The sequence below is a fragment of the Microcebus murinus genome, chromosome 16 (assembly GCF_040939455.1).
Source record: "Microcebus murinus isolate Inina chromosome 16, M.murinus_Inina_mat1.0, whole genome shotgun sequence".
NCBI classification, from domain to species: domain Eukaryota; kingdom Metazoa; phylum Chordata; class Mammalia; order Primates; family Cheirogaleidae; genus Microcebus; species Microcebus murinus.
Genome location: NC_134119.1, coordinates 71,619,989 through 71,741,884, shown reverse-complemented (window position 1 = coordinate 71,741,884; position 121,896 = coordinate 71,619,989). Strand labels below are relative to the sequence as shown.

General features: G+C 42.9%; 3 protein-coding genes and 3 pseudogenes across 10 annotated transcripts; 5 read left to right on the top strand and 1 right to left on the bottom strand.

Moving 5' to 3' along the window:
- Window positions 1–8,325: 8,325 nt before the first annotated feature.
- Window positions 8,326–8,445, bottom strand: LOC142861393 (uncharacterized; annotated as a pseudogene).
- A 5,177-nt stretch (window positions 8,446–13,622) lies between these two features.
- ZNF606 (zinc finger protein 606) lies at window positions 13,623–69,591 on the top strand. 7 transcript variants are annotated; one of them, XM_075993312.1, is made up of 9 exons: window positions 13,623–14,116; window positions 15,163–15,256; window positions 15,926–15,982; window positions 16,487–16,575; window positions 35,012–35,138; window positions 36,102–36,197; window positions 47,576–47,693; window positions 61,894–61,938; window positions 65,432–67,046. In XM_075993312.1, coding segments are annotated over exons 2-9 (564 nt in total). In that variant the 5' UTR covers window positions 13,623–14,116; window positions 15,163–15,225; the 3' UTR covers window positions 65,433–67,046. The 7 variants fall into 7 exon arrangements, with proteins under 7 accessions (XP_075849427.1, XP_075849428.1, XP_075849426.1 ...); XM_075993313.1 differs by lacking the exon at window positions 47,576–47,693 and having other exon boundaries at window positions 65,432–67,050; XM_075993311.1 differs by lacking the exon at window positions 65,432–67,046 and having other exon boundaries at window positions 61,894–65,423.
- On the top strand, window positions 25,220–25,624 carry LOC105867726 (cytochrome c, somatic pseudogene; annotated as a pseudogene).
- LOC142861124 (double-strand break repair protein MRE11 pseudogene) lies at window positions 42,086–47,610 on the top strand (annotated as a pseudogene).
- Window positions 69,592–70,239: 648 nt separating the features above from the next.
- Window positions 70,240–84,849, top strand: C16H19orf18 (chromosome 16 C19orf18 homolog). 2 transcript variants are annotated; one of them, XM_012741373.3, is made up of 5 exons: window positions 70,240–70,319; window positions 72,112–72,164; window positions 78,477–78,579; window positions 82,883–83,049; window positions 84,352–84,849. In XM_012741373.3, exons 2-5 carry the CDS (start codon window positions 72,143–72,145, stop codon window positions 84,468–84,470), a joined length of 411 nt encoding a protein of 136 aa, XP_012596827.1. In that variant the 5' UTR covers window positions 70,240–70,319; window positions 72,112–72,142; the 3' UTR covers window positions 84,471–84,849. The 2 variants fall into 2 exon arrangements, with proteins under 2 accessions (XP_012596827.1, XP_020139030.1); XM_020283441.2 differs by lacking the exon at window positions 70,240–70,319 and adding an exon at window positions 70,373–70,461.
- Window positions 84,850–91,162: 6,313 nt separating this feature from the next.
- Window positions 91,163–94,244, top strand: ZNF256 (zinc finger protein 256). The gene is given in 7 exon segments (XM_020283442.2): window positions 91,163–91,194; window positions 91,270–91,349; window positions 91,979–92,248; window positions 92,511–92,756; window positions 92,759–93,154; window positions 93,157–93,388; window positions 93,390–94,244. Coding segments are annotated over 7 exon segments (1,746 nt in total). The 3' UTR covers window positions 93,880–94,244.
- Window positions 94,245–121,896: the final 27,652 nt, after the last annotated feature.

Here is a 121,896-nt window from a genome sequence, read left to right as displayed (position 1 = left end):
TCCGACAGGAGAGTGTTGAGTCCCCACGTATGACTGTATTTGTTTATATATTGATTGATTGTCATTTTTGCTTTATGTACATTCAAGCAATGTTACTGAGTATACTGGCATGTCAGATGTTGTGTCTTCCTGTTGAACATACCCTCTTATCACTATGAAATGTCCTTCTTTTCCTCTAGTACTACCTTTGTCTTGAAGTCTACTTCATTTGGTTTTATTTTAGCCAACTGGCTCAGTGTATTGTGTTATGTATCTTTTCCTAGACTTTTACTTTCAACTTCTCTGTTGAAATGTTAAAGTGGGTCTCTTGTAAATGGCATTAATTGGGTCTTTTTTGTAATTCATTTCTCAATCTCTATTGTTTGCTTAGTAAATTTATATTTAGTATATAATTATTGATATGTTTGGGTTTATGTCTACCTCCTTATTATTTGTTTTCTATTTGTCTCATCTAGGCTTTGTTCCTTTGCTTTTCAATTCTGCCTTCTTTTGGATTGAGTATTGTTAATCTACTTAATCTCCTTTGTTTTCCTTCTTAGCTTTATGTCTTTGTAGTATTGTATAATCTTATGTATTTTTGGCTTTAATAATACAAATCTTTATCATAGTCTACCTGGAATTAATATTATGCCACTTAATGCACAATATAAAAAACTTAATATAATTGCAATTTTCCTTTCTCCTACCCTTGATGTTGTTGTTGTGTATTCAGTTCTACATATTATATAAACTCTGTTATACACTGTTGTTATTCTTGCTTTATACAGTTGGCAGCCTTTTGAAGTAATTTATAAATCATTTTTTATAATATTTTCTCTTAATTAATTTGTATTTTGATTGCTCTTAATTCCATTCTGCAGATCCAAGCTTCTACCTTTGATCATTTCCATGCAGTCTAAAGAACATGCTTTAGTATTTCTTACAGTGCATTCAAATGGTGAAGAATTTGCCCCACTTCCTTTTTGTCTAGAAATATCTTTATTTAGCCTTCTTTTGGAAGGATATTTTTCCTAGATATAGAATTCTGGATTTTTTGCTTTCAATATTAAAAGTATCTCTTTTTTTTCTTGCTTCCATTGTTTCTTGTGGGAAGTTGGCTGTCTTTCTGCTTGTTGTTCCCTGAAAGTGATGTAATGTCATTTTTTTCTGATCACTTTTAATATATTTGCTTTACATTTGGTTTTCAACAGTTTGATTATGATGTCTCAGGTAAGGTCTTTTTTTAAATGATTCTGCTTAGAGTTTTTTGAGCTTTTTGGATCTGTAGGGTGATGCCTTTAGTCAATTTAGGAAAACACTCTGCTATTATCTCTTCACATATTTTTTCTGCTCATCCTTCTTCTTCTGTAACTCCAGCTACACGTTAGTCCACTTGTCATATATTCTGTTGTTAAATTCTCTTCTCTCCCTTTGTATCATTGTAAAGTGTCTACTTAACCTGTTTTCAAATTCACAGATCTTTTCTTCTGCTATGTTTAGTCTGCTGTTAAGTCCTTTATTTCAGATACTGTATTCTTATTTAGTTGTAGCATTTTTATTTTTTTTAGTTTTTCCACAGAATTCTTTATCATATTGGCAATAATTTTTTAAAGTCTTCTTATGCTACTACTAACATTTGATATGTCTGTTTCTATGACTTTTTTGTTGATTAGGAGTCACATTTTCCTGATTCTTTACATGTCTAGTCATTTTTTAATTGTATACTGGACATTGTAGGTCATACAGACACTGCAGGTTGTTATCTTCCACCAAAGAGGGTAGAATTTTATTCTGATAGGCAGTTAAATTACTACAGACCACATAATCCTGATGAGGATTGGCTTTAGGATTTATTAAGGTAGATTTAAAAGTTTTGCTTTAGTCCTTGGATCTAGCCCTTATTCTTACAGCATGGTCTTTTCTCCTAACCTATAGCTTTCTAGGGTCTCAGCTGAATGCCTTTGGTGCTTAAGTCTGTCTGCCCCGGGTAGGTCAGAACTCCAATACCTCCCCAATATGATATAGCTTCTGAAATTTCTGCTCAACCCCCTAGCAGCTGTTTTTTTATTTTTTTTATTTTTTTATTAGGTCTTACAGAACTTTCTTCTGTGCATTTATAGTTTAGGGCCCAGCTAAGGACTCAACATGAAACCCTCTGCAAAATTCTGTGTACCCAGTATTGCTCTGCTTGATGCTGCAAATCTCTCCTCACAGTCAATCCCACAGCCTCCCCTCCATAGTCAGAAACTTTTAGCCTTCCCACCTACTAGGAGTCAGGCTGCAGGGAAGCACAATCACATATTCTGTCTGTCTACCTCACAGACCTATCTCACGCACCCACAGTGAACCAGGTGCTGTGCTGGGCACGGTGACAGTATGAACAGGCCAGATGATGTAGAGCTCAAAGCCTAGTATGTAGTGTTTGGGGAAGGGGCGGACAATAAAGAACCCATTGAACAAGGTGATGTTATTGGGGGAGGGAGAAAAAAAACAAGGTGATGTTATTTAATAAATAGTGCTAAACAGTAAAATGAGGCAACTGAAGACAGGACAACAAAGTGGAAAGTGAGGAAGAACCTTTACTGGCTCCTGTATTGGCTGGGATGTTGGAGAGGGTCTCTTACAGGAGATGACCTGGGAGTTGGGACCCAAATGATGAGAGGAAAGGGAAAGGTTGCTGATACCTAAGACCTTGGGGATCAAAGGAAGTTCTTGAGCAGAGAATAAGCTGTATATTAATGGTTTGGATGGTGATGTATGATGAGAACTAAAGAAACCCAGCAGAAGAAAGAACAAGAATAGATGTGGTAGTTTGACCCTGCTTCTGGATGATTGGGAGGGCTGATCTAAAGAGGTATTCTCTTGGCATTGTAAAACTAGTTTGTTAGTAAGATTGACTTGGTGTCAATTACAAGAGGAATGGATATTAGGAAGGAAGATGGATTAGATTTCTGAGACATCTAAGCATTAAAGAAAGGAGGCTGTCCTGAATATTTTATGTTAGGGAATATCTGTCTCTTCCATGTTTCCTCTAGTGGTGTACCCTCTGACTGTTTTGCTGATCACTCTTTTTGTTGATCTGTAGGGGACTGACATATATTTTCCTAGTTTAAGAATTAAATTTAGTGAGTAATGTACATGTTCTGCCCAGAGCGTTTGAAAGTAATGTGTTCCGGACAAGGCCCTTGTGACAAACACAGTTGTTGCCTAGAGGCATAACAATAGACCTGAGTTTCTGCATTAAGGCAAGAGCTGCCCAGCCCCACAATAAGTGGAGGCCTGGAGGCCACACAATAAGCACATTGTTCTTTTGATTGCTGCTTAATCCCATAAGATGGCTGGTTAGTCAATGACGGGTAAGACCCCTCAAGGGAGGGGCGACCTAAGCCATGCACAGCCACAGGAGATTGGCCTAAGAGGAATTAGGGATGAAAAATGCCCCCGGTGGTGGCCTTGCCAACCTTGCTAATCTTGGTCTTTGATCTATGCCTGGCGCCTCTAGCAACTACCTGGAAACCGTGAGTCAGGAGACATCTGTGTCCTTAGGCTACGTGTTCCGGAATTTATGGCTATCGCTGCCATGCCTGGGTGGGCATGTACAAAGAACTAACTTTGATTTTTGGGGTATAAAAATAAAACGACTGGTGCGTTATGCATGGCAGTCTTGTAACTGTCTTTGTGTGTGTCTGTGTGTCTTTTTGTGTTCTGTGTTCATCCTCTGTCCTGCAAATGGGCCACGACATTGATCAGTCTTCCTGTGAATTCCTCTTGTTCTGTATGTAAATTTTGACTTGTTCTCAAAGCTCCATCTCTTCCCTTGGTTGATATTTAAAAACATCAACCCATACCTTATACATTTTGTTGTTTTTATCTCATCCTTCTCGCTCTAGGAGTTTTTTCCCCAGCACCTAAACTCTTTTTAATTTCCTACAGAATGGAAGAATAAACCTGAAAGCCAAGAGTGTCCATCAACAGAGACCATTTCTGGTAAGAAATTACCCAGCGGCGTGAACCTCCCAAGATCCACGATGAGTGATTCCTGGTGTTCCACTGTGGGAGATGCCTGGGAATCTGAAGATGAATCTGAAAAGCAGAAGGTGCATGATGGCAGTGTGGGGCCAATGGAATATAAACAAGGGCAAGCAAAGACTCAGAACAGGAACTGGGAAAGTGCTGAAGTTGTGGGAAAATGTAGCTTCTGTTCAGACTGTGTTCCTTCACACAGATTCCTTATTGAAGAATGTTTCCATCAAATTGCAAGTTTCAAAACTTGCAGCATAATTTTCCTGTGGCAAGTCATCCAGTAATCTTGACAGGAAAGAAACAATGTAAAGGCAATGCTTGTGGACAAGCCTTGGAAAAACTGTATAAACTCAATGAGCATGGTAATTATACCAATGAGAGCATACACCTTTCTGCACATTAGATAATTAACGCAGGAGAGAAATTCTATGAATGCAAAAACAGTGAGGAATTTTTTACCCATAGCTCACACCTCTCTCAGGATTTGAGAACTCCTACTGGGGGGAGAGCCTATGAATGTAATACATGCGAGAAAGCCTTTAAGAAGTTTTTGTCACTCTCCCACCATCTGCGAAATCAGAGTAGAGAGAAAGCTTATGAATGTAATGAATGTGGGAAGTCTTTCTGGTAGAGCCTTCACCTCATTTTGCACCAGAGAATCCACACTGGTGAGAAACATTATGAATGTAATAAATGTGGAAAATGCTTTAGTCAAAATCCTCACCTTCATGTACATCAAAGAAATCACACTAGAATGTGAAAAATCCTTCAATGGAAGGTGTATTTTTTTTTTTGAGACAGAGTCTCACTCTGTTGCCCAAGCTAGAGTGCTGTGGCATCAGCCTAGCTCACAGCAACCTCAAACTCCTGGGCTCAAGCAATCCTGCCTCAGCTTCCCAAGTAGCTGGGACTACAGGCATGAGCCACCATGCCCGACTAATTTTTTCTATATATTTTTAGTTGGCCAATTAATTTCTTTCTATTTATAGTACAGATGGGGTCTTGCTCTTGCTCAGCCTGGTTTTGAACTCCTGACCTTGAGTGATCCACCTGCCTCGGCCTCCCAGAGAGCTAGGATTACAGGCTTGGGCCTCCGTGCCCGGCCTAGGAAGATCTGATCTTAATGTGCATAAGAGAACACATACTGGAGAAAAACAACAAATGTAATGAATGTGGTAAAGCCTTTAGTGACCACTCATCATATACACAACATGAAAGGACACACTGCAGAGAAACCTTACAAATGTAATGAATGTGGAAAGTCCTTCAGCCTCAGCTCTCACCTTATAATTCACAAGAGAATCCATACTGGAGAGAAACCATATAAATGCACTGAATGTGGGAAAACTTTCGGTTTTCACTTTTCTTTCAATCAACATAAGAGAATACACACTGGAGAGAAACTGTATAAATGTCATCACTGTGTGAAAGCTTTCAATCAAGGTTCTAACTTCATTGAGCACCAAAGAACTCATATGAGAGGAAAAGAACTAGACATTTCATTTTAATGTATAAAAGCTATGCAAATACATTTTGTCTTTTCGACTTATTCTCAGAGAAGGGCTGAGCCTGGGTGGCATTTGATACATAGGGAAGTTGCCAGTAAGTAATGATGGACTCTCTTTGATAATACTAGTTAATACAATCAATCAGTGCAGGGAGGGCTATTCCTGAGAAGTCAAAATAGGTTGCTGATGTTTTGCTAAATGACTGCATGTAGCATTCCAAAGAGCCAGAGTACCATGCTTTACTTCATTGTTCCTCCAATGCTAGAAAGTTAGGATGCTTCTAATTTGTTTCAGGAAGTGACTATAAACTATAGTTATAAACACTGTGCAGAAACATGGAGAATGCCTAGTGATATGTAGTGAAATATGCAGAGCCTGTAGTAACTGTATCACCCTCCGTGTGCACTTGGACAAAGGCATAGTAGGAAACAGAAATAAACATAGATAATAAGCAGAGGCTTGGATATTGTGTGTGACTTTTTCCCTTCTTTTCATATGTTCAAAATTGCTATAGTTTTATAATAAAAGATAATAAAGAAGTGGATCAAATATCAGCCTCAATTGTTAGAAGTGGATGCACTGAGGTAGCCAAAAAACAAGTGAAATATAAATAAATTTTATGATCAATACTAGAAGTTGGAAAAATAAATTATAATCAAGTCAGAAGTAAGGACATAATAAAGTTAAAAGCAGAAAATACATGGTAAAAGGTGACTCAGAAAAATAAGTTGAATAAATTCCAAACATGATTAAGAAAAAGGACACACAGATTTGCAATACTGGGAATGAAAAGGGAATTGAACAGAGAAAATAATATCAAATGTTTGTACATTTTTGTGTTAATACACTTGAAAACTTAGATGAAAAAGCCAGTTTTCTAGGAAAATGTTATCCTGGTTATCATCCAGGAAAATATTATATTTCCCAAAGATGACTCAGAAGGCCTAAGTGGACTAAACATTTGGATTACTTTGAAAAAGTTCTCAAGGAATTACCCCACAAAAAATTACTAAAGCCGAGGTATTTTACCAATGAATTATTTCTACCCTTTAAAGAAATAGAAAACTCTGATACAAAGCTGCTCCAGAACATGTAGAATTTACTTTTTCATGATAGCAGTCTGTCAAAGCTGAAAGAAAACTTAAAGGCCAATATCTCTCAGGAATGTTGATGCAAAAATTGCAAATCAGATACTGCCAATAAAGACAAGTTTAGCTAGTATACCTGGATTTAGGAACATTCACTCCAGAAATCTGGTGTTTAGTTTTAGAAAATATACAACTATTCTGGTTCAATTTAAATCAAGCAGTGGAGAAAAACCCATCATCTCAACAATAAATGAGAAGGACGTTCATATAATTCAGTATTTATTGAATATTGATGGGGAAAAATCCTCTGTTAATCAGGAAAAAAGTTTGTATAATATGATATCATGTTTAATGGTGATACTAGAGCTGGGGTTGGCAAACTATGGTCCACAGGCTACATCTGGCCTTGTTTGTGTCAATAAAGTTTTATTGGAACACAGTCACACTGACTCATTTCCATATTGTCTATGCCTTCTTTGACACTGTAAGGTAATGTTGAGTAATTATGAAAGATTTCATGGCCTGAAAAGCCAAAATATGTACCATTAGTCTTTACAGAAAAGCTTTGCTACTCCATGATATAGAGTTATTAATATCTCCACTCCACTTAGGAAAGACCAAGGAAAGGTTGCTCAATAATCCTTATGTATGAACAGGCAATTCAAGAAAAGAATACAAATGGGCAAGAAATACATGAAAAAGTATATGAACAATCAGTAATCAAAGAGAAGCAAATAAAATGACAGTATATATGTGTATGTGTGTGTGTATACATATATATACTTTTTTTTTTTGAGACAGGGTCTCACTTTCTTGCCCTGGCTAGAGTGCAGTGGCCCTCAAAATAGCTCACTGCAACTTCAAATTCCTGGACTCAAGCAATCCTCCTGGCTCAGCCTCCAGAGTAGATGGGACCACAGGTGCACATCACAATGCCTGGCTAATTTTTTTTATTTTTTGTGGAGACTGGGTCTCACTATGTTATCCAGTGACTAGTTGCCTAGTCTCAAACTTCTGACCCTCCCACTTCTGCCTGCCAAAGTGCTAGGATTACAGGTGTGAGCCACTGCACCTGGCCAGCAGTATGTAGTTGAGGCGCTATCACGAAGTAGGCAGAATACCAGGCACTCATCTATACAGCCTCATTCAATAAAAGTACCCTGCTAAGGCAAGGGTTACATTATTGGTATCTCCATTTTATAGGTATAGATAATCCAGTCTCCAGGGGTTAATTGGCAGGTAAAGACTGGCAGAGACTTAAAAAGACTATGTTGGATGTAGTCAAAAGTAGTGGGGAAATGGACCCTATCTGTCACACGAGTGTTCTCTCTTTATAGGGTGGTTAAGCTGGAAGTGCCCAAATGCAAAATACACCCATGAGTTGATTTCAGAACCTCACCTTTGCAGTTTACCCATGGAAATAACTGCCCAGATATGAAAATATACAGGCACAGGCCCTTTCTCCTCTCCTCTCCTCTCCTCTCCTCTCCTCTCCTCTCCTCTCCTCTCCTCTCCTCTCCTCTCCTCTCCTCTCCTCCCCTCCCCTCCCCTCCCCTCCCCTCCCCTCCCCTCCCCTCCCCTCCCCTCCCCTCTCCTCCCCTCCCTTCCTCCTCTCCTTTCTTTCTTTCTTTCTTTCTTTCTTTCTTTCTTTCTTTCTTTCTTTCTTTCTTTCTTTCTTTCTTTCTTTCTTTCTTTCTTTCTTTCTTTCTTTCTTTCTTTCTTTCTTTCACCTACAGCATCTAGTATTCTCAGGCAGTCTCCCATCCAAGTATTAACCAGGCCCAGACTCTGCTTAGCTTCCAAGATCAGACAAGATTGGGTGTGTTCAGGATGGTATGGCTGTAGACCACAGGACCTTTCTTATGGCATGGTTTGTAACAGCAAAATACTAAAGGCTCACCAATAGGAAAATGTTTAAATAAATATGATGAAATTAAATGGCATATTGCTCAGAGACAAAACATCTCATAACAACATGGATGATCCCAAGTCTCTGAAGTTATAAAACTCTCCCAGGGGAACTCTGGAAGAATGTGGCCACATGGTGACATTGGTTATCTATGGGTCATGGGATCTTAGCAATACTTGCTCTTTGCCTTTTCTTAAATGGTTTCAATTTCTTTACAATGAATGAGTGGCATTTTAAATTAAAAGAAAATTATTTTCATCCAGAAATAATATTAAGGTCACGGAATAAAAAATTTTCATTAACATAATATGACAGGGTGGGAAATAAAACAGAAGTCATTGTGTGTAGCCAGAGATACAACTGGGTGCTAGTATAGTGGGAAACTGACTGAAAATACAGGGATCAGCATGTGTGTTCCAGAGAGACACAGAGACAAAGACAATTTAAGAGTTAAAAAGATGTGTCCACAAGGTAACACACTTGCTTCTCAAAGGCCAGCTACATGGGCCTCAGTAGTCATGCCAGAGAAGCAAGTGCCTCAGCTGGGAACTCTGGTGGACCAGGACTGGCTCTCGAAGCCACAGCTGTAAGTGTGATGGCTGTTGTGTCCCCTCATTTGGGAGAAATATAAACATCCCCATCTATTTTATTCCCAGAGCCTACAACAATGCTTTGCATAGTAGGTGCCTTAATGGGTATTTATCGAATGAATATAAGTGGCATCAAAAGTAGAAAGGATAAACAAATTGTGGTATACCCATTCAATGGGAAACTATACAGCTGTGAAAATAAAGAAATTAGACCTTCATATATCAAAAGAGATAAATCTCACAGTGATAAATAAACGGAGCAAAAAAAAAAAAAGATAAAAATCTGAAGGCATCAATAGCATTTATATAAACGCAAAACATGCAAAGTAAACAATGCTTTGCTTAGCAGGCTCTTCCGCCAGATACCTGCATGGCTTGCTCCCTCACTTCCTTCTGGTCTTTGCTCAATGAGGTGATTCCAACTCACCCTTAGCACTCAATTTAATACTGCAACTCGCCTTTCCCATCCTGGCATGAAGTCACCTTCTCTGTCCTTCTTTTCCTTTTTTCCAAAGTACACATTGCCTTCTAACTACTTCTTAATTTACTTGTTTATGTTTCTTGTCTATCTCCTGCTTCCATAAGTACAGAATGTTTACTTTGTTCACTTTAGTCTCCCACAGCCTAGAACAGAGCCTGGCACAGAGCAGATGCTTCATAAATGTCTGCTGATGATTGAATGAATGATGGATGCTCCCTCTCTTGGGGAACCCATTTCCCAGGTTGGTTCCCAGACGATAAAGCATAACAGAATACCTGAGACTGGAGAATTTATAAATAAATTTATTGGCTCACAGTCTGGAGGTTGGGAAGTTCAACATCAAGGTGCTGCTGAGTTTGGTGATGATGATTCCTAGAGCGGGCCTTGAATACTGCATCCTTACATGGTGAAAGGCAGGAGAAGAGAGAGACGAAGAGAGAAAAGAGAGAGTGTACACACACAAGAGCACACAAACTCCCTTCATCAAGCCTTTTATAATGGCATTAATCCATTCATGAGGACCCTACATACCTCCCATTAGGCCCTACCTCCCAACACTGTTGCATTGGAGATTAGGCTTTAACATTAGTTTGGGAGGGGACAAAAATATTCATATTATTGCAGGGATGTTTTTCTTCATCTAGTTTCCTGATATCTTTGCGTCAAAGTCAGTGAGTTCTCTCTCAAGTGTGAACAGAGCTACCTCCTCTCTCGTTAGGACATGAATTCTAGTCCTTTTTGTATGAATACTGAGGTTTGTGGAGCAGGTATTAAATGACTGCATATCATAAAACTTAACTTCTGTAGAAGATAATTATGATTTTAGATAGCATTGATACAAAAAACCAAAAGAGGGTAATATGATTGAGAAACAGAGGGGATGAGTCAGAGCTGGCTATTACTGGCATGTGACATCTGTGCTGAGATCCGGATGAAGAAGAAAAATAACCCTGTGGTTGTATAAGGAAGAACATTCTAGGTAGAGGGAACAGCAAGTAAGAAGGCCGTGAGGCAGGAATGGGCTTGCCCTGTTGGAGAAATTGCTGGTGTCCAGGATCTGGCAGGAGTGAGAGGAGATGAACTTGAGGGATTGAGGTGAGGAGTGGGGTGGGACAGAGGCCAGTCCTGCTGAGTTTTCTAAGCTCTGAACTGGAGTTTGGATTTTAATCTAACTACAATGGGAACCCAGTACAGAATGTGAAGCAGGGACCTGATGTGAGATCCTAAAAACTGCCCTGACTGGCCAGGCGTGGTGGCTCACGCCTGTGATCCTAGCACTCTGGGAGGCCGAGGTGGGCGGATCGCTTGAGCTCAGGAGTTCAAGAGCAGCCTGAGCAACAGCGAGACCCCGTCTCTACTAAAAAAATGGAAACTAGCTGGACAAATAAATATATATAAATATATATATGAAAATAAATGGCCATGGTGGCGCATGCCTGTAGTCCCAGCTACCTGGGAGGTTGAGGCAGCAGGATCGCTAAAGCCCAGGAGTCTGAGGTTGCTGTGAGCTAGGCTAATGTCACAGCACTCTAACCTGGGCAACAGAGTGAGACTCTGTCTCAAAACAAACAAACAAACAAACAAACAAACAAACAAACAAACAAACAAACACCCTGACTGCCTGCTGGAGGATGAGGTGTAGGGAGATGGAAGGGAAACTGAGAGACACTTTCCTTTTACTTCTGTCGCTGCTTCTTCTCCAGCATCTTTCTCCACTTGATAGTGGGGTGGGAGATAGAGAGGTGGGAAGTGTGGGTGTGCCATGCAGAAACTGCTTTCCCCTCGGTGCCACTCTCTGCATGGGCTCACCTTCCTGTCAGCTGGGGCCCCTCACAGCACCTTGTCCCTTCCACCTTACCTCTCTCCTGGGCTTCCCCCTCAAATTCAGCCTGTCCTACTTGAACTTCTCTCCTTCTGAAAGGGCTACTTCCCTCTGCCCACGCACAGTGAGTGCCAACACCACCCATAAAAGCCCAACCCACAGGCCTGCTTCTTTAAATGACCCTCCTTCTCTAGTGGAAATATCTCCAGGATTTCTCTTTCCCACTGCTCACTCAAGTCCAGACTCCTAAATGGCCACCCTGCTTTTGGTCTCCCCCTGTTACAGTCCCTTCTTCTACACTAGCTGCCCCACTACTTCATTAAAACGCACATATAATAACCTCACCACTTCCCTGCCTCAAACCTTTCAATGGTTCCCTGTAACTTACAGTGAAAGCTGCATCTCTCCTCACCCTCTATTTCTCCTCCCACTTTTGTCAATCTCTGATACTCTCTTCTCCAACAACTTTAAGCCACGTACTTAACTCTTAACATGCTCCCAGGCCCTTTGCACACAGTTTCCTCTACCTGGATAACCTCTTCCATCTGTCAGATACCCAGTCTAAGTGTTTCCCATTGGACAATGCCTTTTCTGGGGCCACCTCTCCCTTTCCTAACAGAGCTGGTCCGTCACTCCTCTGGAACCCACACGTGCACACAATCACACAAACTGAGCCACTCTTACTGCATTTCTTCCCCGTCAACCTCCATATACTGTGGATCCTCATGGGCCGCAAACAGGTCTGACTTGCCTTGGAAGCCTCCATACCAGGCTCACAGGGTAGGAGCTCAATAAACGTTCAGGAAGCAGAGTGGTGAGTGAGAAGTGGGTTTCCCACTGAGGTGCTGAGCCTGGGAACCACCAGAGCAGACCCTGGAAGCAGTGGAAACAAAGGTGGACAGAACAGACAAGTAGAGTGAGGAGGAAGGGTGGGGAGGAAGCACTGGGAGAGGGTCATCCCATAACAGGTGGGAAGGAGACTCCAAGAGGATCCCACAGGGTCTAAGTGTGCTCCGCTGTTGGGGATCTTCCAGAGTCAGTTAGGGCTGGAGGCTGGAGGTCAGTGACCCAGGGTCCTGGCCCAGTAGCCTTTTTATCACCCATCTTTGATCTTGACAGTGGGTCTGGATGGCAACTGCTAAGGCAGAGGTTTCCTCAGCCCCGCTTGCCACTCTCTTCCCAAGCCCCACTCAATACATGTTGACTCAAGGGGAAAAAAATTACAAAATAGGTCAATGCTAACTAATACCGTGTTTCCCCAAAGATAAGACAGGGTCTTATATTTATTTTTCCTCAAGAAGACACCCGAGGGCTTATTTTCAGGAGATGTGTTATTTTTTTTAAAGTATGGTACAACAATCTACATTTATTCAAATATAGTTAAGTCACCTTCTTCTGTAACATCATCACTCTCCAAACCCCGAATTCCATCCTGAATTTCTTGTGACTCTATTTCCTTTAGAACCATTGGCCCCAATCTCTCACGTGGAGCCACAGAGCTGTCATGGGGCAGATGAGAAGGGCTGCTCGTGGTCTTTCCCGCTCCGCGATGACACGCCCGTCACTAGGGCTTAATTTCCGGGTGGGGCTTCTATTGCACATGCTTAGACATCCTGCTGGGGCTTATTTTATGGGGAGGGCTTATTTTCGAGGAAACACCCTATGTCCATAACGTTTTGCCGTCTGGAAAGAGATTTGGGAACGATCTCTCTGAAGTGGGGCTTCAAAGGCAAGGGGAACCTCAGAATTAGGTTCTTCATCTTAAAGAAAGGTATAAGCGCTGCTTTCTCACAATCTTCTGAATGGTAAGTGAAATGATCCCTCTGGCGCGTTCAGACCTGCGTCTGGGATGCAGGAAGCGCTCAGACCCGTCAAGCTCCCACTGCCAACGCGGCTACCATGAAGCCTCCATTTCACGGACGGGCAAACTGAGGCTCGGAGCCACGACTTACCCATGCCCTCTCAAGGCGGGCAGCGGGGGGATGGAGGGCGGTCTGGGGCTGCAACCACACCGCCGCCTCTGACGTCAGCGCCCTGACGGATCAAGCGCCACGCAGTGGGCGCTCCGGGAAGGGGAGCAGGGCAGCTCCCGCGATGGATGCGCCGCGGCCCAACGCCGGAAGTGAGCTGTTGGACTACCTCTCCCAGCAGTCCCCGCGGCGCGCCCCGGCCCAATGCCGGAAGTGAGCTGTCGGACTACCGCTCCCAGCAACCCCACGGCGCGCCCGGGTCGACGCCGGGGTAGCGGCCGCCATTGTCCGCGGCCGAGTCGAGACCTTAGCACGGCTCTGGGGCTGCGGTCGTCGCCGCTGTCGCGGGGCCGAAGGCTCGATAGAGCCAGCGTAGAGAGGCGGCGCTGCGGTGGGGGCCGGCGCGGCGCTGGGGCGAGTCCTGCGCCTGCTCGTCCCGCGCGGGCTTCGCAACCCCGTTGCTCTCGGCCCGCCTCGCCCGCCGCCCGCCGCCCGCCGCCCGCCTCCCGCCTCCCGCCTCCCGCCTCCCGCCTCTGGGCGCGCGGCCTCGTCGGGCAGGCCTGGCCCCGGGGAGCCCTGGAGGTCGGGCCCGGCGCGCCTTTGTCTCCAAGGTCGCGCGTGGGGCTCACAGGCGCACGGCTGGGCCATCCCTCCGCACGGGACAAAAGCCAGACGCCCTCGGCGAAGCGACCTCGACCCTGCTGAGTCGTCTTCCAAGGGTGGGGGGACTGGGGGCTGCGAGCAAGGTAAGGTCAGCTGCTGGCTGGAACGAGCTACTCCTGGAGTCGGGGGTGGCGGAGGATATCTGGGGCGGGAGGCGGGAAGCAGGTGATGAGGTCGCCTCTGAGGCCGTTAATGGGAATAATAACCCCGTTCCATTCCCCAACAGGCGTTTCTCATCCGTGCACATTCATTTTATGTGCTGTGAAAGACGTCAATCGTGGGCTGGCAACAGCCCTGCGTTCCTTTAGACTTGGAGTGACCGGGTTTTTGGGGTTTTTTTTGTCAATTTGTAAAAAACAGTGCAAAAATACAGTTTCTCTGCTTTGAGTTTTGGAGCAGATCCCAGTGCTCTTGAGGCCCAGTGGATGTCTTTAGTGCTTTATGCACATATCCAGGACTCAGAGGTCGAGGGAAAAGACCTGTACAAAGACCTGCAACCTGGGGAGTTAGGGGTCTGGGTCCCGGGCCCATCTCTGACTCCTCTACACCAGAAGGGGACAAACTTGGGCCTAGTGGACCTTGTAAGTGGATTTTTTTGGTAGTGGGAGAGGTAAAGTTTACATAACATAATGTTCATCACTTTAACGATTTTTAAGTCTACATTTCAGTGGTTTTGTTGTATATTCATAAAGTTGTGTACTCATCACCACTAATTCTAGAGCATTTCATCACCCCCCCCAAAGAAACCCCTGCACCCATTAAGCAGTCACACCCCATTTCCCTCTTTCCCCAGCTTGAGACAACGACCTATATATGAGGGGTGCAGGTAGATTTGACAATGTATTTTGCCAAATTAACAGAGAAATTTCACTTTGTTGTGACTGGCTGTCTCTTGGGAATGGCTGACAGATTACCCTCTCATCCAGGATAGGGCCCTTTTTTCCAGCTTACACAAGTTACTCTTCCTTTCTCTTCAGGAATTCTGTCATATTTTTGACATGTAAATTCTATTTTCTTTTAATGCTCCTTAGGAATCTTTTGTTGCTTCTTTGCATGGGTTTCTTACCTTGTTCCCTCTGAATCTTCTTGAGAAAGGACCAGTTTTGTCTTTTTCCACCTTTGTCAATAGGTTGGGAATTGCAGTGCTCCTGGTCAAGCCCCCAGTCAGGTCAGTCCTGATCAATTCTCCAGAATGGATGCCATCAACCCATGGGCCTCCTGGGGTGAGTTCAAATCCTATTTCTTCAGGGCCTCACCTAGCTGTTACCTGCTGTAGCTGTGGGTCAGAGCTGGGATAGGGCTGAGGACTTTTAGGGATGGGAAGGGGTGTATTTGTCTTGGTACAGACCTAGAACTGATTGGGAGTCAGAATTGGAACTGGCTGGTGATAAAGGGGGTCAACTATTGTCATAAAAGACAGTGAAACTTTTACATGTTTCATAGTTGTCTCCTGAGAAGCGTTGTCAGCTCTAAGAGATTTTCTGGGGATTTGTGGGGTTTCTTAGAAGACAATCACATATACAATCAAAATGTTTTCTCTACTGGTCCCGTATTTTTTTTTTAACTTTTGTTAATGTTTTTCACTTATATAGCATTGGTCTGTAATTTAGAAACAATGTTGAGTAATAGTGTGATGTCACTGGTGTGTTTTATCTTTAAGTGAGATTTCATTTGTTCTGTGGCTACATCATATCAATAGATTTACTAAGAGTGACCCACCTATGTATTCCTGTATGAATCCAGCTTATGTTGAATTTTTTTTCACATGCCCTTGTGTTCTGTTTATTGGATTTTGTCATGCCTACTAGTGAGACAGACAGTCTCTTTTTCCATTTTGTCACCTTTAATCACTAGGTTTGGTGTCCCAGTCCTAACCCGATCCTTCTGTGCAGGTGCCCTTATGGACCAGTCTTGGAGGATGGCAGCTGTTGATCCGTGGGCCTCCTGGGGTGAGTCAAGAGCCTGTGTTTCTGTCAGGGCACGTTGGCTGCCGTGTTGTGGCCTCTCGCTGCAGTGATCTGCCTAGCTGAGGATCAGAACGGAGGACCAGGTGGGGCTTTAGGGAAGGGGGTTTGTGATCCAGATCTGTCTCTGTACAGAGTTGAAAGAAGGTAAGAGCAGAAAACCTCTACTGGGGGATAAGGTGATGTTGACATCTCAAGGATAGGATGCATGAGAATTAATGTGTGGCCATTTAGGGCTCAGGCATAGAAAGGCTGTGAATGGACACTGCTTCTCAGAGATGATGCCTCACAGTATAGGAGTCAGTGAGGGATTCATGTGTTCTGGCACTTTCCTAACATCTGTGAGCCCCAGTTCCTTTGTCTATAAAATGAGAATGTCCAAGGGGGATGGCAGGGGCTGGCCCTCCTCTGTCTCCCAGGAAGAAGGGCTTATGTTGGCAAGCATCTGGCAGGAAGAGTTGCCTCCGTGACTTCTTTCTCCTTCCCCAGCTCTGTGTCCACAGGACCCTGCCTGGCATGTGGAGGGAAGCCCCGAGGAGGGGAGGAGGGCCACTGGGCTCCCAACAGCCCAGGTCCAGGTGAGATGGGGCTTCCATTTATTCCTGAAGGGCTGCCCTATTCCCAAAGGATGAGTGTTCAGGGTATCCCTGGCCATTCCAGTCCATGTGGTTCCTCAATTAGGTGGTGCGGAACCACTGCGCCAAGTGGTGAAGGAAATGTGTCCGCCAGATGGGTACAGCCAGGTGAGCAGGAGTCTGACCTATAGCACGCCACAGTGTGTGTTTGGGGGACCAGGCAGCAGGCACACTGTGTGACCAGTGTTTGGATGTTTGGATAGCTAGAATTTGAGTAAAGAAGGAATCAGTTGGAAGTTAATGCTTCCTGAGTGCAGATAAGGAGAATTCAGGTAGTTTTTCATGACTTGGAGCCTTACTGTCTATCAGTGTCTCCACAGTGCTGAGCCCCGACGGTGCCCCAGGTTGTTGTGGTTGATGAGGGACAGCCCTTTTAGCTGTCAGCCCCCCTTCTCTTTCCTCCTCCCACCTTTATTCACATGTTCAGTGCCTCATTTAGGCTGATGCTGTGCACTGAGCTGTAGGCTTGCTGTGAGGGGAACAAGGATAGATATGAGCTACCACTCTGAGGAACTCCTGGACCTCTTTACAGGGTTATTCACTGAGATAACGATGCCTCATAGCCTGCCTGGGGGCACACATGCAGTGTGGGACATAAGGAGCCTGAGACATGTAGGGAGGTCCTGAGCCCCGCAGGAGCTTAGGCCAATGGATGCCTTGGGAGATGGGACGAAGTCGGTGCAGAGGTCACTGGGGGCACAGAGCAGCTGGGATCCTTATGCTGTGGAGTGGGAGGCCTGCGCCAAGTGGTGAAGGAAATGTGTCCGCCAGATGGGTACAGCCAGGTGAGCAGGAGTCTGACCTGTAGCACGCCACAGTGTGTGTTTGGGGGGCCAGGTGGCAGGCACACTGTGTGACCAGTGTTTGGATGAAGACTGACCCCAGTTAGGCTGTAGAGGCCAGGATGAATCCAGCTGAACCCTGAATGCCTGCTGCAGAGTTTGTTCTCCATCCTGGTGGCAATAAGGAGCCTTAGAAGTGTTGGGAACAGGAGGCACCAGGGTCCAGAATGTGGCTGGTAAGATTCCCCTGATGGGTGTGGAGAGAAGGAGCTGTGGGAAGCAGGTTGGCATTTCAGACTTCAGTCTGACCGTGGCCTGGGAGCTGGGGAGGAGAGCAAGATTACAGGGGTATAAGGCAGTCAAAGAAGGGGGCTTTGTAACTGTAAGAGCACAGGGTGGCTCCCAAGAGAAATAGGACAGTGGAGTTGGTATGGGAGAGGTGTCATCCCCTCCTCCCCTGCCCAGCCTCCTCAGCTGAGGCAGCCACTTTAAATTTTTGTAATAACAGCTTTATTGAGATGATATGATTCCTATACTATAAGATTTACTTTTTAAAATGTATGGCTCAGTGGTCTTTTAGTGTATTTGCAGAATTATGCAACCATCACCAGCATCTAATTCTAGAACATTTTTGCCACTGCAAAAAGAAATCCTATACCCATTAGTAGTCACTTGCTGTTCCCCTTACTCCCAGCCGCTGGCAATCAACCACTAATCTACTTTCTATGGATTTGCTTATTCTGAATATTTCATATAAATGGAATAATGTGATATGTGGCCTTTTATGTCTGGCTTTATTGGTGTCTTTTATTTGTGAATTAAAACAATCAAGCAAATGTCAGATACTGTAATATAAAAATATTTAAAATAACATCTCTATGCCTACTCCCAAATTTAAAAAAATTAATAAAACCACCCACAGTTTCAAAGCTGGTGGGTGAGGTGCGTCATAAGTGTGCTGTCCCCACGTGGCAGCATAGGTGTCCCTGGAAGCAGAAGGGGCTGAAATACGTGATGCAGGGTGGTTGTCTAGCATCGGAATTGGACTGTGAGGTTTGCTGCTGTTATGAGGTACAGTCATTATTAGATCCTATAACAGAACCATCAGCAGTGAAGGTAGGTAAGGCTGAAAGACTAGCCCTGAATCAGTCTCATGGGCACAGAAGTTAGCTGTAATAAAATGCTGTGAAGAAGCCCTGTTAACCACTGTGCTATACTCTACTACTGTTAATTTACACAAGAGTTTCTGAGAATTATCAGAGTTAATGCTGAGAAAATAAAACAGAATTAAAATAACAACACCCTCCAATGTCTGAAGAGTTGTGATTTCTGAGAAGATGCTCCTGGTCCCCCCCCCCCCCCCCCACACACACTTTGGATTTTTCCCTGTGGGAAGCTCAGGCTTGAATCATGTGAGTTTTTAGTTGAGATCCTCAGGAACACAAGTGAGCCCCATGTCCTTTTACTGTTCCTTCCAGGTTAAATATTTATTGAAATGAAACATTAACCTGATGAAATGCTGTCATCCCTCCTTATCGGAATAGTCCATTCTTGGCAGTGTGTTGGATAGTGAAGTTTTAGCTAGCAGGAACCTGGATTCCGTTATTTTGAGGAATAGGGGAAAATAATAAGAATAATAGTAGTGATAATATCCCAGTTCATGTAAAACCCCCAGCTAGCATCCAAATATGAAAATGTTCTCAAACCCCTCTATAATGATCCACCAAGGATTTCTGCTTTATAAACATAATGTACATAAAACACCAGTAATATTCTGCTCCCATTCTTGGTCAGAATTGAGGATGTACACAGTCTAGTTACATTTTCCTTCCCTGCAAAGAGCTTGTACTAAAATATTAATAATGAAATTCTAACAAAGAGGCCATCTGAATTGCCCCAGGTTCCATGAAGGGGCCATCTGTTAAGGAACTCAGTGAACAATTAGGCAAGATCCCTGGCAAACATCTGAGACCCAGCCCAGCATCTTTAGTCTCCTCTCCTTCAGACCCTCACGGGGTTAAATGTGGCTGGTATGTTAGCAGATTCTATGAAGTGCTTAAGAATGCCTAGATAAATGCTTATACGTGTGTACAAAGTGATATGTGTGAGAATGCATATGTGTAAGAATATTTGGGTGAAACGCCTTGCAGATCATCCTAGGATGTGATTGGTAAGTGCAAGTTCAGCTCATAAGGGTTACCTTTGGAACTCAGGCTCCCTCCTTCTCAGGCGGGACCCTTCTCTTTCCTGCGTCTTCACCCCTCAGCAGGTAACAGCGAAGCCTGCGTTTCCCCTCCCTGCCCTTGGAGTGCCCCTCTCATCTCCACAGCTGGTGAGACTAGGTTCCTGTCTTCCATCATGTCTTCCTTCTAGCCTCTAGGTTTTGCATTTTCCTTTGAAATTCTAGGCTAAAGGTATTTACTGTGTCCTTTTACCATCCCTGAGGTGAGGCATCTGATTTGTGGGACCCAACAATGGAGGCATGAGGGGGGGGTGTCTTTTCTTTTCCTTTCCTTTCCTTTCCTTTCCTTTCCTTTCCTTTCCTTTCCTTTCCTTTCCTTTCCTTTCCTTTCCTTTCCTTTCCTTTCCTTTCCTTTCCTTTCCTTTCCTTTCCTTTCCTTTCCTTTCCTTTCCTTTCCTTTCCTTTCCTTCCCCTTTCCTTCCCCTTTCCTTCCCCTTTCCTTCCCCTTTCCTTCCCCTTTCCTTCCCCTTTCCTTCCCCTTTCCTTCCCCTTTCCTTCCCCTTTCCTTCCCCTTTCCTTCCCCTTTCCTTTCCTTCCCTTTCCTTCCCTTTCCTTCCCCTTTCCTTCCCCTTTCCTTCCCCTTTCCTTCCGCTTTCCTTCCGCTTTCCTTCCCCTTCCTTCCCCTTCCTTTCCCCTTCCTTTCCCCTTCCTTTCCCCTTCCTTCCCTCTCCTTCCCTCTCCTTTCCTTCCCTCTCCTTTCCTTCCCTCTCCTTTCCCCTCTCCTCTCCTTTCTCTCCTCTCCTCTCCTTTCTCCTCTCCTCTCCTTTCTCCTCTCCTCTCCTTTCCCCTCTCCTCTCCTTTCTCCTCTCCTCTCCCTTCTCCTCTCCTCTCCCTTCTCCTCTCCTCTCCTCTCCTCTCCTCTCCTCTCCTCTCCTCTCCTCTCCTCTCCTCTCCTCTCCTCTCCTCTCCTCTCCTCTCCTCTCCTCTCCTCTCCTCTCCTCTCCTCTCCTCTCCTCTCCTCTCCTCTCCTCTCCTCTCCTCTCCTCTCCTCTCCTCTCCTCTCCTCTCCTCTCCTCTCCTCTCCTCTCCTCTCCTCTCCTCTCCTCTCCTCTCCTCTCCTCTCCTCTCCTCTCCTTTCTCCTCTCCTCTCCTTTCTCCTCTCCTCTCCTTTCTCCTCTCCTTTCCTTTCTCCTCTCCTTTCCTTTCTCCTCTCCTTTCCTTTCCTCTCCTTTCCTTTTCTTTCCTCTTCTTTCCTCTTCTTTTCTCCCTCCCCTCCCCTCCCCTCTTCTCTTTCGACAGAGTCTCACTCTGTTGCCTGGGCTAGAGAGCAGTGGTGTCAGCCTAGCTCACAACAACCTCCAACTCCTGGGCTCAAGCAATCCTGCCTCAGCCTCCCGAGTAGCTGGGACTACAGGCATGTGCCACCATGTCCAGCTAATTTTTTTTATATATATTTTTAGTTGGCCAATTAATTTCTTTATTTTTAGTAGAGACAGGACCTGGCTCTTGCTAAGGCTGGTTTCAAACTCCTGACCTTGATTTGAGCAGTCCGCCTGCCTTGGCCTCCTAGAGTGCTGGGGTTAGAGGGGTGAGGCACTGCGCCCAGCCAGTGTTTTCTTCTTTTTTATTTTTTAACGTAGTCTTCAATAACATTTTTTCCCACACTTTCTCAGGGGTGACTGCTCATGGATTCAGTGTCTACACCGCTAATCCATTTTCATATTTATACATAAATAACCTATGTGGACATACACAACCTATTTTTTTGAACATTTTTTTCTACATGTTTTTCTGTAGCTTTCTTTGTTCAACTTTGAGGTCCATCTATGTTGATAGATTCAGATAGGTCAGATTCATTCCTTTTGCACTAGCAGGTGGTATCCACTAGAGAAGTGTACCTCCCTATTTATCCTTTCTTTTATGGATATAAAGTCCCTGTTCCCTCCATTGTTTTTGTTATTCCAACCAAAGGTGTGTGAACATTTCTGTAGTTTAATTTTGTGCTCATGTTTAGTGTTTAGGCATATCCGTAGAAGCACATTTTGCTTGATTTTAGGAAGTGTGTGCTTTTGATGTTACTAGTGCTGCCACGTTGCTCTCTACAGGGGTATAACCATTTCTCATTCTCCCTGCTGTGGGAGAAGGTGCCCATTTCCCTGCATCTTTGCTGACACTTGACATTATCAGGTCTTTTAATTTTTGCTTACCTCAAGACCAAAAAGGTGTATCGCATTATTTTAATTTGCATTTCCTTGGTTGCTAGTGAGGTCGAATATCTTTTGATATCTTTATTGGCCATATGTATTTCCTTCTCTCTCTGTCTGTCTCCCCCCATCCCTAAATTTTTAGAGACTGGGTATTTCACATGCATTGTGGATTCTGATTCTTTGCCGTATATAAATTATCTTCCTGCACGTAACATGTTTCTACTTGCAGTGTCTTACCAGGCAAGTGTTTTTTGGTATGTTTTAGCCAGATGTATCTGTCTTTGTTTGACTTTGTATGACTAGTGATTTTTGTGTCTTTTAGTAGTCCTGTGCTATTGATTGATTGATTGATTGACTGATTGAAAGGGGTCTTGAACTGTTGCCCACCCTGGAATGCAGTGGTATGATCATAGCTGACTGCAGCCTTGAATTCCTGGGTTCCTTCAATCCTCCCACTTCAGCCTCCCGAGTAGCTGGGAAGTCCTGTGTTATTGAAAAAATAATAATTCCCTCCTGTCCTTTTCCTTTATATTCTCTTTCTGGGGTCATCTGTTAGGTCACGGATCTCCTAAATAAATTGCTGTGTCTCTCATCTCTTTATATTCCATGACCTTTTCTTGGCAGGCAGTAGGGGCATGACAATCAGATTCTTATCACCACAGAACTCTTTCTGGGGCCTACTGTACTGATTGCTGTGTCTTTTTTTTTTTTTTTTTTTTTGAGACAGAGTCTCACTTTGTTGCCTAGGCTAGAGTGAGTGCCGCAGTGTCAGCCTAGCTCACAGCAACCTCAAACTCCTGGGCTCAAGCAATCCTTCTGCCTCAGCCTCCCGAGTAGCTGGGACTACAGGCGTGCGCCACCATGCCTGGCTAATTTTTTCTATATATATTAGTTGGCCAATTAATTTCTTTCTATTTATAGTAGAGACAGGGTCTCGCTCTTGCTCAGGCTGGTTTCGAACTTCTGACCTCGAGCAATCCGCCCGCCTCGGCCTCCCAGAGAGCTAGGATTACAGGCGTGAGCCACCATGCCCGGCCTCCTGTGTCTTTTGTTCCTTCATATTCTGTGCATTCTTTCCTGTTCTCTCAGAGAGCCTGTGTTGTAGCATCCTGTCCCATTTTATACTGAAATCTCCCTGGTCTAAGAATCTGAAAATAGGAATTACAGTTCATTGAAAGTTGGATGTGGCTGCTGTCTGGATTCTGTTTCCTCTTGGCCACTGAGCTCAATCTCTCCACCTGTGAGGCAAGTGTTTCCTTGTGTTTGCCAGAGATGGGCTGGGAGGCTGTGGGAGTTCCCTTGTGCTGCAGTTGAGTAGGTCTGGCTCCTAATGGGTGCCTGGCCACTGCCCTGCACTCTCTCTCTCCCCAAGGCTTGCTCTAGGCCTTGTGTGCCTAGGTGGGCCAGGATGAGCAGGTCAGTTTTGCTTTCAGTTTGTGGGTCCAAGCTGTCCGGCTAAGACTCCATTCACTTCCCCCCATGTGGGACTGAAGAGTCTTAACTCATCTGGGCAACTTGAAAACCTCCCACACTTGAGCCTGAGAAGGCTCCTGAGAGTTCTGCCCAGGTGTGAGTACAGGGCTGCCAGCAGAGTGGGGGCTGACAAAGCTCTCCTGGTTACAGCCCTTTGTCTTATCTGTTTTCATTCCCATTCCTGCCTCTTCCAGGTCCTCCTGTGGACAGCTCCTGCTTCCACTGCAGCACCTCCTGGCTTCAGGGCCTGGGATCACCTCTGCTGTGTTGTGTTGGTCAGCCTCACTTTGATCCCCATCTTGCAGGAATGTGTGGAACTCTGGGTGCTCATGGCCCATTCTCTTCATTGGCTAGGTTATTTCTTTTACTTTCTTTAAAAAAACTTTTTTTTTAATTTAGGAGTTTTTTAAACCTAAACATAGAACTAGAACATTAACCCTGTATTTTCTGTTGCCACTGTCACAGATTACCACAAACTTAATGGCTTAGAGAAACATGAATTCTAAAACATGAAGTCTAAAGTGGGTCTCAGGGCAATGTCCCCTTGGGAGGCTCCAGGGAGAATCTGCTTCCTTTTCCCAGTTTCTGGAAGCCTGCATTCCTCAGCCCACAGCCTTTCCTCCGTCTTCATAGTGCAGCATTTCAGACTCTACTTGCATCGCCTTGTCTGACCCCCTGCCTCCCTCTCTCACTTACAAGAGCCTTGGTGATTACATGGGGCCCCATCTGCATAATCCAGAATAATCTCCCAATCTCAGAATCCTTAATCTATTCACATTTGTGAAATCACTTTTATCGTTAAGGTCACAGTCACAGGTTCTGGGGATTAGGACATGGGCACACTTAGAGGGGGCGTTATTTAGCCCACCACAGGCACTCACATGCACCAGCTTCAGCAACTGTCAGCTTTCTGCCTTTTCATCTATTCCAACATGACTATTGTTTTTAAACTGGAGTATTTTAAAACAAATCTCAGAATCATATCATTTCACCTTTAAATACTTCTGTGTATATATCTAACAGATATGTACTTTGTACAATACTTTTATCACACCTAGCAAAACTGATGATAATTCCTTTTTTTTTTTTTTTTTTGAGACAGAGTCTCACTCTATTGCCTGGGCTAGAGTGCTATGGTGTCAGCCTACCTCACAGCAACCTCCAACTCCTGAGCTCAAGGGATCCTCCTGCCTCAGCCTCCCGAGTAGCTGGGACTACAGGCATGTGCCACCATGCCTGGCTAATTTTTTCTATATATTTTTAGTTGGCCAATTAATTTCTTTCTATTTTTAGTAGAGACGGAGTCTCGCTCTTGGCTCTTCCTCAGACTGGTTTTGAACTCCTGACCTCGAACGATCTGCCTGCCTCGGCCTCTCTGAGTGCTAGGATTATAGGCATGAGCCACCACACCCGGCCCAATAATTCCTTAATATTACCTAATACCCAGTACACGTTCTGTCTTTTTACAGTTGTGTAATTTATATCAGGATTTAAACATGGCCCACACATTGCATGTGCTTTGCATGCTGAGGAGACTAGGTCTTTTGTCTTGTTAGCTTGCCTGCTTTTTGCTTTTATGGTGTCACTGAATGAGTTCCTCTATCCCCTCGTCTCCTGTAAACTGGTAGTTGAACTAGAGGCCTGAGTAGAATCATTTGGTATTTGTTTTTTTTTATTTCGGCATATTATGGGGGTACAGATTTTAAGGTTTCAATAAATGCCCATTTCCCCCCCTCCCCCCACAAGTCTGAGTCTCCATCACGACCATCCCCCAGATGGTGCACATCTCACTCATTATATATGTATATACCCGCCCCCCTCCCACCTGCCCAATACCCTATTACTGTAGTACTTAAGTGACCACTTAGGTGCTGTTCAGTTAATACCAATTTGCTGGTGAGTATATGTGGTGCTTGTTTTTCCATTCTTGGGAAACTTCACTTAATAGTATGGGTTCCAGGAAAGCGGGACGTCCGGCTTCTGACTGGGAACCTTCGTGTCGTCAGCAACCAAAGAGAGAATTAAATATGGGTGATGTTGAGAAAGGCAAGAAGATTTTTGTTCAGAAGTGTGCCCAGTGCCACACTGTGGAAAAGGGAGGCAAGCACAAGACTGAGCCAAATCTCCATGGTCTCTTTGGGAGAAAGACAGGTCAGGCTGCTGGATTCTCTTACACAGACGCCAATAAGAACAAAGGCATCACCTGGGGAGAGGACACACTGATGGAGTATTTGGAGAATCCCAAGAAGTACATCCCTGGAACAAAAATGATCTTCGCCGGCATTAAGAAGAAGGGAGAAAGGGCAGACTTGATAGCTTATCTCAAAAAAGCCACTAATGAGTAATAATTGGCCACTGCCTTATTTATTACAAACCAGAAATATCTCATAACTTTTTTTATGTGTACCATAATTTAATTGGTCGCATACACCAGAATTCAGATCATGAAAGAGTGACAAGAATATTTTTGTTGGACAGTCCTGATTTAACTAAGACTGGCTTGTGGTTAATTCGGTTTTTTGAATTCTGATAGTAATTCCAATACAGTAAATGCTATCACTGTTTTCCCCCCTTCTGAAGATGTGATTGGATTAATTAGTAGTGTTCAACTTTTCACAAGAATGGTAAATTGCCATTTCAAAACCTGTTGAAGATTGGTTTTATATTTAGATTTATATAACTGGTTATGTGAATATATTTAAATACTAGGGAAATCGCTTCACTGTCTTGGAACCAAGCGAGACTCACTGGTGTTTTAATTTGTGTTTATTAGCCTGTTAAAGGCGAGGGCTGGAGATAAGGTAGCTGTGTTTACTTTATATATTTTTGGTCTTCGCTATGCCAATCCAATTTCCCTATGTCTACTAAAATGCTGCCTTTTATTTATTGAAAGGCATTTTAGTGTGGTTTATGTGTAATATCAAATAAAAAATATTTAACACTTCTCACATTTTATAGACAATCTATAAGGTTGAATGCTTTTAAAAGTCAGTGTGAAAAGAAATAGGAAATTAAACTTTTGAATTCTTTACTACCTTAAAAAAAAATAGTATGGGTTCCAGCTCTAACCAGGAAAATATAAGATGTGCTATGTCACCATTGTTTCTTAGAGCTGAATAGTACTCCATGGTATACATATACCACATTTTATTAATCCATTCTTGGATTGATGGACACTTGGGCTGTTTCCACAGCCTTGCAATTATGAATTGTGCTGCTATAAACATTCGAGTGCAGGTGTCTTTTTTGTAGAGTGTCATTGGATCTTTTGGGTAGATGCCCAGCAATGGAATTGCTGGATCAAATGGTAGATTCACTTGTATCACTTTAAGGTATCTCCATATTGCTTTCCACAGATGTTGAACTAGTTTGCAGTCCCACCAGCAGTGTAGGAGTGTTCCTCTCTCTCCGAATCCTCACCAGCATTTATTGTTTGGAGACTTTGATAAAGGTATTCTCACTAGAGTTAAGTGATAATCTCATTGTGGTTTTGATTTGCATTTCCCTAATGATTAGAGATGTTGAGCATTTTTTCATGTTTGTTGGCCATTCTTCTGTCTTCTTTAGAAAAGTTTCTGTTCAAGTCCTTTGCCCACTTTTTAATGGGGTTATTTGATTTTTTCTTCCTGATTTTCATGAGTTCTAAGTATATTCTAGGTATCAGTCCCTTATCGGATGCATAGGATGCAAAAATTTTCTCCCATTCTGTAGGTTGTCTGTTTACTTTCATGACTATTTCTTTGGCTGTGCAGAAGCTTTATAGTTTGATCATGTCCCATTTATTTATTTTTGTTGCTGCTGTGATTGCCATTGGGGACTTCTTCATAAACTCTTTGCCTAGGCCGATGTCTAGGAGAGTGTTTCCAACTTTTTCCTCTAGAATTCTAATAGTTTCATACCTTAGGTTTAAGTCTGTTATCCAGCGTGAGTTGATTTTTGTGAGAGGTGAAAGGTGTGGATCCTGTTTTAGCCTTCTACAGGTGACTATCCAGTTTTCCCAGCACCATTTATTGAAAAGGGATTCTTTTCCCCAGCGTATGTTTTTGTCTGCTTTGTCAAAGATTAGATGGCTATATTAGGATGGTTTTATATCAGGATTCTCACATGTGTTCCACTGGTCCATATTCCTATTTTTCTGCCAATACCATATTGATTTAATTACTACAGCTTTGTAGTATAGTTTGATATCTGGCATATTAATGCCTCCCATTTTGTTTTTGTTGCCTAGAATTGCTTTTGATATTCGAGGTCTTCTTTGGTTCCATACGAAGCGTAAAATTATTTTTTCTATATCTGTGAAGAATGCTGATGGAATTTTAATAGGTATTGCATTGAATCTGTAGATCAGTTTGGGTAATATAGACATTTTGATGATGTTGAGTCTGCCAATCCACGAGCATGGTATGGATTTCCATCTGTTTACATCCTCTGCTATTTCCTTCCTCAGTGTTTCATAGTTCTCCCTGTAGAGGTCTTTTACGTCCTTGGTTAAGTATATTCCTAGGTACTTTAATTTCTTTGTTGCTATTGTGAAGGGAATTGAGTCTTTGATTTGGTTCTCAATTAGATTGTCATTGGCGTATATGAATGCCTCTGATTTCTGTGTATTGATTTTGTATCCTGAGACTTTACTAAATTCATTGATCAGTTCCAGGAGTTTCTTGGTTGAATCCTTGGGGTTTTCTAGATACAATATCATATCATCAGCAAACAGTGAAAGTTTGATCTCTTCTGCCCCTATTTGGATACCTTTGATTCCATTTTCCTGTCTGATTGCTGTAGCCAGGACTTCCAGCACTATGTTCAGTAGAAGTGCAGATAGTGGGCAGCCTTGTCTGGTTCCAGTTCTAAGTGGGAATGATTTCAATTTTTCCCCATTCAGTATGATGTTGGCTATGGGTCTGTCATATATGGCTTGTATCATTTTTAGGTATGTCCCTTCTATGCCTATTTTCTTAAGTGTTCGTATCATGAAAGGGTGTTGAATTTTGTCAAAAGCTTTTTCTGCATCTATTGAAAGAATCATGTGGTCTTTGTTTTTGCTTCTGTTTATGTGGTGAATTGCATTTATAGATTTATGTATGTTGAACCATCCCTGCATCCCTGGGATGAAGCCCACTTGGTCATGATGGATTATTTTTTTGATAAGTGTCTGGATTCGGTTAGCTAAGATTTTGTTGAAAATGTTTGCATCTATATTCATTAGGGATATCGGTCTGTAGTTTTCTTTTTTTGTTGCATCCTTTCCTGGTTTTGGTATCAGAGTAATATTCGCTTCATAAAAAGTGTCGGGGAGGTATCCGTTCTTCTCGATGTTGTGGAATAGTTTCTGCAAGATAGGTACTAGTTCTTCTTTGTAAGTGTGGTAAAATTTGGGTGTGAAGCCATCTGGACCAGGACTTTTCTTTTTAGGGAGATTTTTAGTTGCTGTTTCTATTTCAGCTGTTGAGATTGGTCTGTTCAGGGAATCTATTTCTTCCTGGTTGAGCCTAGGGAGGCTGTGTGTTTCTAGAAATTTGTCCATTTCCTCCACATTTTCCAGTTTGTGTGCATAAAGATTTTTGTAGTATTCATAAATTGTATCTTGTATCTCTTTGGGATCAGTTGTGATATCTCCTTTTTTATTCCTGATGGAGCTTATTAGAGATTTGTCTTTTCTGCTTTTCATTAGCTTAGCCAATGGTGTGTCAATTTTGTTTATTTTTTCAAAGAACCAAGTTTTTGTTTTATTAATCTCCTGAATAGCTTCCCTGTTTTCAATTTCGTTTAGTTCTGATTTGATCTTGTTGATTTCACTTCTTCTGCTTGGTTTGGGGTTGGTCTGTTCTTCTTTTTCCAGCTCTTTGAGTCGTTTCATTAGATTGTCTATTTGTGATCTTTTTGTCTTTTGGTTATAGGCATTTACGGAGATAAACTTTCCTCTCAGAACTGCTTTAGCTGTGTCCCAGAGGAGTTGATAACTTGTCTCTCCATTGTCGTTTTCTTCATAGAATTTTTTTATTTCCATCTTGATTTCTTCATTTATGAAGTAATCGTTTAGTAGGAGGTTGTCTAATTTCCACGTTTTTGTGTAGAAATGTGAGTTTCTGTTAGGGTTGATTTCTACTTTTATTCCACTGTGATTTGAGAAGGTACATGGTATGATTTCTATTTTTTTAAATTTCTTGAGATTTACTTTGTGTCCTAGGATATGGTCAATCTTAGAGAATGTCCCGTGAGCTGATGAGAAGAACATATATTCAGTGGATTTTGGGTAGAATGTCCTGTAGATGTCAGTCAGACCCAATTGTTCCAGGGTTTTGTTTAAGTTCATTATTTCTTTATTAATTTTCTGTTTGGAGGATCTGTCTTGTGCCTTCAGTGGGGTGTTGAAGTCTCCAGTGGTTATGGAGTTGCTATTAATCCATTTGCTTAGATCCAGTAAGGTTTGCTTTATGAATCTGGGTGCACCTATGTTGGGTGCATATATATTTAAAATTGTTATCTCTTCTTGTTGAACTGTGCCCTTCACCATTATATAATGACCCTCTTTGTCTTTCACTACTTTTGTTGGTTTAAAAAATAAATCGTCTGAAATTAGAACTGCCACACCAGCCTTCTTTTGGCTTCCACTTGCCTGGAATACTGATCTCCATCCTTTTACTTTTAGTCTATATGCATCCTTGCAGGTTAGATGTGTTTCCTGAAGACAGCATATACTTGGCCCGTATTTTCTTATCCATTCAGCCAGCCTATGTCTCTTGAGTGGAGAGATTAAGCCATTCACATTTATTGAGAGAACTGATAGGTAAGGTAGATTACTGTTCATTCTGTTGGGTTGGATGTTGTTGCTTTGATTTCTCTCGTGAGCCATTGTATTATCTGGCCTTTAATCTTTGGGTTTTGGTTGTTTTTATATTCGTGAGTTTTTATTATGGTGCTCTGTGCGTAACACTGTTTTGAGTAGTTCTTGTAGGGCTGGTCTTGTCTTGGTGAATTCTCTGAGACTTTGCTTGTCTGAGAATGTCTTTATTTCTCCTTCATATATGAAGCTTAGTTTTGCAGGGAATAAGATTCTAGGCTGGGCATTGTTTTGTTTCAGAAGAGTGAGAATGGGGCCCCAGTCTCTCCTTGCTTGTAAAGTCTCATTAGAGAAGTCTGGTGTTATGCGAATTCGCTTTCCCTGGTATGTCACTTGCTTCTTTTGTCTTACAGCTCTTAGAAGGGCCTCTTTAGTTGATATTTTGGTCAGTCTGATGACTGCATATCGTGATGTCTTCCTGTTTGCATTGAATCTCCCAGGGGTCCTCTGGGCTTCTTGAACTTGTATATCGAGATTTTGAGCAAGGCCTGGGAAATTTTCCTCTATTATATCTTCAAATAGCTTGTCCAGCCCTTCAGTGTTGTCTTCTTCCCCTTCTGCTAACCCTATGACCCTCACATTAGGTTTTTTCACATAGTCCCACAGCTCTTGTAGGCTTTGCTCTTTTCTCTTGTTTCTCTGCTCTATCTCTGTGACTGATTTATTTAATTGGAAGGTGTTATCTTCAATCTCTGAGATTCTTTCTTCTGTTTGATCTACCCTGTTCTTGAGACTTTCCACAGTATTTTGTAATTCCCTGAGTTGATTCTTCATCTCCAGGACATCGGTTAAAGTTTTCTTCACTGTGTCGATCTCTTTAGTGAACCTTTGTTCCATATCCTGGAGGCTTTTTGTGGTTTCTTTTTGTTGGTTATTGAGTTGTTGTTGCAGGTCGGTGAGTGTTCTTATGATCCACATACAAAATTCCTCTTCTGTCATATTGGTTGCCTGATTTGGGTTGGTGTCCGTTTCTAGGGGGCTGGTGCTCCTCTTTGGGGGTGTGTTTTCCGTTTGGTTCTTCATATTTCCTGAGTTCTTTCGCTGATTTCTTCCCATGTTGATCAGTTGTTGTTTCTTTCCTTTAGGTTTTTGTGTGGGTATTCACACACCTTGTTTAGTTTCTGAGTCGTTAGGTGGTGTCTGTGGGTGAGATTCGACCACTCCCTGTATATTGAGTCAGTGGGTGCCGTGAAAAGGCTGTGCAGGATGCCGTCCCTGTCAGTAGGTGGTGCTTGCTTGGAGGAACAGGCTATGCTGTTGATTTTGTGTCCTGTTATCAGCTCTTGTCCTGGCGGAGATGGGTTGGGTAAGCCTGCCCTCAAGCCCCACCAGTGCCGTTAGCAGGGGTCAAAGTTCTGTTCTCTGCTTCCAGGAAAAGCTGTCAGGGCGGGGCTGGAATGGTCCGGCTCAGCCAGAAAGTCTGCTTGTGGGGGTGGGGCTGTCTGAGACCGCAGTCTGGAGCGGGCCTCGCTTCTTTTCACCCTCCCCAACTCTGCAGCTACTCCTGGTCTCTGCCAGCAGGCCAGACCACACGCCGGACTGTGATGCCGGCGGGGAGGTTCCCTGCGCAGGACGCCACCTGGGCTGGGCGTACTGCCTCCTTTTGGGAGGAGGGTTGCCCTCTAGGACGCTGATCTGCCCCTGAAGGCACACACACCTCAGTAGGCTGTTCACGTATAACCCTTCAGTGCCCCGGGCAATGCTAGACCTCGGTGCACAGGATCTGGTCTGCAGGTCCGACCTGTGGGTCCCAGAGTTCAAACTGTATCCCCACCAGGGAGAGGAGTTCTGGTCCCAATTCACCCACAGGGAGCCCAAGCTGGGTCTATGTCTCTCAGCCTCTGAGTCGGCACCGTTCTCCTGGGAACACCATGCCAGTAGCACCTGGGAGGGCTGGCAGGTAGGGAGCTCACAGTCTGAGTTCCCCTGAGTCAGCTGTAGGGTCCCAAAAGGGAAGTTCCTGTTCCCTGGAGGTGCCTCCGGCTGGCGGCTGTATTGTCTCTCTGGGCAGCCGCGGGTAGGGTCGGTGGAGGGGAGGAGGAGGCAGTATGGCGCTTGCCACGTGGCTCGGATCTGTGCACACGGAGGTGCTGGGAGTTGGGAGCCTGGTGCCACGTCCGCTACAGGCTCACCGCTGGCTGGCGGCAGCCGTCTCTGGGCTGGTGTCCGCAGGTCTCTCCACCCGCTGGGGAGCCCACCAGCAGTCCTAAATGCAGGGGAGCGGAAACAGCAAATCCACCTACCCTTGCCGCTGGTCTCCAGGCTGCTCCGGCGGTCTCAGCCTCCAGATCTCCTCCGCAGCCTCCTCCCGTGGAGTCTCCCGGGGTCTCAGGTACCCCTCCTTCCGGCCCTCGTTCACTGTATGCTCATCGTCTTGCTTCTTTTTTCTAATTTCTGCTAGAATCTGTCTTTTCTGCAGAGACACTCTGTCTGGCAGTGTTTCTCGTCCGCCATCTTGATCCTCCCCTTTGGTATTTTTGGCAAGAATACTCTGTAGGTGGTGCTGGGTCCTTCTTACTGTGTTGCATCAGTGGGCACATGGTGTCTGGTTGTCACATTTTCAGATGATACGGATTAGTGGGTGCAGGTATTGTCAGACTAATTCCTCTATTATAAAGCTCCCTGTCTGCCTTTCACCTGTGGCGTAGCAGTCATTGATGGTCATTGTCATTGTCTGCTATTTCTTTAGGGATTGCAGAACCACTCAATTTGCATGCCTCTTGTGTCTGTCAGATGTAATTCTTCTATTCCTCTTTAAACATATGGTGATTTCATTGGGGTCTTGGGAGGGGTCGGAAGTAAATTTGTGGTTCAGTTCACCAGCTTGACAGCTGCTACAGTGTGGGTTTGGACGTTCAGTGTAGGTGAACACCGAAGCCATCTAAGAAGTTGCCACGCCTGGAGAATTAGGTAGTGTGAGACAAGTACAGGGCCAGAAGCATGCTAGACAGTAAGCACCGCCCCCAAGCCATAGGTGCAATTGCTCTGTGGAAGTGCATTGAGCTTGGGTTTCAGGTACTTTTCTGTTGATATGTTACATTTAAATTAAAACATTGTATATGACCACAAAATGTAGAAGCAGTAGAAACAATCAAGGGTACCAGATCTGGGCAGGTCTGTAGGAGGAAAACCAAGAAATTGGCATTAACCCTGAAGTGTTTCATTGAAGGTCGTGGTCAGCACTTTCAAATGCTGCAGAAGTTTAAAGAAGATGAAGACAGAGATTGAACTTTGGGCTTGGCAATCACAAATCATTAGAGATCTTGGTGAGAGTTTGGTGTAAATAAATGTCATAGAATTAATGCTTATTTATTGCCCCAGAATGCTTCACTGTAGATCAGCAAAAATGATGATTATATTCCAAATTTCCAATGCCAAGGAATAGGAAAATGGATAATAAAGGCAGGGAAGGAACTGCAATGGGGTAAAGGCTAGAAGACAAGGAGAAGGAAGTGAGGGTGGAATGTACTATGCAGGAAGTTGACTGTTGCAAGAGGTGGGGTCGCTGGCAAGTTTGAGGAGACATCTCAAAAGGGTGATGTGAAGATAGAGATGGTTCTTGCCAGGGCATAGTCTCTGAGGAGGTTGGACACACAAAAGTTTAGCCACGGACAAGAGGATGGACCGTCTTCCCCATGGCTACAGTAAGGTTGAGCATGGTGGGGTGTCAGCAGGTGTTGACTTTGGATAAGGGAATCGTCGGGGACAGAATCAATTCTTTGTTTTAAACCAGTTATGTGAAGGTGGAGGAGAAACAGTTCAGCTGGACATGGTGAAAGTCAACAGTGAAGACCTGACTGCGAGGGCTGGCCCAGATCAGAGGTGACAAGCTCAGTTTATATGCAGTTACTAGGAGGGGCAGAAAAGAGGGCCATGGGGAAGGCCACATTTGGGTAGTGATGTAGCCGTGAGTGGGAGGAGTAGAGGTCCAGAAGATCCTTGGAGTGGAAACACGTGCTGCACGTGCATCAGTCTGCAGATGTCAGTGAGTGAGTGTCTCGGGGCTGATTCTGCACTGGCGATGGAGGATGATCAGAAGCTGGGGTGGACCATGGTGTGTGCACAGGTTGTGGGGGCTGAGAAGCGAGCAGGAGCTGTGGTATTGGCGGCACACCTCCATGCACTCCCCACTCTGCCCCAGGAATGCCCAGATGCTTGAGGCTCTAGTCGATTTCTTAAAAGGACTGTAAAAGAGAAGCCCATTGCAAACATCAGACTTAGGTTATTGCTCTTCTTTTCCTCTAGTTTTCCAGTGAGTTTTCTGGGTTTCATTTTTCCAAAAACATCATTTTGGATTATTTTTAACTCAAGTGCTTTTGACAGCAAGTGTAACTGACTCTCCTTGGCCTGGCCTGCTCTGGGACATTGTGTTCACCCTTAGCTTTAGTCCTTGGACAGAGATGACCTGGGAATGGAAGCTTCTCTGCTGTGGCCAGGAAGACAGCCTATAGATGTTGAGATCACCCTTCCAGGTCCTAGGTCTTCATGTTGGACCAGAGACTCTAGCTCCAGAGTCTCTGGCCTAAAACCAGTGCTCTTAGCCTCTTTCTGCTGTGGTCCAGGCCATATTAAATGCTATATTTCCAGAGGAGGAGTCATTGCCCAGGTGGAAATCTTGTCCACACTAGAATTGGGCAAGATACTTAGGAGAGACCTCCTCATCTTTGCTGTGGTTATTGTGGGCCCAGGTATCTGATTCTCTAAGAGTACATCCCAAAGGTGGGGTCCTTGGGGTTTGCAATGAGGCCTGACCCACATTAGTCAGAATCTTGAATATTTAGTATAATTCCTCTACATCCCATCTCCTCTCCTCAGGGGTGTCAGCCTCACTCTGTCCCCAGAAACGTTGGAGGGGATGGCCCCAGGCTAAGAAGGAACATGTGTGCTCTTTTAGGAACCAGTGACCTTCAAGGATGTGGCCGTGGACTTCACCCAAGAAGAGTGGGGACAGCTGGACCTTGTTCAGAGGACCCTCTACCGTGATGTGATGCTGGAGACCTATGGCCACCTACTTTCTGTGGGTAAGGCGGCTGCTACCCAAGTAAATGAAACTGTTCCCATTGCAGTGCTTTTAGCTACTCCATGTTTAAAAGCTCATTGGGGGCTGGACGCAGTGGCTCATGCCTGTAATCCTAGCACTCTGGGAGTCTGAGGCGGAAGGGATCGCTCAAGGTCAGGAGTTCAAAACCAGCCTGAGCAATCGTGAGATGCTGTCTCTAATAAAAATAGAAAGATATTAATTGGCCAACGAAAAATATATAGGAAAAATTAGCCAGGCATGGTGGCACATGCCTGTAGTCCCAGCTACTTGGGAGGCTGAGGCAGGAGAATCGCTTGAGCCCAGGAGTTTGAGGTTGCTGTGAGCTAGATTGATGCCGTGGCACTCTAGCCAGGGCACAGAGTGAGACTGTCTCCAAAAAAAAAAAAGCTCATTGGGGCTGGGCACGGTGGCTCACGCCTGTAATCCTAGCACTCTGGGAGGCCGAGATGGGCGGATTGCTCGAGGTCAGGAGTTCGAAACCAGCCTGAGCAAGAGCGAGACCCTGTCTCTACTATAAATAGAAAGAAATTAATTGGCCAGCTAATATATATAGAAAAATTAGCCGGGCATGGTGGCGCATGCCTGTAGTCCCAGCTACTCGGGAGGCTGAGGCAGGAGGATTACTTGAGCCCAGGAGTTTGAGGTTGCTGTGAGCTAGGCTGACGCCATGGCACTCACTCTAGCCTGGGCAACAAAGTGAGACTCTGTCTCAAAAGAAAAAAAAAACTCATTGGGAGGTGTCTTAGAAAGGCAGAGGTGATCTTGAGCCCTAAAGTTCAGGGACGAAATTCCTAATGTTTATGAAGCACAAAGCGGGAGAGTGGTAGGAGCCATGCTTATTTTGTCTAAGTGAGAAGTCACAGGGAGGAGTAGGCAAGGGAAGCTTTTTTAGGCTGCCCCAAAGCCTCATTACACAAGTCCCATGTTTTTCCTCCATGCGTAGGAAATCAGATCACCAAGCCCGAGGTCATCTCCCTGTTGGAGCAAGGAGAAGAGCCATGGTCGGTGGAACAAGCATATCCTCAAAGCACTTGTCCAGGTGAGGTAGGCCCCAGGTATGACCAAGGAACTTTCTCCAAGGCCTCCTTTTTGAAAAATGGGCTAAGACCATGAGGTGTTACCATACTCAGATGTGTTTAGAATTCCCACTTACAGGGCTTTCTCTCTTCTTGTATTGACTTTCTTGCTGCTATTGATTTAGAACAAAGATGCCCCACCTTATTAATAAGGTAGCAGTTTTTGTATGCTGCAATTTCTCTCCCTTGATGTCTGCTCTCATTGGCTCTCATATTTTCTGCTGTCCTTTTCTCTAAGATTACTTCTCATTCGCTTACCTACTTTAAAATTTTTTCTAATTTCCTCTATTGCCAAACTTAAAGCCTGTGGCCATAGTTGCTTCTTTAAAAAAAAAAAAAAAAAATAACAAAAATAGGTTTTTTATAGAGGTAGTTTATTCGCATGGTTCAAAAAATTCAAAGCTACATAAAATGCGTAAGCTGAAAAATCTCATTTATACTCCCTGCTGTTATCTACACTACTCTAACCCACCAAATATAGACCCACAGAGCAACACTCAGAGGCACACACTCAGGTAATCACTTTTCTTTTCTTTTTTTTTTTTTTTTATCCTCCCCCCTCCACTTTTCTTTTACTATAAATTTTTGAGTTATTTTCTTAGTATTCGTCCTGGGGAGTACAATTGACATTATAATTTATAACAATCTCACTTGGATTAATACGAATTTAATTTTGATAGCATACCAAAACTTTCCTTCTGTATAGCTCTGTCTTCTTCCTTTTATGCCACAAATTTCATCTTCATACATTATGTGTTCATTAACATAGATTTATAATTATTGCTTTATGTAGTTGCCTTTTAAAGCATAGGAAAAAAAGGAATTACAAACAAAAAATATATTTATACTATTTTTTTATAGATACTTATATACTTCCCTTTATTGGTGTTTTTTGAGCTACTGTTTAGAGTTCTTTCATTTCAGCCTTAGGGACTCTCATTAGTGTTTCCTGTAGGGCAAGTTTGGTAGCATTAAACTCTGTAAGGTTTTGTTTATCTGGGAATCTCTTGATTTCTCCTTAGTTTTTTCTTTTCTCTTTTTTTTTTTTTTTTTTTTTGAGACAGAGTCTCACTCTATTTCCTGGGCTAGAGTGAGTGCCGTGGTGTCAGCCTAGCTCACAGCAACCTCAAACTCCTGGGCTCAAGCAATCCTTCTGCCTCAGCCTCCCGAGTAGCTGGGACTACAGGCATGTGCCGCCATGCCTGGCTAATTGTTTCTATATATTTTTAGTTGTCCAATTAATTTCTTTCTATTTTTAGTAGAGAGAGGGTCTCGCTCTTGCTCAGGCTGGATTCGAACTCCTGAGCTCAAAATGATCCGCCTGCCTCAGCCTCCCATAGTGCTAGTATTATAGGCGTGAGCCACTGCTCCCAGCCTATCCTTAGATTTTTTTTTTTTGAGACAGAGTCTCTCACTCTGTTGCCTGGGCTAGAGTGCCATGGCATCAGCCTAGCTCACAGCAACCTTAAACTCCTGGGCTCAAGCAATCCTCCTGCGTTAGCCTCCTGAGTAGCTGGGACTACAGGCATGCACCACCATGCCTGGCTAAGTTTTTCTATATATTTTTAGTTGTCCAGCAAATTTCTTTCAATTTTTTTAAGTAGAAATAGGGTCTTGGTCTTGTTCAGGCTGGTTTCAAACTCCTGACCTTGAGCGATCTGCCTGCCTCCGGCCTCCCAGAGTGCTAGGATTACAGGTGTGAGCCACCACGCCCGGCCCTTTCCTTAGTTTTTGAAGGATAATTTTGCTGGATATAGAAATCTTGATTCAGTTTTTGGTTTTTTTGTGTGGCTTCCATGCTTTCTGATGAGAAGCTGTTAATCTAATTGAGGATCCCTTGTATGTGAGTTGCTTCTTTTTTCCTGCTTTCAAGATTCTCTCTTTGGCTTTGCGTTTTGAAAATTTGATTATTATGTGTATGCATGTGGCGTTATAGGTTGGAGCTTTTCAGAGCCCTCAGGACATCTCATTCCTCAGCTTTTCCTTTTTATCTTTTTGGTTAGTGTGTTGTTGGATCTACCTGTATGCCATCACCTCAGGCAGTGGTGACTTTAGAACATTGCTTGTAAAATGTTTGACAAGTACATTCTCCCTGTAGGCTTTTAACACTATAAGTTTACTGTCAGAGTTTTCCAGGCAAAACACAGATAAGCCTTTCCAGTAATGACTGTGTTTTGGGGAATGAGGTTTTAAGAAAGCTCTAGTTTTGTTCTACTCACTCTAGTATGAAAAATCGGGGCTATTTTCAAAGGCTACTGCTGAGCTGGGGAGCCAGAGATGGGACTAGTTTAAACGCGCCACAAGGCTTACTCTGTTCTTATTGAAATTCGGTTGTTTTTCTTGAATAAATGCTCCCTGGTTGCTGCAAAGCTTTGGATAATTTACACAATTTTGAAAAAGTTGATTCTGTGAGGCAGGAGGATTGCATGAGCCTAAGAGTTTGAGGCTACAGTGAGCTATGATCATCCCGCTGCACTCCATCCTGGGCAACAGAGTGAGACCTTGTCTCAAAAAACAACAAAAAATTTGATTGTGACAGTTTTTGCCTGTTTTTTAGTTGCTTTTATGGAGGGGTAAAATTTTAGATTTCCTTACTTTGCCATTTTCACTGACATTCTGCCCCAACTAATCACTTTGTACAGTGATTTCTGTTGTATGCTTGCAGAGTTTCTTTAGCAACTACAAGCATAGAGGAATTGTAGTTAATTATTACTTTTCCCAAAGTGGAATACTGTACACACTGTCTTTGCCTTGTTATTTTTAATTTAACAATATGCCGTAGTCTCTTCTGGAGTCCTGAAGTTGGACATCTCCCACCTACTCTAATGAAGGGAACTCTTGTGGAGAGGCTTACCAGTTGCCCCCTATTCAGATTGGAAACCTTGCTCTAAGAACACAAGAATTCCAGTATCTTTAATTCTTCTATCCTTAGTGCTGCCCATTCTTAGTTACTATCCTGAGCCCTGTAATTCCAACACCTCCATCCGTGTACTTCTCCCATTTTGCAAAGCATCTTAATAGTCTCCTTGATCTCAGTAGATAGAGTAGGAATCTCTTCTCTTCTTTCTAGATGTTTCCCCATCTTCCTGAGGTGTATTTATGGTGCTAGCCTTCTGCAGTTCCCCTAAACTGGAGATGGAGAAGTCAACTTGACTTCCTGTTCTTTCCTCTCCAAGAAGTAATCTCTCTTCTAATTACTGAGATTTTCTTTCTCTGAAATGTCAGTGGTGTCTTCCACCATCACCCTAAGTCAAGCCCCTTCCTGATAAAATTTCAGCTCCAGTTGATGAGAAAACGCTGACTTATTAGCCACCTCAGATGTTATTTCTGATTCATCTCCCTGAAATCTTCCATCATGAGGTTCCTATCAGTAAACCTACAGTGCCTTTTAACAAACAAAACAACCAGATTTCAAGACTTTCCAATTTTTCCTATTATTTTTCTCAATTCCTGAGTAGCTCCTATAGTTCACCCAACTGGCATCCTGATTATTCTTCTTACAGGTTGGCTGCATCATGCATGCCTTTGCTAATGCTGAACTAGCACTCTGTATCTGAACCATGCTTGAATGTTGTTTCTTTTATTCGAACGATTCTTAATTGCTTCTGTTAGTGCTGATCTCCTTTTGCTGATTTCCTACCCACATAGCACATACAACCTACAATCTCTCAGTGATATTTCATGTGTATTTTTCATCACTGTTTGGTATGTCCTCTCATTGCATAGATTGTAACTTCTAGGAGGAAGAAACTATACTTTCTTGCTTTGTCTCTGGTGCTGGACACTCAGTAGGCCATGAGTACTAAGGGAGCATAAAGTTGGACAAGAACTGTTCATTCAGTCTTTCACTTGGTCAGGGAATTGGTCAGCCTCCATTTGAAAAAGTTTCTATGGAAATGATTTAAAAGCTAGTTGAAGATCATTTACTAGCTTCTACAAGCTAAGCTTGATATTAGTATTAAATGTCAGTTCTTGAGCAGAGTAGAGCCTGTGTTATAATGGACTTAGGTGGTAAAAGGGGGGAAATGGTGCACAGTGAAGAGAGAAGAAAAACCTAGAGAAAGAGGACAAATATCTTGATCCTGTTGGGACCTGGGGCATTAACTCCTGTGGCAGGCTAAATAATAACTCCCTCCCCCTAAGATATCTATATCCTGATCTCCATAATATGTGAATATGATACCTTATATGGCAAAAGGGGCTTTTCAGATATGAATAAACTAAGGATCCTGAGATAGGGAAATTATCCTGGATTATCTGGGTGAATTCTAAATGTAATCACAAAATCCTTATAAGTGAGGATCAGAGACACAGAGAGATGTGATGTCAGAAGCAAGGGTTGGAGTGATGTGCTTTGAAGATGGAAGAAGAAGCTATCAACCAAGGAATACAGGCAACTTCTAGAAGCTGAAAAAGGCAAGGATACAGATTCCTTCTAACAATTTCTGGAAGGAGCACAACCCTCCCAGTAACTTCATTTTAGCCCAGTGAAAACCATTTTGGACTTCTGACTTCCAGAACTTTAAGATAATACATTTGTATTATTTTAAGTTAATAAGTATGTGGAAATTTGTAACAACAGGAGAAGGAAATTAATATAAATTCCTTCAGCTGTTGGAAAACTTTTATCTAGGCAATGATAATAGGTAGCTCCTGAATATTGAACTTGTCAGGCATTTTACTGGATTCAAAGTCTCATTCATTGATCTTCAGAAAAGTCCTCTAAGAATAGTGGTAGAACCAGTATTTAAATACAGATTATCAGACTTAATTCTTATGTCTGCTTCATTCCACTATGCTATCTTTCCAGTCCATCTCTTGAATCATTGCTTTAAAAATGATTTTGTTGGCCGGGCGCTGTGGCTCACGCCTGTAATCCTAGCTCTTGGGAGGCCGAGGCGGGCGGATTGCTCAAGGTCAGGAGTTCAAAACCAGCCTGAGCAAGAGCGAGACCCCGTCTCTACTATAAATAGAAAGAAATTAATTGGCCAACTGATATATATATAAAAAATTAGCCGGGCATGGTGGTGCATGCCTGTAGTCCCAGCTACTCAGGAGGCTGAGGCAGGAGGATCGCTTGAGCCCAGGAGTTTGAGGTTGCTGTGAGCTAGGCTGATGCCACGGCACTCACTCTAGCCTGGACAACAAAGCGAGACTCTGTCTCAAAAAAAAAAAAATTAAAAAAAAAAAAAAAAATGATTCTTTAGTGGTTAGAAGAATTGTAACTTTAGGGGTATCCTTAAACCATGATGATATTTGCCCTTTGAGGTATTTAATCTTCTGTGGTTGACTGGATTCTGGAATAGGAAATAATGTGAGAGCATTTCATCATAGATAACATTGTGGCTTGAAGCCTCACTTGGTGATACTCTCTCTTAACCCCATTCCCTCTTTTTTATTAGGGGGGGCATTTGTCAAGATAAGGGAACAGGAAGCACTCAACACAAAAGTAAATTAGGACACAATTTAAAAAAATTTTTTTTTGAGAAGGTATCGTGAGAGAAACAGATCCCGCCTAATTCAGCTTTATGGACCAGCTGGTTCTCAGAGGCAAGCTCGGGCAGTTCTGTTTGGTTTTCTTCTCACGAATCCCGCCATTTCTTGCCCGATAGAAGACGGCCTTGGGTCCCGATGGTGGGGCTTTGAAGAGTCCAGAATTTGGAATCGAGTGTACTTTCTGACATATTTGAACACAAGACCCAGGGGTTCTTGGAGAGGAATCTGGTCCCAGAGGATCTGGACTACCTGTAAAAATGAGTCCTGCAGATGCACTTGATGATGAAAATACATTTAAAATCTTAGTTGCGGCCAGGCACGGTGGCTCACGCCTATAATCCTAGCACTCTGGGAGGCTGAGGCGGGCGGATTGCTTGAGGCCAGGAGTTCGAAACCACCCTAAGCAAGAGTGAGACCCCGTCTCTACTATAAATAGAAATAAAATTAATTGGCTAACTAATATATATAGAAAAAAAAAATTAGCCGGGCATGGTGGCGCATGCCTGTAGTCCCAGCTACTTGGGAGGCTGAGGCAGGAGAATTGCTTGAGCCCAGGAGTTTGAGGTTGCTGTGAGCTAGGCTGACGCCACGGCACTCACTCTAGCCTGGGCAACAAAGCAAGACTCTGTCTCAAAAAAATAAATAAATAAATAAAAATCTTAGTTGCAACGGATATTCATCTTGGATTTATGGAGAAAGATGCAGTCAGAGGAAATGATACATTTGTAACACTTGATGAAATTTTAAGACTTGCCTAGGAAAATGAAGTGGTGATCTTTTTCATGAAAATAAGCCCTCAAGGAAAACATTACATACCTGCCTCGAGCTGTTAAGAAAATACTGTATAGGTGATCGTCCTGTCCAGTTTGAAATTATCAGTGATCAGTCAGTCAGCTTTGGTTTTAGTAAGTTTCCATGGGTGAACTACCAAGATGGCAATCTCAACATTTCAATTCCAGTGTTTAGTATTCATGGCAATCATGATGATTCCACGGGGGCAGATGCACTCTGTGCCCTGGATATTTTAAGTTGTGCTGGATTTGTAAATCACTTTGGACGTTCAATGTCTGTGGAGAAGATAGACATTAGTCCAGTTTTGCTTCAAAAAGGAAGCACAAAAATTGCACTGTATGGTTTAGGCTCCATTCCAGATGAAAGGCTCTATCGAATGTTTGTCAATAAAAAAGTAACAATGTTGAGACCAAAAGAATATGAGAACTCTTGGTTTAACTTATTTGTGATTCATCAGAACAGGAGTAAACATGGAAGCACTAACTTTATTCCAGAACAATTTTTGGATGACTTCATTGATCTTGTTATTTGGGGCCATGAGCATGAATGTAAAATAGCTCCAACCAAAAATGAACAACAACTCTTTTATATATCACAACCTGGAAGTTCAGTGGTTACTTCTCTTTCTCCAGGAGAAGCTGTAAAGAAACATGTTGGTTTGCTGCATATTAAAGGGAGGAAGATGAATATGCAGAAAATTCCTCTTCAGACAGTGCGGCAGTTTTATATGGAGGATGTTGTTCTGGCTAATCATCTGGACATTTTTAACCCAGATAATCCTAAAGTAACCCAAGCCATACAAAGCTTCTGTTCAGAGAAGATTACAGTAATGCTTGAAAATGCAGAACGGGAACGTCTGGGGAATTCTCGACAGCCAGAGAAGCCTCTTATACGCCTTCGAGTGGACTATAGTGGAGGTTTTGAACCTTTCAGTGTTCTTTGCTTCAGCCAGAAATTTGTGGATCGGGTAGCTAATCCAAAAGACATTATCCATTTTTTCAGGCATAGAGAGCAAAAGGAAAAAACAGAAGAAGAGATCAACTTTGGGAAGCTTATTACAAAACCTTCAGAAGGAACAACTCTAAGGGTAGAAGACCTTGTAAAACAGTATTTTCATACTGCAGAGAAGAATGTCCAGCTCTCACTGCTAACAGAAAGAGGGATGGGTGAAGCAGTACAAGAATTTGTGGACAAGTAGGAGAAAGATGCTATCGAGGAATTAGTGAAATACCAGTTGGAGAAAACACAGCAATTTCTTAAAAAACGTCATATTGATGCCCTAGAAGATAAAATTGATGAAGAAGTACGTCGTTTCAGAGAAAGCAGACAAAAAAATACTAATGAAGAAGATGACGAAGTTCGAGAGGCCATGAATAGGGCCCGAGCTCTCAGATCTCAGTCAGAGGACTCTGCTTCTGCTTTCAGTGCTGATGACTTTATGAGTATAGATTTAGCAGAACAGATGGGCAATGACTCTGATGATAGCATCTCAGCAGCAGCCAACAGAGGAAGAGGCCGAGGAAGAGGTTGAAGAGGAGGAAGAGGGCAGAATTCAACATCGAGAGGAGAGTCTCAAAGAGGAAGAGCAGGCGCAGGTCTGGAGACCACTACCCGGAGCAGGAGTTCAAAGGCTGCTGTGTCAACATCTGGAAATATGTCTATTTTAGATGTCTTTAAATCTACAAGACAGCAGCCCTCACGAAATGTTGCTACTAAGAATTATTCAGAGGTAATCGAGGTGGATGAATCAGATGTGGAAGACGATGACATTTTTCCTACCACTTCAAAGACAGAACAGAGGTGGTCAAGCGCATCTTCCAGCAAACGCACGTCCCAGAGCCAAACAGCCAAAGGGGTTGATTTTGAATCAGATGAGGATGACGATGATGATCCGGTTATGAACATTAGTTCTTTAAGGAGAAACAGAAGATAATATATTTAATGGCACTTAGAAATTTTCAAGATACAGGAAAAAGCAAAACATTACAAGCTAAGAGTTTACAGTTGAAAATGTTCGAAGTATTGCTGTTAACTGAAGAAGTTGAAAAAGACTTAACAGAAAAAAGCTAATGTTTAAGAATTTATATTTTTGAATATCATTTCCTTGAACATTACTCCATTACTGGAGAAATTTCACAGCTTAAGAACATATATAATAGCATTGTTTCTCCTTATTTTTAAATCTGGTATAGTAACAGCTTTATTTAAATATCATTTTTGAATAAGGATTAAAATAAATTTACCATTAAAAAAAAATTTTTGTTCAGAGTATTACGGGTATGAGTTTGTACGAGTAAACATACAAACACTTTGGTTACATAAATTGCTTTTGTACAGTTTGAGTCAAAGTTATACGTGTGTCATCACCCAGATATTGTGCATTGTACCCATTAGGTGTGAGTTTACTCATCCCTTCTTACCCTGCCGCCACCTGCTTGATTTCTGATGAGCTTTATTTCCATATGTGCACTTAAATGTTGATCCAATTAGTTCCAACTTAATGGTAAGTACATGTGGTGTTTGCTTTCCCTTTCTTGTGATATTTCACTTAGCAGAATGATCTCCAATTTCATACAGGTTAATACAAGAGGTATTAGTTCACCATTTCTTTTTATGGCTAAACAGTACTCCATGGTATACGTATAACATACTTTATTAATCCACTCATGTATCTCAATAGGCACTTGGGTTGTTTCCACATCTTTGCTATTATGAATTGTGATACCATAAACATTTGGGTACAGGTGTCTTTTTTATAAAATGTCCTTTTTTTCTTTGGGTAAATACCAAATGGTGGGATTTTGGATCAAATGGTCGGTCTACTTTTATTTTTATTTATTTATTTATTTTATTTCAGCATATTATGGGGGTACAAATATTAAGGTTATGTATATTGCCCATGCCCCCTTCGCCCCTCGAGCCAGAGCTTCAAGCCTGAACATCCCCCAAATGTTGCACATCTTACTCATTGTGTTTGTATATACCCATCCCCTCCTCCCCCATCCCACCCGCCTGACACCTCATAAATGTTTTTCCATTAATTGGAAAAACATAATGTTGATCCATTAATACCAATTTGCTGGTGAGTACATGTGGTGCTTGTTTTTCCATTCTTGAGATACTTCACTTAGTAGAATGGGTTCCAGCTCTATACAGGAAAATACAGGAGGTGCTATATCATCGTTTCTTAAAGCTAAATAGTAATCCATGGTATACATATACCATATTTTATTAATCCATGCATGAATTGATAGACACTTGGGTTGTTTCCACATCTTTGCAATTGTGAATTGTGCTGCGATAAACATTCGGGTACAGGTGTCTTTTTTATAACATGTCCTTTTTTCCTTTGGGTAAATACCAAATGGTGGGATTATTGGATCAAATGGTAGGTCTTTGAGGTGGCTCCATACTACTTTCCTTAGAGGTACTAGTTGGCAGTCCCACCAACAGTGTATAAGTGTTCCTATCTCTCTGCATCCACACCAGCATTTGTTGTTTTGGAATTTTTTTAAGACAGAGTGTCGCTTTGTTACCTGGGCTAGAGTGCCGTGGCAATAGCCTAGCTCGCTGAAACCTCAAATTACTGGGCTCAAGTGGTCCTTATGCCTCAGCCTCCTGAGTAGCTGGGACTACAGGCGTGTACCATCATGCCCACCTAATTTTTTCTATTTTTAGTTGCCTGACTAATATTTTTCTATTTTAAGTAGAGATAGGGTCTTGCTCTTGCTCAAATTGGTCTTGAGCTCCTGACTTTAAGTGATCCTCCTGCCTTGGCCTTCCAGAGTGCTAGTATTACAGGTATGAGCCACTGCACCCAGTCTGTTTAGAGATTTTTTTTTTTTTTTTTTGAGACAAGAGTCTCACTCTGTTGTCCAGGCTAGAGTGCCATGGTGTCAGCCTAGCTCACAGCAACCTCAAACTCCTGGGCTCAAGAGATCCTACTGCCTCAGCCTCCTGAGTAGCTGGGACTACAGGCATGCACCACCATGCCTGGCTAATTTTTTAAATATATTTTTAGTTGGCCATTAATTTCTTTCTATTTTTAGTAGAGACGAGGTCTCACTCTTGCTCATGCTGGTCCTGAACTCCTGACCCTGAGTGATCTGTCCACCTCAGCCTCCCAGAGTGCTAGGTTTACAGGCATGAACCACCACACCTGGCCTGTTTGGGGATTTTTTGAATAAAAGCGATTCTCACTGGAGTTAGGTGATATCTCATTGTGGTTTTGATTTGCATTTCCCTAATGATTAGAGATGTGGAGCTTTTTTTCATAATACCTAGGATTATGGTTTGTTACCATAAAAGGATACACAGCAATATCACTAAAGGGAAGAAGGTGCATGGAGTTAGAGCTGGTGCAAACTTGAAGTAGTCCTTTCCTAGTAGAGGTACACAGGGCACATTTAATTCCTTCTGCAAGGAGTTGTGACAACATGTTGTGAAATATTGTCTGCTAGGAAACTTGCCTGAGCCTAGGAATCCAGGGTATTTATTGGGGGTTGCTTATCTAGGGACACAGTGCTTATGTGACTTGACTGCAATCACTGAAACTCCAGACGCTCCAGAAGAAAAGCAAGTGTTCACTCTATAAATGACACTTTTTGCACAAACTATCTAGAGAAGTTGGCACAGTGTGCTTCATAACATTGAGCACATAAAACATTTTTATGAGAATATTCCAAGATCTTGGTTCCCAGAAGTTGGTTAAGGGCCGGTCATGACACAGGCCATCTTGGGAATGTGCAAGTTTTGAGCCACTCAGGCCCGTAGAGTTAACTTTTTCCTACACACTCTTATTCTGGTCTTCCTCTTCATGGGAAAGTACTTTTATATGGTTTTATTAGTTTTTAGCACACACTTTGTAATCTGGTTAACTAGTGTTCACTTTTTACTATTTTCTTCTTCCTGATTATGATCTTTCTCTGGATTCCAAGTGTGTATTTGAAAAGAAATTCATACTTGCCTTTTTGATAATATGGACAATAAATCTCAACTTTCTCTATTCTAAGGCCTTTTCTATGCTCTCACAGCTTTTTTCTGTCTATTTCAGAATGGGTGAGAAATCTTGAAAGCAAAGCATTGATCCCAACACAGAGCATTTTTGAGGAAGAACAATCCCATGGCATGAAGTTGGAAAGATACATATGGAATGATCCTTGGTTCTCCAGGTTAGAAGTTTTGGGATGTAAAGACCAATTAGAAATGTATCACATGAACCAGAGTACAGCTATGAGGCAAATGGTCTTCATGGAAAAGCAAGTACTGTCTCAAAGAAGCTCTGAATTCTCTGAACTTGGGGCAGAGTGTAGCCAGAACGTAAACTTTGTTCCATCTCAGGGAGTTTCTCAGATAGAACATTTCTATAAGCCTGATACACATGCTGAAAATTGGAGATGTAACTCAGCCATAATGTATGCAGATAACATTACCTGTGAAAATAATGATTATGACAAAGCCTTCTACCAGTCTGTTAAACCTATTGACCCTATAGGAGTGCAAACCAGAGATAATCTTTTCAGATGTACTGATGCTGTTAAATCTTTCAATCATATAATACATTTTGGTGATCATAAAGGAATGCATACAGGAGAAAAACTCTATGAATATAAGGAATGCCATCAAATCTTTAACCAGAGCCCATCATTTAATGAACATCCAAGACTGCATATTGGAGGAAACCAGTATGATTACAAAGAATATGAGAATATCTTTTACTTCTCATCCTTTATGGAACATCAAAAAATTGGTACTGTAGAGAAAACATATAAATGCAATGAGTGGGAAAAAGTTTTTGGATATGACTCATTCCTTACTCAACATACAAGTGCTTACACTGCAGAGAAACCCTGTGAATATAATGAATGTGGTACGTCTTTCATTTGGAGCTCTTACCTTATTCAACATAAGAAAACTCATACTGGAGAGAAACCCTATGAATGTGAGAAATGTGGAAAAGTGTTTAGGAATCGTTCAGCCCTTACTAAGCATGAACGGACTCACACTGGAATAAAACCCTATGAATGTAATAAATGTGGAAAAGCCTTCAGCTGGAATTCTCATCTTATTGTACATAAGAGAATTCATACAGGAGAAAAACCTTATGTATGTAATGAATGTGGGAAATCTTTCAACTGGAACTCCCATCTTATTGGACATCAGAGAACTCATACTGGAGAGAAACCCTTTGAATGTACTGAATGTGGGAAATCTTTCAGCTGGAGCTCCCATCTTATTGCCCATATGAGAATGCATACTGGAGAGAAACCCTTTAAATGTGATGAATGTGAAAAGGCTTTTAGAGATTACTCAGCCCTTACTAAACATGAACGAACTCACTCTGGAGCAAAACCATATAAATGTACTGAATGTGGAAAATCCTTTAGCTGGAGCTCCCATCTTATTGCCCATCAGAGAACTCACACGGGAGAGAAACCCTATAATTGTCAGGAATGTGGCAAAGCGTTCAGAGAACGCTCAGCCCTCACTAAACATGAAATAATTCATTCTGGAATTAAGCCCTATGAATGTAATAAATGTGGAAAATCTTGTAGCCAGATGGCTCACCTTGTTAGGCATCAAAGGACTCATACTGGAGAAAAGCCCTATGAATGCAATAAATGTGGAAAATCCTTCAGTCAGAGCTGTCACCTTGTTGCTCATCGGAGAATTCACACTGGTGAGAAGCCCTATAAATGTAATCAGTGTGAAAGATCTTTTAACTGTAGCTCTCACCTTATTGCACACCGGAGAACTCATACTGGAGAGAAACCATACAGGTGTAATGAATGTGGAAAAGCATTTAATGAGAGTTCTTCCCTTATTGTACACTTGAGAAATCATACTGGAGAAAAGCCCTACAAATGTAATCATTGTGAGAAAGCTTTCTGTAAGAATTCTTCTCTTATTATTCATCAGAGAATGCATAGTGGAGAGAAACGCTTTATATGCAATGAATGTGGAAAAGCCTTTAGTGGTCACTCAGCCCTACTTCAACACCAGAGAAATCACAACGAAGAGAAACTGAATTGAATTGATGAGAGGTTTTTCTTTTATTGTATGTTTGATATTACATTGAAAAAACCGTATAAAAATAATCAAGAGGGGAAAATTTTCATTGAGACTTCTCCCCTTATTATTTAATAGGAAATATCTTAGAAGATACCCTATGAATGAAAGGAATAGGGAAAAGCTTTCAGTGCTTACATAGCTCTTATTCAACATCAAATAATTACAGTGAAGGAAACTCTAAACTCCCCTTATGGTCCACTAGGAATATATACTTGAGGAACATGACTGTGGGGAATGAGGCGTCTTTTAGCAAGAGCTCTCACCTATTTGTAGATCACCATGAATTAATGGGAAAAACCCTTATGTCGAGAAAAGTGTTTTGACTGGAAATACACTTTTTCATCACGCTTGAGTATTGATTGGAAAACTTTACAATAACATTTTGTGCATAATTATAGATTTTGCTACTAAAAGGGAAGAATCTAGGTGCCCTTTAAGGAATAGAATACGAAATACTAAATCTGAATTTAAGTAAAGAATAGTATTGAATGGTGCATTTACTGTTGATCAAGATTAACCTTAGAAAAGATTAGTAAATGAGATTACTAATGGTGGAAAAGTTATCACCTATAGGTATGAGACTGACATTGGAGCAAAAGGTGATACCTGATAACCCAGTGTGTCAGTGTCCATTGTTTATTCACTGCATTGTTAGGCAATTACTTTGTAATTTGTTTTAGGCAGTCACTATAAATTATAATTATGGATACTGCATCAGTACACATTACATGAAGAAATAAAGAACACAGAATTGTATATACATATTTGCTATAACAGATCTAAAAAAGTATATAAGGCTGGTCGCCGGTGGCTCACGCCTGTAATCCTAGCACTCTGGGAGGCTGAGGCGGGCGGATTGCTCGAGGTCAGGAGTTCGAAACCAGCCTGAGCAAGAGCGAGACCCCGTCTCTACTATAAATAGAAAGAAATTAATTGGCCAACTAATATATATAGAAAAGAAATTAGCCGGGCATGGTGGCACATGCCTGTAGTCCCAGCTACTCGGGAGGCTGAGGCAGGAGGATCGCTTGAGCCCAGGAGTTGGAGGTTGCTGTGAGCTAGGCTGATGCCACGGCACTCACTCTAGCCTGGGCAACAAAGCGAGGCTCTGTCTCAAATAAAATAAAAAAGGTATATGGATAAAGATCTGAAAGCTCTATGGAGAAATTAACCCAGTTAATTTAGGGTTTTTTTTTTTTTAAGTTTCACAAATTCACATAGCACTCATCATGTGATAGGCCTTGTTTTAAATGCTTTCCAAGTATTAGCTTAAGTCCCTTAACTCTATGAGATAGACACATTACTATCCCACTTTAATAATGAGGAAACTGAAGCAGAGGTATTGAGAATCTGATCAAGGACCTCAGCTAGTAAGGAGTGGAGCTGAGAATGTTCAGCTCCAGAGTTTCATGTTTTTAACCACTATGTTATGCTGCCTCTGCAGTGATTTTTGTCCTTACTTTTTCCTTCTGTTCAGTGTTTTTGTAGTAGAGATTTGATAATAAAAAGAAAATCCTAAACAATGAGAAATTAAGTTAACTGGTCCCTCTGTCCTGAAAGACTTATGGTAACACAAAAGTTAAGGTCTTTTTGGAATATGAAGAAGTCTGGATTGGACATTTAGAATCACTGCATTTGGGAGGACCTGAATTCCCTAGGATTTCACTGCCCACAGCCCTGAGGATTACAGGGCTTGGAGAAGGACTCAATGGAGGTCTGTGCAAGCCTCTTGATGGGTTTAGAATGCCCCTGATAAAGTAGAGGGCAGGGGTGTTTATTTTTTTATACAGATACAACTGCATGTTGGAGCACCATTTCTCAAGGTCTCCCTTGAATTCATTGTTCAATTTTTCTTTATCTTCTCCAGATGAAAAGATTGCTTGATAGGGGAGAGGAGAAGAGAAGGGAGCTAGCCAGTTCACCTAGAGTGAGGAAGTCTCTGAGTATTCACAGGAGAAAAAGGGTAAGATGGATCAGAGAACTCAGGTGGCTTCTGTCCAATTCATAAATATGTCCTGTATTTTCCCTGGAGTGGGTCTCTAACTAGGGGCCAAAGATCCTTCCTAGATAGGCTTCAAGAGTGTTGAATAGAAATCTGGAGTACATGAGGTTCTTCCAATTTTCAAGGGGTCCATGACTCCCCAATGATTGAGAAATGATGATTTACTGGTGTCACAGGGAGGCTGTGTTCACCCTCTGACTCCTGTTTGATTCCTTACCTTTCAGGAACTGATGCCATTGGTGGTCACTGAATGAATGTTGTAGGAGCAAATTAAGGCTATTGATGGATGTCTTATGTGATATGTGCAAAGACCCTAGGAGAGAACAGAGTTAGCAATATTGAAGAGACAGCAGCATGATGTATCTAGAATTGTAATGCCTATATGATATGGATATTATATTCTAATACCCAAAGTGAATCTAAATTCTCTGATTTAGGGATTCCAAAGGATTTCATAAATTATATGTAATATTCCACAAGCATCCTGTTAACTTATTTTTTAACCTTATTAACAAGCTTATTATCTTTAAAAGAAATATTTCTAAAATGACCTCCTGTGGCTCTGCCCACATCCATGAGACAAAAGAAAGTCTCAGACTTCTGGTTCTTCCTACCCTACTGCCTGTCACATACAGCCTTATATGACAGTAAACTATAAGGCTGGTTTCAGTGTTCTCATATGGCCAGGATGACCAGGTCCTCTGTTTCCTGTATTCTAACATTTGTATGGCTATGTACATTGTTTCCTTTCCAAGACTGACTGCTTTTTCTCCCTCTCTTCTCTGCTTTCAGACTGTTTCCTATCGCTTCTCTCTAAAACTCAGCTCCAGTCTTTGGGGTCATGAGATGATCACCTACTGTTTCTAACTGCAGTGATCTACCATGTGTTGCTCATCTGCATATCTCAAAAGATTTCAGCTCCTGTGCCGCTGCATCTAAGACCATCCCCATCATAATACTTTCTGATTCCAGTGTCCCAGTCTTAACTGTTCTCTGACTTCCTCTATGCTGATAGTTTTGCTCAACACCTTCCCACAGCCACTCCCATTATGATCCCTAGAACCATCCCACCAGTGACGAACCCTTCCACCAATGCATTTTTTTTTCAAACTTCTATATACACTTTTTAATACATATATATACACACACATACATTTACATACACACATTCACTCACAGATGAGGGAAGAAATTGCCACTGTTTGGATTGCAAGGCAGTGTAATGAAAAGTTCTAGTCACTTCAAAGGGCTACTAATGTGCTTTCTAGAAAAGTATTCATGGAAAATTAGAAATTAAGTTTTGTGACTGGTCTCTCTCGGCTGCTGCCCGTAATCTGGTTGGTAATGCGTTTGCGATTCCGTTTCAATTTGGAAACCACCAATGCATTTTAATCATCCCTTCCTGAGCTAAATTACTAATGCCTAGATTCTAACAATCCTCGGACTGAACCTTCCTTCATGCAAAGTCCCAGCTGATGATTTTGGTTCCTATTTCCTTGAGAAAATAGAAGCAATCAGCAGAGGCCTTCCATAACATCCCTCCACCTCTATCCCCTTTGGCAGTGTCAGTACCTGTATGTCAGCTGGCTGGTCCCTGTGCCCGTAGCCACCCAGCTACTCCAGGACATCACTCCAGTGAAGCTCCCTCATCTCCTTCATCATTAGTTTTTTTCTATGTACTGGATGATTCTTATCAACATGCAAACATATTTGTAAGACGAAAGAACTCTTGATACTGCATCCCCTTTTGGCTTGTGCATCATTTCTCTGCTTCACTTTAGCAAAATTTCTCAAAAGTTGTCTGTCTGTGCTGTCTCTGCTGTTTTTTGTTTTTGTTTTTTTTTTCCATTTTTTTTTTGAGCCACTTCAAACCCATCTCACTGTCACATGACCACATTGCTTAATCCAGTGTTCAATTCTCAGTTTTCTTCCTTTATCAGCAGCTTTTTAGACACCGGATCACTTCCTTGAAACATGTTCTTCACTTGGCTTTCAGGGCACCTCTCAGTTTTCCTGCTGCTCTTCTGGCCTTCACCTCTGGCTGCCTTTGCTGTTTCCTCCTCACTTCTCTTAATGTTAGAGTGCCCATTTCTTATCTTGCACTTTCTTGGTGATCTCACCCAGGCTTTAAACATCACCAGTATGCATCATGATGACTTCTTTTAAGGCTGCAATTGGTGAATTTTGAAAAATGTCTACAGCCTTATTAACCACCACTATAATAAAAATAGAGAACACTTCCACCTCTCTGAGCTCTGGGAAACCACTTATCTGCTGCCTGACACTGTATGTTAGAATTGTCTTTTTAAACTGTTTATGTAAATAGAGTCATACAGCATTCTACTCATATAGTGCCTTTTGTATCTGGATTCTTTTGCTCAACAGTATATTTTTGAGGCTCATCCATGAAGCACATACCAGTGGTTTGCTCTTTTTTTGCTGAGTAGCATTTCACTGGGTAGGTGAGTTACAATTACTTATTATATTTGCCTATTGATGGACATTATGTTGTTTCCAGTTCTTGGCTATTATGAATATAGTTGCTATGGACATTCTTCTATATGGTTTTTTGTATATGCAAGTTTTCCTTTATCTTGGGTAAAAACCTAAGAGTGAAATAGCCAGATGGTTTGGTAAGTGTATATTTAACTTTATAAAATACTGTCTATGGGCCTTTTGAACTGATATCTTTAATTTGGTTTTTTTTTTTTGTTTTTTTTTTTGAGACAAAGTCTTGCTCTGTTACCTGGGCTAGAGTGCCATGGAGTCAGCCTAGCTCATAGCAACCGCAAACTCCTGGGCTCAAGCGATCCTGCCTCAGCTTCCCAAGTACCTGAGACTACAGGCATGCGCTACCATGCTGAACTAATTTTTTCTATACATATTTTTAGTTGTCTGGCTAATTTCTTTCTATTTTTAATAGAGATGGTCTTGCTCTTGCTCAGGCTGGTCTTGAACTCCTGACTGTGAGCATTCTTCCTGCCTTAGCCTCCCAAAGTGCTAGGATTTCAGGCATGAGCCACCGTGCCTGGCCTTTTTAATCTGTTTTACATTCTGTGAAGTTTATCTCTTATTTTTTAATATTTTTGTCCTTTCCATTTTATTTTATTTTTTTTTAATTTTATATTTATACTATTTTATTTTATTCTTTTTTTTCCCCTAGGCCCATCTGTGTACTTGTATGTCCTTTTCCATTTTAAAAGTTTCTCCTTTTTAGGCTTGTTATTTGGATGTTAGCATGTCTATTTCTTTCTTTTTCTTATTAAATTTCTATTCATATCTCTTAGCATTTCTTTTGTTTTCCAATTCCTTTTCCTTTATCTCTTCCTTTTGTGTGGGTGTTTCCTCAGTCTGCTCTTCCAGTTTGCTAATCTGTTCCATACCTGTATCCATTTTACTATTTATTTCCTCTGTTGGATTTTTATCCCAACAGTTGTTTTACATATCTAATATTTCTATTTGGTTCTGTTTTATGTTTTTTTATTCTCATGTCTTATTGCCAGTGCTGTGCCTTATCTCTTAAGTTATTTAAAACTAATTTTAAATTTTGGTCCATCTGTTCTAATATATTTGCTTCTGATGGGATCTGTAATGCCATGTGTTATTTTTCTTTTGAGATAGTTATGGTCAGAAAATCACTTATTGCCTTGGCCAGTGAGTGCATTTCCCTTGGGGCCATCAGCTCCTCTTCTCAGGTGTTATGCATACATATGACATAAGCCCCATTAGTTCAGGGGTTGAGGGATGGATCTTAGGGTTGGAAGTTCCAAGCACCAGAAAGCCAGTTGATGAGTCCTCATCCCACAAGATAACCTGGAATGTGGTTCATTGGCCTTGAACTTTGGGGAAGCAGAGTGGTGGAACATGTGCCTGAGGTAAAGTTGTTCCCACCTGTCTCTCAGCCACTATGCTGCCTTCATTTCACTTAGGATGCTTGGACCAGAGATTGGGTCACTGCAGATTTGGGGACAGACACTTCCAAGGAAAAGGCAGGGGAGAAGCAAGAGCAAACTCTGGCAGTTCCCTTTTTATTTTCTCTTGCAATTGAGCTGTGCTGCCTCCTGCCCCAGTCACCCACCCAGCATACTAGTTCAATTCAGGTATCAACCCTGGGGCTTTCTTGAAGTTTCTCATATTCCCTGCTTCTGCCTCTTAAGTTATGCCTAGGCTTACCTTAGGTAGGTGTTTGCACGTAGGAACTAGAATTTGAATCTCAGTTGTGAATTCTCTGTAAGTGGATTGTCTTCACATGAGGTCTGTGGAGAGGCACTTGGGATCACACCCCATCACACCTTACTCTTTCAGCTTCTCCACAGGAGCAGCACAGAGCACCGGCAGGTTCAAGGTCAAGGGGCATCTATTTAGAATTGCAGATCCCTTTATGCTGTTCCACTTTTCTATTTTACTGCTAACGCATACAAGCTTCAAGTACACTAACTAATCAGCTATTCATTATGTTTCTTTTTATTGCCTGTATCACTCTTACTAGGTAAAAGCTCCAGGAAGACAGGGTTTTTTACTTGTTCACTGCTATATTCCCAGACCTGGCACACATAAGGTTCTTTTTTTTTTTCTTTTTTCTTTTTTTTTGAGACAGGCCACACATCTACACCAATAACAGGGACCCTCCAACAGCAGAGCTCAGTTGCCCAGGCTAGAGTGCCGTGGCGTCAGCCTAGTTCACAGCAACCTCAAACTCCAGGGCTCATGTGATCCTGTTGCCTCAGGCTACAGGTGCTCTCCACCATGCCTGGCTAGTATTTTGTTTCTGTTTTTAGTTGCCTGGCTAATTTTTCCTATTTTTAGTAGAGACAGGGTCTCACTCTTGCTCAGGCTGGTCTCAAACTCCTGAGCTCAAGTGATTCTCCTGCCAGAGTGCTCAGATTACAGATGCGATCCACCGTGCCCAGCCAATTCTGACCAAATGTCTGTTGGACAAAATGACCAAACTAGCATTAGGGTTATTCCCAAAGCACCAAACTCACTCTATAATAATCTTTCCATGTTATGACAAGATAATAGAAGGGTCCTAATAGGGTCTACAAAGGGCAGCCCAGGTCAAAGGGAAGTACTTGGGGGTAGATTTATTTAGAGCAGATGGAGGAAACAATGGGAGAAAGTCTTCTGGACTTGGGATAAATAACAAACCTCCTTGCTTAAGAACTTCCACTCTGGTGTTGTCCCTGCTTTGATATATTTGCTGGATGTTTTCCTGGTCCAGTAAATAAGCCAGATGGACTTGGGAGGCGATGAGCTCATTCTTTTGGGACCTTGGTGTCAACTGGATGGGGACTGCCATATGACTACTTGATGCCTCAATGAACCTTCCATTGCCTCACCACTGCTAGGTAAGAACACCTCAAATGGAGGATAGATAGGAAGTCTTCCATAATTAACATGACACATAAATGCACGTAAGCAAGTCTTTTAAGGTCATGTTATAGATAGCCCCAGTTATTCACAATCATCCTAACTCTGAACCTCTTCATTTCTAGTACATTCATGGGAATGAGATCACTCAGCCATAAGTGGAGTGTGTTCTAGCATGATTCACTGATAATAGAAATAGTCAAGGGGATGTACATGGGTTGGGGAGGGTAGTGAATTCCAGGCTCTTTCAGAAACCAGCTCTGAGGACAGTAATGATCTGTAGGTAATGACACTGGGCAGCGATTTCCTCTCAGGACTGCAACTTGGGTGCATGTACAAGTGAAGAAAAGAAACAGGTGAACTGTGGGATATGAGCATCTAGATTTGATTCGCATGACAGGAAGAGTGTGTTGGAAACTTGAGCACGTGCACTTGTACATTCACCGATGCATTCATTCAGCAGACCCTTGTGAAGGGCTGGTGTATGTGGAGCTCTGTGCCAGACTCTGTGGGTGCCCTAAAGGATTCACAGTCTCACAGCAAGGTGTGGGTGCATCAGTGAGGGCAGTTCAGCGTGTCAGGGCCACAACAAAGGCATGAACAGATGTGGTGGGAGCACCAGAGGAGGCACCAGTCAGACCAGGGAGTTAGGGAGTGCCTTCCGGGGGATGCAGCCACTGCTTGTTTCTCTCCATGACCAGAAACTAACAGTGAAACCACTGGCTATTTCCAATGCTCCGAAACATTTTTTTTCTTAGAGAAGAAAACATGGGCTTGCCTTTCAATTCAGAACATGAGACTCAGGTTTCATTCAATAAAAGAGATGAGCATTCAGTCCTGCATTTTGGACTATATGCTATAGAGGCAGCAAAGGATGAGGTGGGCCTAAGCTGGAGAACAAGAAGAAAGGGGGGGAGAGAGAGAATAAGGAGCAAGGCCTGGGGCCCAAAACAGACTAAAGAGAAAACATGGAGCAGAGGGAGAGAGAGTGGGAAGCAAACTCTGTGCCTTGCCTGGTGGACTCAGCCAGCTTCAGTTCTAGCCTACTACTTCCTCCATTAGCCACATGGCCCCAAACACTGGAATCTTTTTTCCTGACCAGTCACCCTCCCTTCCCCATCCTATGCTATTGGCCACTACTTTCCCTCCACAGCCATTCCACCCACATGAGACAAACCTCATCAGGAACTTCTAGGAGGAGCAGAGCTACTCCTCAGTCTGGGGAACAGACAGAATTTACTCATTTGTTCATTCAGCAGACACTGGCAGATGTGTGCTATGTGCCAGGCATTGTGTGAGGCACTGGGGCACGGGAGTGACAGAATACCCTTGCTTCCATGCGGTTGAAAGTTTGGCGAAGATAGATGAACAATGAATAAATATATAATTCGATAAGCATTGGAGGATATATCAAGGAAACATGTAGCAATAAGAATGGAAGAAAAGGAGTAAAATACACAGAAAGATGATATTCTATAGAAAGATTGGCCCGTGAAGAGAGAGATCAGCACAATAGACAAAGTGGAGGCTGGTAGTTTAGAACACAAGACAAGGAGGGTTGGCATCACCAATGGAGAATGGAATCTTGGCTTAGGAAGGAGAGGGGCCTTGTGTCTCTGAAAATAATGGCAGTGTGTGAAAGAGATTATGGTGAAATTGGAAAAGTTGAAGGTCTCTGAGGTGGGCCCCACAAGCAGGGCTAGCCTTCATCTTCAGAACAAGAGGGCTCTGAAGACAACATCCAAACTTGAATATCTAATGACCCCTGCTCTAATAAAGCAATAGTTGATGAGGTAATGACTGGAAATTTCTCCAAAGTGATGAAAGACTGCAAATCAATTATAGCAAGTAACAAATCAAAGAAAACCCTAACAAGTCAGATCATGGACAAGTGTCTAAAAACTAAAGCAATGAGATCACCTTGCAAACAGCCGAAGGGAAAAAAAAAGATTAACTTCAAAGAAACAACTCTATGATTTCACAAGGAAAAGGATGGAAGTCAGAAGGCAATGGAATGATATTGTCAAAGTGCTAAAGGAAAAGAAATGCCAAGTTAGTATTTTTTACCAGTCAAAAAAAATCCTTCAAAGGGGATATTGGCAAATTAATAAACCTCTCTTTCAAAAAAATTCTTTAGAAATGAAGATGAAATAAAGACATATTCACACAAACCAAAGTGAAAGTTGTTAACCATGGAACTGCACTAAAATAAATACTAAATGTAGTTTTCTAGGCAGAAGAAAAATCATTCAAGATAGAAACATGAAAATGCAGGAGATCTCAGTGATCAATAGCACCCCTCAGTGGTGGAAACATTTATTATTTACAGGGTCTCACTGTGTTGCCCAGGCTAGGGTGCCATGACGTCAGCCTAACGGCAACCTCAAACTGCTGGGCTCAAGCAATCCTTCTGCCTCAGCCTCCCGAGTAGCTTGGACTACAGGCATGCACCACCATGTCTGGCTAATTTTTTCTATATATATTTGTTGGCCAATTAATTTCTTTCTATTTATAGTAGAGACGGGGTCTCACTCTTGCTCAGGCTGGTCTCGAACTCCTGACCTGGAGTGATCTGCCTGCCTCGGCCTCCCAGAGTGCTAGGATTACAGGCGTGAGCCACTATGCCCAGCCAGTGGAAACCTTTAAGACTGGCCAAATAGGACTACAGAAAAGAGAATTGGTGGGAAAATTACCCTTCCTTTGAGTAATCTTGAGTAACAGGCTGGAGTCCAGCAGTTCCCTGCGTCAGGCCACATGGTGGCTATTTACTGTGCCTCAGCACCCACCCTGCAGTTCTGGCTGGCAGCGCCAGGCCTGGGGCTGGTTCCAGCATTGACACCAACAAGAGGGACATTCCAAACAAGAGTCCCGGCCATGTCTACACAGACAACATGGACACTCCAAGCAGGAGCCTGTGCCACAGCCGCTGTTCAATTAGGCTATGCCGACACTGCCGCTTTGTGGGTTTCTTTGCTGCTGGCGTTGTTACCAGTAGACTCAGGCCCTATGGGTCACCCAAGCAGCTTTTCAGTTTAGGTGGGTTGCCTGGAACTGGGGTGGAGTCTCTAGCCTGGGCTTGGGGAGAAGAGCTGCAGTTTAGGGCAGGGAGCCTTGTCACACTGGTCACCTGGCCACCTGGGTGGGGTGCTCACAGCCTGTTTGAGGGGATGTTGAGGCAGCAGGAAAATATGAAGTTTAAATATCCACAGTACAAACATTGGTATACAGGTCTTTGTGTGAATGTGTATTTTCAGTTCTCAGGTATGTACACAGGAGTAGAATTGCTGGGTTGTATGGTAGCTCTGCATTTAGCCTTGGGAAACTGCCAAACCATTTTTCAAAGTTGCTTCACCCTTTTGCATTCTCACCAGCGATGTGTCAGGGTTCTGATCTCCATCCTTGTCAACATTTGTTATCTGTCTTTTTAATTATAGCTACCCTAGGGATATACAGTGGTATCTCATTATGGTTCTGAGTTACATTTCCCTGCTGGCTAATGATGTTGACTGTCTTTTCAAGTGCCTATCAGACATTTTTATATCTTTGAAGAAATATGTAACCAAATCCTTTGCCCATTTTTGAATTATGTATTTATTGTGTTAAAATAGTTCTTCATATATTCTGGCTCCAAGACCCTTATCAGAAAGGGTCTGATAAGAAAAATCATCTACTTTTTTCTTGATGTATAGCTTACATAAAGTAGAGTGCACTAGTCTTATGGCCTTTTCATGCACCTGTTTTACCCAGATCAACATATAGCACATTTCCAGTACCCAGAAGGCTCCCTTTTGCCCTCCTCTGTTCAACACATCCCAGAAGCAACCAGCTGTCTGACTTTCAACACCGTAAGGTCATTTTGCTATTCTAGAACTTCAAGTGGATGAAATCATACGGCATATATTCTTTTTTTTTTTTTTTTTTTTTGAGACAGAGTCTCACTCTGTTGCCCGGGCTACAGTGAGTGCTGTGGTGTCAGCCTAGCTCACAGCAACCTCAAACTCCTGGGCTCAAGTGATCCTCCTGCCTCAGCCTCCTGAGTAGCTGGGACTACAGGCATGTGCCACCATGCCCGGCTAATTTTTTGTATATATATTTTTATTTGGCCAATTAATTTCTTTCTATTTATAGTAGACATGGGGGTCTCACTCAGGCTGGTTTCGAACTCCTGATCTCGAGCAATCCTCCTGCCTCGGCCTCCCAGAGTGCTAGGATTACAGACATGAGCCACCACGCCTGGCCTCTCTTGCCTTTTGAAATGGTTCAACTAAAAAAATTCTCTTGTATTTGCCATTATCAAGTTCCATATTCTTTATAGAAAAACTAGAAAATACAGATAACCAAAGGAATAAAAGAACCCTCATAACCCTAATCATAATCTTGGTAATGCAGAGTTACTTAAGGCCCTGCAAGGAATTTTCTCTGGTTATTATATATACATAATATACCTGTAATGGGTATATATTTAATAATACTTTTTATCCAAATGAGTGAGATACCAAGTGCTGTCTTATAATTTAATATTACATTAATATGTTTTATGTCAAATATTTAACCTACAAAATTGTTTTAAAGGTTGAATGTGATTCCATTTTATAGATGTACAATAATTTATGTAAGCTTTCCCATTTTTGACATTTTATGTTCTTTCAGATTTTTGCTGTTATAACAGTTTTAGAACAGTCTCTCTTGTAACTAAATCTTTGTATGTGTCTTTAACTGTTTCCTTAGAAAACATTTCTAAAAGTGAAATTGTCAAAGTGCTTTCATTTCTTTAAGGCTCTTGCTAGAGATCTCTTCCCTAAAGAATGTGAAAATCCTGAATTTGTAATATTGCAAAATCATGCCAGTTTTCCTTCCATAACAAAACTAAAGAAAGATCATTGTCCCTATTTGTAGATTTTTAATTGCAGATTCCATTTCTTTAATAGAACTTGGACTACTCAGATACTCCATATTCTTCTGTATCAGTTTTGGTGAGTCACATTTTTCATGAAACTCATTTCTTCTAAATTGTCAAATTTATTTTTGGAGAAAAGATTGCCTGTGTTCAAATCCTGGCTATGCCACTAATTAGTCAAGTTGCTTTAATCATCTTTCACATTTTGCTCATTTCTAAATAGAAAAAATACATATTATTCACCTCTTAGTTTGTACATTGTAGAAACTAATAGATGAAAGTAATATATAAAATAACTTGGTTTGTAAGTTATATAAGTTAAAAATATTTAGAGCAGGGCCAATAAATTTTATTTGTTGCCATTATCATTATTATTTTCTTCTTCTGTCTTGTTCAGGCCTTGCCAATTCTTTAAAGGTCTTTAATTCTTTGTCACCTCATTCTGTAGGACAGTTCTGTGGGTGGCCTTGGCCTGACGCAGTTTCCAAGAGTGAGTGTGCTGGGAATTTGTGCTGGGAGTGTGTAGAGTGTGCTGGGAATGCAACATCTTGAGATAAGAGGGAGCTTGCTGGACCATCTCAGGCTCTTTCCAGTCCCCCTAGAAACAGGATGTCCTTCAATGCTTTAGCCCAGTGGGTCACATCACCTTGGGGTACAGAACCCAGCTCGGCTGGTCTGTGGGGCCCCTCAGCTGCAGTGCAAACACGTGCAGATGGAACTCCATCCACCTTGGGCAGTTTTCCGGGCCCTTAGGGGACTGGCTGAGATGAATCCTAGGCTTCTCTTGTCTCTTCTTGTCTGTCTATAAGTAATAAACCTCCTTTGTATACCTAGTGTGTGGGTGTTCTGTCTCACAGGACTCAAGCAAGTCGGCTAGCCTTTTTTGGGGGGGATTCTTATCAAACTAATTTATATGACTACTAAATATGATTTGGATAATCTAAATCTTTTTGTTTAAAATGTTTCCACTGGATTTGTTTTTCAGTTTTTGATCACTTTGTTGCTACTATAATTATCTTTATATATATTCACATCTTTCACAAGTACCATGTTTCCCCGAAAATAAGACAGGGTCTTACATTTAGTTTTCCTCAAGGAGACACCCTAGGGCTTATTTTGAGGGAGTGTGTTATTTTCCCCTCAAAGCCTCAGCTTGCAGCACGCACAGGATGGCCGGGACCTGACACGGGGAGCTGACCTTGTGGGTGGGGCTGCCCGCACCTTTTGGGTCACCTCTGGGATAGTAGCTGTCATCACAGGGCAGATGAGAAGGGCTGCTTGTCATCTTTCCCACTCCGAGACGACACGCATGGGTTGTGGAGATGCGCTGTGTGGCCACGCCCATCACTAGGGCTTATTTTCGGGCTGGGGCTTCTATTGCACAAATGCTTAGAAATCCTGCTAGGGTTTATTTTATGGGTAGGTCTTACTTTGGGAGAAACGTGGTATATAGAGAGTCTGGTTGGAGGTCATGCTTACTAATGGTCTGCATAACCCAAGGATAAATATTTCACATTTTCTAGAGATCTCTCTTTGGTTCCGTTTAAATTCCGTGTATTTTTTATTTGTTTGAGACAGAATCTCACTCTGTTGCCCAGGCTAGAGTGCTGTGGCATCAGCCTAGCTCACAGCAACCTCAAACTCCTGGGCTCAAGCGATCCTCCTGCCTCAGCCTCCCGAGTATGCCCGGCTAATTTTTTCTATATATTTTTAGTTGGCCAATTAATTTCTTTCTATATTTTTAGTAGAGACGGGGTCTCGCTCTTGCTCAGGCTGGTTCCAAATTCCTGACCTTGAGCAATCCTCCTACCTCGGCCTCCCAGACTGCTAGGATTACAGGCGTGAGCCACCACACCCGGCCCGAGGGACACTTTTTTTTGAGACAGAGTCTCACTTTGTTTCCCAGGCTAGAGTGAGTGCTGTGGCATCAGCCTAGCTCACAGCAGCCTCAATCTCCTGGGCTCAAGGGATCCTCCTGCCTCAGCCTCCCAAGTAGCTGGGACTACAGGCATGTGCCACCATGCCCGGCTAATATTTTTTTCTCTATATATTAGTTGGCCAATTAATTTCTTTCTATTTATAGTAGAGACGGGGTCTCGCTCTTGCTCAGGCTGGTTTCGAACTCCTGACCCCGAGCAATCCACCTGCCTCAGCCTCCCAGAGTGCTAGGATTACTGGTGTTAGCCACCATGCCCGGCCCGAGGGACACACTTTTAATTCCAATTTTTAGGATGACATTTTATCATTGACTTTGTTGAGCAGTAACACATAACTTTAGTTTGTTTCCGGATCTGTGATTAAAATCAACGTCTAGATACTGATGGGATGAGCTCTGCCAACTTGAAAATGGGGATTATCTTCGTCAGTCAGGAGCGGGGATCCTGGGAGTCTCATCTCTCTTGTGTCTTTATAATGTCACTTGCTCACTGGACACAAGGCGAGACCCACAAACCTGGTTCTCAGCCAGGTGGTCTTGGCTGACAACATGGCTCTTTTCTCTAGAGAGGTCCCACAGGCAATGGCGGCTTGGGGTTTGAGATATTTCCTGGATGATACTAGATGCAGACTTGTCCTCTAGCTGCACAAAGTGGCCAGAGGGATTTCCGTCAGCACCACCTGCCTCTGCAGGGACTTCTAGGCCATTTAGCTGAACCTCAGTTTCCCTGGATGGCACTGAGAATGAGATCCTCAAATGCCCTAGCTCTTGCTCTTTCCCGGGCTTGATCCCGTGTCTGTTGGTTAGTGCCTCTACTCCCAGGAGAGTGGCTGAACAAGTGAAGACAGAAACGCAAGTTTGGGAAAATATGGGTGCTGTTCTCAGGTTGTGCCAGACAGTTTAATTACATCAGTGTTTGCAGTCACGTATGTTTCCGCTGCTGTGTGACTGGGATCCGTGGTCTTTGTCTTGCTCAGATGCATTCCCGACCTCAGACTCACCCTAGACCTTCCCATGAGGCCTGAGCCACAAGCACTTTCGTGTCCCTGGCGAGCACGTTTGTTTCCTTTTACACTCTCCTCTGTCTTGACTTTCTGTTTTACTTTGTGAGCCCAGGTCAGTGGCTTATGAACTCTTCTGAGCTGGAGACCTCCTGTTCCCCACCGCTGCCCCTGAGCCCCTCGGCAGCAATACCGGGTCTCTTAGTTCAGCTTCCCCTGCCACGGAAGAACATTTTTTCCTAATCCAGTAAAATAACCCCTGAGCTCTTCAGAGAATTGGCTGCTGACTTTATCGTTCGTTAGTAGGTAGGTGACTATTCAGTCTGCAAGGGAATTTAATCTCATGTGGATAAGAACCACTATGTCTCTGCCAGCTCCAAACTCAGAGTACAGTAGAAAATCATTCAGTAATTCTACAAAGACTTAGGTATGGTGCTCTGCTTTTAGACATAGATGTTCAGGAATTTTGAGATGGAATAATGAGGGGAAATTGCTAAATTTATGGATTAAAGGGAAGAATTACTAGTATCATGTTATTATGTAGATTATCCATACATTTTCATTTCTATTTCAAGAATAGCCAGCTGTTGTTGGTCATAAAGATTCTTAGCTTTTCCTCATTGTTCCCACAGATTACCTCACCCTGTGAAACCTTAGACTCATCTTTGAGATACTGCCCAAACCCTGCATTCCAGTGGATCAGTCAACCCACTGCAAGGAACCAACTCAGAGGGTCTTGCATTCTGGGAACTGACTCAGTGCAAGAAGACAATTTCTGCTTCCCAACCCTATGAGTTCACCCCTAGCCAATCAACAGGCCCAATTCCCTAGTCCTCTGCCCACCAAAGTATACTTAAAAACCCTGGCCCAGAAATTCTTGGGGAGATGGATTTGAGAAATTCCTCTTGTTTCCTCAGATGGCGCATGGTGCCCTGCAACATTAAACTCTTTCTCTTTTGTAACCCCTGCTGCCTCAGTGTATTGGCTTCCTCTTGAACAATGGACAGTGAACCTACCTGGGCAACAAACCTGCCTGGGCAGTAACAGAGGTAGAACTCCAGTCAAAGAAACTTTTAGGAAGAAAGCAGAACCTAACTTGTGAAGGTACCGTGTTTCCCCAAAAATAAGAAAGAGACTTATATTTATTTTCCCTCAAGGAGATAGATACCCTAGGGCTTATTTTCAGGGGATGTGTTATCTTTTTAAGTACGGTACAACAATCTACATTTATTCAAATATAGTGAAGTCATCTTCTGGAACATCATCATCACTCTCCAAACCCCGAATTCCATCCTGAATTTCTTGCGACTCTATTTCCTTTAGAACCATTGGCCCCAATCTCTCACGTGGAGCCACAGAGCTGTCACGGGGCAGATGAGAAGGGCTGCTCGTCGTCTTTCCCGCTCCGTGACGACACGCATGAGTTGTGCAGATGCGCTGCGTGGCCACGCCCATCACTAGGGCTTATTTTCAGGGTGGGGCTTCTATTGCCCAAATGCTTAGAAATCCTGCTAGGGCTTAGTTTATGGGTAGGTCTTATTTTCAGGGACACACGGTAACAATCAAGACAAAAGGTTCTGTTTCTACTGTAAGAAATAAGGTGTAGCTCAATCAAAATAACTAGGGTTCATAGTCCGGACAGGAATGCAGCAAGGCTGAGCCCCGGGTGTGGGTGTGCGGCCCCTCCCATTCCACACTGGAGGCCAGGCTGGCCTCACAGGCGGGAGAGGGAGAGCTCGCCTGTGAGCAGTTGCGGCCCAGCTGGAGTGAGTGGAGGGGAGATCACATAACCTGTCTCGGGACAAGGAAACAACCATGAAGGGAACTCTTTCTCAGGAATAAGAAAAGCACTTTCAAGGGTGAAATGAAAGAAGTGCATAGGTCAGGTGAAATATTCTTAGGACATTTTCCCTGTCACTCACACAAGATGGACGGACAATATCAGTTTCCAAAGCTTCCTAGGCATCAGAATTGTTTGGAGAGATCATTTAAAAACAAAAATACCCAGAACTCACCCAGGAGATACTGAAGCAGTAGGTGGTCTTTTAGGTTGGAGCTTGTGAATTTGTATTTTGTGAAAGTTCCCAAAGGGCTTTGGATGTGTTGGTGGTGGAATTCTAAGATGGCCCTTAAGATTTCTTCCCTCTATGCCTGTAATCCTAGCACTCTGGGAGGCCGAGGTGGGCAGATTGCTCGAGGTCAGGAGTTTGAAACCAGCCTGAGCAAGAGTGAGACCCTGTCTCACTATAAATAGAAAGAAATTAATTGGACAGCTAATGTATATAGAAAAAATCAGCCGGGCATGGTGGCTGGCGCATGCCTGTAGTCCCAGCTACTCGGGAGGCTGAGGCAGGAGGATCGCTTGAACCCAGGGAGGCTGCTGTGAGCTAGGCTGATGCCACGGCACTCTAGCCCAGGCACCAGAGTGAAACTCTGTCTCAAAAAAAAAAGAAAAAGAAGAATGAAATCAGTGACAACAAACAGATTTTAAATACAAATGTAATTTAATATGATTGCATTTAAAAATCAAAGATTAATTCAGAGTCTAAATCTCTTTCCCAGCTTCAGTGCTGTGCAAGAGTTCTAATTCTAAATACTTAAGATTTTACCACCTTTTCTAACAGAAAATATGATTTCTGTTAAATTTTGATTAACTTTTTATCATTTTACTTTTGGTCTCAGTTGTTTATTTTGAACAAACACAGGCAATTTTCAGTATTTTGAAAAATTTCCCTCCTAAGTCACTCAAAAATTATAATGACTGATTTTATATCTCAAAATTTCAAAAAAGCAGTTCAATTTTCCTTTAAATATATCACTAGATTTTTTTGGTGTATATATGTTTTTTATTCTTATTAATTATTTATTGAAGACAGGGTCTTGAGTCTTGCTCTGTTGCCTGGGACAGAGTACAGTGGCATTATCATAGCTCACTGCAACCTCACAATCCTGTGCTCAAGTGATTCTCTTGCCTCAGTTTCCCAAGTAGCTGAGACTATAGGCACACACCAACATCCCTAGCTAGTTATTCTATTTTTTGTAGAGATGTGGTCTTGCTCTTGCTCAGGCTGGTCTCGAACTCCTGACCTCATGTGATCCTCCCACCTCAGCCTTCCAAAAGTGTTAGGATTACAGGCATGAACCACCGTGCCCAGCCATATTCTCATTTTAGATGCTGTAATTATTCACAATATTACAATGATTCTATGTATAACCTATGCACAGATTCATAGCCACGTTGAGAAAGCACTGACTAGAAGATTTTCAAAAGTTCCTTTTTTTTTTTTTTTTGAGACAGAGTCTCACTGTGTTGCCCGGACTAGAGTGTCATGATGTCAGCCTAGCTCACAGCAACCTCAAACTCCTGGACTCAAGTGATCCTCCTGTCTCAGCCTCCCAAGTAGCTGGGACTACAGGCATGCGCCACCATGCCCGGCTAATTTTTTGTATATGTTTTTAGTTGGCCAATTAATTTCCTTCTAATTTTAGTAGAGACGGGGTCTCGCTCTTGCTCAGGCTTGTCTCGAACTCCTGACCTCCAGCTATCTGCCTGCCTCGGCCTCCCAGAGTGCTAGGATTACAGGCGTGAACCACCGCACCCAGCCAAGAATTCTATTTTCTGAAACAAGCTGCCTAATATATTTTTAAAATTCTATATTAATCTCGTTATGTCAAATGTAACAGTTTACTAATGCCTACTTATAATTTGAGATTATAAAATGAAACAATAGGGTTAAAAGATACCCTTTACACATCTGTTGCATCATTGACCCAAAGTGGAATTTTGGTGGGTCAGCACAATTCACCCAGCCTGGCTGGGCACATGGGATGTAAGAACCAAGGCCAAGTCCAGGAAGAGCCGGGCGCTCACAGACCTGTGGGGAATGGGTAGGCAAGGCAGTAGCGACCAGTGACATACCCTAAAAATAATTCCAAAGACAGTAGTTCCCATGGAGAGCTTGACAGCCCAAGTCCACAGAGAAACACAGCAGGTTAGCTCATCTGGATAGGGCTAACAAGGCAGGTTTGAGATTGCAAACAGAGAGACAGAGACCACCTAGGACCCCCGCGGATACCCACTGCTCGGGTATATCTGGAGGGTCCTGGCCTTCCCACTCAGCAAACATTCAAAAAGAACAGTTGCTTTGCTTGGTCTGGTGCAGGAGGAATGAAACCCTAATCCCAGGGGCTTCGCGTTGTGATTGGTGAAGGTGGACAGAAGCTGCGCACTCTGAGAACTGCTGCCAGTAAGTGGGTCGGGAAAAGGCGCGAGGCTCTGACTCCTGCGCTGTCTCTCCCGCAACCCTATCTCCACATTTTGAGGATTATTCTGTCTTCTTCAAAGAAACTTGTGGAGGCCACCACTTGAGACCCAGTTTCTGAAGTCCCCAGAGGGTGGAGGTGACTGAGTTGTTTTACTGCAAATATTGACACTATCCCGTATAACATTCGTTTAGCGGCTATTCTGGTTTTTTGTGCTTTGCGTGGATTGCATTAACCATCGCTGCAACTCTGTGAGGTAGGTACTAATCCTTCCTCTCACTTCACAGATAAGGGGCCGGAAGCTCAGCGGCTTGAGTAACATGATCAAGCTTGAACTCCTAGGAAGCCAGACACGAGGACGAGAACCCAGGCGTTTTGACTGTGTGCCCATTGCCCCATGTAGCTCTGCGGCCTTCTCCCCTGGCTTTTACGAGTCTCCACAGAATGCCTTCGTCCCGCTGCACCTGTGGGGACTGGCTCCAGGACCTCCCACAGGCACCAAAACCTGCAGACGCTCAAGTCCCTGATTAAAATTCCCTGTATTTGGTATAATCTATGCACATCCTCCCGTATACTTAAGTCATCTCTAGATTACTTATAACACCGAATACAATGTAAATACTATGTGAATAGTTGCTGTGCTGCATTGTTTAGGGAATAATGACACGAAAATGTATGTACACGTTCAGTACACACAAAAATTTTTTTTCAAATATTTTCCATCTGTGATTGGTTGGATCCATGGATGGGACATGGCCCATGGACACAGAGGGCCAACTGTGACTGATTTCTCTCTGCCTCCTCACTAATCTGTGCTCTGGCTGAAGGCAGGGACCTGCCCCAGCACGCTGCTCCTGACTCCGGGCTAACAGTCCCCCATTGGCTGATTGGCTCCATGGAGCAAATCCATTGTGTCCACAGGGCTGACCTCACACTGGCGGCTCCCAGTCACAACCCAGACGTTCCGTAGGAAGCAGAGTCTCCTAGTTCCTCCGATATGTACAGGAACTGTGGCTCAACATCCCTTCCATCCATATGATAAAAGACTGACAATTTTAGGGTGACAGACAAGGTTCAAAGCTTTTTCACTTTTTTTTAAATTTTGTTTTTAATAGACTGCCCACTCCATTTATGTTTGCCTTAGGCAGCCAGGCTCCCTCCAGTTGGGAAATTAACAATCTTGCCAGGTAGCTTCAACCACTGATTCCACTTGTCTCAGGAGAATTAAAAAGCCGTTTCAGGGGAGATAAAAAGAAGGTAATTATATTTCACCACCACAAGTTTTTTTTTCAAGGCAATAAACAGTCACAAACACCCAGAAAAGTCACCAACCAGGCCAAAGTGCTCTTGAGTGAAACTCAATTATTTGGGATTCAAGGTATTTCCTCAAGACTCGCAGGTAAGTTGCTGAATTACTCAGTGAAATGGGGTTCTCTTATCTGCTATGTGCATGTGCCTTGTGTATTTGTTAGTAGAAAGATCCATAATATATAGTGTAATTAGGTAAACATTTGCTCCTAAATTAAATTTAAAAAATTAAATTAAAACTTACACTCTTCACTCTGTAAGCTGTGGTCTCTCTTTGGGGATTACTACATTCTTTCATTTCACTTTAACTGACACACATAAAAACCTTGATTCCATCCAGACTATACGAATGTGTCTGTGTGACTTTAATTGTAATTTGGTGCTGGCGTTCTGGCAACAGAGCATGTGGGCCCAGGTGCATGCTTTGCAAGTGTACAGCATTCTTTGTAACCATTTGTCTTCTAGGTGTTGCCTTTTTTTTTTTTTTTTTTTTTGAGACAGAGTCTCGCTTTGCTGCCCAGGCTAGAGTGAGTGCCATGGCGTCAGCCTAGCTCACAGCAACCTCAAACTCCTGGGCTCAAGCAATTCTCCTTCCTCAGCCTCCCGAGTAGCTGGGACTACAGGCATGTGCCACCATGCCCGGCTAATTTTCTTTTTTTGTATATATATAATTTTTACTTGGTCAATTAATTTCTTTCTATTTTGTTTTAGTAGAGACGGGATCTTGCTCTTGCTCAGGCTGGTCTCAAACTCCTGACCTCGAGTGATCTTCCTGACTCAGCCTCTCAGAGTGCTGGGATTATAGGTGTGAGCCGCTGCACCCAGCCAGGCGTTGCTTTTTCATTTGAGTGCTAGAGGAACTCTGTTTATCTTTAAAGAACAAAACCAACCTTGACAATCTATGAAGTCAGGGCAGCTACTCTTTGTGGAGACACGTGTTGTGTATAAGCAAACCAATCCCACACAAGGGAAATGTATCTGTGCGATACAACAGTGTCTAATTCGTGTCCGAGGAAAGGATGTCGCTATCGGTCCCCCTGGCAGGAGGCTCTCGGACGTTCCGATGAGATCACGTCCCCATTCCATCTTTCCAGGTCCTCAACCTGGGAGGAGGTTTCTCAACCCGTAAAGACCAGAAACCAAATACTAATGTATTTTGTTCTCTTTTTTTTGAGACGGAGTCTCACTCTGTTGCCCAGGCTAGAGTGAGTGCCGTGGCGTCAGCCTAGCTCACAGCAACCTCAATCTCCTGGGCTCAAGCAATCCTCCTGCGTTAGCCTCCCAAGTAGCTGGGACTACAGGCACGCGCCACCATGCCCGGCTAATTTTACATATATATATATATATATACATATATATATATATATTAGTTGGCCAATTAATTTCTATTTTTAGTACAGACGGTGTCTCACTCTTGCTCAGGCTGGTTTCGAACTCCTGACCTCGAGCAATCTGCCCGCCTTGGCCTCCCAGAGTGCTAGGATTACAGGCGTGAGCCACCGCGCCTGGCCGCACATGTTCTTATAGGTCCATAATCATGAAAGAAACACTGGATGCGACAGAACACCATACTTTTGCAAATTAACCCACGTATTTCTACTGGGCATTGGAATGGCTTTATTAACATTTGCAATCTTAGATATTTGAAAACTATGCATTAGGCTTCCTTGTCTAATGCCACGTTACTTCCAGTTTTCCTGCATCTGTCTTAAACCTGTCTCTCCTCTCTGATTCCCTTCAGTGGCCTTCTAGCTGGATTGCCTAGCACCCCCATGGAGTTCCTGAGGAACGAAGGTAAGCGGAGGGTCAGGGTGTGTGGGTGGGGCCCACGGACATGCCCAGAGCTGCCATGGAGTGTGGCGTCAGAGGGGCCAGGGTGGTCACTACCAGCCTACACAGCACCTTTGTGCACGTTAGCAAAAGGCGCCTTCTGCAGGTCAGATTAGCAATGGCGCTGCCTGGGGCAGGCTAGAAAGTACCGTGTTTCCCTGAAAATGAGACGGGGTCTTATATTTATTTTTCCTCATGAAGACACCCGAGGGCTTATTCTCAGGGGATGTGTTATCTTTTTAAGTACAGTACAACAATCTACATTTGTTCAAATACAGTGAAGTCGTCTTCTTCTGGAACATCATCATCACTCTCCAAACCCTGAATTCCATCCTGAATGTCTTGCGACTCTGTTTCCTTTAGAACCACCGGCCCCATCTCTCCCGTGGAGCCACAGAGCTGTCACGGGGCGGATGAGAAGGGCTGCTCGTCGTCTTTCCCGCTCTGCGACGACACCCATGGGCTGTGCAGACGTGCTGCGTGGCCACGCCCATCACTAGGGCTTATTTTCGGGATGGGGCTTCTATTTCACAAATGCTTAGAAATCCTGCTAGGGCTTGTTTTATGGGTAGGTCTTATTTCCGGGAAAACACGGTAGCACAGCTCTGTGGACTCATGTCTTGATCACTGAAGCACAGGCTGAATTCGAGATCCCTTTGTGCAACACACAAAATGCACAGTTATACACAGCAGTCCCCTGAGCAGCCTTTCTAGCACCTTCTCTCCTCCTTGGCTTCTCCTGGAACTCCCTCAAGACCACTTGCCTGAGAGTCCCCAAAGTCAGAAGGCCACTCTTGTACCCTGCTGCTCCTCCCACCAAAGGACCCTTCCTTCTCTTTCCTGGCACATTTGCTAAGTGCCTTCTGTGTGTCAGCCACTGTGTGCCGGATCCTTTCCCTGCCCCATCGCTTTAAAACATACCCAGAATTTGTTTTGATCAGGTACGTTAAGACACACAGACATGGGAATGACTGGAAGGAAGGCATTTTTTTTTGAGACGGAGTCTTGCTTTGTTGCCCAGGCTAGAGTGAGTGTCGTGGCGTCAGCCTAGCTCACAGCAACCTCCAACTCCTGGGCTCAAGCGATCCTCCTGCCTCAGCCTCCCAAGTAGCTGGGACTACAGGCATGCGCCATCATGCCCGGCTAATTTTTTTTGTATATTATTTTAGTTGGCCAATTAATTTCTTTCTATTTATAGTAGAGATGGGGTCTCGCTCTTGCTCAGGCTGGTTTCGAACTCCTGACCTTGAGCAATCCACCCACCTCGGCCTCCCAGAGTGCTAGGATTACAGGCGTGAGCCACCGCGCCCGGCAGGGAGGAAGGCATTTTTATACTGAAAATACTCATAGCCCAGAACCAGGCAGCATAGCCTGCCACACAGGGTCTGCTTTAGGGGGCTCCAGGGTAGGTTGAGGGTGCAAGGAGCAAGGGGAAAATGTGGGTGAGAGCCTTTATTCTGGTCTTCATCAGAAGGGCCAAGTTAGGTGTTAAGATCAGGGGGGTTGAGTGGTTTGAGTGGGTTCTGGGACACAGGGTCCATCCCCAGCTGTCTGGTGCCTGGCCCTGGGGATTTAGGGCAGGTAGACAGTGTGTGAGGCCGAAGGGTGAGAGCTGGATACAGGAGATTGTTCAGGGCACAGGCTGTGGATCGGCTGGCTTGCATGTCATAGGTGTGTTTGCAGGTGAGTGATTTACTATCTTTAGGAATTAGCTGGGCCTGGAAGGGGCAGATTCTTCAAGGCCCCAAGATGGCAAAGTATCAAGAAATACAGAAAGTGAAAAAACGTTATTAATATATCCATCCATCCCAAGCATATTATTGGCCGGATGTGGTGGCTCACGCCTGTAATCCTAGCACTCTAGGAGGCCTAGGTGGGCAGATCGCTCAAGGTCAGGAGTTCGAGGCCAGCCTGAGCAAGAGCGAGACCCCGTCTCTACTAAAAATAGAAAGAAATTCATTGGCCAACTAAAAATATATAAAAAATTACCTGGTCATGGTACCACATGCCTGTAGTCCCAGCTACTCGGGAGGCTGAGGCAGCAGGATTGCTTGAGCCCAGGAGTTTGAGGTTGCTGTGAGCTAGGCTGACGCCACAGCACTCACTCTAGCCTGGGCAACAGAGTAAGACTCTGTCTCCAAAAAACAAACAAACAAACCAAACATATTATTAATCTTCCTGAAGCTCAGCTATGAATATCTCACTTGCTTCTTCACCACCATCACCAAAGCATGGAGCTTGCGTCCTGGCATCAGAAAACCAGTGTTCTAGTCCTTCCTTTGACATCAGTTTGTTTTGTGAACACTAGAGGTTTGCTGAGATTTCTCTTACCCCTGAGCTTTGGGTCCCAGTTGCAGCAGGATGAGATATAGGGCGGCAAAATCATTTGTCTATTCAGATTGCTGGAAGACACCAATTTTCTCCTGAAACCCTTAGCTCTTGGTTCTGTGGAAAGCTGCCTACCTCGCTTAAAAGAGAAATGTGCATTGTGACTGTCAACCTTACATAATGAGGTTGAGAAAATACGATTACATACAGAGTTTATCAGAGCACAGAGCTTAAGGATGACGACTCAGGGGAAACTGACTCCAAACAAATGATTTCAGTGTTTCCAAAGTGGAGAAGGTGAGGTTCACTAACATAGGCAGAGACAGAGAAGTTGCACCAGGACCGTGACCGGGCTAGCACAATCACCACAGCCATTTGTTTGGTGGCAGATTGCTGCGTTCCAAGGAAGACTACTTTATTACTGCATGATGAGGGGCAGCCATCTGAGGGTGTTTATATCTGGTGTTGCTTGGTCTTCTTAATTATTTGCAGTGATAAGAGGTAGGAGTTGTGACTACGTGCCGCGTGGCCCGTTCCTCTGAAGGCGCGGCACAATTCACAGCTCCAGCAGCTCTAAGTTTGAATTGTTTAGTTTCACAAGACTATGATTCTAGTTTTCTGTCATGTTGAAAGTGGGCACAGTGTTCCATAACTGTATTGGCAAAGGAGCAGGAAAACAATCTCAGATCTTGTTTGTAAGCTGGTAATGAGCGTAATTTCTAGAGGAGGCAATTGACAATTCTTTTTGTTTCTTGGCGTTTTTTTTGTTGTTGTTTATTTTTGAGACAGAGTCTCAGTTTGTTGCCCAGGCTAGAGTGAGTGCCGTGGCGTCAGCCTAGCTCACAGCAACCTCAAACTCCTGGGCTCCAGCAATCCTCCTGCCTCAGCCTCCCGAGGGGGGCTGGGACTACAGGCAGGCGCCACCATGCCCGGCTAATTTTTTCTACATATATTTTTAGTTGGCCAATTAATTTCTTTCTATTTATAGTAGAGACGGGGTCTCACTCTTGCTCAGGCTGGTTTCAAACTCCTGACCTTGAGCAATCCACCCGGCTCAGCCTCCCAGAGTGCTAGGATGACAGGCGTGAGCCACCGCGCCCGGCCGACAATTCTTATAAATATAAAAACAATGCCTTTACTTTTTGACCTAGAGTGTTGAAATATACCTGAGATTTATTTAATTCAGTTATGATAATGGTAAGACACCCAGACTTGGAAGTGATCATCAAGAAGCAAAAAGCTTATGCTCACAGATTCCTAGAAACAGCAGACATGGGCTGCAAGGCAGGGTCACATGGGAAACACCAGAGTCAGCCAGGGGGCAGAAGGAGGAGAGGGGTGAGCATAGCTCAGAGCCTCTATTGGGGCTTCTAAGGGAAGGAATGGGCGAGGAAGGTCAAATATGCTGAGTAAATTTAGGATTAAGTAGTTTGAATAATTTCAGCAAGCTCTGGGTTATAGGGATGTTTCTAGTTGTCTAGTATCTGGCCCTGGGTGACTTTGGGCAGGGTAGGGGGAATATTGGCTTGGAGTTTGATAAAGGAGCTGACTGTGGATGTGGGCTCTGGATCGGTTGGCTTAGATACCAAAAGCAGATTTGCGGGGAGTTGTTTGCTCTCTCCAGGAAATAGCTAGGCCTGGAAGGGGCGATCCAGAATCAAGGCCCCAAATGCCAGAGCATCAAGAATATAGAAAATATATGAGAGAAAATTTTTGCATCCTACGCATCCGATAAAGGGCTGATAATTAGAATATACTTAGAACTCATGAAAATCAGCAAGAAAAAATCAAATAACCCCATTAAAAAGTGGGCAAAGGACTTGAACAGAAACTTTTCTAAAGAAGACAGAAGAATGGCCAACAAATATATGAAAAAATGCTTAACATCTCTAATCATCAGGGAAATGCAAATCAAAACCACAATGAGATATCACTTAACTCCAGTGAGAATGGCCTTTATCAAAAAGTCTCCAAACAATAAATGCTGGCGTGGATGTGGAGAGAGAGGAACACTCCTACACTGCTGGTGGGACTGCAAACTAGTCCAACCTCTGTGGAAAGCAATATGGAGATACCTTAAAGCGATACAAGTGAATCTACCATTTGATCCAGCAATTCCATTGCTGGGCATCTACCCAAATGATCCAATGACACTCTACAAAAAAGACATCTGCACTCGAATGTTTATAGCAGCACAATTCATAATTGCAAGGCTGTGGAAACAGCCCAAGTGCCCATCAATCCAAGAATGGATTAATAAAATGTGGTATATGTATACCATGGAGTACTATTCAGCTCTAAGAAACAACAGTGATATAGCACATCTTATATTTTCCTGGTTAGAGCTGGAACCCATACTACTAAGTGAAGTATCTCAAGAATGGAAAAACAAGCACCACATATACTCACCAGCAAACTGGTATTAACTGAACAGCACCTAAGTGGACACACAGGTACTACAGTAATAGGGTATTGGGCAGGTGGGAGGGGGGAGGGGGGCGGGTATATACATACATAATGAGTGAGATGTGCACCATCTGGGGGAAAGGGCATTTATTGAAACCTTAAAATCTGTACCCCCATCATATGCCAGAAAAAAAAATATGGTATCTGTAAAAAAAAAAAGAATATAGAAAATATGAAAATATAACCAATACACTCAGCAGTTGCATTTCTAGGAAATTCTTCTTGAATTAAAAAAAAAATCTGTCCTATTCCATTTCCCTAGTCTACTTATTCTCCCAGCCTGCCTGGTGACTTTCTCATATACCGTTCTTGGTCTACAAATTCCTCAATGTATTCTACCCCAGACCTGCTCTCACAGGATGATCTTGTTTGCCCCTTCACTGAGAAAATACAAGCATTTAAAACAGAGTGTTTGAATCCTGCAATCATACCCTCATTCTCGGTCCGTTTCAGCTCAGTTGGCTGAATTCTTCATCCTGCCTTGGGAAGGAACAGAAAGTGAGGGAAGGGCAAGTGTTTGCAAGTGCTGCCTCAGTTTGCCAGATTTTACAAGTGGCTGAGTAATTACTTACCTTGACAATTGCTCTTTTGTTCAATTTGTGCAAACAATAACTCTCTGGTAGCCGGGCGCGGTGGCTCACGCCTGTAATCCTAGCACTCTGGGAGGCTGAGGCGGGCGGATTGCTCGAGGTCAGGAGTTCGAAACCAGCCTGAGCAAGAGCGAGACCCCGTCTCTACTATAAATAGAAAGAAATTAATTGGCCAACTAATATATATATAAAATTAGCCGGGCATGGTGGCGCATGCCTGTAGTCCCAGCTACTTGGGAGGCTGAGGCAGCAGGATTGCTTGAGCCAGGAGTTTGAGGTTGCTGTGAGCTAGGCTGATGCCATGGCACTCACTCTAGCCTGGGCAACAAGCGAGACTCTGTCTCAAAAAAAAAAAAAATAACTCTCTGGTTATTTTTTAAAATTTCAGATAATATGAAGAAGGATGATAAAACTGAGCCTACAAAGAACAGCCATGGTTTTATAGCACATTCTCTAGCCCTAAAGTGCAACTCCTGGCATGCAGGAACATGGAATTCTGTCCTAAATTGCCCTGTGATATCTTTCATGACAGCACCACCCAACTTAGATCCTCAGAGGAAGGCCACGCGCCTTTCAGCTGCCTAGACGATGGGTGCTGCCTCTGCGGTCAGGGCTCCAGTGTCTCTGCAGAGAAAAGAAGAGGGCTTTGAACAAGGACAGGAGGTGGACAAAAAAGGGAGTCAGGGATTGTTGGGAATGCAAATTATATTTGTTCACACAGCCTGTGCGATCTAACCATTACTTTTAAAAATTAAGCATGCTATCTTTAAAGGCATTTCTGATTTTGTCTCCTATTCCCTTTCATATCAGCAATATGATTAACAAATTCATTAACTGAGAGAAGCAGCTAAAATGAAATTTTTTGACAGCTTCTTTTCTTCTCCGTTTTTAGCAATAATTCCACATAGACCTGCTCTTGTTCAAGTAATGTTAATTGCAAGTATAGCCTTCAGCGTTGCCCTGATATGTGGGATGGTGATCTCCTATATGATATAGTAAGTGTATGCTAATAGCATCTGCTATCCTTAAGAAGACATAACTAATCAACTAGGTTATTTTTTATTGTCAAAACATGACAATTGCCGGGCGTGGTGGCTCACGCCTGTAATCCTAGCACTCTGGGAGGCTGAGGCGGGCGGATTGCTCGAGGTCAAGAGTTCGAAACCAGCCTGAGCAAGAGCGAGACCCCGTCTCTACTATAAATAGAAAGAAATTAATTGGCCAACTAATATATATAGAAAATTAGCCGGGCATGGTGGCGCATGCCTGTAGTCCCAGCTACTTGGGAAGCTGAGGCAGGAGGATCGCTTGAGCCCAGGAGTTTGAGGTTGCTGTGAGCTAGGCTGACGCCACGGCACTCACTCTAGCCTGGTCAACAAGCGAGACTCTGTCTCAAAAAAAAAAAACAAAAAACAAAAAAACACATGACAATTATGCTAATAATGATGATGATGGTAATTATTATAATTGCTGAATTATTATAGTCATTATAAATTTCCAGACCAGTATTTTTCAAAATGTGGATTGTACTCATGTTGGGTTATGATAGAAATGGGGTGGGGGGAGAAACAGGACAGAACACAATTTACCAGAATAGAAAATATTGGAAAGCACTATTTAAAGTGTTAGTAAATGCTGATTTTTAAACTTTTGAGACAGAAACGCATGAGACACACACACACACACGTCGTTGTCAAATAAAATATATTTCTCACTGTGGGTCATGGTCAAAAACATCTGAAAGATATGATTTGAGATGCTAGCATCCTCCCAAAATGGGATATTCTAAAATTAACTGATAAAATTGATACTTTGGAAGGAATATTAACAATACAAAGCAGAAAAAATTGACCATTCTCATTTTCACTAGAAATTTTTAATGCATTATGGGCTAATAGCTTTTTGGGAAGATACTTCACCTTCTCAAATAAAGCTTGGGGTCAAGCTCTTGGAAGTGATGTGATAATCTGAAAGTAGAACTGTGTTTCCCTGAAAATAAGACAGGGTCTTATATTTATTTTTCCTCAAGAAGACACCCTAGGGCTTATTTTCAGGGGACGTGTTATTTTTTTTAAGTACGGTACAACAATCTACATGTATTCAAATAGAGTGAAGTCACCTTCTTCTGGAACATCATCATCACTCTCCAAACCCCGAAATCCATCCTGAATTTCTTGCAACTCTATTTCCTTTAGAACCATCGGCCCCAATCTCTCATGTGGAGCCACAGAGCTCTCACGGGGCAGATGAGAAGGGCTGCTTGTGTTCTTTCCCGCTCCGACACCACACCCATGGGTTGTGCAGACGCGCTGCGTGGCCACGCCCATCACTAGGGCTTATTTTCGGGCTGGGGCTTCTATTGCGCAAATGCTTAGACATCCTGCTAGGGCTTATTTTATGGGTAGGTCTTATTTTCGGGGAAACACGGTACGTCATATAAACACAAAATGAGATTAAAGGTAAAATGGAAGAAATTTTGCTAATGAGAGAATGTAACCTGCATGTTTGGTTCTAGGTTATCTAACTAGGCGATTTACATTCACCTAAATCATGTTAACTGCCATTCCTTATATTTAATTATTATAGACAAAAATTTTAACAAATATAAAGTTTTCTAAGATAGCTCACTAAAACATATACCCTGGGCTTTCTGTGTTCAATCAAATTGTTGGGCTAAGTCAACTCTTTTGGTTTTTTTTTGAGACAGAGTCTCACTCTGTTGCCACCATGCCCGGCTAATTTTTTTCTATATATATTAGTTGGCCAATTAATTTCTTTCTATTTATAGTAGAGACGGGGCCTCGCTCTTGCTCAGGCTGGTTTCCAACTGAGCTCAAACGATCCGCCCACCTCGGCCTGCCAGAGAGCTAGGATTACAGGCGTGAGCCACCACGCCTGGCCTAAAGTCAACTCTTATAGTTTTCACATTTGTATCTGCGCCAGGAAAGTAAAATTATAATTAATTATGTTTCCGATATAGATAAAATATTTAAACTTAGTGTCATGACTTTTCATATACCAGTTTTCAATTTTTAAATATATTCTCAACTTCTTTAGTGTTTTGGAAAAGAATAAGCATTTAAACACATGTAAACACATGTACATAGGGACTAACTTTCCCTTTTGACTCAGGCTCCACATAGTCCAACACTGCACTGCTGGATCCTGTCTTTATCTAAACTTTTGATATTTGGTTTTATCATGGATTTGTTTTGCATACATTTCAATTTTTACAGATACTGAGTTAAGACATTTATCTTTATTGCTGGGTGTCTTGGCACCTCCTTCCATTTTGCACCTGCCTTACTCTCCTCATCCAAATCCTGGCTCTGCCCCAACCTCTTGATTATCTTAATAACATTTATGGCGAGGCCAGTTCCTGTTGCCTTACAGCTTCTGGAATGCTCCCCCGACACACACTCTTTCCTCCATCACCGCCGCTTGGAACATAAGCTAACCCTAAAAATATTTTTTATTGCATAAGTCACACAGAACTAGGAAGGTAAGTATCTTAAGAAAAAGTAGGCTGGGTGCAGTGGCTCACGCCTGTCATCCTAACACTCTGGGAGGCCGAGGCGGGAGGATCGCTCAAGGTCAGGAGCTTGAGACCAGCCTGAGCAAGAGTGAGACCCCGTCTCTACTAAAAATATAAAGAAATTAGCTGGACAACTAAAATATATATAAAAATTAGCCGGGCATGGTGGCGCATGCCTGTAGTCCCAGCTACTCGGGAGGCTGACGCAGGAAGATCGCTTGAGCCCAGGAGTTGGAGGTTGCTGTGAGCGAGGCTGACGCCACGGCACTCACTGTAGCCTGGGGAACAGAGTGAGACTCTGTCTTGAAAGAGAGAGAGAGAGAGAGAGAGAGAGAGAGAGAAAGAGAAGAAAGAAAGAGAGAGAGAGAGAGAGAAAGAAAGAGTGAAAGAAAGAAAGAAAGAAAGAAAGAAAGAAAGAAAGAAAGAAAGAAAGAGGAAAGAAAAGAAGAAGAAAGAAAGAGAGAAAGAAAGAAAGGAAAGAAAAAGAAAGAAAGAAAGAGAGAGAGAAAGAAAGAAAGAAAAAGAAAGAAAGAAAGGAAAGAAAAGAAAGAAGAAGAAAGAAAGAGAGAAAGAAAGAAAGAAAGAGAAAGAAAGAAAGAAAGGAAAGAAAAAGAAAGAAAGAAAGAAAGAAAGAAAGAAAGAAAGAAAGAAAGAAAGAAAGAAAGAAAGAAAGAAAGAAAGAAAGAAAGAAAGAAAGAAGAAAGAAAAAGAGTAAAACACTCTGTCACCCATTTCCACGTCAAACAGAAATAGGCGTTCAGCGATCCACTTCCAGGCTTGGACCTACTACCTACGGTGAGGTGAGTGAAGTGTTCAATACAGGCGCAAAATTTAAGGAAGTGTCAAAAAACTCAGTAGTCAAGATAAATAAAATTTTAATCTAATTTTTAAAATTTATATTAATGCCCCAAAATATCCACAATAAACAGAATAATCCTTTTAAGTATGGGATCAATAGTGGTTTTGGACCAAGCCATATTAGAATCTCTACAAAAGGAAACATCAGTAATACCCATCTGTTTTTATTTATGGTGTTGATGTTTTGTTCATCATGGATTTCTTGTCATTATTTTTTTCTTTTTTTTGAGACAGAGTCTCGCTTTGTTGCCCAGGCTAGAGTGAGTGCCGTGGCGTCAGCCTAGCTCACAGCAACCTCAAACTCCTGGGCTCAAGCAATCCTCCTGCCTCAGCCTCCTGAGTAGCTGGGACTACAGGCATGTGCCACCATGCCCGGCTAATTTTTTCTATATATTTTAGTTGTCCAGCTAATTTCTTTATATTTTTAGTAGAGATGGGGTCTCGCTCTTGCTCAGGCTGGTTTCGAACTCCTGACCTCGAGTAATCCGCCCACCTCGGCCTCCCAGAGTTCTAGGATTACAGGCGTGAACCACCGTGTCCGGCCTTGTCATTAATTTTTATTTTGTAAAATATTGCATTGAAATACGGTTTGTCTTGATCATGGGTCTGTCAGCCTGTTTAGGCTTGTACCAATAGGAGTCCCTTGTTGGTTCCTAGCCCCGGCCTTGGGCTCTGCTTCTGGAGTATCAGGGTCACCCTTTACTCCAGAAAATGGCCTGGTGGCATGGAAGGCTGAGCTCTGACTGTGAGTAGTTTGGTTTAAAAGTCTATTTCTGCCTCCCATCCCTCACCGTCCACCTACCACCCCCATCAGTGAATCCTTTCCTGGCAAAAAGCCGCACGATTAAGACATGACGACTCACTGTGGAGACCGTGCTTCTCAGTGTGCTTGTACTGCTCTCCAGCCGACTGGCCCAGGCGGAGGAAAGGCAGCAGCTGGAGACGCTTTACAGAAACATCCGGCTACCATCACTCGGCGACGAGGAGGGCGGCTCCGGGGACGAGGGCCAGGATGAGTCCATGTACCTGCTCGCGGAGAACGAGAAGGAACTGGAAAAGTTCATTCACTCAGGTAGAGGGTCGGCCAGGGCACCTTGTCAGGTCCGAAGTCACGAGACAGCTGAGCTGGCAAGGATGGTTTGGTCTCCAATGGCCAAGTTGAGTGGCACTTAACAGGGTTTGAAGAAAGAAAGACGAATATTTAAGGCCATACTTACAGAAATGAAGTGTTCTTACCAAATCGTACAGAGGGGCGAGCAGCCGTATGGCTGCTCAGCCCTTTGGCAGGGCCATTCCAAGGATCTCACCCAGCAGAGCTCAGGAAACAAACTTTCCAGGACAAAACATTTCCCTTAAACACACATATCGATGTGACGTCATTCCGTAGTTAAAGCACACACAGGCAGACGTTCCACCTGCACCACTGGCCTCAGTCTGACGTGAAAATGAGATCCAGGCCCACCCAACCGAGGTCACTGCCCGGTAAACGGACTCTGTGAGGGCTGTCCACCGGAGGCGTGTTCTGCGCACCCTTGCGAGGAGACACGTGTGCTCATGTAAACCAGATCCAGCAGAAGTTCTGAGATTCTTGGATACCTGTTTAAAAAATTCTAGAGCAGACCAGGTGTAGTGGCTCACGCCTGTAATCCTAGCACTCTGGGAGGCTGAGGCAGGAGGATTGCTCGAGGGCAGGAGTTTGAAACCAGCCTGAGGAAGAGCGAGACCCCGTCTCTACTATAAATAGAAAGAAATTAGCCAAACAACTTTAAAAATAGATAAAATTAGCCGGGCATGGTGGCGCATATCTGTAGTCCCAGCTACTCGGGAGGCTGAGGCAGGAGGATCACTTGAGCCCAGGAGTTTGAGGTTGCTGTGAGCTAGGCTGACACCACGGCACTCTAGCCGGGGCAACAGAGTGAGACTCTGTCTCAGAAAAAAAAAAAAAAAACACAAAAAAAAAAACCCACAAAAAATACATAAACAGTGCATGTATTTCCTCTACCAACTCCAGACACAGACAGCAGAGAGAGGCTGGGAGGCCAAGGGTGGAAGAGATCACTGGTGCTCAATGAGGCAGAAGGCCCTTGTCGGAACCTATAGAAAATATTTTTTCGATGTCTTTTTGTGAGATGGGATTACGGCTTTTGTATATTCTTTTTTTAAAAAAGTTGGGCATTTATAACATTTAAATATACTATGTGGGAAAATTTTAGAATTCAATTTTCACCATCCTTGTCAGACAAATAACATTCATCATGCCCTGAAAATTCTACTGTTGGTACCTCTCTTTTTCCATGTGTTTCCTCACCCCTTTTTGTCTCCATTTTTATTCCTCACGTATTACTATCTCAATAGCATCCTTTCTACATTTTAGTTATCAGATCAAAAAGAAAGAAAAATATTGAAGAGAAGAATTTGAGGGAAGAGCAAAAGTTAGCAAAGGGAAAAATGCCAAAGAATACTACACCCCATGCCAACGTGGAGAATTTGTGAGAGCAAGTGGAAGTGATGGAGGATGTGCTGGCCAAAGTGCAGGAAAACTGCAGGGGTGATGGGGCTGAGAATGTGAGCGTAACTTGCTCCCAGAGAGCCTTGTAGAAGAGCACGTTATGCCAGAGGTATATAACAGAAAATAAACTCTCTTGATATAGCAATTCTTGCTTCTTGGTTGTCATAGTTCATGAATAATGACACCTTAATTGGAAAATAGAAAAAAATCCAACTTTGTTAAGGATGAAAGGGAAATAGTCAGGATTTTCTTTTCTTGCTCCTGACGGGAAATACTGTACAAGTAATTTCTTTGGACAGACCCCCAGACCATGCTAGGGAACTGCTTGCTTTAGCTATAACTTTTCTAGCGATATTACCTGTCAATTCCATAGCTTGTCTCCATTGTTTTTTGTTTTTGTTGTTTTTTTTGAGACACAGTCTCACTGTGTTGTTCGGCAAGAGTGAGTGCCAAGGTATTAGCCTAGCTCACAGCAACCTCCAACTCCTGGGCTCAAGAGATCCAGGCCAGGCGCGGTGGCTCACGCCTGTAATCCTAGCACTCTGGGAGGCCGAGGCAGGTGGATTGCTCGAGGTCAAGAGTTCAAAACCACCCTGAGTGAGGCCCCGTCTCTACTAAAAAATAGAAAGAAATTAATTGACCAACTAAAAATATATATACAAAACATTAGCCGGGCATGGTGGCGCATGCCTGTAGTCCCAGCTACTTGGGAGGCTGAGGCAGGAGGATCACTTTAGCCCAGGAGTTTGAGGTTGCTGTGAGATAGGCTGACAACACAGCACTCACTCTAGCCTGGGCAACAGAGTGAGACTCTGTCTCAAAAAAAAAAAAAAAAAAGTTTTCTGAAAAATTTCTTACAGGACCTCAAAGAAGACTTTAGAGAACGTGGATGGGTGGTAAGAAACAAGTACAGAAACATGGCAGGAGGAATAAGGGAGTATACAGTCACGTAGGGTATGAAAAATATCTCACTTCAAGTACCACAATACTCAGACTGAGAGCTCTGTAAGGTACTCTTGTGAGCCATCCAAGGCCAGAGATAACCAGGTCCGCATGTTTCTCTTTGCACAATGTCAAGCTTTTATTGATGCTGTTTCAATCATAAAAATCGAGAGCTAGGTACAGTTCCCAAGGAGGCAATTCTCTGGACCTCTAACTAAGTAATTGTGAGACAGTATATGGGTGTGTTGTTTTAAACCGGTAGGTTTGTGGTCATTTGTTATGCAACAACAGAAAACTAATACACTCGCTCTATAAAGTACAATTTTTGGCAGCCTCAAGCCTAATATATAGTGAGTGTATTAGTTTCTGTTGTGCTGCTATAACAAATTACCAGCAGCTTAGTGGAGTACAAGTACATAAATCTATTCTCTTACAGTTATAAAGGTCAGAAATCTAAATCAAGCTGGGCATAGTGGTGTGTGGCTGTAGTCCCAGCTCCTTGGGAGGTTGAGGCAGGAGGATTGCTTGAGCCCAGGAGTTTGAATCCAGCCTGGGAATCACAGCAAAACCCTGTCTATTAAATTAAAAAAAGAAAAATCCAAATTAGTTTCACTGGGTAAATTCCTTTTTTTTTTTCCTTTTTTTTAATTAATTATTATATATATGTAAATTTTTTCAAAAAAAAAAAATCTAAAATCTCACATACCTCAACCACACTGGGGGGTGGTTCCTTATACAGGCTCTGGGGATGACCCACTTCCTTGTCTGTCCGGTTTCCAAAGGCTACTCACGCTCTGGCTTGGGATCCCTTCTTCATGTCCCTCTGGACCTCTTGTTCCTCGTCATGTCTCCTCCTCCTCTCCTGTGATGAACACCCCCCCCACCTCTGCTGCCTCCCTCTTACGAGGACACCTGGCCCACCTGGAACATTCGGGGTAATCTCCCCACCTCAAGATCTGTAATCACATCTGCAAAGCCCCCTTTGCCATATAAACTAATATTCACATATACCGGGGATTGTGATGTGGACATCTTTGGGAATTATGATTCAGCCTACCACATATAGTAAGTGGAAAAACTGAAATTGGTAGCTTAGGCGTAAGTAGGGCTTTGTAACATGATTCACACACATGTTTTCAGGGTCTCTTTTTCTAATGATACACATATTAGCTAGGCAAGCAGGAAATGTCCCTTGAAGTAGGAGAGGTTCAAAGAACACTTGATCCTATCTTAGTTGGAAGCCAAAGGGCAAGTGCAAATAGCTACAGATACTCCATGGTACCTTGGTACCAGTTTCTCCCATATTGAGAGAACCTATAGCTAAAAAGGTCAGGAAACATTTTGGGGATAAAAATGCCATAAAGCCGCCTTCAAGTGAGATTGCCAAAGGAGATACCACACTGAGGAAAAAGCCAAACATGGATGGAGACTTCCATTTTCAACCATGATGGAGCAACAAAGACTAGATTGAACTTCAAGCCATACATACCTGAAAGCCCATAAAAAATATGTGAAAACAATGGTTTTCAGACAAAGGACAACACACAATGCATGAAAGTGAATCCTGAGGGGTGGGAAATTAAGGAGATAAGCCCTACAATTGTCCCAGCTTACTTCCAGGAGAGAATTTTTCCAAGTTTTGTTGCAGGGAAGGGAAATTCAAACAGAATCAGGCTGATTCTTTGAGTCAAAGACAAAGAGTCAAGTGAAGTTGACCCAGATGGCTAAGATTCCCAGGACAGTGGCACAGAAGGGAGCCAGACAGAGAGGGTGCCCCAAGTCTTCAGTTTGGAATGATTAGTGCATGTATGCAAGTAACTTATCAGAAATAGTCTGTGATCCCAATGGCCAGACTGGGAAAACCTCTGGCTTTCTCTTTGTTCTTCAGTCCTACCGGAGACTACCTACTCTATTTGTATGCCTTGAATTGCAATTCTTGCTTCCGAAAATAAATCATTTAAATTTAGAGATTCGTCTCTATATTTTATTTGACTTTGACAGTTCTAATAAATTCAGCCATGTGGTACACAATAACCAGCAGGTTGGAATGTTCTTAAATGTACATCGAAATCATCTGGAATTTTGGTAAAACCCTGATTCTGGGGCCTGATCCACAAAATGTCAGATTCACTAGGGGGGGTTCGAAATTAGAATGTGCATTTGTAAAGAGTCCTAAAGTGACTCTGTTGGTGAAGTTCCAGGAATGATACTCAGAAACTAGGGAGGGTGCCTGGTTCCAGGCTCCAATCAACCACTGTGGAGATTTGCAGACTTTCAGAGGCAGAGCCAATGTTTCTCATCCACACCCCGAGTGTCTCTGCAGTAAGCAAAGTAGGCCAATGGCTAACTGGACTGGTGTTCCAGGCCCTGAACTGCTGAGGTGCCCCCGTGAAAGCTCCAGCCACCAAACCTTCCTAGCCACCTTCTTCCTCTGTCTGGAACTTATTCCAGAAATACCCATATTGCTCACCCACTGGTCACATTCTTCAAATGTTTGTGAAATGGCCCACTTGTGAAAGAGGTCTCCCTTACTGTGTGATGTAATGTACACCCCATACTCTGCTTCTAATACCATTCATCTTCTTTCCATTGTGCCATCCACACTGTAACATACTATATAAATGAGTATATCTTCTTTCGAGTTTCTTATCTGCCTCCTTTAAGTACAATATAAGTTCCACAGACAAGGATCTTTGTCTCTCAGGTGACCCAGGGTCTCCTGTGTACTGACAATAAGTGCCTGAAGCCAAGTATTTGCTCACTGATCTGTGTTAGCCCAGTGAATAAATATGATAACTCAGTTCCCCTCTATATTTTTACAATGCTGGCTACCTAAATGTCCCTTTTAACTATCTCTTCATGCTGGTATTGCTCAATGATTTAAAGAACAAAGAATCATATTCGGAGACAAAACCTTCAAAGTGACCATTCTTGTCATGTGCTCAACTAATTCTATCTTTTCTCAGATATCACTATTAAAAGTCCTCTGAGGCCAGGCGTGGTGGCTCACGCCTGTAATCCTAGCACTCTGAGAAGCCAAGGTGGGCGGATCGTTTGAGCTCAGGAGTTCGAGACCAGCCTGAGCAAGAGCGAGACCCCATCTCTACTATAAATAGAAAGAAATGAGCCAAACAACTAAAAACATATAGAAAAAATTAGCCAGGCATGGGGACACATGCTTGTAGTCCAAGCTACTTGGGAGGCTGAGGCAGGAGGATTGCTTGAGCCCAGGAGTTTGAAGTTGCTGTGAGCCAGGCTGATGCCACGGCACTCTAGCCCAGGCAATGGAGTAAGACTCTCTCTCAAAAAATAAATACATAAATAAATAAAATAATAATAATAATAAAAAAAGTTCTCTGAGATCTTTGCTTTTTTTCACCATCCAATGGTATTTCCCCAGACAAGTTTCTGCCACCATTCTTGAATCACTACATTGTCAATATTAATAGCTTTCTGCAATTTGCATTTTACAATTCTTTTTATGAGATAATATAAATTTCTGATGCAGAACAATTCCTGTAAACACAAGGGCAATGATAATCACTTCGGCTATGAGAAGAGCTCAGGGATTAAAGATAATCCATATATTCTGAGATTCAAAGCACTCCTCGCATACATGCTCCACCTGTGAACACTCTAGCCATTGTGCCTTATCAAAATGCGTTTCTTTTTGTTTTCTTTTTGAGCTTGATGTCAGAGTACCAAAAGAAAGTGAATATAAAGGTATAGAGCAGGAAATTAAATGCATAAAAGTGTTGCTTACTAAACGGGACACAGTAATTACCATGTTTCTCCGAAAATAGGACCTACCCATAAAATAAGCCCTAGCAGGATTTCTAAGCATTTGCGCAGTAGAAGTCCCACCCGGAAAATGAGCCCTAGTGACGGGCGTGGCCACGCAGCGCATCTGCACAGCCCATGCCTGTCCTGGCAGAGCGGGAAAGAACAGGAGCAGCCCTTCTCATCTGCCCCATGAGAGCTCCATGGCTCTACATGAGATTGGGGCCAATGGTTCTAAAGGAAATAGAGTCGCAAGAAATTCAGGACGGATTCAGGGTTTGGAGAGTTAGGATGATGTTCCCGAAGACGACTTCACTATATTTGAGCAAATATAGATTGTTGTACCGTACTTAAAAAAAATAACACATCCCCTGAAAATAAGCCCTAGGGTGTCTTCTTGAGGAAAAATATATATAAGACCCTGGCTTATTTTCGGGGAAACACGGTGCACATGCAGGAGAGATATTTTCTGTGAGAACCAGAGACAGCGACCCTGTATACTCCTGCTACAGGATGCCTGGGCGTCCCACCTCCATCTTCCTTGTCATGTCCCTACGTGGAGTCTTTCTTGTCGTAACCAAGCACACAGAGACTAATAAACTGACTCTAATGCTTCAGAGTGATGCGTTTGAATTGCAACACGGCAATTTTTATTTGCTTTCTCAAGCAGTGGACCTATTTTGTGACTGAATAACCACGTACGTTTGGATCCACGGCCTTTGGGAACGTCTGAAATAACGTCCTCAAATACTTACGTGAACACATGCGGACAACAATCCGCAGAAATGAGTTCGATTTTTTTTAGGAAGCGGGAAGCCCCGTTTACGGCCGCGAGCTGGAGACGCCATTTCTCAGCGCCCCTCGCTTTTCCCTCTGGAAGTCCCGTGGGGCGCGACCTCACTCTCTAGCTGTGGATCTGTGGGAACCACATTACCCAGAATATCCTGCGTCCGGCGATGATGACGCCAAGCCAATGAGGTCTCAGAAAAGTGGCGCTTCCGTTGGTACAGGCAAAGTCGGGGCGGGACTTCCGGCCCCCTCCTAATGGCGGTCGTTTTGGCTTTTCTCAGGTGTATTCCCTTGGCTGCACGCAGTGGAGCTGTGTGTCCTCAACGAAATGAGAGGACCGAGAGGCCAAGCGCAGTGGCTCACGCCAGTAATCCCAGCACTCTGGGAGGCCGAGGCGGGCAGATTACTCGAGGTCAGGAGTTTGAAACCAGCCTGAGCAAGAGCGAGACCCCGTCTCTACTATAAATAAAAGAAATTAATTGGCCAACTAATATATATAGAAAAAATTAGCCGGGCATGGTGGCGCATGCCTGTAGTCCCAGCTACTCGGGAGGCTGAGGCAGGAGGATCGCCTGAGCCCAGGAGTTTGAGGTTGCTGTGAGCTAGGCTGACGCCACGGCACTCACTCTAGCCGGGCAACAAGGAGAGACCCTGTCTCAAAAAAAATAATAAAATAAAAAAAGAGGCCGGGCGCGGTGGCTCACGCCTGTAATCCTAGCTCTCTGGGAGGCCGAGGCGGGCGGATTGCTCGAGGTCAGGAGTTCGAAACCAGCCTGAGCAAGAGCGAGACCCCGTCTCTACTATAAATAGAAAGAAATTAATTGGCCAACTAATATATACAAAAAATTAGCCGGGCATGGTGGCACATGCCTGTAGTCCCAGCTACTCGGGAGGCTGAGGCAGGAGGATTGCTTGAGCCAGGAGTTTGAGGTTGCTGTGAGCTAGGCTGACGCCACCGCACTCACTCTAGCCTGGGCAACAAAGCGAGACTCTGTCTCAAAAAAAATAAATAAATAAAAAAAGAGAGGACCGAGAAAGTGCCACCGGAGTCATCTCCCCGCTGCACAGAAGCATGTTTGAGGCTTGGCGGAGCCCCCGGTGGTGACCCGGTCAGGCCGGGGATAGGGGCCGGGGCTCCCCCCCCCCCCTCTGCCCACAGGGGCCGATGGCGGCCGCCAGCGGAGTTATGCGACTCAGGTGAGTGCCATGTCCTCTGGGCCTCACCCACCCGAGTCCTCAAGCCCCGAGGGGCGACTGCTCACGTCCTTGCAGCCCAGGCCCCAGGGTCGGGGACAGTGACGCTCTCGCGGGCATCCCTGTTTCTGATATTCAGTGGAATGCGGTGTGGGAGAGTGACAGGCAGAGGACCAGTTGATAATAGGTAATGCTGGGCCAGGCTGGTGGCTCACGCCTGTAATCCTAGCACTCTGGGAGGCCGAGGCAGGAGGATCGCTCAAGGTCAGGAGTTCGAAACCAGCCTGAGCAAGAGCAAGACCCCGTCTCTACTAAAAATAGAAGTAAATTAATTGGCCAACTAGAAATATATAGAAAAAATTAACCAAGCATGGTGACGCATGCCTGTAGTCCCAGCTCCTCAGGAGGCTGAAGCAGGAGGATTGCTTTGAGGCTGCTGTGAGTGAGACTGATGCCATGGCACCCTAGCTTGGGCAACAGAGCAAGATTCTGTCTCAAAAAGGAAAAAAAAAGTTCTGCTAGGGGAATGAGTTTTACATCCTGCCACTTCTCCCTGTAGCATCCCACTGTTGTATCTTTTAATTTATGTGGCCTACATTCTGTGATATTTAGCAGCCCAGTCCTGCTAGGCAGACCCCATCCTCAACTTGACTCCAACACCCTGGTCCTGAAAACAATCCCATGGACTCAGTTCCTGGGTTTGTCAAATGCACAGTTTGTCTATGGGCTGCGCTCTCCCACTACATTCAACAGTCAGTGTACCTTACCAACATTTCCTTCCTTTCAGCTGATTGCTGTGGAACAGAGGATGAGGTGGCACCTTCTCAGTGGAGCGTTTCTCCGCAAGGACTGTTGCAGATTAGGGCTGCCAAGGGCCATCCTTCTCCCCAGAAGGCCAGCCCTTGTGAGATACATGGCCCAGTGTTGAGACACATTTTGCACTTGGTTCAGCACCAGGGGTTACATCACGGGCAGAAGCTGTACATGGATGGGGCATGTAGGAAACGACTGAGTTTCACTACATAGGAGTCTCACTCTGTTCCCCGGGCTAGAGTGAGTGCTGTGGCGTCAGCCTAGCTCACAGCAACCTCCAACTCCTGGGCTCAGGCGATCCTCCTGCCTCAGCCTCCCGAGTAGCTGGGACTACAGGCACGAGCCACCATGCCCGGCTAATTTTTTCTATATATTTTTAGTTGGCTAATTAATTTGTTTCTATTTTTAGTAGAGATGGCGTCTCACTCCTGCTTAGGCTGGTCTTGAACTCCTGACCTAAAGTGATTACCACCCCCCCTTGGCCTCCCAGAGTGCTAGGATTACAGGCGTGAGCCACTGCGCCCGGCCTAGAGACTTGTATTTGAACAACTGCAAATTCCAAGTATTTGGGAAACACTTTATCTGCAGGGAGGTTGGGAAGGATTTCCTGGCCAGCTCAGGATTTCTTCAGCAACAGTCTACTCACACTGGGCAGATGTTAAACAGCAGAATCAAGAGTACTATGGCCTTTCACATTGTAAAAAGTCGTTATAGCTGGGGAGAATGCATGAAAGCTTTCAGCTATAAGCATGTACTTTTCCACACCAGAGAGCCCTCAGTAGGGAAAGGTGTTACATGTAGAGTGAACGTGGGAAGTTTTTTAGCACTAGCTGTAGCCTCAATTACCATTTTAGAGTTCATACCTCAGAAAAGCCTTAAAAATGTGGGTAACGTGGGAAATCATATAGGCAAAGCTCTAGCCTTATTACACACAGAAGAGTTCACACTGGAGTAAGACCTCATCAATGTAATGAATCTGGAAAATTATTTAGCAGGAAATATGACCACATTATACATCAGTGAGTCCACACTGGCGAAAGGCCTTATGAGTGCAGTGAGTGTGGGAAATCCTTTATCCATAGCTCTAGCCTCATTACACACCAGAGAGTTCACACTGGAACAAGACCTTATAGGTGTGGTGAATGTGGGAAATCTTTAGCCAGAGCTGTCACCTCATTAGACATTGGTGATTTCACATTGGAGAAGGGCCTTATGAGTATAGCAAATGTGGAAAATTCTTTACTTATAGTTCCCATCTCTTCCAACACCAGAGAGTTCACACTGGAATAAGACCTCGTGAATGTGATCAATGCGGAACATTATTTATCAGGAAATTTGAGCTCATTGTACATCAGAGACTTCACACTGAGGAAAGGTCTCATAAGCAACGAATGTGGAAAATCCTTTACCTGCAAATCCTACCTCATTGCACATTGGAAAATTCACACTGGAGCAAGGCCTTATGAGTGTGGGGATTGTGGGAAATCATTTACCCATAGCTCTACGCTCCAGCAACACCAGAGAGTTCACACTGGAGAAAGGCCTTATGGGTGCAAGGAATGTGGGAAATTTTTTAGTCAAAGCTCTAGCCTTATTAGATATAGGGGAATTCATACAGCAGAAAGGCCTTATGAGTACAGTGAGTGTTGGAAATCCTTTAGCAACCATTCTGGTCTTGTTAAACACCGAAGAGTTCACACTGGAGAAAGGCCTTATGAATGCAATGAATGTGGCAAATCCTTTCCCCAGAGTTCTAACCTCAATAATCACCAGATAGTTCACAGAGGGAAAAGGCCTTATGAGTGTAGTGAATGTGGGAAGTCTTTTACCTTGAACTCTAATCTTTTAAAATACCAGACTTTTCATAAGGGATAAAGGTTAGGATATTAGGGATTGAAAAGTGTCTCTGCAAAATTTATTTTTTCTTTCTTTCTTTTTTTTATTTTAGCATATTATGGGGGTACAAATGTTAAGGTTACATATATTGCCCATGACCCCCCTCCCCCCTCGATTAAGAACTTCAAGGGTGTCTATCCCCCAAACGTTGTACATCTTACTCGTTGTGGTTGTATATACCCATCCCTTCCACCACCTCCCACCCTTCTGACACCTGATAAATGTTACTCCTATATGTCCAGTTAAGTGTTGATCTGTTAATACCAATTTGCTGGTGACTACACATGGTGCTGGTTTTTCCATTCTTGAGATACTTCACTTAGTAGAATGGGTTCCAGCTCTATCCAGGAATATACAAGAGGTGCTATATCACCATTGTTTCTTAAAGCTGAATAGTACTCCATGGTATACATATACCACATTTTATTAATCCACTCATGAATTGATGGGCACTTGGGTTGTTTCCACAGCTTTGCAATTGTTAATTGTGCTGCTATAAACATTCGAGTGCAGGTGTCTTTTTCATAAAGTGACTTTTGATCTTTTGGGTAGATGCCCAGTAGTGGAATCACTGGATCAAATAGTAGCTCTACTTGTATCGCTTTGAGGTATCTCCATATTGCTTTCCACAGAGGTTGAACTAGTTTGCAGTCCCACCAGCAGTGCAGGAGTGTTCCTCTCTCTCCACATCCATGCCAGCATTTGTTGTTTGGGGACTTTTTTTTTTTCCAGACAGAGTCTCGCTTTGTTGTCCAGGCTAGATTGAGTGCCGTGGCGTCAGCCTAGCTCACAGCAACCACAATCTTCTGGGCTCAAGCAATTCTGCTGCCTCAGCCTCCCGAGTAGCTGGGACTACAGACATGCGCCACCATGCCTGGCTAATTTTTTCTATATATACTAGTTGGCCAATTAATTTCTTTCTATTTATAGTAAAGACGGGGTCTTGCTCTTGCTCAGGCTGGTTTTGAACTCCTTACCTCGAGCAATCCACCTGCCTCGGCCTGCCAGAGTGCTAGGATTACAGGCGTGAGCCACTGCGCCCAGCCTGAGGACTTTTTGAAAAAGGCCATTCTCACTGGAGTTAAGTGATGTCTCATTGTGGTTTTGATTTGCATTTCCCTGATGATTAGAGATGTTGAACATTTTTTCATATGTTTGTTGGCCATTATTCTGTCTTCTTTTGAGAAGTTTCTGTTCATGTCCTTTGCCCATTTTTTGATAGGGTTGTTTGATTTTTTCTTGCTGATTTTCCTGAGTTCTAAATAGATTCTAGTTATCAGCCCTTTATCAGATGTGTAGCTTGCGAAATTTTCTCCCATTCTGTGGGTTGTCTGTTTGCTCTCTTGACAGTTTCTTTGGCTGTGCAGAAGCTTTTTAATTTGATCAGGTCCCATTTGTGTATTTTTGTTGCTGTTGTGATTGCCTTTGGGGTCTTCTTTATAAATTCTTTGCCTAGGCCAATGTCTAGAAGGGTATTTCCAACATTTTCCTCTAGAATTCTAATAGTTTCACACCTAATGTTGAAGTCTGTTACCAAGTCTCTCACCAAGCGTGAGTTGATTTTTGTGAGAGGTGAAAGGTGTGGGTCTTGTTTCAGTCTTCTACATGTGGCTATCCAGTTTCCCCAGCACCATTTATTGAATAAGGATTCTTTTCCCCAGTGTATGTTTTTGTCTGCTTTGTCAAAGATTAGTTGGCTATATGAGGATGGTTTTATATCTGGGTTCTCTGTTCTGTTCCACTGGTCAATGTCCCTGTTCTTGTGCTGATTGCAAGCTGTTTTAATTACTATAGCCTTGTAGTATAGTTTCAAGTCTGGTAAATTGATACCTCCTATTTTGTTTTTATTGCCTAGGATTGATTTTGCTATACGGGGTCTACTCTGGTTCCATACGAAGTGTAAAATTATTTTTTCTATATCTGTGAAAAATGATGATGATATTTTGATAGGGATTGCATTGACTCTGTAGGTTACTTTGGGTAGTATAGACATTTTAACAATGTTGATTCTGCCAACCCATGACCATGGAATATTCTTCCATCTGTTTACGTCCTCTGCTATTTCCTTCTTCAGCATTTCATAGTTTCACTCTAGAGGTCTTTTACCTCCTTAGTTAAATATATTCCAGGTTACTTTATTTTCTTTGTTGCTATTTTGAAGGGAATTGAGTCTTCGATTTGGTTTTCACTTGTACTGTTGTTGGTGTATATGAATGCCTGTGATTTCTGTGTATTGATTTTGTATCCTGAGACTTTACCAAATTCATTTATCAATTCAAGGAGTCTCTTGGTTGAATTGTTGGGGTTTTCTAGGTATAATATCATGTCATCAGCAAAGACTGAGAGTTTCATCTCTTCTGCTCGCATTTGGATGCCCTTAATTCTGCTCTCTTGTCTGATTGCTATAGCGAAGACTTCTAGCACTATGTTGAACAGAAGTGGAGTTAGTGGGCAACTTTGTCTTGTTCCAGTTCTAAGGGGGAGTGCTTTCAATATTCCCCCATTCAGTATGATATTGGCTGTGGGTTTGTCATATATGGCTTGTATCATTTTTAGGTAAGCCTCGTCTATGCCTATTTTGTTGAGTGTTCTTATCATAAAAGTGTGTTGAATTTTGTCAAATACTTTTTCTGTGTCTGTCGAGAGGACCATATGCTCTTTGCTTTTGCTTCTGTTTATATGGTGAATTACATTTATAGATTTGCGTATGTTGAATCATCCCTGCATCCCTGGGATGAAGCCCAGGGATGTGATGAATTATTTTCTTGACAAGCACCTGGATTTGATTTGCTAGGATTTTGTTGAGAATTGTATAGATTTGTGTATGTTGAACCATCCCTGCATCCCTGGGATGAAGCCCAGGGTTGTGATGAATTACTTTCTTGACAAGCACCTGGATTTGATTTGCTAGGATTTTGTTGAGAATTTTTGCATCTATATACATAAGGGATATTGGTCTGTAGTTTTCTTTTTTTGTTGCATCCTTTCCTGGTTTTGGTATCAGGGTTATGTTCGCTTTATAAAATGTGTTGGGGAGGATTCCATCCTTCTCGATGTTGTGGAATAATTTCTGTAGGATAGGCACCAGTTCTTTGTAGGTGTGGTAAAAATTTGTGTGTGAAACCATCTGGTCCAGGACATTTCTTTTTAGGAAGGTTTTTTACTGCTGTTTCAATTTCAGTACTTGATATTGGTGTGTTCAGGAATTCTATTTCTTCCTGGTTGAGCCTAGGGAGGCTGTGTGTTTCTAAGAAATTGTCTGTTTGCTCCACATTTTCCAGTTTGTGTGCATAGAGGTTTTTGTAGTATTCGTAAATTATATCTTATATCTCCAGGGCATCAGTTGTAATTTCTCTTTTATTGTTCCTGAGGGAGCTTATTAGAGATATTTCTTTTCTGCTTTTCATTAGTCTAGGCAAAAGTGTGTCAATTTTGTTTATTTTTTCAAAGAACCAACTTTTTGTTTTATTAATCTTCCATATGGTTGCCCTGTTGTCAATTTCATTTAGTTCTGATTTGATCTTAATGATTTCACTTCTTCTGCTGGGTTTGGGGTTGGTCTGTTCTTCTTTTTCCAGCTCTTTGAGACGATTCATTAGGTTGTCTGTTTGTGATGTTTTTGACTTTTGAATATAGGCATTTATGGAAATAAACTTTCCTCTCAGGACTGCTTTAGCTGTGTCCCACAGGTTTTGGTAACTTGTGTCTCCTTTGTCATTTAGTTCAAAGAACCTTTTGATTCCCATCTTGATTTCCTCATTTATGAAGTGATCATTCAGCAGAAGGTTGTTTAGTTTCCATGACTTTGTGTAGAAATCAGAACTCCTGTTTGGATTGATTTCTACATTTATTCCATTGTGGTCTGAAAAGATACATGGTATAATTTCTATTTTTTAAAATTGTTTGAGACATGCTTTGTGTCCTAGGATATGGTCAGTCTTAGAGAATGACCCATGAGCTGATGAGAAGAACGTATCTTCAGTGGTTTTGGGGTAGAATGTCCTGTAAATGTCAGTTAAGCCCATTTGTTCTAGAGTTCTGTTTAAGTCCATTATTTCCTTGTTGATTTTCTATTTGGAGGATCTGTCCTGTGCTGTCAGTGGTGTGTTAAAGTCTCCGACTATTATGGGGTTGTTGTTTATCCATTTGTTTAGATCAAGTAGAGTTTGATTTATGAATCTGGGTGCACCAAGGTTGGGTGCATATATATTTAGAATTGTTATGTCTTCTTGTTGAACTGTACCCTTCACCATTATATAGTGACCTTCTGTGTCTTTTATTACTTTTGTTTATTTAAAAACTAAGTTATCTGTAATCAGCACCGCCACACCAGCTCTCTTTTGGCTTCTGTTTGCTTGAAATATTGTTCTGCACCCCTTTACCTTTAGTCTATATGTGTCCTTGCAGGTTATATGTGTTTCCTGAAGGCAGCAGATACTTGGCTTGTGTTTTTTTATCCATTCGGCCAGCCTATGTCTCTTGAGTGGGGAGTTCAAGCCATTCACATTTATTGAGATAACTGATAGGTTGCACAGATTTCTGTTCATTATGTTCGGTTGAACTTTGTTGCTTTGTTTTCTATCTTGAGCCATTGTGGTATCTGGGCTTTGATCTTTAGCTTTGAGTAGATTTACATTCGTGAGTGTTTATTGTGCTGATCCGTGGGTAACACTGTTTTCAGTACTTCTTGAAGGGCTGGTCTTGTCTTGGTGAATTCCCTCAGTCTTTGCTTATCTGAGAATGTCTTGATTTCTCCTTCATATACAAAACTTATATTTGCAGGGAATAAGATTCTAGGCTGGGCATTATTCTGTTTCAGAAGAGTGAGAATGGAGCCCCAGTCTCTCCTTGCTTGTAAAGTTTCAGTAGAGAAGTGTGGTGTTATTCGGATTTGTTTTCTTTTGTATGTGACTTGCTTCTTTCGTCTTACAGCTCACGTAGAAGGGCCTCTTTAGTTGATATTTTGGTTAGTCTGATGACTGCATGTCGTGACGTCTTCCTGTTTGCATTGAATCTCCCAGGGGTCCTTTGAGGTTCTTGAACTTGTATGTGGAGATTTTTAGCAAGGCCTGGGAAATTTTTGTCTATTATATCTTTAAATAGCTTGTCCAACCCTTGAGTGTTTTCTTCTTCCCCTTCTGGTAATCCTATGACACTCACATTAGGTTTCTTCACATAATCCCACATCTCTTGTAGGCTGAGAGTCCCAAGATTGCTCTTTTGTCTTGTTTCTCTGCTCTATCTCTGTGACTGATTTATTTAATTGGAGGGTGTTATCTTCAATCTCTGAGATTCTTTCTCCTGTTTGATCTACCCTGTTCTTTAGGCTTTCCACTGTGTTTTGTAGTTCCCTGAATTGATTCTTAATTTTCAGAAGTTCAGTTAGACTTTTATTCATTGTTTCAATTTCTTTAGTGAATTTTTGTTCTAGGTCCTGGAATCTTTTTGCGTTTTCTTTGTGTTGGTTATCCAGTTGTTCTTGCAAGTTGTTGAATTTTCTTACGATCCACATTTGAAATTCCTCTTCTGTCATTTTGGTGGTCTGATTTTGGTTTGTGTCCATTTCTAAGGGGCTGGTGCTCCTCTTTGGGGGTGTGCTTTCTGTTTGGTCCTTTGTATTTCCAGAGTTCCTTCGCTGGATTTCTTCCCATCTGGATCAGTTGTTGCTTCTTGCCTTTAGGTTTTTGTTTGGATAATGACATGCCCTGTTTAGTCTCTGAGCCAGTAGGTTCCGTGAAAAGGGTGTGCAGAATGTCCTCCCTGTCAGTAGGTGGTACTTGCTCGGAGGAACAGGCTACACTGTTGTTTTTGTGTCCTGTAACCAGCTCTTATTCCTCTGGAGAGGCACTCTAGTGCCTGAGGTGGTGGGTAGGGCCCAGGGACTTCCAAGTGTGTCCTTGCTCTTCACCTCAGTGAGAGCTGGTCTGGGAATCTGGGCAGAGTTGTGTTGGGTAAGTCTGCCCTCAGGCACCACAAATGCTGTTAGCAGGGGTCAAAGTTCGTTCTCTGCTTCCAGGACAAGCTGCCAGGGAGGCGCTGGAATGGCCCCACTCAGTCAGAAAGTCTGCATGTGGGGGTGAGGCTGTCTGAGACCCACAGTCTAGAGCGGGCCTCACTTCTTTCCACCTTCGCCAACTCTACAGCTTCTCCTGGGCCTCTGCCAGCAGGCCAGACCTCATGCCACCGGGCCTCCCCTGACTGTGATGCTTGTGGGGAGGTTCCCTGCACAGGAATGCCACCTGGGCTGGGCGCACAGCCTCCCTTTGGGAGGAGGGTTGCCCTCAAGCATGCTGATCTGCCCCTAAAAGCACACACACCTCAGTAGGCTGTTCATGTATATCCCTTCTGTGCCCCAGGAAATACGAGACCTGGGTGCACGGGCTCTGGTCTGCAGTCCTGCCCTCTGGGCCCTTGAGTTCAATCCCTATCCCCACCAGGGAGAGGAGTGCCAGTCCCAATTCACCCATGGGGAGCCCAAGCTGGGTCTGTTTCTCAGCCTCAGGGTCTGCCCCATTCTCCTGGGATCACTGGGCCAGCAGCACCTGGGAGGGCTGGCGGTTAGGGAGCTCATCATCTGAGTTCCCCTCAGTCAGCTGTAGGGCCCCAAAAGGGAAGGTCTCATTCCCTGGAGGTGCCTCTGGCTGGTGGATGTATTGTCTCTCTGTCTCTCTGGGCAGCCACGGGTAGGGTCGGGGGAGGGGAGGAGGAGGCAATATGGCGCCTGCTGCACGACTCGGGTCTCTGCACACGGAAGTGCCCGAGGGAGTTGGGAGCCTGGTGCCACGTCCGCTCCTGGCTTACTGCTCACTGGCAGTGGCCGTCTCTAGTCTGGTGTCTACATGTCTCTCCACCCACTGGGGAGCCCACCGGCAGTCCGAGATGCAGGTGAGGGGAAAGTTACCGACTCCACCTACCCTTGCCACTGGTCTCCAGGCTGCTCTGGAGGTCTCTGCTTCTAGTTCTCCTCTGCAGCCTCCTCCCGTGGTCTCAGGTACCCTTCCTTCCAACCCTCGTCCGATGTTTGCTTGTCTTCTTGCTTCTTTCTTCTGATTTCTGCTAGAATCTGTGTTTTCTGCAGAGACACTCGGTCTGGCAGTGTTTCTCTTCCACCATCTTGATTAATTCTCTCTTTCTTTTTTTTTTTAAATAACACTTTAGTGTGTGTTCTCCCAATTTTATTCTATATTAATAAATTTATATGCATGCATCCTACTGTTTATGTCTCATACACATGAAACCATATGGTTTCCTTTTTTCAATTTTTATTTCTTTAAAATGACAAATGTACATATTCATGGGATACATAGTGATGTTTCAGTACATATAGTGATCAGATTAGGGTGATTAGCATATCCATCATCTCAAACACTTCTCATTTCTTTGTATGGGGAACATTCAGTATTCTTCTTCTAGATATTCGAAGCTAGATAATATATTATTGTTAACTATATAGTCATCCTACAGGGATATAGAACACTAGAACTTACTCCTTCTGTCTTGCTGTAAATCTGTATTCTTTTTTTTTTTTTTTGAGACAGAGTCTCACTTTGTTGTCCAGGCTAGAGTGAGTGCTGTGTCATCAGCCTAGCTCACAGCAACCTCAAACTCCTGGCCTCAAGCAATCCTACTGCCTCAGCCTCCCAAGTAGCTGGGACTACAGGCATGCACCACCATGCCCAGCTCATTTTTTCTATATATATGTTAGTTGGCCAATTAATTTCTTTCTATTTATAGTAGAGACGGGGTCTCTCTCTTGCTCAGGCCGGTTTCGAACTCCTGACCTCGAGCGATCCACCTGGCTCAGCCTCCCAGAATGCTAGGATTACAGGCGTGAGTCACCGTGCCCGGCCATAAATGTGTATTCTTTAACAAATATCTCCCTCTTCTCACTATACTTCTCAACTTCTATTATCCCTGTTCTTTTTACTTCTATGAGATCAACTTTTTTATTTTAGCTTCCAAATATGAGTGAGAACATGCAGTGTTTAACTTTTTATTCTGGCTTATTTCACATAATACAATGTCCTCCATTTCTATCCATGTTGCTACAAACAACAGGATTTGATTTTTTTTAAATTTTTTTTCTTTTTATTTTGGCATATTATGGGGGTACAGATTTTAAGGTTTCAATAAATGCCCTTTCCCCCTCCCCCCTATTTTGAGTTGATTTTTCTATGGGGCAAAAATGGGGGTCTACTTTCGTCCTTCTGCGTATGGATATATAGTTTTCCCAGCACTATTTACTGAAGAGAATGTCCTTTCCCCAATGAGTGCTCTTGGCACCTTTGTCCAAAAAAAGTTGGCTGTAGATACATGGGTTCTCTGTTCTGTTCTGTTGGTCTCTGTGTCTGTTTTTACGATAGTACCATGCTATTTTGGTTACTTCAGCTTTGTAGCATATTTTGAAGTCTGATAATGTGATGCCTCCAGCTTCGTTCTTTTTGCTTAGAATTGCTTTGGCTATTTGGGGTCTTTTATGGTTCCATACAAATTTTAGGATTTTTTTTCTATTTCTGTGGAAAATGCCATTGGTATTTTGATAAGGATTGCATTGAATCTGTAGATTGCTTTGGGTAGTATTGTCATTTTAATAACATTCTGATCCATGAGCATGGGATGTTTTTCCATTTGTTTGTATCCTCTTCAGTTTCTTTCATCAGTATTTTGTGTTTTTTCTTGTAGAAGTCTTTCACCACCTGGATAAATTTATTACTAAGTATTTTTTTTGTTGGTATTATAAATGGGATTGCCATCTTGATTTCTTTTGCAGCTAGTTCATTTTTTGTGTATGGAAATGCTACTGATCTTTTGTGTATTAATTTTGTAGCCTGTAAGTTTACTGAGTCTGTTCATCAGTTCTAAGAGTATTTATATAGACTCTTTAGGTTTTTCTGTATATAAGATCATGTCATCTGCAAATAAGAATAGTTTGACTTCTTCCTTTCAAATTTGGATGCCCTTTATTTTTTCTCTTGCCTAATTGTTCTAAGATTTCCAGTAAGGCTTCCAGTGTTGTATTGAATGAGAGTGGTGAGAGTGGGCATCCTTGTCTTGTTCCAATTCTTAGAGGAAAAGCTTTAAGATTTTCCCCATTCGGTAAGATGTTAGCTGTGGGTTTGTCATAAATGGCCTTTGGTATGTTGAGGTGTACTTTCCTTCAGTACCTAATTTATTAAGAGTTTTTATTGTGAAGAGGTAAATTTTATCAGAATCTTTTTCTGCATCTATTGAGATGATCATATGGTTTTTGTCCTTCATTCTGTTGATGTGATGTATGAAGTTTATTGATTGGCATATATTGAACCATCCTTGAATCCCTAGGATAAATCCCACTTGATCGTGGGATGTTAACTTTTTGACGTGTTTGGGTGTTTGATTTGCTAGTATTTTGTTGAGGTTTTTAGCATCTATGTTCAACAGAAATATTGGCCTGTAGTTTTGGTTTTTTTGTTGTGACCTCGTCTGGTTTTGGTATCAGGGTTATACTGGCCTTGTAGAATGGGGTCAGTTCATGGAGCTATTTCTCAGCTCTGGGAGACTGGGTTCTTTTGCTGCCCTGAGGATGTGTCTGCCATGGGTGGGCCTACAGGCCCAGAATGCAGGTATAGACCCACTTGGCTAGCATGGGGCATTTCTACCAGGGATGGCCCACAGGGCTGAGTTTCAGGTCCAGGACATGAGCTCTTAGCTGCTTTGCTGGTCTGGGGGTGTGCCCACCTGGGGCAGCTTACAGGACTCTTTTTCAGGGCCTGATTTCAGGTGCAGGGTTTAGACAGTCCGGGGGCATGTCTGCAGTGGGTGGTGGTGCTTTGGTGCTGTTTATTAGGTCCTGAACATAAGCATGTAGCTGCTCTGTAGAACCTAGAGGTATATCAGATACTTGGAGGCTCAGAAGTCTCTCCCTGTTGGGGGAGGGTGGGCAGCAGTTTGGCTGGCTCCAAGGCAGGTTTGCCCAGGGCGAGACTGCCAGACTTCTCCTTAGGCTGGAAGTGCAGGCTGCAGGAGCTGGTATCCCTATTGTGCAGGACCAGTGTCACAGCCAGTCCTGGCCCCAGGCTTTGCACAGCCGAGGTTGTGGTGTTCAGTCTCCCCTGTGGGCTTGGTGGAATGAAGATGGAGCCTTGGTGCTGAAGAAGTGCAATGGCTCCTGACCCCCAGAAAAGAGCATGCGCCAGTGGTGGCTCTGATCTCAGGGTGGCCCTGTGCTGCAGCAGCTTGGCTCGTGGGATGGGAGTGACACATTGTGCTCCTAATCCGGGGCACTGCAGCTGTGTGAATTCCCATTAGCCATCTAAATTGGGCTTGGGGCTGGGGAGGACTGTGGGATTCTCCTGCTATAAGTGCTGTAGGTGTTTGCAGCAGCAGTGGAAGCTGGTGGGGATCTCCTGCTTGCATTTTCCCACAATGGGAATTTTCTCTTGACTCTGGGCAAATCCAATATGGACAAGGGAGATGGGGCTGCGGAGACCAGCTGCTTCCGCCTGCCCTCCTAGTCACCGCAGTGGCCTCTCCACTCCCTTTCTGTACTCCAGTGCTCTCCCTTTGAACTCCAGTCAAGTCTTATCTGTTTATTTGTTGACTTGATCATTTCTTGGGGCGAGGGGTGCTGGGGTGGTGGCGAAAGCCATGTGTGTCTACTTAGTCATCTTGCTGACATCACTCCTTCCCAAGTCAGAATTCAAAATTTCAATCTCTAACCGCTGATGTGGCTGTGTTTGTAGATAGGGCCTTTAGGAGCTAATAATGGTTCAGTGAGGTCATAAGAGTGGGCCCCTAATTGATTATGACTGGTATCCTCATAAGAAAGGTGAGAGGCACTGCAGGGATCTCTCTGTGCACATGCACAGAAGAAAGGCCATGTGACAGCACAGCCAGCGATGGCTGCCTGCAAGCCAGGAAGAGAGCCATCACCAGATTCCAGCCACGCTGGCGTCCTCACCTTGGAATTCCACTAACCATGACTGATAAAAGAAATTTTCCTGTTTAGGCCACCCAATCTATGGTATTTTGTTATGGCAGCCTAAGCTAACTAGTGTAGTTACTTTAGTTTATGACTGAGTAAAAATGGATGGTGGCTGCATCACAGCTATGTTTGGAACCATGGAAAGATTAGGGAGAAGGAACATTTTCCTTGTGGGTAAAGCCATGAGCTGTTCATCTGTTCTGTGTAGAAAAATAAGTACCCCAAGGTGACTCTCTCTCTCTCTCTCTCTCTCTCTCTCTCTCTCTATATATATATATATATATATATATATATATATATATATATTTCATATTAGCCATATTTCCAGCATACCTTCGGGTCAGCTGAATTCTTCCACTTTTTATGATTCGGTTTTCTCCACCTACCACCCATTGAGAGTCATCTTTTCTCAGCATTCACAGAAACTCTTATAGATATTTATGTCATTTTCCAGAGATAGCTCCATTAATCAGCATTATAAGCTGTCTATAATTTACTCGCTCCACTACTGTTTTCCAGAGATAATCTCCAGTTCCCTACAGACACTTGTCACTCACTTTCATTTGAAATGACAGTCCCTTCCCAGCAAGTAGGTAGATCATGAAATCTCAAACCTTTATCTCAGGGTTCAGATGCTTTCATTCCACACCTGTGTGAATTTTGTCATTGTGGCTGCTATTTTGGCAACAAATGTGAATTTGCTAAGTAATCATTCTCAGGTATGTGTCACATTTTTAGAAAGAATAGACTATATCAGAAAATTCAATAAGAAATGTTATATATCTACTCGACTCTCTGGGGTTGGAGCATAAACACAAAGAGATACAAAAGGGAAATGTTCTAAGGGACCCAGAGACATGGTGCCACCTCATCTATAGGCATACTGCATTTTATTGTCTTTACCGATACAGTGTTCTCTATAAATTAAAGGTTTGTGGCAGCTGTGTGTTGAGCAAGTGTGTTGGTGCCATTTTTCCAACAGCATGTGCTCACTTCATATCTCTGTCACATTCTGGTAATGCTCTCAATATCTCAGATGTTTTCATTATGTCTATTATGGTGATCTGTGATCCGTGATCTTTGATGTTACTATTTTAATCTAACTAGTTGGGGCATTATGAACTGCAATTATATAAAACAGCGAATTTAATTTATAAATGTTGTGTGTATTCTGACTGCTCTATTGACCAGCTGCTCCACGGACTGGCTCCTCTACTAATCAGCTGTTACACCATCTCTCTTCCTCTCCTTGGGCCTCCCTATTTCCAGAGACATTCAACAATATTGAAATGAGGCTAATAAATAATCCTACAGTCACCTCTAAGAGTTCAAGTGAAAGGAATAGTTGTACATCTCTTACTTTAAATCAAAAACTGGAAATGATTAAGCTTAGTGAGGAAGGCATGTTGAAAGCTGAGATAGGACAAAAGCTAGGCTTCTTGCACCAAACAGCCAAGTTGTGAATGCAAAGGAAAAATTATTGAAGGAAAGTAGAAGTGCTACTCCAGTGAACACATGAATGATAAAGCAAAATAGTCTTACTGCTAATAGGGAGAAGGTTTTAATGATCTGTATAGATCAGACTGGACATGATATACTCTTAAGCCAAAGCCTAATTTGGAGCAAGGCTCTAGCTGTCTTTAATTCTATGAAGCCTCAGGTGAGGAAGCTGCAGAGAAAAATTTGAAGCTAGCAGAGGGTGGTTCATGAGGTTTAAGGAAAGAAGGCAACTCTATAACATAAAAGTGCAAGGTGAAACAGCAAGTGCTGATTTAGATGCTACAGCTAGTTATTCAGAAGATCTACATAAGAGAATTGATGAAGGTGGCTACACTAAACTGATTTTCAATTTGGACCAAACAGCCTTCTATTGGAAGAAGCTGCCATCTAGGACTCTTACAGCTGGAGGGGAGAAGTCAATGCCTGGTTTCAAAGCTTCAAATGACAATCTGAATTGACTCTTTCATGAGGGGCTAATGCAGCTGGGGACTTTAAGTTGAAGCCAGTGTTCATTTACTATTCCAAAAACCCTAGGGCCCTTAAGAATTATGCTGAATCTATTCTGCCTGTGCTGTAGAAATGGAGCGACAAAGCCCAGGTGACAGCACATGTGTTTACAGCATGGTTTCCTGAATATTTTAAGCCCACTAATAAGACTTACTGCTCAGAAAAAAAGATTCCTTGCAAAGTATTAATGCTCACTGACAATGCACCTGGTCTCCCAAGAACTCTGTTGGCATTGAAAAAGGAAATTAATGTTGTTTACATGCCTGTTAACACAGCAACCATTCCAGCCCATGATTAAGGAGTAATTTTGACTTTCAAGTCTTATTTAAGAAATGCCTTTCATAAGGCTATAACTGCCATAGGTAGTGATTCATCCAATGGAAATGGACAAAGTAAATTGAAAATCTGGAAGTGATTCACCATTCTACACGCTATTAAGAACATTAGTGGGCCGGGCGCGGTGGCTCACGCCTGTAATCCTAGCTCTTGGGAGGCCGAGGCGGGCGGATTGCTCAAGGTCAGGAGTTCAAAACCAGCCTGAGCAAGAGCGAGACCCCGTCTCTACTATAAATAGAAAGAAATTAATTGGCCAACTGATATATATATAAAAAATTAGCCGGGCATGGTGGCGCATGCCTGTAGTCCCAGCTACTCGGGAGGCTGAGGCAGAAGGATCACTCGAGCCCAGGAGTTTGAGGTTGCTGTGAGCTAGGCTGACGCCACGGCACTCACTCTAGCCTGGACAACAAAGCGAGACTCTGTCTCAAAAAAAAAAAAAAGAACATTAGTGATGGCTTACATTGGGGGTGGCTTACATGTTTTATTGATTGTGTGCTCACACTCAATATGAGTGGGAGTAAGGGAATTTCCCTGCCTCCTGGTAGGTTGCTTTGCTTTTCTCAGGATCTCTGGGAGAAGGGTGATGATTCCCATGCAAGAAACTATAACTTTACCTTTCAATCTTTGTAAAGAATTCTCAAAGACCTGATAGAGTAGATTTTGCCTTTTATCCATCTGGCAGAGTTGAGGTTGGCAGTGAATGCTGCTGAATGGCTTACTGGGCAGGACGGCCCACTAGTGCTATGCCTGTGTAACCTGCCCTTTGTGACTGAGGAGGAGGCATGTGCAGACTAGTGTTGCTGCCAGCAATTAGGAGTGACATTTAATGTCCCTTCCAAAGGTGGAAAAGATAGAGTAAAGATAAGTGACAAATGGAGAAGTGAAGAAATATTACCTGAGGGTAAAGAAAAAGAATAAACATGTCATGCAATGAGGAAACCCAACAATGTATTAGTACCTTGAGAGATGCTCAGTGCAAGAGAATATATTATCTCATAGCATCACTCTACCAGATGCCCAGAATAGTGAAACTGTGTTTACTGACACAAGCCATAGTTTGGAACTTTTCAGGGCCAAATGTTAGCCTGCAAACCTTAGTCATATAGCTCTGGGAGACACTCTGATCATACAATAAGATGATGAACTGGACCAACTGTTAATGACTAAATGAAACTACAATAATGTGAGGGTGTCTTTGGACTCTTTGTTTTTTAGAAAAATCTGGTATCTACTAGAAAGGATTTCATTAGGGAAGGAATTTCTGAGAACTGCTTTCTACTGTGATTTCAGACTATATGGTGTATAGCTCCCAACATACTGATCACTGTGTAAATATCAACCTTGATGATCAAATGCTTAGAAAGGTCCTTGGTTACCATGGACAAAATGTAATGGCAGCGTATGCCATGTGCCAAAGTGTGCTATGCACAAATAAAGAAAAACACAGCCATGTGTCCTTGGTGGAATAAAAGCCAGGGGCATGATGTGATAGACCCAAGATTCCCCGCGGAAAGGCCCCAACCCAAGATGAGGAAGCTTGGGAGGCCTTATGAAATACTCCAACTAGGCAGGGCGCGGTGGTTCACACCTGTAATCCTAGCACTCTGGGAGGCCGAGGCGGGCGGATTGCTCGAGGTCAGGAGTTCGAAACCAGACTGAGTAAGAGCGAGACCCCGTCTCTACTATAAATAGAAAGAAATTAATTGGCCAACTAATACATATATAGAAAAAATTAGCTGGGCATGGTGGCACATGCCTGTAGTCCCAGCTACTTGGGAGGCTGAGGCAGGAGGATTGCTTGAGCCCAGGAGTTTGAGGTTGCTGTGAGCTAGGCTGATGCCACGGCACTCACTCTAGCCTGGGCAACAAAGTGAGACTCTGTCTCAAAAAAAAAAAAAAAATTACTCCAACTAAATTTCATGCAGATGTGATTGCCACTCTTCTAAGATGACTATGGAGTGGGGGGAGTGGTTTACAACAATTTTGGGTACCAAACATGCATCCTAACGTCACTAGAGTCATTAGTGCATGAAAGAAACAACATGCATGGTGGATTAAACAATACTGGCTTGTAAGACAGAAAAGGCCCTCAGGGAGTTTGGTGTCCTAGCCATCCTGTGACAAGCTGAGTTTGCATTTTAATGAGGACTGGTGTTCAGACTAGATTTATTAAGTGGAATAGAAGTAATTTTCTTCCAGGAGGAAGGCAAAGGATGAATGTCAGCCTGGAAATATAATGAGGCTTAACAAAGTGGGTCAGGCAGACTCAGCAAATAGTGCCGGATAGTGCTAACGCCCAGCATTGGAAAAAAGCCTGTACCCTGACCCAACAGGGCCTCAGGACTATTTAATACACATGGAGTTGAAGTGGCTGTGGGGCAATGGTCTGTGCTCTACCTGCTCAGGCTCCAGTGGCACAAACGTGGGAGTCTTATGGACTCTAGACATGTGGATGTTCTCTGGGGACACTTGTAATTTCACAGATGTACTATGACTGCCCTCACTCTTATAATATGTTGATATAAAATATGTCCAACAATACACTTAGTAGGAATAAGAACTATTACAAAACCACTGTGTCTTCCCTGTAACTGTGAGGTGGGCCCTGCTGTATAATAATATAGAATAGAAACCAGCCTCAGCACCAGCCTGTGAGATGAGACGGGGTGATTGCCGTTGTTCCCAATTAATTTAGAACCTGGAAATTACTGTGTCACAGCCAACTGTGATGATGTCTGACCTTAATAATATCTGGTATGTCAGCAAGGGTAGATTCTTTTGTGAGGGAAAAGGAAATACCTCTGTAATTCTTCTTGATTTATTCTATAATGAAATGATCTCACTGTGATCTCATCGTGAAAAGCTGTCTTCCTGGTGTTGTTGGTCATGTAAATAAGTCTTATACTGATATTGATGATCAAATGTATTGGGAGATTGAGTTAAAGCCTCCTCAGGATGAAATACCTATGGGAAATGGTCTGAGGAGGAACTCTTATCTAGCTCTTCATCAGCTCATTTCTGTGCTAAACATGTCTCCAGACACTTACCATAAGGTATAAATAGCAGTAGATGAAGAGGGAAACAATAACCAAATTAGTACACAAATATGAAAATGTGTACTGGCTTTATAGGACAATTTTTTTTTTTAAATATCTTTTCCTCACACTGGCTTCCAAATGTTAGGCATATTTGTGTGTACTATTGCTATATCTGTTCTAATAAATGCTACACCAAATGCAAATGCCCTGGCATATATGATCATTTTGTGGAGAGAGGTCTGTGGTCAGAGACCAGGGGGTGGACTCTAAAATAATAAGAAATATATATGATGGTCTTTTTGTCTGGTTCCTGCCCCAGAACCCTTAAAACCCTTGTAAATAGGGGTTCTAGGAGAGTATTTTATTCTAATATTTGAACTTTGACAGCAGTTGCTGTCAAAGAGCTCCAAAGACCTTTGTGATTTCCTGAGTGATTGGAGTGTCTGACACAGAGCTCTTAAATACTGTGGTATTTCCTGGGTGATAGGATCATTTTGTTCTAATGAGGCATCTCTTGGTGATCTGCTGGATGAGGGCTGATCACCAAAGACCAAGCTATGATGAAAAGCTTGGAATTTTCAACCCATTGCATATTCTTTTGATGGGGGAGAAGGGCTGGAATTGGAGGGCTTCATTGGTCATGCCTGTGTGGTGGCACTTCCTGACTCCATGGGGACAGAGGCTGCTGCACTTGGGACCTTTCCAGATCTTGGCCTATGTACTTCTTCAGCTGGCTATTCATTTGTGTTATTTAGACTTTTCTTTTTTGTGTGGCATTAACACTCAAAAAATAAAAAGCAACAACAAATATTCTTTGTAATAAGTCAGCAATAGTAAGTGCCAGCCTAAATAACAGAGAGAGGCTCTCTAAAATAAAAGATACTGATATGGGAATCACACATTGCAATGGGAATACACCTGCCATAGTAAACTATGTGTGTTCAAGGAGGTGAAGGAAGACAAAGATTTTTAAGGAAAAAACTCAGCATTATGTAATTGTTTTAAAGAAATTATCCTTGGCTACAAAGAATAACAAGGCAGATGTCAGTCCAAGGTTGGATAGGCAGTTGCTTGGCAGAAGACTTTACACAATTATTTCTCACGTAAGTTATGATGGTCTTTGTGCAGGTTTGTGGTTTTTGTAGATGTTTTGTTGTTATCAGGCAGGCAAGTGTGAACACCTCTCTTCATGGCCTTCCCCGACTATATTTGTCAGTTTTCTCAATGGTAGTGACTCTATTTTGATTCTGACACCTTTCACATAAGTAAACTGTCTTCCTAGGTTCTGTGGGGTACTCTAGCAAATAATTTACCCTGAGGGTGGAGGTCATCACAACCTCCAAGTTGTAGCTACCTCAGACAGAAGTTAGGTATAGCCAACTTGTAGTTGGCATCTGATGTCAGGGGCAGCCTATGGGGTTGGAGCCTGGACCCTGTGGGTCTGCAATAACTGGTTAGTAACAGAATTGAATTGTTAGATACCCACTAGACTTTGGAGAATTGGATTGTGTGGGAGAAAAATCCCATAGAATCTTTTATCATCAGTGAAGTGTGAGTGAGAGTAGTTTGGTTTTCATTTTTGTTGTTTTTTTTTGGTAGAGACAGGGTCTCACTATGTTACTCAGGCTGGTCTCCAACTCCTGGCCTCAAGAGATCCTCTCACCTTAGCCTCCCAAAGTGCTAAGGCATGAGCTGCTGCATCTGGCCAAGTTTGCTTTTCTGATACAGAATGTTATGATGCTATGGAAAAAATTTGCCTAAGAAAAGCTCTTTTTCTTTCTTTCCCAGTGATTTTGGCAATAATTAAGCATGGCTACTATAGACACACCTCTTATGTTTTTTGATGTCCGTAAATACAGATTTCCCTGGAGCATATACCAAAAGTAAGAATTTCTTTTCCTATGAAGACTCAAGTTCAGATTTACTGTATACTGTCCAATAAGTCTCTAAAATGATGTTACTGATCTGTGCACACACTAGTAGCTTATGATATTTAGTAATTTCTGAATTATCAAAACTTGGAAACGTCACTGGGTGCAGTAGTGTGTGCCTGTAATTCCAGCTACTCATGAGGCTGGAGGATTGCTTGAGCCCATGAGTTTGACACCACCCAAGCCTGGACAACATAGTGACCAATACAAAAAATAAGACCCAAAACTTAGAAATGTCAGGCTTTACCAAGTTTTTTACCAGTTGGATAAATTTTGTTTTAATTTGCATTTTCCTGTTTACCAGTAAGGTTAAATTTTATTGTTGATTGTTGGTCTTTTCAAATCTTTTCAGCCATCTACAGGAATTTTCACTATGTCAATAGCACAGGGTTGTTTTTTGTTTGTTTGTTTGTTTGTTTTGAGACAGAGTCTCGCTTTGTTGTCCAGGCTAGAGTGAGTGTCGTGGCGTCAGCCTAGCTCACAGCAACCTCCAACTCCTGGGCTCAAGCAATCCTGCTGCCTCAGCCTCCCAAGTAGCTGGGACTACAGGCATGCGCCACCATGCCCGGCTAATTTTTTTCTATGTATATTAGTTGGCCAATTAATTTCTTTCTATTTATAATAGAGATGGGGGTCTCACTCTTGCTCAAGCTGGTTTCAAACTCCTGACCTCGAGCAATCTGCAGACCTCAGCCTCCCAGACTGCTAGAATTACAGGCATGAGCCACCACGCCTGGCCCACAGGGTTTGTTTTTTTTTTTTACTATAGATTTATGGTCTAATTTTTTCAGGGAGATTATTCCTGATTTATATATTAAAATTATCTTTGTCTACTCTCAATCATTGCCATTTGATATTTATAAATTAGGTCCTGGAATTCTTAAACGCAGTAGGATTTTTGTGTTTATGATCATTATTATCTAGCTGGTTCCCTAAAATAGAAAGCAGTTATATTTAGCACAATCTCTTAGTCATTTCATCATTATTAGCATTGGAACACAAATGAGGAGACCAATTGATTAAATGATATCTCCAGAATGGATTTTATTTTATTTTTTTTTTTTTTTCCAATAAAGCGCTGTCAGAAGACAGAATGGATTTTATAGATACTATTTGAAATTTACTTGTTTTAGCTTTAATTAACCATGAAATTGATATATTTTTACCTTTACTATTCTATTCACACCAAATTTTCCTAGCTTGATTTTTCTTCTTACTTGGACCACCCCTGCCCCCAGAAGTTCATGTATGTAGTCTTTGTTTAGGAAATGAAAATAAAAAATTTGCCAGGGTATTTGCTTGAGCTTCATTGTTACCTTACTTTGAATGTGTTCTCTCTGATTTTGCATTAACTCTTATGTTGAAAATTTCCAGTTAAATTTTAGTTCTTTTTCTCTTTAACTGAAAGTACTTTGAGGTACTTACCTTACCAGAGTGAGCCCTCAGATATTGATCTTCTCCCTATGAAAGTCTTGTTCTGTGTGATCCTGAGGTGGTCTCTGTACTGCTAGAAGAGGCCATCGCGTTTCCGTTTCCTTTCTCACCACTCTCGACAGCCTCTCCTGCAAAGAGTGTTTGTTGCTAATGACAGAATGTGCTATATGTTCAACTGATGTAAATTTCTCATGTTAAAATTTTTATTTTTAGTCCTGTTTTGTTTTATTTTATTTTGAAACAGAGTCTCACTCTGTTGCCTGGGCTAGAGTGCTGTGGCGTCAGCCTAGCTGACAACAACCTCAAACTCCTGGGCTCAAGCGATCCTCCTGCCTCAGTCTCCCAGGTAGCTGGGACTACAGGCACATGCCACCGTGTCTGGCTAATTTTTTCTATTTTTAGTTGTTTGGCTAATTTCTTTCTATTTATAGTAGAGACAGCCTCTCGCTTTTGCTCAGGCTGGTCTCGAACTCCTGAGCTCAAGCAATCCTCCTGCCTCGGCCTCCCAGAGTGCTAGTTTCACAGGCGTCAGCCACTGTGCCAGGCCAGTCCTATTGATAGTATTTTTAATTGATACTTTTGTTTTAAATAGTACTAAGAAGTAGTGCCTTTACACTTACTAGTGAATAGCTTTTGGAATTTAAATTCTGTGAAATAAGTCACTTTTAGAAATTATTGTTACCCACTGCTATCTAATAGAAACTCAAATAGTTTGAGTGCTTTTTTCTACTTATTCTCTAATGTTAATAAACCATTTGCCTTTTATGACCACTAAGTTATAAACATACTTATTAAGAAATATCTGTCATTAAGTAGAAAATTCTTCTCTACTACATGGCTGATTTAATAAAAATTAGAGTAGAAAATTGCTTTTTTTTTAATTTTTAAGTTTAACAATGCAAAGCACAATTATGATTATACATCAAACATGTAACCAATTGTCTACTCAGCATTTTATTTCATTTTTCATATCTATACCTGCAGATACACAGCATTTTAAACCAATATGTTTAGGTAATGTGGATACTGGGAATAATAATCATGCCTAAATAAATTTAATTACACCTAATGTACTCCATGGCAATGTTTCTTCTCATAGTAAGAGTTGTTTCTTTTTAGGGAGAGTATACTATCCTTTAGTTAATTGGGAATGTGTCCTTTTTTTAAGAGTTGTAATTTGATGTGTTAATATTCTTCACAGGCTCATATTTTTCATATTTGTATTCACTAACTATTCTGAATGGCCCCATGAGTGGGACTACATTACATAAGTAAGCAAAATAATAAGCTTTAAAATATTGCCAATTCATGAGCTGCAAAATTATCCTTGGTTTACCAAGGAATCATTTTGTTTTTTGGAAAAAAAATATACATGTCAGTGTGTGTGGTTGAACGTGTGTGTGCACCCTTGTATTTCTGGATTGGTCGTGGAAAGGCCTCATACTCCCTAGCTGTCTGTATTTGCATGGTATTCCCAGTGACACACTTTTAGGTACCTCTTTTGCCATATGAGTCAATCATGCAAATTAGCAAAGCATCCTCCTATGCTTCCCAGTGCCAAGGATGGGTGAGCCAACAGATGGACAATTCACCAATCCATGTACCAATGGATGGACAATTGGTAAATCACTTATTCCTAGAAGTATTCTTGATGATTTCCCATCTCTGGCTCACCCAGTTAATGGAAAATATACCAGTAGAAGAGAATGTGGTTTCATTCACTCCTTTGATCTGAACATTTTCAACAATCAGAGCTTCATCAATATAGGAAGAGGATATATTCTTTGTGTTCAGACTTTCTAGTTTTTGTCTTTCTTAATTTTTGACAGTTCCCTTACACTGTCCCTCAGTGGATTCTCATTAGAAATAACTAACGAAATAAATAGGCTCCATGTTAAAAGAGGTAACAGTGGCTACAGTTATTGTGATTCTGGAAGATTCTAAAAAGTATAAATAAAAAGTATGAATAATCCTTTGTCAATTTAAGCTACTTTAGGTTGTATCTTTATAGCACAGTAGGTGAAGCCACGTATCCCAGATTACTGCCTGAGCACTCACTCAACCTTTAAAGGGAAGGGGAGCCAGGAGTACTGAAAATGGAGACAACAGAGATCAGAGCCCAGGGTTGAGGAAGTGAGGGGAAAGCCTGCCTTTGGATTGTCTGAGGGGGTTCTTTGCAAAACAGGATAATCCAAATCTAAGACCAGGCTCTCCCTATTCCTCTTTCTACAAAAATAAAAACCATCAACCCTGCATCAGAGGTCAGTGGATCAGAGTAATGCTGGTCCTAAATATTGGGAAAAATCTCTGTCCTAACCACAGTGGAAAACAGACAACCAGGATGATGAAGTATTTACTGCTGCTCCTTAGCAGTTGGCAGTGAGGCCTAATCCACCCCTAACCCTGTAGGGGACTGACATATATTTTCCTAGTTTAAGAATTAAAGTTAGTGAGTAATGTACGTGTTCAGCCCAGAGTATTTGAAAGTAATCTGTTCCGGACAGGCTCCCTGTGATAAACAAAGGTGTTGCCTAGAGGCATAACAAAGGACCTGAGCTGGGAGTAGCAAGAGCGGCCCGCCCCACTGCATTGGGGATCTGGAGGCCACACGATAAATATATTTTTCCTGTGATTGCTGGGTACACCCCATAAGATGGCTGGTTAGTCAATGACGGGTAAGACCCCTCAAGGGAGGGGCGACCTAAGTCAGGCACAGTCACCAGGGTTCAGCTGAAGATCTTAGGGGGTCACCCTAAGACAAGCTGGGGATGAGAAATGCCTCCTGTGGCTCACCTTGCCCATCCTTGCTAATCTCGGCCCTTTATCTATGCCTAGTGCCTAGAGCAACCACCTGGAGATTCTGAGTCAGGGGACCTCTGCTTACCTAAGGCTATTCTGGAATTTATGGCCATTGCTACAATGCCTGGGCGGTTACATACAAGGAACTAACTTTAATTTTTTAGAGTATAAAAATAAAACTGACCCGGTATATTATTACTCGAGTCAACCATTTGTATGTGTGTCTGCGTTTTTCTGTGTGTTCTGTGTTTGTGTTTTATGTTCTGTGTTCCTCCTCCGTCCTGTAAACAGGCCACGACAAACCCACCCAGTACGATGGTTCTGGATTCCCTGACTTGGATGGCAAGGCATCCTGCCATCTTTAAGCTGGCTATGCCTGATCACGGTTTTCATTCAGGGTACACCCGAGAGCAGATGGATGAGCAAGACACTGCCAATGTACCGCCAAAGATTATTCCATGGCTTTGGAATAGGGACCTTCCAGCAACGAAGGGGAGAACAATACACTGGCCAGGTTAACCTCTCTAATTTCCCAGTCATGAAGCTAGTATCAATTGAAATGCAAAGCAGCCTAAACAAGGCATCTTTTCCAAGCATGGAGGCTGATGCCGATGATCCCAGCAATTTGGGAGGCTAAGGCGGGAGGATCACTTGAGCCCAGGAGTTTGAGACCAGTGTGGGCAACAAAGTGAGAACCCTCTCTCCCCCAGTTTTTTTTAAAAGGTAGCTTTAGGTCTGCTAAATGTGGAGATAAGAGATTAAGTGTAATGTGAAAAAGTAGCTTTTCCTTGTTAAAGACATATTGTTAAGTGAAAAAAGTGTAGATATGTATACAAAGCGTGACTTTTTATTCTCTAGGAAGAACTTGTTTAGGAATATAAAACACAGAATAATGAATATGTGTGTGGACACAATTCTGTGAGACTAATACTATACTGAAAATTTCAACTTTGTTTATGTACTTAGTTTTAAGGAAGTGGTCTTCCTGTGTTGCCCAGTGTGGCATCAAACTCCTGGGCTCAAGCCATTTATTTTGCCTCAGTCTCCTGAGTAGCTGGGACTACAGGCACAGTTGTTACCTCTATGCTGGTATTGCTCAATGCCTTCAAGAATAAAGAATCTTGGCTGGCTGATGCCTGTAATCCTAACACTCTGGGAGGCTGAGGTGGGAGGATTGTTTGAGCTCAGGAGTTCCAGACCAGCCTGAGCAAGAGTGAGACCCCGTCTCTACTAAAAGAAAAATAGAAAGAAATTAGCTGGAAAACTAAAAATATATAGAAAAAGTTAGCCAGGCATGGTGGTGCATGCCTGTAGTCCTAGCTACTTGGGAGGCTGAGGCAGAGGGATTGCTTGGGCCCAGGAGTTTGAGGCTGCTGTGAGCTAGGCTGATACCACGGCACTCTAGCCCAAGCAACAGAGTGAGACTCTGTCTCAAAAAAAAAAAAAAAAAAAAAAGAAGAAGAAGAAGAAGAATCTCATTTTGGACACAAAACCTTTAAGATGACCATTCTAATTATGGGCTAATTTTAATCTATCTCAAACTAGACATCACCACTAAAACTTCTCTGAAGTCTTAAATATTTCACCATCCACTGAGGTTTCAATATGGTTATTTCTGTTAACCTTCTGAATCAATATGTAGTCATTGTTGATAGGTTTTTGTAATTTGCATTTTACAACTATTCTTCTGCTGTAATATTAATTCCTCATACAGAACATTCCCTGCTGTCATCAGAGAAATAAATAATAATCACTTCCCAACAATGACATGAACTCAAAGGATTTAAAATACTCTCAATATCTTCAGGTAGTGAGCATCACCTTTGAAGACAGTAGCTATTACCAATACCAAGATACCATTTGCTTCATTGTTCTTTTTCTCATACTGATCTCAGATTCCTAAAAGGGATTGAATATAAATTAGGATAACAAGTAAGGGATATTAAGTGAATAAAAGTTTTGCTCAATGAATTGGACACTACAATTCATTACATAGGCAGGAGAATTGTAAAGTACAAAGATTCACCTTTGTACTTATGCTTTAGGAGAACACAAGATCTCTCCTCTATTTTCCTTGTCATGGCCATATCAGTAGTTCTCTCTTTCATTGACAAACAACAGAAACAGAAAACAGACTCCTGCCAAGTCCATTTGAATTACAATACAATAATACTTATTAGCATCTGTTTCCAGTGGAGGCATTTTGTGTCTGAACAACTGTAAAGAAATTATATGTGAGTTTGGATTTGTACCCTCTGAGAGCATGCTGAATAATATTTTTAGTGTCTGGGAGCTAGATCCCCCAAAGCTGAAGTGACTTTTTTTTTTTTTTTTTTTTTTAATTTCCCTGAGATAGCCTCTCTCTCTGTTCCCTGGCTACAGTGCAGTGGTGTGATCATAGCTCACTGCAACCTTGAGCTCCTGGGCCCCAGCTATCCTCCTGCCTCTGCCTCCCCAGTATTTAGAACTATAGGTACTCACCACTGAGGACTGAGCTCTGATGATTTTTCTTTTGCTAAAAATTCCTTCCTAAGGAGGCCAGCTGGGTCAGGCTGACAAATGGTAAATTCCCACTGAGCAGCTGTTGTTAACCAAATAAAGCAGTGGTTTACTTCCCAACCTGATTCTGGTATGGCATTAACATCACCTAAAAGATAAGAAGCCCCTGTCTGAACTCAAGCATCCTAGCAGATGCCTATTCTTAAATTTAAAGCATCTTAAAACATCCTAGCAGGCGCCTATTGTAATTTTAAAATGTCCTCCTGTCTGGACTTCCCAGAGTGCCCACAACCCTATCTTAAAATAAGCATATCCTTTCTGGTCTTCTAGATAAAGTCTAACTTTCTCAGCCAATTGCCAGTCAAAGAATCTTTAAACCCACCTATAACCTGTAAGCCCCTGCTTTGAGATGTCCCACCTTTTTGGGCCAAACCAATGTATGCCTCTCGTGTATTGATTTGTGACTTTGCCTGTAACCCTTGTCTCTCTGAAAATGTATAAAACTGAACTGTAACCCAGCCACAGCGAGCCCACTTGCTCAAGGCTTCTTGAGAGTGGCTCCGGGGCATGGTCCTCAAATTTGGCTCAGAATAAACTTATTTCAGGGCTTGGATTTTTTCCATCCACACCACCATGCCTGGACAATTTTTCTATTATTTGTAGAGACAGTGTTGCTCTTGGTCAGGCTGGTCTCTAACTCCTGGCCTCAAGAGATCCTCTCCCCTTGGCCTCTCACAGTGCTAGGATTATGGGTCTGAGCCACTGCGCTGGCCTGAAATGACATTTTCCAGACACTTTGGTGATTTGCTACAGGCAGTAATCCCCTGGAATTTTAATGTGGCCTTTTAAGGAGAGGAGAGACCATCCTCTGCCTTAGAACACGGTGGCACCATTAAGGAGAGCCTTTTCAGGTGGACTCTGTCTCCACAGCACCTTCCAGAAGCCCCTTGATGGCATTGGGACAGGAAGGACTACGTTACCCAGAAAGTGCATGGAAAGACAGAGCAAAGGAGCCGGTGAGGGCTCCCAGAAAAAGTGTTTCCGTGCGCACATGTAATGTCTGGGCGGGACTTCTGGCCTCCTCGAGGAGCGGCCATTTTGGCAGGTGTTGGGGGGTTGTCGGGTGGGTGGAGACTGAGGCAACCGAGCCCAACAGCGGAGAGGAGTTGTCCCTGCCGCACAGACCCGGCCCTGAGGCTCCGTGAAGGGGCCCAGCCTGACCACGGCAGTGCCGGGAGAGCCACCTCCTGCGGGTTCCTGCCTGTGTCTCCCGCCTCTTCAGTGGCCGCAGTGGAGGTGAGGGACCTGGCTCAGGTAATTGTGTCTTCCATACCTCGCTACTGTCAACAGAAAAAAGCCAAACTCTGCAAAATAATTTTAAATAAATTTATTCTGAGCCAAATTTGAGGACCATGACCTGGAGCCACTGCCAAGAGGCCTTGGGCAAGTGGACTCGCTGTGGCTGGGTTACAGTTCAGTTTTCATGCATTTTAGAGACAGGGGTTACGGGTAAAGCCATCAATCAATACATGGGAGGCATACATTGGTTTGGCCCCAAAAGGTGGGCCATCTCGAAGGGGGGGCTTACAGATTATAGGTGGGTTTAAAGATTCTTCTGATTGTAATTGGCTAAAGAAATGAAGCTTTGTCTAAAGGCTTGGAATATTTTAACATAAACTGTTTACCAGACATAAGCCACCATTTGTTGCATAAATTGAGGACCTGCAGGTTTGTCTTGCATACCCTTAGGCCTGTTAATGGGTTACAAAGGAAGTCTCCAAGAAGGAAAGGGGCATGATAAGGCATGTGTGACCTCCCTCCTCCTGGCAGGCAATTTTACTTTAGGATATTCCTTTGGCCATGAGGGGGTCCAGTCAGCTGGTGGGGGGTTGAGTATTTTAGTTCACAATTCCCCCCTTTTGGCCAAGATCTGTCATAGGCAGCATCTTTGGCCAAACTTTTATTTTTTCCCATCCATTGCCAGGATGGTGTGGCTACCTGCCCTGGGTCCATCTAGTCCCTCAGTGGGACCCTTGTGGCCAAGAGGACTGAAGAGCCAAAACTGGGGCTTACAGCCAATTAAATAAGCCATACAGGATCAGAGGTAGACAGGCACTCATTAACACTCTAAAATCCTTTAGATGACATAAGAGTAAAATGTAAAATATCAAAGGCAAAGCTACAAAACTAGTTTACAAGTATTGAGATACTATATTCTTGGGTTTAGTGGTAGACTTGTAGCAAATACAAGCATCATTAACATTTAAGCTAAGGTCTTAGAGCGGGAAACCATAGGATCACAGAACAAAGAGACAGGTCACTGAGGCTGAAATCATCAAAAGGAGTTTTATTGACTAGCTCGAGCTAGGGTTCAAGTCCCAGAGCATTGACCCGGCGCACTGTGGAATGGAGCCCTTTATACCCTATGTGCACAACCTGTCCACGTGCTTGACCTTTACATTGATTGGTTGGCCCCTTGTGCCCACATGCTTGCCCTTTTGTTTCATCCCAAAATTTACTCCGATCAGCCCCAGCCCACTCAACCCAACTGACTAAAAACAAGCAATATACATAAGCTAAAAGAAAGCACTTAGCCTGAAGCTTCACAAAGGGATTTAGTAATCTTATTCTAAGGTGGCTGATAAATTACTCATTATATTTTCTTTTATTTTCTTTTTTTTTTTAAGACAGAGTCTCATTCTGTTGCCCTGGCTAGAGTGAGTGCCATGGCATCAGCCTAGCTCACAGCAACCTCAAACTCCTGGGCTCAAGCTATCTTTCTGCCTCAGCCTCCTGAGCAGCTGGGACTACAGGCATGCGCCACCATGCCCGGCTAATTTTTTCTATATATTTTTAGTTGGCCAATTCATTTCTTTCTCTTTTTAGTAGAGACAGGGTCTCGCTTTTGCTCAGGCTGGTTTCGAACTCCTGACTTTGAGTGATCCACCCGCCTTGGCCTCCCAGAGTGCCAGGGTTACAGGCATGA

Coding starts and splice junctions, on each gene's coding strand:
- ZNF606 (XM_020283421.2), top strand. CDS start 15,226: ATGGATGCCATCAACCCATGGGCCTCCTGGG. Junction 16,576..35,011: donor TCCCAACAGCCCAGGTCCAG/GTGAGATGGGGC, acceptor GTGCTCTTTTAG/GAACCAGTGACCTTCAAGGA. Junction 35,139..36,101: donor TGGCCACCTACTTTCTGTGG/GTAAGGCGGCTG, acceptor CTCCATGCGTAG/GAAATCAGATCACCAAGCCC.
- C16H19orf18 (XM_012741373.3), top strand. CDS start 72,143: ATGGAGTTCCTGAGGAACGAAG. Junction 72,165..78,476: donor GGAGTTCCTGAGGAACGAAG/GTAAGCGGAGGG, acceptor CTCCGTTTTTAG/CAATAATTCCACATAGACCT. Junction 83,050..84,351: donor GGAAAAGTTCATTCACTCAG/GTAGAGGGTCGG, acceptor TCTACATTTTAG/TTATCAGATCAAAAAGAAAG.